Below are 144175 nucleotides of genomic sequence, written 5' to 3'. Positions count from 1 at the left end.
GATGCTTTCTGTAAAATTTGAGCCTCCTCAGAGACAGAAATAAAGTTAGATGCCATATACAGTTCTGTAGAATCATCTACTACTGCTTACTATCCTCTTGTCCCAGGGCAGCTAAAAGGTTCATGTTAGGAGCAGCATTCAATAAATATTTAGCTTTTTTTAGAATGGACTTTCAGTGATCAAAAATTTCCTTTATATGGGATGCCTCTTCTGTCACATTGCCTAATACTTCACATAATCAGAGAACAGCCATAAGTTTCAAGTTATTATGAATTAATGGAAAGAATAGCAGCATATGGAGGAAAAAAATAATGTTTCCATGAGAAAGCATAACATGCAGCTTCCTGTAATAGGACTGCTATTTCACATGCAATAGAGGATAGTGGATCTCTTCAGCACTTACTAGGCTGCCTGAAATGTAAAGAAGTAGGCAGAAGCACAAAACTAACCACTGTCTTATTACATATTTCCTATAGAAAACTGGACATAGGCAATGCTTTTGCAGCCTGGGACAACCAGACTGACACTGTGGCTTTTCCTTTTCTGTGGTGCCTGTGCGATCCACACACTCCAGGCCTTCTAGGGAGCCTGGGGGACCGGACTGGTGAGCCTCCACGGGTCCCGTGATCTTCTGGCAGAGACAACACTCTGCAAAAATGGGCTGTGAAGACGGTTTGGCTCATAATTGCTCATAGCCCAGGCCAGAGCTTGCAAGCTCCCTCTCATTCACTATCAGGTTAGAGTGCGTGAGGGATGCCACAGGAAAACAGGATTTCGCTTTTAAAATAAAAAAGGGGGTGAAGCATCTGTCCAGGGCCGCCTTTGCTTGCGCTTTAGATGCAGGAAGCCGCTCGGCGCAGTGTCAGCACTCAAACCTCACGAGTTTTTCCAGCAGGAAATGTTCCAGCTGGGCAGCTGCGGGACAGCGCTGCCCCCCAGCGCCGGGTGCCCGCCTGCGCACACGCCCGTCCGTCCGTCCGTCCGTCCGTCCGTCCGCCTCGGCCAAAGGGCAGCTCCGAGGTCGTACCACGGCTTTCCTGGGACCATATCTATAGGTAAGGCTATGTGGACATCTATATGCTCACAGATCTAGATATATTATATTAGTATATCTATAGGGAGATATAGTCATAGAACTAGACACATTCTATGAATACATCTACAGAAATATGTATTTTTATTTTTCTATTTCTATATATGTGTGTGTGAATATATATACATATTCCACTGTGCAAGTAAATATTTACACTTATTCCACACAAAAGCACATTTCCATCCACACAGTCCATTGGTATTTTGTCCTCATTTGTAGATATCAGCACAGCAGACAAAAAATAAAGCAATAAATGAATGAGGGTAAAGTGCTAGACTTGATGAATAAATACTGATAATTCAAACAATTCTCATATCTATGATAAATGAAGGTCCCTACACAATGAAGATGGTGTTTTACATCCCCATTTCACCTTCACAACTGAATTCCAGATCAACAAGGAACATCCTGCTTTGTAAATGTGTGCTCTCTCCCTCTTCCCTCCCTCCTCTGGTGCTCTTCTCCTAAGGTTTTATGATTATTTTTATTCCCAGTTTTCCATAAGGTAATGACCTTTTATACACATCAAGAAAGCCATAATTAAAGCTTGACACTCCCTTCAGCTACCAGCTTGTGTTCCTGAGTCAGATTTTTCTCCATAAAACACTTGTAGGACTTCTGAAACATTCCAGCAACACTTCTCAACAAATAATACGGGGAACAGCAAAAGTGCACCACTAGGAAATGCCTCCTGAATTCTGGGTCCATAGCCACACTCCAGAAAAATTGCATTGATGATCTCAACTGGATGTCTCGCTGCTGAAAACACAATCACTTTGCAGTGACCATATGGGCCCAGTTTTCACTTGTAGATTAACAGTTTAAGACTGTATTCTGTATTGACTCTGACAAAATTTGCAGAGACTGACACTTTGTTCAGGCCGTGGAGGAACGTGTTTTGTCTTCTGCCTTCCCCTAGGCCACTCCCATCCTAATGTGCAGAGTCCTACAGTCGTGAGTGAATAGCTTGTTTTCCAAAGATATGACCTAAAGTTAGGTCTAACTTTCATTATTTTAAATATAATCATTTTATATTCTACCTAGACAGGACTGACCTGAGATTTCCCAGGCCTTAGCTGGGCTCCAGTGCGTCTGACACAAAACTGCACCCCCAACACCTCTGCAGGAGGAGTTATTATACCAAGATTTTACACCAGCCTTCAGAAAGATCTCACACCAGATCCTAAGGATGACTCAGCGAACAATCCTTATCTCCCCTACACCCCCTCTCAGAAAGAAAACTAATCCAGAGGCCTAAATTAAGAAGACAAAAACCTCAGGAACCATTCAGCAATATAGCATTACAGAAAATACAGACACTTGGAAAAAACAGAAGATCTGGAAGAGAAGGAGCAGTGCAAGGAGTTAGTCAAAGCACAATGTGGAAAAGATAAGCTGCTTCAGGAAGAAGAGATCATTCTATGTCAGCAGGCAGCGCAAGTTGTACTTTCCCTTTGATTTAATTAGGGCAAAGAACACAACTTCAGGGATACCTCAGACTTGTTGCTTTAATTAGGAGATGAAATGACAAAGTATATGGACCTCTGCTTTGATTTCATATAGTAAATGTAGGTTCCTATACCATGAACTGCATTAAAACAAGGACATAGAACCTTTATGGTATGGGACATACTTTAAAATAAACATATCAGGATTAGACAGCTGTTACTATTTATGAGCTTTCTAACATATTTATTAATTTTGACTGTGTTTCAATATCTGGACTACATCACTTGATGTTTTAAGTTCATCCAGATAAGTAAAAAATGTGCTGGTGTATATGTTTTCCAAATACAGCAAAAGAATCTTCCCGATCAAGCTAAATATGCTGGCATACACTATACTCTCACAAGAAACATGGGTCAACAAAAAAAAGTGGCTTTATTGCTTTCTTTTAAAAATAAAATAATTTCCTAATATTTTCTTAGCTGCTTAGGTACATTGAGTTCTGTAAGACAAAGCAAAAGCATTTTAAACTTTGAATGGTGCCTCTTTGTTAAAGTAACTAAAACCAACTTATCTAAAGCAGGATTTGGGATTTTGCTATTAAAGGGCTGGAGCCAAGTCACCCTACAGACATAATGGCCTGCCACAGTTCAGTAAGACAATACCTTTATCCCTTGGACTTTCTTAAGCTAATTTTGGAAATCACCCTGCCATTCATAATGAAGCACTTTGTCTTCACATACCCATTTTCTGCTGCAGCTAGCAGAATTTAGTACTTTTTGACACTCCATCACCCTAACAGTTGTTTTATTTCGGTTTTGATACCGCCTGTGGAAAATGTGACATTTTAAAGTAGCAAGAAAGAAAGAAGAAAAAATAGAGGAAACAAGTGCTGAACAATGAAAGACTTTGCATTCATGTGAAGGCAGCTCCACTGGCATGGAAATAGATGGACTAGCAGATGTGAAATCAAGGGAGGCTTTCCGGTGATTGCTGAATCATTTCTTCCTTTGTTATCGCTACAGGGCTTCCTGTCAGCAAGTCAACAGTGCATTCAGAATACCGCTAAAAGGCCAGATCCTATTCACTGAGGAGCCCCAATTAGCCATGTGATGTCAAGGGACCTTTTCACATCTAACACAGTAACATTGTACTGAAATAAAGATTATCCACTTCCAAAGGTGAAGGAGTGAAAGCAAACTGGAGCACACCCATGCACCACTTTTGGGGGCTATAACAGATTTTTACCATGTGCATATCAAGATTCATTCTGTTCTTGCCTTTTCCTCCATCAGATAAGCACTAGTCAGCAGGATTTTATTGGTTTTATTTTACGGAACAGAATGTAAGTTACATGCAGGCCCTTTGAGGCAATGAATACACAAGTTTTACTGAGAATAATGGACTGAATTCGCAAGTGTAAAAGCCACCCTGTCTTTGGGGTCATTGGATGAGGACCTCCAGACTGAAACCCCATTCTGACCTACTCTATGTAAGCTGCTTGAATTCACCCCCAGCAGCACACACAGAAAAATAGATGGGTAGGTGCTGTGACTCAAGGACTACAGTAAAAAATAAGGCAGGCATTAGATGCAGTTTTCACTGACAGCTGGGTTTTGGCAAAAAGACTCAGTTTTTTAGGGCTAACTAATCAGAGCAGCCATCTCTGCCTCTTTCCTGAGCACTGGTCCCTACCTCAGGGCAGCCTGAAGCTTATGACAGCAGAGGTCTGACACCTGCACCCAACGCTGCCCCAGGGGCTGCCTGGTCCCCATCAGAGAGAGCTACACAGCAAAGGAAAAGTGCATTGTGACTAAATGTCCAATCCTACTGCTCCTTAGTGACAGCTTACTCTCCATGAGAAAAGGAAACCAGCTCTCAAGATGACAAACCTGCATATATAAAATCTGCAGTGAAAAGGAAGTAACTGCTTTTGCAAATCTCTATATACAAAGCTCAAACTCTACAAGGAGTTTGTCCATGTAATTAATAGTATAGTTGCAGCTGTGTTCCAAAAGGAGGTAACTGAAAAAAGGACTATATAAGCTTCTTTTTTTATTACCAAGATTACATTTCATAACTGAATTATAACTTTATTTTAACAGAAATCGGGTTTTGCTTGAATTAAGCTAGTTTCTCTATACTTCTCCTATGTTGTAATGAACTTGATTCCCTATAAAAATATTATTTCCTACATCAGACTTTCAGTATTTTCACTGAGATTTCAAAGAAAAAGGAAAAAATAATCAAATACTCCTAGCAAGTATTATCTCACAGGTAATGGAATTCAGGAATACTCAGGTTGAAGACAATATTGCCTTTGAAGATAGGTCAATAAAAAATTCCATGTGAGATGCTCTATTTTACATCAGGGAGGAATAGTTTTTTTCAGTTAACTTTTACTCCTCTTAATACATAGGTTATCATAAATTTCAGGGTTTAAAGTTTCATTACTTAAAACTTCAGACAGTCCCATCTCAGCTTTTAGAGATAATGGAACATGACAGAGAGAGTACACAGACAGCTTAAGCAATGCAAACTAATAAAAAAACCCCTGAACCTTACAATAAAAGTCTGGTCTACCATTTCAAGTCCCTATAGACAACTAAAGTGAAAGTCCCAACTAGATTTTTTTAGTTGCCACACAAACTACATACTGATTAAACTACACAAAAGATGGCTAACTAAATAGCACAAGGGTTTCTGTTATTTTTGTACCTCGAATAAAAATTCTTTCCCTAGACAATCTTAATACTTCCCTTTCCTTGTTCATTTTTCTTGCACAGCTCAATTTTTATAAGCCCCTTCATTCATTTATGTGAGCCTTTGAGACAGAGCATCCATCTTGTTCAGTGACAAGCAAAACGGCTACCTAGCAGCACAGCATGGAAGATTGCCAGTAATACATTAGCTGCAAGCATTACTGTCTTATTTTTTTCTGTATAAGACTTACAGACTAACATATTCTTAAATACAGTCACAGTATGTTTTCCTCTGCCCTCTGAACTAACGACACCTTTCTAGTAGAAGTAGACAAACTACAACTTTTATTAAGAATATACATATCAAAACCCCTCAGCTGCAGAACTTCAGAATCAGGCTTTTGATTTTTAGCAAAAGAGAAAAGTTACAAAGAAACAAATCAACCCACTCCTACGCTACAATAAACAAGCACCTCTAACCTCCCTATATGAGGTAACAAACCTTTCTCTTACCCTTTAAAATAAGTAACCATGTCGTCTCAACGAACTAAGTAGGTTTCTGTCACCTGTCTCTTTTTTTCTCATCAAGCAGATTAAGTTAGCTATTTAAGATGGTTTTTTCATATTTCCACTTAGAAGACAAGTAGTAAATCAAGGTAGTTTATGTACCTAATATACTGTTTTGATCCCTCTATACTAAATGGGTAATGTACATTAGAATAAATCTGTACAATGTTTGGTATGTATTTTGATTGGGATGAAAAATGAGTTGCTATTTTAATTACTGTAATATGCCCATATAAATATGCTAATGGTTTAAAGTGCTTCAACTTTAAAGAACCTTCAAAGCACTGATACTTTTATTATGAGCTCTACTGCTGTTAAAGAATTCATAATGCACTCTTCTGGTTTACCATCCAATACAAGTGTACAAACTCAAAAAAACATATGGAACTGAAATGGAAAAACAACTTAATTCTGCTCTTTGCCCTCTTCCAGTGGTTGCAGCCCTCTGGCAGGAAAAGCTGAACTCTGTGTAAAGCCAGGCTCCAAGAGCTATGGCTTACAATCTGCCATACTAAGGTCAAGCAGCATTTAATATGCAGTGTTACAAACTATTAGGCCAAAAGATGCTTATTTGTGACTCAGTAGTACTTTCCCCAAGGCTGAGACAAATAATCAGGATGGAATTATTTCTGCTGAGTTAAGTCTGCCCATGCTTATGAGTCAATGAGGTGTCTGACTGACATCACTGAAGTGATTAAAGTACCTCAGGTGCTTTGGGTGAAGCAGGTGCTGTTAGTAATCCATCTATCTGAGGTAAAAAACAAGTACTGCATCTGCTCATAGTGTCAAGGTAGTGATCTAAGTGGGTTTTTTGGGGGGTTATCTCCTGAGAAATAGCAGGACATAAATGTTTGTCTTCTGTAGATGCTGCTATAAACATAAATTATGTAGAGTGAAAAAAATACAGGATTTTTTTTCTCATGGGAACTCAGGTAGAGTGCAAGCTCCTCTCTTGTGGCTAGAGAAGCTGTGACTCACTTCTTTTTCTTTTTCTACATTCTACTAAAGAAGCCTTTGTACTATTGTGATAGACTGGAAGAAGAAAAATGTAGCTGATGCCGTACTCAAAAGGATAGGGATAAAAAAAAGGCCCTGACTAGAAGTATCATAACCAAAGCTTTCAAATACAAAAATAGTTCTGGGAAAGTTTTTCTACATGTTATTTTTCTTTTTAATGTAAACTGTATTTATGATTATGAAGCTATATGGCAATTTTTCAAGTGTCTACCTCTCTAGAACTAGGGCACTACAGTTCCTCTGTTCTGGATCAACCAGAACACCCTCCACTGGTTTCCCATACTTCGTGGTAAATACTGCTGTGTTTGTGACAGGGGGAAATGCTACGTGACAGGATAAATCCTGCTCTTCATAGAGTGGTGTTAATCTGCTAGTATAGGGCATTAATTTTCTTACCTAGCTAGGAGAGGTTTTGTTTCAGGTGAGTGCTCAGCCTTTTTAGGGAACTGCTGGAAAGAGAATAGGAAAAAGGATAAACACCTAGCAGGAACACAGTGATCATCCTGTAGTGTGTTCTTAACATCTTAGGGGTAGCTTTTGATTATGGCTTTTGTTAAAACAACAATGCTTTTTTTCTTTAAGCAGTATTTACTGTGTATACCTTAAATTTGCCTGGCTTTTTGCTCAGGAGGAAGAACTCTTCCTTACGTTCCTTACCTATGAACAGATTAAATCTATCTCTTTTCTTTCCCCATGAAATTATCATATGTGCCTCCATGGAAAAACTGATGTTGTATTTTACTTCTCCACAAAACCTAGCATTAACAGGATAGTTTGAAGCGCAATTAGGACTTTTGCTAGCCTGGAAATGTAAGATGTTGCGTCGTGGTTTTGGGAGTTGAGTTTTTGGAGAGGAACTGTAAGGCTATTAATGATGCTTAAAAAAAAAACGTTGCAGGACTCTTTCAAGAAAATTGAATTTAGCCATGTTAATAATAACTGTAAAATGCATGCAAGCCATTTTTATTCCCTCACTTGGTGCTGTGAAGTTTGCATAGAAGTGGTCTCTAGAGGGAAACAATACAGAATTAGTGATCTGCATACCATGATTTTTTTTATTGGTTTGGTTAGTATTTAACTACAGCCTAACCAGTATTAACCTGCTTTCTGAAGTTGTTCTTCTACTGTAGGATTTCATTCTTTTCACTTCTCTTCAGCTCTCCCTCAAATCTGGAAGTCCACATCCAGTTCAGGTACTACAGAACGAACAACATGTAGTGAGTCACAGTAGATAAAAACTCAGTCCTAATTTCTTGGTAGGTAACCTCTGTGTGAAGGATTGCACTGGCAACTTACTAAAATTTTAAGGACTACATTGAAGTTGTGATAAAGAAACTGTATACAATAGCATTTATTGTACCTTCCTTATTAGAGGAACAGTTGTTGCTTGTTTTAGTCTCACCAGCAACAGAAGCATGAAATTTAGCTTTGCCCATGACTGATTCCTTGTGTTCCAGGTCCAGCCAATCTTTTCTCAAATAGAATTGAAGAGAAGTCCTGGGGAATTGTCAACATCAGTTACAGTCCCGCAGAGTCTGATGCTATAACTGGATGCAACTTTGTTCCTTTCTGTAAAACATCAGAGGATTGCTCAGGTCCACAGACTCAAACAGACAATTAATGTTAGATTTAAGAAGAATTACTGTACTGACTTATTAGGACCAAATTTTTGGTTTAAATGTTTTTTCTTTTTGTTTTTCCCCCCTTTCTTTGTCCAGAGAGCATTCTAGTATATGACAAACATGTTGAGTTAGAGATATATTGTATTTCCTTTTCTCTTTCAAAAGTTTATTCCACTAAGGATTCAGAAATCAGGTAATTATCACTTACAGGTATTCAGCATGCCTAGAAGATCCGAATGCAATATATTACCATTTTACTAGTTTATGAACTAGAATATGTAACTCTTAATTATTTTTGGACAGGAACATAGGCTTGTTTCCTTTTTATGGTTGCCTACCATAGGACTTGTTACTAGCAATTCTTGTTTTGTTATTTTTATTACTGCTGGCAGTTTTCCAGCATCAACTAAAACTTGTTGGGTTTTGAACATACACAGGACTTGAGTTTTGCTTTTTTGTTGTACTCAGGTCATCATTTGCCACACTGCCATGAGATGCCACCAGGCAGAAATGATAGTGCCTGGATTCCTTTCATTAGAATTAGTATTTTAATTACAGGATTGTCAGACCTATTAAGTAAATACAGGTGCTACACTGACAGACTGTATGCCTGTGGTTTACAAAGCATTTTATTAATGTACAGCCTCAGCCTTGTTATTACAAATTCAGCCCTTCATGATGCTACATCAAGGAGTTGAGTTGTATAAAGAAGCCTGAAAATTCTCTGGTACTCACAACTAGGAGCTTTGAGAGGTCAAAAGCAAGACTGGAGTCCTGTCTCTGTGTGCTGTGTGAGAGGCAGTCATTTTCCTAGTTTTTAGGTAGCTTGTGACTGAACCAGAGAGCTCACAATGTGAGAAAAAAATTAAAGAAGAGGAAACTTAAGCATTAAAATTAAGAAAGAATGAGTTTCTAAAAGCAGTTTTGAACTGTCAAGTTCTCATTTTGTATCTACTTATACTTTGTATAATTTTTTCATAAATGACTAGGAGAAGATAAAGCAGGATATATCCAGCAAAGGTGGTTCGCCACTTGCATTTATTTCAGCAGAACTCTGTATGAACACAGTGATTAATGGACAAAAGCTGAGTGCACAAGTTATAGTCCTCAGCATGCAGGGCACACTGGCTACGAATACCTAAATGGAATAAAAATCAGTCAAAACTGTAGCTGAAGTGCAAATCTCTTGCTAATAATCAGGCTTTGATTTTCATGTGGCACATATAATTAGCATAACACAGCAGCATAAAAGTAAAGACAATCTTTTATTAATATAGATTGTCAGCAAAATAGTGTGTTGGTTTTTTTTAATTAATCCCTTCCACCAGTGGGAAATGGTAGGGGGAGATAGAAGGGCTTTCTGAAATGAAACACGCTTAGCTAGCCTGCTAATGTTGAATCAACCACCTCTTTTCAGCTGCATTGTTAAAACCATGCTGTTGGAGACGATGCATAGATTTCTGGGAGGGTCAAGAGTGAAGGATGGTCAGCACCTGTGAGCGAGAAGGGAGTCCTAGTCTCCCAGGTATGTATTGCAAAGTACTTTGAGCCATCGCAGCGGAGAGCTGCTGATTCCTGACTGCGGGCAAGACTGCCCTCGGTGGTACGCGTGGGGCCGGTGGGAGGAGGGGGGTTGGGCAGGGAAAGAAGGAACGTCGGGAGCAGGGTAGGGAACCGCATTTTGCTCCGGAAGAACAAAGAGGTGCGAAGACAACCCCCGGCTGCCCGAGGGAACGCGCCTTCCCTTGCCGAGCCGGCGCTGCCCGGGCCGCTCCCGGCCCCGCCAGGCGGACACCAGGTGGCGTCATTGTGCCGCAGCCGGGCCGGGAGCGGGATGTGCTCCTGCCCAGGGAAGGTATGGAAAAAGGCAGCGTCTCCGAGGCTTGGGCAGACGGCCGTAGGCACCGTCCGGAACGACGAGCAACGGGGCAGCCCGATGTGTGCCGCTGTTGGAGACGCCAAGCGCGGAGGTCGCAGTCGGGGGTTGCAGCGCTTGCCTCCACGGGTAACCGGGGCTGGCTTATAAGCTCTCCGAGGAGGGGAGGGGGGAGAAGCCTTCAGGACTGTAACTGCAAAAAATAATGTTTTACCAACATCTTTACCACTTTTAGAACCGCACTCAGGGTTATTCAGTTGTCGGTCGCGGATGGAGGTCCAGGGCTGTGTGCGGGCTGAGAGATCTGCACTGATGGCTCAGGACATCTTTATGCACAGAATTGTTTCTCCTTCATAAGGCTTTTGAACAAAAATTTTGATGGTAACGAAGCATGACACAAAGTTGAGAAGAGGCTACAGACTATGTCCCCAAAAGGCAAGAACCAGGAGTCAGTAGGGGATTTTCAGACATTTAACCCATGAAGTGACAATTGCAGGTGCAAATTTTCCTTTGGGGATGCAGTTGTAAAGCATTCAGTGAACACTGTCAGCATGCCAGGAAAGCTGTGGCTCAGGGAAAGAAAGAAAGCTTTTCATCAAAAGCAACTCTCTTATCTGAAGGACACAAGAATAAATCTTAGTACGTATCTGTATGTGGATTTTAATACAACAAAACCAAGACAAGATTGCATTTGAAAACTTTTTTAAAACTTGGGCAAAAGTTAATATATTAATCTTTTTTAATTTTTTATGCTGTTCGTCAACTTCTTGCATTTCACTTATCTCTGTATCATCACCAGAGTGGTTTTAGATTGGACATTCAAGAGTGATATTTTTCCCAATTGTAGGTTAGCTTCTTGTCAGTTTAATTATACCTGAATAGGTGCATATGAAGCTGAATACTCAATTTGGTCTAGGGTTTTTTGCCAGTTGGGCACATACCATATTTCTGGTTGTGTGAGAGTTTTTAAGTTATATAATCTCGTTCTGTGAACTTCACAAAGTAAGCATAAGATTGAGAAGACTCACCTGGGTCATAACAGTGGCTGGGCTCTAGTCTGGAGAGATAATCTTTACTTGTTACATCTTGTTCTGGGGCGATTTGGGTGAGGTGTGTTTTAAAGATTTGTAACATCACTGCTGTTGAGCTGGAAAGTTGCATGAGTACTCTATTGTGCCCTACTGTGCTTCTGAATGTCTCATTTAGCAAGTTATGAGTGATTTGGACTTAATCGGAGCAATTTTTCAACTCATGCATTCACATCAAGAACAGATCAGATGGTACAAAATGTTCTTGAATGTTTATGTTCCTATAGTAATACTATTACCTAGGCAAAACAATCTTTCAGTTAAAATAGAAAATACCAGTCTTACTTTCCTAAGGCTTAAAGAGAGTGAACACAGTAACACACATCAGACTCAACAAGATGATTTCTGCCAGACAAGATGATTTCCTGAGAGTTAACATTCCAAATCTTACAGCTACAGTCTTAAAAAAGCTGACAAAGAGGTTTTGAATACCTTATTCTGTAAGTTCTGACCAATGTAAGATCTACCTGTTATTACTTGGTAAAAACAAAATAAAATTTGCTTACACTAAGAATGAATCTTATAACAAGTGCATACGAAGTTTCTCAGTGCTTCCATTCTTATAACAGTAATTTTTCACCTGTGTATCTGTAGTTTTATACAGAATTGAAAGGCTATATAGGCCATATGCCTCTAATTATTTACATTTAGGCTATAAATGCCCTTAAAAAGTCTTAGTTTTAAAAGCCTGAGAGTTGAGGGTGGAGTGTATGTAGGGATATCAAGTATGGCAAAGCATACCTTGTTAGCAAAAGGTATTTACTTAAAAAGGTTAGGTGGATTACAAGTTGTCCTGTGTCAAAGCTAAAGCAAACAGAGTGCTTTGGACTGTACTGTGAAGTCCACATCAATGTTCCTACAGAGGCAGTAATGAACTTTTGCTCTCTATCCCCAGTGAGTCCACTAGTTCAGGCACCAGCAGCCAATGTGCTGTTCCAAACATTATATTACGCATTCCTGGGTTTAATGCTCCCAGGTGACTGTCAGGGTTAACCAGATGGGTGTTTTCTATACAGCTTCTGTTCGGGCAAGCACAGTCTTGGACTGGGAAACTGTGGATTCAAGAGTGTTAAAATTAAGTATACTCAAGTGGCAAGCACTTCCCTGCCTGGATGGAGTTTACAAATAATTTTTCTACAATACTGTTTTGTGCTAGTTATTGACCCTGCCGAAAAAGATAAATTTTACACTGACCTGCGCCGTCTTACTCAAAAGGTTCCTGCAGATGATAAGATCATTATCCTTGGTGATTTCAATGCCAGAGTAGGAAAGAACTTTGAAGCCTGGAAAGGAGTATTAGGCAAGCATGGTGTTGGAAACTGCAACGATAATGGTCGCCTTCTGCTAGAATTCTGTGCAGAGCAACAGCTCACCATCACTAATACTATCTTTCAGCAGAAAAATAGTCTGAAGACAACCTGGATGCATCCTAGATCTAAGCATTGGCACCTCATCAATTATGTCTTGGTGCGATGGAGAGACGTCCATGATGTCAACCATACCCGCATGATGCCTGGTGCAGAATGCCAAACAGACCATCGACTGGTGCGCTGTAAACTTAACCTCAATCTTAAATTCAAACCTAAAAGGGGTGGTATCCCAAGGAGGAGACTCCAAGTTAACAATCTCCAATCAGCCACAGTGAAAGACAGATTCCAGGTAAATCTTCAAACTAGGCTCAAAAATCATTCTATATGTTCTATAGATCCCTCTCCTGAAACAATTTGGCACCATATTAAAACCAGCATCCTGCAGTCCTCTGAAGAACCCTTGGGGTTCTCCTTCAAGAAGAACAAGGACTAGTTTGATGAAAACAATCAAGAGATCCAGGAATTGTTGAGGAAGAAGAGATCTGCTCACCAAGCACACCTTGCACTGCCATCCTGTCATGTAAGAAAAGCAGCCTTTTGTCTTGCATGCAGCAAGCTCCAACAGAAACTCCATGACATCCAGAACAAGTGGTGGATCGATCTAGCTGAAAAAACTCAATTATGCACAGATACGGGTGATCACAAAGGATTCTATAAGGCCTTGAAAACAGCATACAGGCCTACATACCAGGTTCAAAGCCCTCTACTCAGTGCAGATGGTCAAATGCTTCTGACAGATAAAGCCTCCATTCTGAATCGATGGTCTGAACACTTTCAGACTCTTTTCAGTACTAACCGTGTAGTGCAAGTCTCAGCTATTCAGTACATCATACAACAACCGGTGAAGAATGAATTGGATATTGCCCCCACTTTGGGAGAAACTCTTAAGGCCATACAGCAGGTGAAAATCAGCAAGGCAGCTGGGGCTGGTGGAATTCCACCTGAAATCTGGAAACATGGGGGCCAAGCACTCCATGCTAAATTTCACGAGTTTGTACTGTGCTGTTGGGAACTAGGAGAACTACCATCAGACCTTCGTGACGCAGTCATCATCACTTTGTATAAGAAGAAAGGAGCTAAATCAGACTGTTCAAATTACCAGGGTACCACTCTGCTCTCCATTGCTGGCAAAATCCTGGCAAGAATACTTTTGAACAGACTAATACCAGCTATTGCAGAAGGAATTCTACCTGAAAGCCAGTGTGGTTTCAGAGCCAACAGGAGTACCACAGACATGGTATTTGTTCTCAGACAACTGCAAGAGAAGTGTAGGGAACAGAACAAAGGTCTCTATGTAACCTTTGTTGATCTCACCAAGGCTTTCAATACTGTGAGCAGAAAAGGTCTGTGGCAGATTTTGGAACGTTAAGGATGTCCCCCTAAGTTCCTTAAAATTATCATCTCATTTCATGAGGATCAGTGCAGCCAAGTCAGATATGGCAACGCACTTTCTGAGCCCTTTCTAATAACCAGTAGTGTGAAACAAGGCTGCGTTCTTGCACCAATCCTATTCACAATCTTTTTCAGCATGATGCTCCAAGGGGCCACGGCAGACCTCGATGATCAGGACGGTATCTACATCTGATACCGTACGATGGAAGCCTTTTCAATCTAAGGCAACTGAAGGCCCACACTAAGACCTTAAATCACTTTGTTTGGGAGCTGCTTTATGCTGACGACACTGCCCTTGTCACCCACACAGAAGCAGCTCTGCAGCATTTAACATCCTGCTTTGCAGAGGCTGCTGAGCTCTTTGGGCTGGAAGTCAGCTTAAAGAAGACAGAAGTTCTCTATCAACCTGCACCTCAGGAAGTCTTCCATAATCCTCATATCACCATTGGCCAATCAGAGCTCAAATCAGTCCAGCAGTTTAATTACCTGCATAGCCTCATCTCCTCAGATGGTAAGATTGACGGAGAGATAGACAACAGGTTAGCAAAGGCATAGAGTGCCTTTGGAAAGCTGGTCTACTCTGTCCTCCAATCAGGAGGTTGGGAGACGCACTATCTTTAACGCTGCTGCTTCTTTTGAGAACGCACACAGGATCACTCTTGAGGAGAAAAGACAACGTAGAAAGAATTGTGTCTTGCAGAATATACCACCTAAGGAGTCCTTCTGCTGTGCCTTTTGCAACTGGACTTGTCTATCTCATATTGGCCTTTTTAGCCACCAGCGCGCCTGTAACAAATGCAGGTAGAGCCCTTCCCAAATCTTCATTCGCGAAGCCTAGCCATGACGATGAGTTATTGGCCAAGAAATAACAAAGAGTAAGGAGTGTGTGTTTGTGGACTCTTTAAATCTTTTGTGTAGGTGAAGGATTAAGAGGTATTTCTAGACATTATTAACCACTTGAGTATAGTTGATAAAGTATTCTGGCCACACTGGTGGTGTCTATATTTATTCCCATCAAGCTCTCTTCTGCCTATACTTTCAAAAGAGAAGGACACCTGGTTGACCTTCATACCCTGTGATTTAATTTTTTTTTAATATCTCTTGTGCAATATTATTTGTTAAATGTTTGTATTAAGTCTTTGTGAGCTTGGAGGAGTCTTATTCTTGGAGGAGGAAGAAAGGGATTTGCCATCATTCCTTTGGTTTAGTTCTCATCTACCAGTCTTACAGATGGTCTAACTAATGGCTTACTTAAAACTAGTAGGCATGTGCTCATGCCTTGCTTGAAGCATACTGATAGTGTTGCCTAATAACATTCAAGAAGGATTGTTGTTTCCTCATGTAGAATTTGAGCATTGCAGTCAGGGGGTCACAATTTTTTTCTTTTACTTTTTTTTATCCCAACCATATATGCTTTAATTGAATTAAATATTTTTTACTAGGGCATCTGGAAAGAAATCTACGTGTTCATAGAAAAAGCTAACTGCCATGCCAGGAACATATACTATTTCAAAACACACTTAATAGTGTAAATAGCAAACATTGTCATTATAGTATCTGTTTTCAGTAAACATATCGGAATGGGAACACAAAAGGTCACTACCATTTCAGGTCCAGGGGAGCGAGCCAAGCACCCCGTGATGTGTGCAGGATGGCGATAAAGAGGAAACATTTTCCTGTCCCGAATCCGTTCCCGACACCACAGTTTCACCCCGACTGGGATCCCGCACCACCCCCTCTTCCCAAACCACTGATTTTACAATCTCATTTTTCTGTAGCATGGTTAATATTAACCACCAGGCGATTGCTGCCCAGGATGCAAAAGAGTCATTCATTTGTATAGCACTCCATAATTTACGTCCCAATGTGTCCCATTCATGGTATGATATAGTGCTGAGCAGCGCGTAGTTGTTCTTTGAAATCCATTTAATCAGTGCTTTTAAAGAGTCCTTGTCTAATGGGTGTCCATGCAAATAAATGAGGCTTTTTAAGTGTTTGTAGGTGTTGCGCTCCTGCTTTGAAGATAGAGCCCCCATGAATATTATAAAATAGAGTTCCAGAACTACACAACTGCTGGCCTACCTCCTGTGTTCGGTAGGTCGAAATCCAACACTGAGTTGCAGAAATCCATTTGAGCAGGAAGCCAAGGGCACTTTGTCGCCTGAGCCTGGAGATGCCCAAAAATTTTCTACACAGTAGAAAATTTTCTACACAGTAGAAAATTTCGTGTGGTTCTCCTATTGGGCGCCAATTAACAGAAATTGATTGCTCCGACTCCTCACTCGCAGTTTCGCAGAGGACTCTTGGCCACGCAATCCTCCTTAGCAGGAGGAGAGAGCGACCCAGTTCCTTCTCTGAGTTCCAAGGAGAAAAGTCCTTTATTCGAAAGTCCCGCGGCTTATATCGTCTCGGGGGGAGGGCTAGAAGGAAGAACGTGATTGGGCCCAGGTCCAGGGGAAAGGGAGTGGCTTGAGGGCTCTGCTAACCAATGGGGAGTACAGAAGGACCACAGTCCAGTAACAAAACCAGGGATTGGGGAGGAGTGGATAAGACCGCCTATCCTGCTTGTGCAGAGGCGGACTCTGCGTTCGGGGAGACCATATGGGGGGGCACCATGCGATTACAGAGACCAAGGGAAACCTGTACAATAAAAAACATGAATTATTGCTGCTTCTCCATTCCGCTCAATTTTGGGGGAGCTGCCGCTGTGACGGAACTGCTTCTAAAGTTGTTCTTTCCAGGATTCATAATTCTGGTGTTTTGCCACAAGTAGCTAGTGATTTTTTTTTCTTTTTCCTCTGGGATTTTCCTTATCACTCTAGGTAAGGTGGTGGCTATTTAAAATTCCCTGGACTTTTATGTGGGCTAACACCTTGGTGTGCACATGCAATCTCTGTTCTGCTTGTTTCCATTTAACTTTTCCAGTGCAAAGCTTTCATTGACTGAGCTGTTTTTTGTAAAGCACAAGGATGTTTTTGGAAAGAAAAATGATTTTCTGTGTAGTTTGTGCCACCATGGACTTCTGGTGTTTCTGCTATTGCTGTGTGAATTGCTAATGAGCTGAGCTTGGCTGTCCAAGATCTACCAGAAGAAGAAAGCATAAGGAAATAATTTACTTTGCTAACTGGAATTACTGTTTACTGAAAGGCAGTGAATGATACAAGAATTCCATCTCTTTAGACAAAAAAAAATGCAAATTATATGACTATAATGAAGTCATAACTTGACAGAAAAGAAGTTCTGAAACTGGAAAATCAGGCTGAACAGCTGAATGTGATGAGAAAACTGTCAGGGTGATAAGAAGGCATATTTCATCTCTGTGGAATTTCTTCCTCAAAAGATTTTTTATCAATAGTCGATTATGCATTGAAGACAGTTAGATTTAATCAATGTGAAATAAACCTTGGCTACTCCTGCATTTCTGGTCCTCTGCAGTCTGAGACTTTGGTAGCTATCAGATGAGTGGGGTGAGTCTGGACTGCAGAAACATTTTTTCAGTTCCATATATACCTGTGGCAAAGGTCTATGCTTAGAAGATCTACCTAGTTATTTCATTGTCTTTATTGTGGTATTGTACATTCTTCTGATAGAAAAAGTCATTTTAAGGATTGGCTAAAATTTTGATTTCATGTCTATGCAGATTTTTAAGATGATGAATGTGATGGTTTAAATCTAATTTGTTAAGACTGAAGCAAATAAAAAAGCTTGAACCAAAACTACTGATTTTTCTATGTTATTTGCTTGAGATAGTAAAGAGAAACTATGGAAATGACTCTTAGTGTATTGTGCTCACTTTTATTATGGTCTGTAATGAGTTAGCAGAGTCGGAGAAATAACTTTTCTTTTGCAGCCTTATTGTCGGAAGTTGGAAATTTGGTATGTGTGGGCAGGAGACAGAAAGTAACATACTGTGAAGGAACGATCCAAATTGGTGATTAAGGTCTGCCCTCAATGCTGTCACCCTGCATGTAAAAAGGCATCAGGCAAATATCTTTTCCTTTTTTTGTTTTTTTTTAAGATAACGTTCTCAGTTCGTCATCTCAATTGTTCTTACTGCAATCCTTTTGACCTTGTTGTGCTACAAGCAGTACTACCCCAAATAAGCAGTCTTCTGCTGTTTATAATGTCTGACATTTATTAATGAATCATCCTTGAATTTTCCTTGAAATACTTAAGTATATTTTAGAAAGTTTTATTTTTTAGTGCTGGAATTGAATTCTTCAAGGTGATTTCAGTACATATATGTATTTATAGATATATCTACTGAAAAATTATTTATGACTTTGTTTTAGTTTGAGCTTCCCTCAAAAGAAAAACTGGATATGTTTGTAGTTGGGATGGACTATAAAACATTTTTTTAAGTCTTTTACATTATTTGCAAGCTGAAATCATAGATTGTCCTATCCTTGTAGTTCTGCTGTTACATTTAAAATGATGCAAGCATGGTATAATTGTTACTGCAAATGCATTGTCTGATCTTTATTTTAAAAGAATTGTCTTGTTAGGAGCAGAACTAAACATGACTGTGCAGCTGTAGGAAACAATGATCACTCTACCTTGTAATTGTACACTACAATCAGAAACAGGATGGCACAATCTTCAGGATTAGACCCCCACACAGAATAAGAAAGCTTTCTGGCTAAGCATATCTTAGCAATGTTGTAAATACCACAGTAGCTGTGACTCCAGCACATTTTTGCATCAGGTTATCCAAACCTTCTACAGGTAAATCTGACAAATGTTACTTAAAGGTAATTTCCAAGACTTTGCTCTCCTTTCCTGATCAAAGCAGTTTACTTTGAAATCAACACAGATTTATAGTGTGTGCCTCTGAGAGCCTTAGCTGGCCTGTAAATTAAACCTTCAATTGCTTTTGAACATGCTTTTTTCAATAAAGTAGTCTTGAGGTGGTTTCTGTGGTGGTGTGCTGAGTCTGACACTATTATGCCACGACAAGTGCAAGGTATTCATGGTCAGTCAAGCTTGACAAGCAGGAACTGTGTAGTAAACTAACTGGGGTTCCAAATTATCAGGCTGTCATGAGTAATGTGTGGTTACAAATGGTTCAAAAATTCTCTTACAACCTCTGAAATTTTTAAGTACTTGAGAAAGAGCTCTTTATGTGAACCTATGTCTGTAAGAAACTCAGAAGTTCAACAGAAAATTTATTTCTCTACTTTTAGTTACAGTTTAAGCTTTTACAATGGTTATAGTGAAGGAGGACTGAAAATGCAAATGAAAGAGGAAGATGAGGTAGAGTGTGCATGGAGGATGACTTGTAGCTGTGCATTCAAAAAAATTGTGGAGAGAGTTATTGTGAAGAAAACTGAGCGACATCCTCTTGTCTGAAGCTACAAGGGACGAAGAACAGATCTACTTTCCTGTGTTCTCTGCCTACTGGAACACCAGTTCTCCCTCCTGACAGTTGCATGTCGTTTTGAATCTAACACTTGCACTTAGTTTCCTCTGCTAAGAGGAAACAAAAGGGTATTGCTCACTTGGATGACAGATTTCTTAAGAGCATTTGCCAGTTTGATCTCTTGTTTGATCTATTGAGTCTATATTTGGACTTGTCCTTGTAAGAAGTACAAAAAAGGCAGGCATACCTATTTTACCTTCTCTTATGGGGAAAAAATGCACTAAACAGCAGATTAAAGACCTATTCAGTCCTGCTTTTCTCTCTGATTGCAAAGCTTGGTGTTTGCATACACACAGGAAGTGTGCCCCATCATTGCAAATTCCACACTGATGTGTTGGAAAGCAAGTGGGATCTTCGTTTGCAAAACTAAAGCTTCTGGTAAGAGTTTCAACAGTAGTGCAGAGTAGTGGAACTGCAGAAAGCTTGTGCTGTGCAGTAAGTTGACACTTACTCTGCTGTGCAGCACAATGAGAAATCTCCTGGCTTTGGTACGTTAGCAGTGATAGTGCAAGTCACTGAACTAGAAGCCTTGTGGGGCAATACGGCCTTGCCCCAGAATAAGCCAGTGTTTCTGCACTAATACTATTTTCATATGACTTCATTTGTATGCTTGCTTAATTTAGAACATGTAAGTACAATCGGAGATGTATTACAGTATCCATTCTGTAACCTATTTCTCATTCTTGGATGACAGCCTGCTCCTTATGAGATCAGAGAAGTACTGTACTCCCATTCTCCTTTCTACTGCTGGAATTAAATAGGGGGGTTAAAAGGCTTTGCTATCTAAACTCTTTAAGTGGTAAAAATATTTGTTTAAATGTCTGTTACAGACCTACAGCAAGTAGGTTGAATATGGGGGGAGAGAAATCACTTAGTTTCAAATTCAGACTCCGCTTTTGAGGCCAAGGCTTTGTGTAAGTAAAAAAATGTAAATCCTACCCCTCCTTCTCTGGTTTCTCCTTTATTGGAGTAACTTTTATGCTTCTGGAAAAACTATTCTGGAAAAGCAATTTTCCAGGTAGTTTTGTGATCACTTTGAAGCCAATTTCAAAACTTTTTCTGGAAAGTTTTTACAGCATGGTATTCCATCCATTTTAATAAGGAAAATTAGGCTTGCTTCAATTTCATCTAAAAGGAAAGCTACCAGATGCTGGAGGATTGTTTGTAACTTCAGTATTTCAGTAAGTTTTCCAAAGGAGTACAAAGTAAATAGTTTTAGCAGTTATTCTTGTAATACAATTAGTATCATGTAAAGCCTTCACAATAATTTGAACAGAATCATCTCTTCATATTTTACTTACTCTTAATTCCCACAGGAAGAAAAAAAAAGAACAAAAGAGGAACAAGAGGAACAGAGGCTTTGTCCCTTCTGGTAAGCATAGTGTGCTTCTCTTAAATCATCTGTGAAAAGGGTTTGCCAGACGGTTGCACTGAGCTATGCAGTTCATACAGTATCAGTGCTACTCAGATTGGAAGGGACCTGGGAAGCTCTCTGGTCCAACCTCTGGCTCAAAGCAAGGTCAGTTGTGAGCTCTGAGTAGCTTGCTAAGGTCTTTATCCCATGGGACCTTGGAAAGAGACAGAGACTGCACAGCTTTTCTGGAAAACCTACTTCACTGCTTGGCCATCTTCACAATGGAAAAGGCTTTTCTTCAGTTGAGAGGTCAGAACCTCTCCTGCTTTAAGTGAAGACCAGTGCCTCTTGACCTCCTGCCATGTAGGAGGTCTGCAAAAAGCCTTAGTCAATTGCTTACAAATGATCAAAAGATCAAAAATGTTAATGAGCCTTATTCAGTTATTTTGTTATGTAGGTATTGGCTGCTAGTGGGTGCCCTCCCTACCTCATGGCCATCTTTCTTTTCAATCTGAATAGACCCTGTCTCTCGTAACAGGGCATTTGCTCTTGCCTCCTGGCCCTCTTGGTGGCTTGAGACTGGAACAGCAGTGGTTGTTAGAGATAGGCTTTTTCCCTAAGTAAGCTGGTTGAAGGGTAAGGGTGGAGGAACTTCCAATTCTGTTCATAAAAAGACTTAATAATTTCTCTTGTGTTTGTATAAGAATGGAGCTGTAGGATTCCAGGTTTGCCTCAGATGCTGGGCTTATCTTAATTTATAACTTACCTTGTTTTTGAGTAAAACTCACTTCAGTTTGTAAGGTTGTGGCTCAGGCCTGAAGTGGGATCTTCACAGTCCATGAAGAGCCCTTGTGGCTCTGGTCTGAGGGGTACTCGTGAGAGCAGGAAGGCACTGGCTTAGGGTTATCACTGGAAAATAATAAAACACAATTCAAATGGGAGCCTAATTCATGCTGTCATACGTCTGCTGTGTCAGTAGAGTTGAAAGAACATAACTGAGCAAGGGGAAACAGCAGCTAAAGACAAACCTGAGGTTTCATCCTCAGTGGTTCTGAGCTCCTTCAGGCTCTCCCTTATGAAGGTGACTCACGTGGCAGCTTTGTGTTTAAGGGAAGAAACACATAAGCCCTGGAAGCAAGTCTTCCTGTTTGATAGAGCTGTTGCTGCTGGGATTTCTGAGCTGAGCAAGGTGTTTGTTCTTCGGGGGGAGGCAGGCGCTCTGCTGGACTGGCATGGTGGTGCAGGTATGGGTGGCACTGCTGTTCATGGAACTGCACCCTGTCCACAACTTAACCTGGGAACACACCCTGGGTTGTCAAACAGAAATGCCTTAATGCCTAGGGATGAACTTGGAGACATTTTGGTGTTGGATTGTTAAGTCATAATATTCATGTATTAAGTGCACTGGGTCTCGTGATCGATTTGCATTACGATTTTGTGGGTTTTCTTCTCTCCTCTTGATAAATAATATTGAGTACTAATGGGCTTATTTAATTGTCGGGGGTTATTTGCCCTCCTACATCTCGCTGATTCTCTCTCCCGTTGCCTTTCTTCAAGCCTGCGTGCCGTTCCCGGCTTCCCCGGCGGGCCTTGATGGGAGGAGGGTAACGCGAACCGTCCGGGGATCCGGAAACGCGAGAACGGCGTCCCGAGAACTCCTGGACTTGCCTCCGGTGACGACACAGAGAGGCGTTTAACACCGCGCTCCCGTAACCCTTCCCCTTCTCGCCCGCTCCCGGAGGAGGAGGAGCACGGAAGCCCAGGAGGAGGAGGAGGGGATCGGGCGGGGCGGACGCGCCGCCATCCCGGCAGCGCCCGTGGCGCGGGCGGTATGCGGGTGCCGCCCGCCAGGGGGCGCTGTGGCCGCTCCGCGCCGCTCCGGGTGCTGCGCTGCGAGGAGCCCCCGCGTGTCCGCCATATTGGCGCCCGCGCCGCAGCCGCTGCGCGTTGTTCGCCCATCTCCTGCCGGCGTGGCCGCCCGGAGCACAGCGCGCCAGGGAGGGAGGACGGGAGGGGAGCGCCGGCGCCGCCGGGCGGGAAGCGGGGCGAGGAGGAGACGGAAACGAGCGGGGCCCCCCGTCTCCTCGCGCCCGCCCCCTGCGCCAGCCGCCATGGAGAGGAGGCCCGGCGGCCCCTGAGCGAGGAGCGCACGCACGCACCGACCGAGACTTGCCCCCGCCCGGCCCGGCCCGGCCGCCATCCGCGGAGAGAAGCCGCCCGGCCCCCGCCTCCGCCGCGACATGGAGGCCGTGAAAGCCTTTAACAGCGAGGTGTGTAGCCCTTTCTCCACGGCTCTCCCTCCTCGGGGCCGGGGAGCGGGCGGGGCCCCAGGGCCCGGCGCCTTCCCTGCCCCCTCCTCCCCGCGGGGAGGGTGCGAGAGCCGGGGGGGGCCCGGGGGTGCGGGAGCGCTCCCGCAGGCCGGCCCGGGGCTCCCCCCCGCGTCGGGCGGGAAAGGGCCCTTGTCGCCGTCCCTGGGAAGCGGGCGGGTGGAGAGGGTAATGGAGACGCCCCCCCTTCCACCCAACTCCTTCCGCCGTGAGGATGGGGGCGGCTGGAGGGGAAGAATGGATCTGGCGGCGGACTGGGGAGAGAGGAGGGCGCGGGAGGAGGAGGAGGAGGCCTCTTTCCTGCGCCTGGCCTGCAGTGGGGCGGGTGATGCCCGGCCAACTTCACGCAGCGGCCAGAGGAGGCTGCGCGGGGCGGCGTGGGGGCTCCAGGACCGCCAGGCAGGGGGACCGTGCCCTTCCCCGCCTTCCCTCTCCTGCCGCCCTCTTCCTTCTCGCTGCTTACATGTGTGCCCGCACCCCGCCAGCGTGCATTTTTAACACCTCGTGGAGCTGTGTTTTAAATCTGGGGATGGGAATACAAAGGCCTTGAAGGCTTGTCTCCGTGTTTGAGCGTAGTATATTCGCAGTGGTCGAGATGGAAGCAGACATTCCCTACGTGCTGCACAGAGCTCAAATCCTGCACCGAAGTACTGTGCAAGAGAGCGGGCACTCAAGAGCGTATGCTTACAGGCTGAGGTATTGATACGGCACCTGGCTTCTCTTTTGTGCCGAAAGTTAATGTTTATTTTATTGCAAGATGGTTCTTGTGGCAACTCTTTGTTCCTTTCATTGTCAGTTTGTAGTGTTTATATTTTGAAGTTAATGTAAAAGCAAGCAAAATGAATACGTATTTTTCTTCTTACAGAGTCATCCGTGTCACAAAGTAGTTTTTTACTTATTGACCTTAGAAAGTATCATCTCTGCTTACAATATATACTTCTACGGGCAGTTCACATATTGGAGAGTTGCTCTCTCACCCACCCCTGCAAGGATGTAGTATGATTTTAAGTAATATGGTTCCATTTGAGCTGTGGTGGAACATGTTGTTTCTACAACCTATGGTAAGATAGGTTTTAAAATAAGCAGGTACTCTCCAATAACTCAGGAGCAGTTATGCAGCCCTAACTGATGTGCAATTCCAGGTGTTGCACTTCATGCAATTTGAATTCTTAAGTAGAAGAAAACACATTGTGGCTGCTAGAAGAAAAATAAACTTTATTTTTCCAATTTTATTATTTGATTGGTGTATGTGGGAAAAGGAAGAATTTGGTCACAAGAACAGAAGAACATAGGGTATTTAGGCTGTTTTCCTTATATACCTACTAGTATGAGCAGAAGTCTTCACTTTAATATTGAAAAACAACTTATGACTGGCTTGCTGAGTTCTCAGGTATAGGTACTGTAAAGTGATTAAGTCTGAAACTTAAGGTGACAACTACTGAAGAGGAGAGCTTTACAATATGCTTTACATTTTCTAAATGCTTGAAAAACAGTAGCCTTTGGGTTGTTGGAAAAGAAAATGCAGAATATCAGACAGACATTTTAACCAACTTATCTTTTATAATACTATTATGGTGTTAATAGACAACATCTATAGTTTAACCTGTATCTTTGTATTTGGATGCTGGGCTACACTGATTGGAAGTTTTTAAAGATATCATGACTAAACCCATGATCCTAGAAGTAAATGGTACAAGACTTGCTATGTTTAGGGAATCCCAAGTGTCATTGCTAGCCACTCTAACACTTCTGTACCCAGTGCAGAACATGACTTTAATTTAACTTTCCATCATTGTCTCTGGTCAAACTTACCTATACATATTTTGCATTTTAGAACTGAAATGATTACTAAATATTTAAAGTAGCTGAAATGTGTGAGTCAGTAGATTGCTGTACCCAAATAGTTTTGATTAACTTAGAAAATATTTGCACTTCACTTGTAAAAATCCTTTACTTTGTTTATGTTATATTTTAAGGTCATGTTATGCTCCAGAAATCATGTCTGACTGCTGTTCTAAAGTTTTTTGTCTTAAAATAGATATACATTAAATTTCCTAGCCAATGGGGTAGTCTAAATCATATCAAAACTTTTACCATACTTTCTCTTATGCAGTTTGCATTTGGTTAATAATTTTATAGCAGTTTATGTAACTTACTGGTGAAAACAAGGTGATGCTTAAGAAAAAACATTCCAATACATTTAAACATTTAAGTCTGTAGGTTGGCTACTTCTGGGCTTAATTTGTTTGTTTGGTTTTTTTTTAAAAGAAGGAGTTGTGTTTGTATTCTGTAATGAAGCTAAAATGAAGGCAGCTGTCCATCTAGGTAGTACAGCTTACTCCAGACTTGTGTGTGAGCCAAGTAGTGTCTTGTTTTATAGCTATCCTTTAAGCAGTCAGGATTGAAGTGATTAATGTAGACTTGTCATTAATTTGATTAGGAGGAAATATTTCACGTTTATTTGAACACTGACTACTGGAAGTAATGCTGGCTATTGTGGAAAGCTGTTCAGCGTCTAGAGATGATACGTGGCATTGTCGGTGCTGTACCTAATAGTACATACAAATTATATTAACCCTAATTTAATTAACTCTAACATTTAAAGTCTTGGAAAAGGTATATTTAAAGCTGAGAAATAATCATACTCCTAAATAAAACATGCTCAGTGTTGTTTTCCTGTAATGGTTGGCATTTTGCTTTTGATTAAAACTGCTTGGCAAATGAAAATTAGGATAATATACAACTGACTTAGTATACTGTTGAGGTAATTGACAGTGTTTTATACCATACAGTTTATCATTTGCTAAGCTGGCATCATGAAGGCTAACGATTGCAGAATCCTTTTCCTCCAGGTCGCAGTTCAGGCCCTGAGTTTTTTCTGCAAAGCACAAAATCAGAGTCAAGAACAGGTTCTTGACAGAAGAAAATTACTGAAATGTTTCAAATTCTTTATATGCTCTATAAAAAGAAATTGAAATGGACTAGAGGCAAATACGTATTCCAGCACTCGGATGATAATGATTTAATTGCAGATGTATAATTAACACTCAGTATTTGTTACATAGTCAGTTCAGTGTTACAGGTCTTGCTGTCAGCTTCAAATCTAGCCATTTCAAGTACTGTACTTGAAGTTGGTTTTGGGTGCTACACTCTCCAGAGTTTCCTTGCAATGCTTGTCTTTTTTGCAGTGGCAAATTTTGTATTTCCAAGTTATTTTTCACTTTATAATGTGAAGATTGTGTTCAGACAAGTTTGGAAAAAAGGGACCGATGGATGCTTTAATTCTGAAACACATTTAATTAATTTTAAATTTCTTTCTATATGAATATGTAGAATAATAGTATACAGTTTTACAGGCACGTAAATAGTCATAGGACTGTAATTTATTTTAGGGGAAATGGAGATCGCAACTTCATTTTTAAGTACAACACAGACTGGATATTTGAAGTTTTACTTTGTTTAGTCATATTAATTGTACCTGTAAGAACGAAATAATAGGAATCTTGAAAGGACATTTATTTAAAATTTAAAGGACAAATTCAACTTAGATACTAATTTAAAAACTGCAATAGTAATTCACTGATCTAGTTCAATTAAACGTAGCATTTCTAATAATTGCAAGTTTATCAATAACTTTAATCACATACAGGCACACATCTCTTCATATAAGAGCTTCATTATGTCTTGCTGTCCGTGATATGATACCTTTTTTTTTTTTTTTGCATTCTCTTTATTAAAAACAAAGCAAAAACATCTCATGTATAAGCTATGCACACTTCGGTCAAATCACTGAAAATTACTTTCACTTTGAATTGCTGAGTCTGGCACTTGCAACTTTGGTCTACAGCCATTTAGAAGGTTAGAATGGTAAAACCTACTTAGGGCAGTTTGGTAGCATACCTGGTTTTGGAATTTACCTTGTTGAATCCAATGCACAGTAGTTGTTAACTTCCAGTGCTACAGCTTTGAGCTGGTTTTGTATTTGTCAGGCACAATGTGTTATGACATTGGAAAGGCGATTGAGAAAAGGGCAATTGTTCATTTGAGCATATTTTGTATAAAAAGCTTAGTTCCTCTTGTCTGTAGAGTTGGGTGCTGATCTTTTCATATGAAAGTGGTTGTCCTTGCATAGTTCATCAGAAAGTAGAGTCCCTGAGCTTTTGGTGTTCAGAGTCCTGTAGGATGATAAAAAGTACATAAACATTACTACTTCTGGGTTCACTTGTTATTCTGGAATTGTCAGTGGTAAGGATATAGCAGACATTTGACCATTTACTAGTAATACTGTTGTCTGTATACTCTATTTGCATTTCATGATATGTTGGTCACCCTTATGACATTTCTTTAGAAGATATGTTTTAAATGTCAGTGAGGAACAGTTCAGTGGACTACAATTTCAGAAATGTGACCCCTGGAAATGACCCACATTTTAAATACTGAGCATTGAAGTACAGGCGCATAAAAGTACAAAGGGCTAACTCAAATATTCTATTTTAGACTACTTTATTTAAATGGCATATTGCAAGTCAATGAGGTGGCTTTTTCATGAAAGAATGCCAGTTGAAGCTAAAAAAAGCTAAATGGTATGCCTCATGAAAATACTAAATAGAGATTGATGCTGAATAGCTGGGGAAGGTAGAAAAAAAGGGATGCTTTTTGAAATGAGGAGCCAGGGCTTTGCTTAGTGCAAGTAGATACTAGCAGTTAAGTATGAGGAATGGTGAAGAGACATGTAAGCTACTCCCTTTGATTCTGCTGCATGTTTCATGTTGGCTTAAGCACCTGAAACGTCTGCAGAGCTTTTTTTCCCCCTGGCTGCTGAGACAATGAGAAAACCTCTGTTCCTCTTCTCTGCCACTATGTTTTACTACTCGTAAAAAAAGTGTAATCTTCTTTCATATCCTCCTCTGTTTGAAGGACTCGGCAACTATGATAAGTTTAAAGCTTTCTTCTTTTTTGTTTATCTTGTATCACATTTATGATCTGATATTTGTAAATTTTATTGTAGCAAATTGGGATATAAGCTTTTGGTTTACTTGTGAGTTAACTCAGTGATCCTTAGATCCGCATATGGACATTCATACAACTGAGTTGTTTCTGGTTTTCATTCTTAACCTCTGGAGTGAATGGGAAAAATGTCTTCCCTTTTATTTCACCGTATAATCGTGTAGTGCTTTTCAGAAAAAAACACTGAATCTTTATGTGATTCCCTTAAGATACAACAAAATATGTAAGAATTTGTTAGCTTCCTGTTTGCTGTGAGGAACATGAAGAGCAGTATCGGTGAAACATATTTCACTCTGTTGTTTTCCAGCAAGAGTTGAACTTTGCTGGCTCGCAACACTTGTTTTCCTTTTTTTTTTTTAGGGTGTAGGGAGAGAAAACCCTTTTCTCTTCAAGATACAGTAAATATTAAATTGGTGTTGACCTGATTAAATGTGTCTCCATGTATACTGAATAAATATTTACAGTTTTAATATCACATTTTCAAAGACTTCTCTGACCTCAGACTTTCACCAGCCACAGGATCTTGACTTCAGGCCTTGTAAAGACATGATCACACAAGGCTATGTTAAAGGCCCAAAATGTTAGGGCTTGTTTTTATTGTTTTTGGTGCATATCTTGCTCAAGAACCTCATTCCTTTAGTAAAGTAGCATAGGGCAGACATTGATTAGTTTTCTGTCTTAGATACATACACTTTGAGTCTCTTCTTAAACTGTGGTCAGGATTAGATCCCTGTGAGTCTGGAGAGGTTGTGTAGATCTCTAGATTCTGCTGAGTCTCTTATTTTGTAACTGGATAGTTGTAAGATTGACCTTACTTGCTACTCATTTAGACAGCAGTGAACTGTTTTGTAGTTTAAAACAAATGCACTTCTGAACTCTCATAACTTCAGATCCTTTCATTTTCAGCTGCTTACTAAGATCATGCCTGGGGCTATAATCTTTGACAGTGTGCTTGAAATTATCCTAACAAGTCTTATTTGAGTTTGCCATCATTTGAGTTATGCCCCATCCCCTGAGGTGTTGCAGGCCAGACTGGATGAGGCTCTGAGCAACCTGATCCAGTGGAACATATCCCTGCCCCATGGCAGCAGCGTTGGAACTAGATGGTCTTTAAATTCCCTTCCAACTCAAACCATTCTATGATTCTCTGATCAACAGTCTGCTTTCCTGTGACAGTTGTAAAAGTGGAGTCTAGTAATCCAAATATCTTTCTTACAGGAAAACACCCGCAACATTGAGAACGAAAGTATTTGATAAAGCATATTTCTTGTAATAGCCTGCTGTTTGTACTGTTAGGCTTTTGGCAACTGAGCTACCATTTGTACAAAAATGACTACTGTGGATATACAATTTATCATTATCTTTCCACTTTTTTTTTTTTTCCAAGAGTTTACCTGCATAACTTAGGTGATTTTACTAGATATAGTTTTTGATTGCATGAGGTTGTGGGAGTTCTTTTCTCCTATCTTTGTGGTTATACGAGCGGGTAACTGATGGGTATTTTTCTGACGCTCTGACATTCAGAAATATAATGCAGGTTTTAATATAATAAACTACATATGTGGAAGGTAAGGCTTATCAGCTTTGTTACTATGTTTGCTGTTGATCGTTTTGAGGGCTGGTAGAGTGTTCCCATTTGAAGTGAAGGCATAAAAGATGTGCCCCAAAGTGGAGTGGCAGATCTGATATCCAGGAATGGTGGTTTGGGTGGATGGTGGCTGAGCAGTAAAACAGTGTAGGGTAACAGCAGCTGAGAGATTGAAGCCATCTGTTTTGGTAGCCTCGAGCTTGTTTATTGTGACATTCTGTCTATAGTATTAGTGTTGAAAGATTGGAGTAAATATTTTATAAAAACTTATGAGACCTGAACAAGGTGCACTGGTTTTATGCAAGGAAGTAAACAAGCGTCTTACAATTGGAACTTATTATTGAAATAGCATGCATTTCTGGAAAAGGTATTTTAGAAGATCTATCATCTTGCATGGTTTGGTTTAGATTTCCTTATTTTTTTTCCTCTGGTTATGGTACTTATTAGTTATTTTCAAAAGCTAAAGTAGAATTAATTACGCGCATTCTTTGCTTTCCACTCCTGTTATTCCATAGCTTGTTTCTTCTCAAAAGTGCAGTGTACCATATATTTCAGTCACTAGAAAACTGTTGGTTTAAAAATTTTGGCACCATGGCATGACTTTGTGGGGCTCTCAGTGCGTAATTTAGAAATTAGTATGATAGGTAAAAATATAATTATAATATTTTGATATTGATGTGATTGCAGTTTGAAAAAGGTAAATAATTGTACATTGAAATGTTTTTGGCTTTTCCAGAGGATAAGTCCAAAGAACTTAGAATGTATTAACCAGATTGTTGTAAGCCAGTGGAAAGACCTGATCAGACTGAAGTCTTTCAGAATACCGAATCTCCTGTACATATTAACAAAACAAAACTAGTTCATGTGAAAAGGAATAGCTTCAGATAACATGTTGATCTTCATGACTTGGTTATCAGATATTCGGTAATAATTCAGTAATAACGACCTTAATTTTCAGAAGAGTGAAGTGGCGTACTTAACTGGAAAGGAAGAACATTTATATAACCAATATATGGCTTGGAAAAATCCCATCCAGTATAAACTGTGATTTATTTTTTTTAATTGTTTTTTTTTTAAATTTTAAATCATAAAGTTTCATTGTGAATGCAGGGAGTTGTAAACCATACTCAGGGGAAAAATGTTTTTAAATCAACATGACAGAAACGGCTTTTGTCATGAGTTCTACAAACAGTTGGCAGAGAAAATGTGTGAGTCTGATTTTCAAAATGTTTAAGATCTGTTCCTGTATTTCATGTCTCAGAATTGTAGAGATGTGATTGTAGTTAGACTTTTCTAAAACTTTTAACTCTATGTTTTGCCACACTTTACCAAACTAGTTGCAACAAGGACAAAGGGTGTTTCTCCAATGTGGGCAGCCCCCAAGCTCACGTTTGGAAATCCGTGGAGACTGACATTGTGTCAGAAGCTGATCCATTTTCCTCTTGGTAATCTAGAATTAGCTATAAAATAATGATGAAATGTTAATGATGGAAATAAACCGTATGGCAGGAAAGATGAGAAAATGGCGTAAAGTGAAATATCCCTGTTATATTCCTTGTTTTTGTGTCTAATACTCTTTTATGTGGATCTTTTGATCTGTCTTTCCATTCTTTGAAGCTTGGGCATCAGTAAAGCGCTCACTCTTACCTAGCTATTTCATATGATCCATTTAGCTTTCTCTAAGGTTTTTCTAAGCTTTTTGTTCCCAAATCGTAAACATCTTGAGTTACTGTGAAGAGAAAAAGGGGAGTTGTATTTTATGGCTTATAAATGGCCAGGAGCAAATGGAGTATGTTCTAGAGACTATCTGAAGTAAGCATGTTTCACAGTTCTTTCAGGAGACTGGAGCTGAATCTAGGGAATTTCTTTAAATTCCAATTTTACGTTCGTAGTCTGTTTGTACAAAGCAGACTGTACCAACAGAACTTAGAAGCTCTCTTTGAGAGTAGTAATTACAAAGGTTTAAAGGAAATTTTAAATAGGCTGTTGGCTCAAATAAATGAAAAGCAAAATGGAATTCTGTTGTTTCATCTCAAATTGTTCAGGTTCAGTAAATTTGAAAGTCATAGTTTTGTTTTCTCAAAAGAGGTAGGAGAAGGACTGTGCAAAGGCAGTGGTGGTAACACCTGACTTCCCTGCGGGCTGAAATCCGATGGGCTGGAGAGACTGCTCTGTTACCTTGGCGTATTATTTCACTGAGTTGCTAATACATTAGTCGGGATGAATATTTAGATCTTCCCTTTAAACATAAAGATTGGTGTAAAATGCAGCTGACCTGCAGGAGCTGAGCTTTTCATGTGAGTGTTCTTGGTTGCTTTTCAATTTTTTTTAATGAATCAATGAAATACAGCAGTTAAAAGGAACACATGCACTTGGCTATCAAACATATTGACTATTATTTTATATTTGTTCATTAAAACCACGTCATGCCCTTTTTAAGTGGTTGAGAACAGTTGTATTAAGGTAGTTGCTGTTGAGTTGTATCCTTCTCATTCTACATTTTTTTAATGTTGAATTTTGGCAACTTATATTGTCTTGGTTAGTTACTGGAAGAAAAGAACTTTTTTTTTTTTTCCCCCTCCAAATTGAAATATGCTGAATGGAGCATCTACCATTCTTAGTCATCCTACGTGCATATATATTGTAACACTTCTGTGCAACACAAAGAGCAACAAGGTGCTGACTGGGTTTAAGTAACAGTTCTCACAAGTGAGTCCTAGTCAGCATCAAGGAAAAATCCTACTCACGGAGAGATGGGAGTATGTAATTTAAATAAATTTTCCTAGAGATGAAATTTCAGGAGAGCATGTAAAATGTAACATTATAGAAATTTGTTGATAGTGTCCTTTTTTAAAGCAATAGCTAACAGTACTCTTTCCTTGTTCTTTGCAGTGTGGTGATGTTAATATTTGGTAAGCGATTCAGTGATTATTTCTGTATATACAGTTGGATTTGATTTATTTTAATGCTTTTGAAATACGAAAGAAATTAACCTAATTTTTTAAGCTAATATGTATTCGGCTTGACTAAGTATTTATTTCATATTTTTTGCACTGAGACTGTAGATGCTTGCTATTATATATGTCTCGTTAGTGCAATGTCATTATTTGATGTCTTTTTAGTGTTGTGTCCTGATAGCATACAGAGAAAGCTTTAAAAATATTTCAGTAGAGGGATGTGTAACTGATATTCCCAATGCTGGTCAAAATCTCATACTTAAGAGATTGGCTGAGTCCTAGAGTATCAGTATCAAGATGTTTATTCCCTTAGCTGCTGTTTCAGTGTTACAGATATTTGTTTATGTGAATATCTGTTCCTTTGGATCACATGAGACTGGAGTTTTTCATAGCTTTCAAGTCTTCTAGTGGCAAAATTATATGAAAAATTATTTCCTAGCCTTTCTTCTCTTGTGTTTATAAGACTTGGCAGAGGAATGAAGCTGTATTTTAATAAAGTTACTATTTTGTTATATTTTTTATTAAGAATTTTGGTAGGGGAACAGCTGTCTGGCTCTTTTGCCTGTTGAATGAGAATGCTGAAAGATCTTGAAATTAAGTGCTGTGCTTTGTGGAAGTGTAGTGAGCCATTGCCTTCGATGGAGATGTGTCATAACTTGCTTTGTAAGCAGCTGACCATCCTCAGAGGATGTAAGTTTGTGTGCATGGTGCCTGCTCTTCACTTGAGAAGCTTTAGACTGTAGCTTAGCATCATGTAGTGTACTGCCTTGTACATTACAGCTATTTGCAATAGAGTTGGCTTTTTGCAGGTATTTACAATGGATTTAACTTTAGGTACTTTTTGAATTACTGTTGTAATGCTAAAGCTATGGTTTGCATTACTGAATGATGAAAATTTGAAATATGCTGATAAATTCCTTGACTTTCAGTAAGTCCTCTCTTGAAGACCACTTTTCTTAACAGAATTGAAAAAAAATACAGGTCAGAAATTCACTGCATTACATGTAGCATCAACCTGATACTTGCATTTTCCCCCAATCCCAGTGTATGATTTGTATAGCTTATTAAATCTTTGAGCAAGCTGGTATTTTTTTCCCCAAAGTTTGGAAACAGTACTTACTTAAAATTATATTGGGGAAAAAGAGTATTAACAATACTGTTAACTTTTGTGTACACTGGAATATTGCATTTTATGCAGTTTCTTAATCACTATTATTACTTTTTGCTGTACAAATCATTTTTTTTTAATCAGATACAGGAAAATACAGAATTGTGAATATAATTGGCTTTATTTGCTAGCCTTGTCTTTTCTTTGGTATGTTACATAAATGTACATTTATGTAGTAAATCCGTGTAGCTTGTTGCGCATGAAGCAGTTAATTCTGAAGGAGGTATGGAAGAAATGCTTCTTTTAGGATATGGTATTAAAAGCTGAGTCTTAGAGCTTTTTTTGGTTTTTTTTCCCCAATGTAAGAACGTACAAGATACCTCAGCTGAAGGTGATGAGGAATTTGAATTTGTTTAAAACAACTGAATATGTTTAAATAAGGAAGAATTGCTGTGACTTTTATGTGAGACAATAATGTCATGTGATAATGTGTGTATGGGAGTTCTTTGAGAAAATTAGAAGCACATGGACGCAGAAGAACCAGGTGTTTTTACTTGGATTTCCAAAAAGTAACTGAGAAGATCAATTCCCAAAAGTTTGAAAAGCAATTGAACTGCTGTGGAGAGTGCATCCTTACTTGATGGATGTCTGCTAAAAGGAGTGACAGGGGAAAAGTTCATGTGCAGAAATAAATTGTTCTCTTTTCTCATGATGGAATGTTATATGGGTTTGTTCTGAGAGTCCCTGCATTTCAGTTTATTTGTCAGTGCTATGAAAGAGCGATAGAATGAGGCAAACAAGTTTGTTGGCAGTATTAAGTTATTCAGGGCATTAGTGCTGAAGGGCTGGCCGTGAAGAATTGCAAAAGGGCATTGCTGTACTGACTATTAGATGACAGCCTACAGTTTCATAAAGTTAAATGTGGTAGTGCAGGTAGGGGAGAGAGTATGAAAAGGACAACCCTGGCTTTATGTACACAGTGATAGGCATTGAAATGATACCGTTTCTTAATTGATAAAACCTTGCAATTGAAATGGAAATGTCTGTTCGAAGTTCAGCAGTAATCATAACAGAAATTAAGAGTTCTGGAAATTATTAGGAAAGAAATAGAGACCATTTTATCTTATTCCTTGTGCGGTCTGGTTTGTACCTCACAAGGCTGTGTTGGCAGAACTGGGTTTCTTCTTTGCACCGATTTTGATTAAACTATGCACTTTTACTAAAACATGTTGGATATGCTAAATATTTACATGAATTCCCTATATGGTGGAAATTCAGAGGTTTTTATGAAAAAGATCAGTTGCTGCTGTCTCGGGAATCACTGAGCTATAGGTTGCAGGTAGCTAAAATAGTATTCAAATGATATATCTCTAAAAGGACAACTGTATGTTACTTTTCATAAACATCATCTATCAAATGCTGTTTTTGTTAGTTTTCTCTAAACTAGTAGCAGTCATCAGTAAGTAACACATTTTTCTACCATACCCTAGCACAAAGAGAAGGAGGACCAGTAAGGAGAGGAAAAAAAACCCAACAAACCTCCCTCCAAAAACAACAACCAAGCAAACAAGAATTAGCAAAATGAAAAGGCGAATGTAAATTATTACGAGAAGGTAGAAGGGAACAGAAAAAACGTGTTCCTGATAGTAACCATACCTTTTTGGTGCTGTCCAAGTAGGAGTGACTGCTGTGTCTCAGCTCAGAGACATGACTAGACAGGGAGCTTGGACCAGTTGCCAAATCTCTGTTGTCAGACTTCCTGCTGTTCCTTACACTTGAAATAGCCAAGCTGACTAGGGCTGGGTGAAGTTTGAGAAGAACCAAGTAAGACTTTGGTGAGGCTTTGAATGTGGAAGGTAAATAAAAAGGGGGCTATATATGCAATTTCAGGACATTTTGGAGGATATGGAAGAGGAATGTGGGGTATTTAATATCTGTATAGTGAAAAGGTCTTCCACCATTCCCAGGTGATGGCCATGAGTCAAGATCAACAAGCATACCTGAGCCTCCGTGTCTCAGGTACTCCACTGAGAACTTTCCAACACTACATTTCTGTTAAGCAATAGACTTGGTTAACAGTATAAGCTCCTACACTGCGTTTTTCACTTTCCTGTCTCAGTAAGTCATGCTACGGACTGTGACACGGGGCTGAGATGGAAGAGTTAAGTACAGATGAAGTCACACCTTTTTAGATGTGACTGCAAGGTGGATTGAGTAGGTGTTATACACCCTACTAAAGAGAGTGGGGAGGAATTACTGGGAGTATTGGAGATCTGATACAAGTTTGACCCTCTGCGTCTTGCTGTTACATTTCTGTACAGTTGAGTTAGCTTACAAACTTATTGCAACATTTATTTTTACAATTCAGACAGTAACAAAACAGGTTTAGAGACAGTCTGAGAATCAACTGTTAACACTACTACTTTGATCATGTTTAAGACTTTCAATGCTATATGGTATTAAGCTGTTACATGGTTTACTTGGACATTTGACCAGCATCTGATTCTTACTTTGCAAGATCATGACTCTGGGAATTGCTTTGATTGAGGCAGATTAGGATTTGTAGTAACTGTATCTTTGTGGATTCATTTTGTCCCTGAAGTGCCATTCAGATTCTGGCCTTCCCTTTAAGGTTTTCCTGTGATTTATATTCAGCATTTAATCAAACATGAGCTCTTCTATCAAAGGTTTACTGATTGTCCCACACCTAATTATTAAAATGCCAATGTGTGTAGCACATGACTGGATGGAATCCTCATACAGGAAAGTAGTGAAGCAATTTCCCCACACACAAATTCACTGTAAATTTGATCTGTATTTTCTTTAGCTGTAAGTGGGTTGAGAAGATTAATGTTAATTTGTATTTTGTAGTTTCCCATATCATTGGCAATATGTTTGGAGTTGAGCATGTTCAGTTATCTAAAATACTTGAGATAGGCAGTAGAGAGTCTTGCCCACAGATTTCTAGAATAAACTGTTCATTGACATTGAAATCAAATGTATGCTACTATTAAGTGTGCTGACTTGAAAAAAACACTGGCACTTTTTGCAGTAACTTGAAAGTATTCTCTTTACTTTGGCTGTGCTTTTTCTCACAGAGGAAAATAAAACTAATCCCAAAAGGTCGCATGGGAATCATGCATTAATACTCTTTCTAATTTAATTATTTAACACTTGTTTTTTGAAAACCTGAGCTAACAGTTTGAAAATGGTTTCCCTTACCAGTACAGTCACACTCCTTATGACTTGTCACTGATTGTGTTATACTTGCCTCATTGCCCCCTGCCCTCCCCACGGCCCCATTCTCTAGAAGTTTAGTCTTTGTTCCTTCCTTATCCTTTTGTGATAATGTCTCACCTTTACTTTTCAGAGTAATGTGCCATAATTCAAGAATGGACAGTACAAAGCAAAGCTTTGTATATTTTTTTAATGGATATTTACAGTTTTGGGGTTTTTTTTAATTAGGGTTTAAGTTTTCAGTTTATTCCAAGTCACTTTGTCTTCCTGAAGCATTCTCCCAAATGTTTTATTTGTGTTGTGGTGACTGCTCAGGAGAGCTCTTGTGTCAGAATGACTCTTGGGTGAATACACAGCTCTCTCTGCATTAGTGCTCTTTTCCAGGCAAATATCAGGAGACCATTTCTCCCCCTTAGATACTGGGATAGATGGGAGGTAAATTTTGATTTTATTTAGATCAACATATCCTTTTTTCTGGTGCAAAATCAGTTACTAAATGAATAGGAAAAATAAATTGGTCCATCAGTGTATAAGGTTGTTTTTAAATTTTAATATGTAATCAAAATATGTATATCATCAGCTGGTGATAGCTGTGCAGTGTTTGGGGAGAAATTCTTAGTGTACCTTTTAAAAAGAACCGCCACAAACTGTACTGCTTTACCCAGCAGTGCCTCAGATTTCAACAGGAAATTTCTGTACTTACTGGTTTTTCACAAAAGAAATGATGCAAATTACTGCCACTGTGCAAATCCTTCCAACAGGGAACTTAGGAAGATAACTGGAAAAAATAGGTTTAGTTGGTGCTCAAATACCTTTCGATAATAATCAGACATTTAAAGAAATACTGATCAGTTTTTTGTCCTTTTGAGCAAGTGTTTCGTATGAGTAGATGTTTATCCAGAAACGTAGGTAAATAGCTAGTGAATGGCATATTTTCTTTATAATCACAGAATCCTATGGTAACTCAGCTCTAAAGCACAGGGGGTTTTAAGTTTGCATAAGGGTTTCTATGTCTGCTCCCTTGCTTTGTTCCTCCAGCTTGCACTGTAAGTGGGACTAGCGTGCTTCAAAACCTCTGAAAGTTTTCCTGGTTTTATCTGTCACTTAAAGATTACAGTGTTTCACTTTCGACCCTCTAAGATGAACTGTATTTCTGCTGTGGAAAAAATACAACTGCCTGATGTGATAAAGCTTAAACTTCATTTGAATAAGGTCTTTCAAATGGAGAGCTACATTTTACATGAACATACAGATAGCTGACTGTGTTTTATACAGTTATTTAAAAGAGTGGGTGTGTTTCATTATGGTGTCAGGGTACAGAGTTGGTGATAACAGTTCAGGGGTGAGTCAGTTCCCTCTGAGGCACACCAGAGCTGCCCTTCCAGGCTAAGGACAACCACACTGGACAGTCTGAAGCCACATCCACCAGCCTGTCTCTTGCTCACTCCCTACTCATCTCATGGGGTGTGCTCCTCCAGTCCCATCCTTCTCAGTTAATCTTCACCACTCAGATTGTAGTGACATGTGCCATCACCTTAGTAATCCTGTTTGCAGGCTGAAGAGTCCAAACCATCTTGGTTCTTCACTTTAAAGTTTTTCCATAATTTTGGTTATCCCTAATAATTTCATACCAGCTTTGGAGATTACAGGGTGAGGCCAGAAATTCCGGAAGTAGTGAGAGGCTGAGAGTGCCCTGCAGGTTAGTACTGTCACCTAAATAATGTGATTCTAGAAGTCCGTTTGCTGCATTTACTACTGAGAGTTTTCTGGCTTACTCTTGAGTTGATGTGTTCAACAGAATGCCTCATGTATCGGCAGATCCCTGTCCTGAGTAGCAATAGCCAGCTTCAAAGCCAGCATCCACTACTTCATGTGCACTGATTGGTGCTTAATTTGTCTGCCTTTTTATTACTGAGTAGCGTCAGCGATGTTCCTCTGCAGCTTTTGATAGTCTGACTTTGTCTTAACCAGAATATAGGTGGCAGCACAGGCTCAAGTGGGGCTCTGTTGAGAATTCTCTTTACCACACATTAAATGACTGTTTATTTAAATTGTTTGCTGGCTGTATTTAAGGAGTAATTGGTTGGGTCATGCAAGGGCCTGTTTAGGACAGCTTAGTTTCTTTGGAGCCTTTTGTGAGAAATCTTTGGTAAATGTGTTTTGGTAGTCCAGGTGGCCTTATATCAGTGATTTCTCAGTGTGCTCATTGAGTCTTTCAGAGAAGGACAGTATACTGAGATGCGGTTTTTCCTTACAACAGCTGCATGAAATTATCTGTGTGCTCACTAACTCTTTTATTTTGAGTAATTTATACATTTTTTTTCTGGTACAAACATTTAACCGAACTGATCCATTTTTTACTGCTTTTCACCTTGAACCCTAGTCAGAAATTCATGTCGCTTTTCCTGTCTCTTAGAGCTACAAGATTGAGACTGTTTTAAATGAAAATTAATGAATCACAGCTACTAAGTCCTTCATTCTTGAGTTCTGTTCTAGTACTTCATTATTTTTCCGTTGTGAGCTTGTTGTTTACCTTCTTGTAAACACACTTGAGGAGAATTCTGCAGTGGGAAGACTCCAAGGTTTTTCCTTAGTGTGTAGATCTAAAAAGGGAAAGGGAGGGTTCTTTTTCTGTAGGGCTTTATCACTTATGAATGCTTCTGTATGTACTGGTTGTCCTGGAGAAGCACTTTAATGGATCTGCTATTCCTTCTCTAGTCTGAAAAGTGCTGTTTATTTCTCAAACTTGATTGCATTGTCTTTTACATGTACATTACCAGCCAAAAAGAACTTCTTCCCATCCCCTTTGAATACTACTACTGATTTTCTCAAGTGTATCATTTTACTTCAGATAGTTTCCCTGACTTTACTTTTTAGTTGTGTTGCCTTTTTTTACTGGTTTGTTTGAAGGCTTCTTCTGTGTGAGGGCAAGCAGTTGTCTTCTGCCAATGAGCATGAAAACCTTACAAAACTAAGATCAGGAAATAATGAGAGCGAACTGGTTTAGCTAAACACCTGTACAAAAGGGCATACAGGAAAAATGAACTAGAATATAAGCATAGGTTTTAAAAATAATATATGTATCTTTAAGTCCTTATCTTTCAAATGTCCAGTGTCTTAAAAAAATGATCTACGCTAGATGAAAAATTGAAGTTTTCATTACTAGAGAGGCAACCAAGTCTTGCTTCTCTAGTCAGCCTAGCAGTAGAGAAAATGGGTTTGATGCATGGGCTGTTGGTGGATGTGGAGCTGACTGGATGTCAGCATCTGAAGAGTTGCAGTTAATGGCTCAGTGTCCAAAGTGTGGTCCCAGCACATCTGTGTGAGTCAGTGGTTCTGCCTCCTGGTAGCTGTGTATGTCATAGGTGAAGGAACTACTGTGCCGATCTTTTCTGGGACTGTTTTCAGATTGGCAGGGTGGCTTCTGGAATCCAGACTCATTTCGTGTTCGCTCACATATCCGTGAATTGCTTTTACTAACTAGTGTTTTGGGCTTTGAGAGTGCTGACGGAATATCCAAACTGATTCTGCTAAGAGACAGAATGTAAGCAAAATGTTTCTGTAGTTGCACATCATTCGACCAAACAGTAGCCAGGATGAGTGACCCACAGTCTGGTACTCACCTGTGAGTAAGTGGAAGCTGAACAGTGAGTTATGAGTATAAAACAGAGAAGAAGCTGATTGGAGACTCTTGATTTTCTGCCTCTTTTTTTCCCCTTTCCCCAGTGGTGATGAAGAGCATTTACCTGCCTGCATTCTAGAAGTATATTGCTTCTTGTTGTATAAGCAGCGCATAAGTAAATCAGAAAATTTTGCAACAGCAATTAGCGTTAGTGAAAAGTAGTAACAGTTGTTTTAAAAGTAGATGTCTAGCTGTGAACTGGTTATAATTTCACAGTTTTAATGGAAATCCTTTCAATCTGAGAAGACAGGCACATGCTTGGACAAACCAATTTTTTTTTCAGTTTGTCTTTTGACAGCTCTAGGAGGTTTTAGTTAAAACTGGTTTTGACAGGAAAGGATAGGAAAAAAACCATCTCGTGTTTGCAGAGAGAAGAAATCCTTGTCTCTTGGAAATTCAAATATGATGGAAGAATATCTACTTGTTATCTTCAGAGTGATAAATTATTATAGGCAACTGGGGGAGTGTGACCTATATTTAAGACTGTCTAATCCTTTCCTCTGATTGATCCTGTTTACTGTTACATTTTACTTTATTCAGTGTAAAAGATTCTGAACTACATTTTCTGATCTAGCAGTTTGCCACAAATTGAGCAAATACTAGGAGGTTAAAGATATTGTTACTGCCTGTGTGGATATTAATCTGGTTCAATATATTGCATGTTCAGGCTGTGTAGTAGGAGAGGAGAGGGATCTTTTGGCTTTCAATGACCGTTTTATGGAAGAACTCTAATTCTTCCTGATTTTAGTAAGAAAATAAAAAAATTCTTTATGGATGATCATTCCTATTATCAGGACTCTATTTTTGAACTTCTAAACGTTCTAACGAACTTCTGAACATGCTTCTAAACGTGTGTTGTAAACAAAAATACAATATAAGTCAAGAATATCCTTAAGTCTGTTTTGGTGGTTTGTATCTGGTCTTTTTATGTATGAAAGTAGCAAATACTAGCTAGTCCTTTCTCTGCTAACACCTAGGGCTGAATGAGAAAAGAGGGGCATTTTGTTCAAAATTATATACTGTGAATAATCAAAGGTTTTCAAAGCAAGTAAATAGCCTTGGATGAGGGAGTCCAGATTCAGTGTGCAGGAAGGAGTTGTTTCCAATTACCACCTATTAGTCATAACTATGAATTTGGTTCATGTAAAGTTTCACTGTGTAGCGAATTTCTGATGAATAGCTGTCATTCTGGGTTGCTTCTGCTAGGAGATGTATGTACTAGTAAAAACAGAGTTAGTTGTCCAGGGAGAACAGTGTTTGAGAACTCCACTACCTGTGTGCTGTGGTCATTTTGGTGGTTAGATATTAATGAAGTCATGAAACTGTGTTTAAAATTGAGAACCCAGCTTGATTTTTGCTTAAGCGTTTGTAATATTTCTGATACATTACTTTTCTGAGTTAATGCAGTGAATGAAGTCTATAGTTTTTTCAATTTGTTTGAAGTGGCAAAATTGCTACATTCTCATTCTTACTGAGCTTGATTTTTTTTTTTCCTAACGGAAAATAAAAGATTTGATTCAGCAGGTATATGATGATGAATATACTAAGTTAAACTTCTGTTATGCTTCCATAAAGGTACTCAAGTATATTAATGTCTTCTCCTTAGAAAGCTACCCTGTTTGTGTGTTGTAACTTCACCCTGCAATGCCTGCAGTATTTAGTGCTAGTAAAGCTAGGTATATATAGGAACCATTGCAAAGAAAAACCTCCTCTCTTTTAGGCTTTTTGGATCTTATATTTTATTGTGTTGAACTTTTTATTCTTTCTTAAATGGAAATGTCCTTTCTTGCGTAATAAATAAAATCCAATTAAATTTAAAAATGATATTTTCTTGTGGAAAAATAATGCATAATTATACTGCTTACAACTTCAGAATGTATTTATGGTAACTCTTTTTCTTTTTTTTTGTTGGCAGTTGTACTCGCTAAATGATTATAAACCACCCATTTCTAAAGCTAAAATGACTCAGATCACCAAGGCAGCAATCAAGGCTATAAAGGTAAGAAATGTTTGACCTCTTTTATGTTTCTCATATATGCCCAAATAATTTCTTTTGAATAGTGTAAAGAATTTCCTTCAAAACTTTCCCTCCACCCTTGTTGTGTGTACAATTTCCAAGTTAATGATCAAATGTGATAGCGAGGGGATTTTCAGGAGTGCAACAGAAGGCTTAATTTGTGGTGTGACTTTCATTTGCTGGTTGTCATATGTGAGAAAGAATTATACCAACTTGACTCTTTATCAGATCTGAAAGACAGGGCTTTTTCCTCAGTTTAAAAAGGAAACACTGACATGCCTGGGAACAGATGAATAAATAGAAAACTACAATTCACCCTTGCCTCTCCTCTCCCCGCCCCCCTGTAATATATGCATACCTTTGGATCAATACAGCTGTTCATTTTTTCTAAATTCCTAACATAACTTTTTCATGGATATTGTTCGTAGATTTCAGTCTTCTTGTTGCTTGGGTACAAATAGATTTTAAATTTTAGCATTAGTACACTCTTTAAAGATTATTCCTACCACAAAAGGTAATCGCTAAACAGCAATGGAGCAGGAGAAAATGTCACTGAAAAATGATAAAGGAAAGAAACGTGCCACTAGTGTTAAGTGTTAGAACAAATGGAAACTCAGTGAAAGCTGGAGAAGTGAAAAAGAGGTTGATATAAAAGAAAAAAGACTGAACTTTTGCTGTTCCTTTGCTAAGAATGGAGATAAATTTTCAGATAATGAAATCCATATTGGTGTTTTGTGTAATTGGGAGAGAGCAATTTGATGTCAGAAGAGTGAAATTCACGGGTTTCTTTTAAATATGTCTATGTAAGTTAAAACCTGTGTGTTGCATTATAATGAAAATGCTAAAAATTTGTAGTGAACATAAACAAGTAGTAAATGATAGTAGATGGTTCTATTAATTAAGCATTTTAATTATACCAAAATATTTTACCGTGAACTCAACTCGAAAATCCTGCTTCCATTCTTACCATTTCAATAACAGTGTTTAATTGTGTAGAGTGGTTATTGAGATGATCTAGAGCCATTGTGATTATATGTGAGATTTTAAAAAAACCTGCACAAATCACAAACCAACTTTAAAGAAGAAGTACTCAGTATATGTTACAGTCCTCCTACAGTCCTATTTTTAGGTTATTAAAGCGAACGTTTGGAAAATAAGTGAAATGCAGAGAAATTATATGTTTAGTAACATTAAGCTAACATCTTCAGTCAGGTACAGTGAAATAACCATATGTTTTTGAAGGAACAATTATATTATTCTCCTAGTTCTCACTAAATAAAGGCATATAATTTAAAAAATCCAGTGTAAAAAACCTTCAGAAGGCAAGAAAAAGTGATATTAACTCTTTTATATGTTGTTCTAAGGAAGACTGCATATGCAGCTGTAGGTATTGGATTGCTGTTTAATAATCCAAAGTTTCCTCTTCTGATTTTGCCATCAAGATATCAATATTCTTGAACAAGTAATTGCATCTTCAAATAACAAGTAATGCATCTTCAGATTTTCTCCTCTGTTGAAGTACTGTTTTATTTTTCAGTTCTACAAGCATGTTGTACAGAGTGTTGAGAAATTCATTCAAAAGGTGAGTCAGTCTTGGCTGTTTTGTGTTAACAAAGAAAATGTCCTCATTTTGGATTAGAAAGTATTGGACACAGTTGGGTTTTAGATATCCATATGGATTAATATTTCTAGCACATACTAGTTTATTTCTGGATTTAGTCACATTCAGGTTCTGCTAGTGATCAGCAGCTGATCCTAATCCATGATGCAGAAAGACAACTACTTTGTTCTCAGTTTATTCTTTGATCTGAATCACTGTGAGTACTGTTTTAAGACTGCTGTGTGTATTCATTTAATGTTAAAAGAGTCTGTCAGCGTAGCCCGTGTGAACAGCTAATGGCAAAACAATTGACAGTGGTTTGGCTGGTGACAGGTGCTTCTGATTTTCTGCCAGATTTTTCCATTGATTTTAAAGCTGAAGGGAAGATGACCGTTTACCCTCATCCTTTTTTGTAGCAGAAGATGTAGCCTTTCAGTCGATGGTTCCTGCTAGTAAATTAAAATAAAAAATATTTATATGGCTAGACTAGAATTACATTTTGGGAAGATGGTAGCACTTCCTTTTCTTGCAGCATTTAATTATTCTTGGGTAAAACTGCATTTTACTTCCAGTTGGAAATGCATGGATTCCAATTTTTGAGCCTTCCCTCCTTGTCTGCATTGTACCTGGTTGTTCAGTTGGTCATTTTGATACTGAATTTGTTCTCTTTTTGTAAATAGGTGTAAATTATGATCAAATTGCCTTTTTGTTTTGACAAACAAACTAGAGAAGTTAGACTGTTAGTGCTGCAACGTTGGATGCAATTTTCTTTCTGTTATCCTTTTTATAAAGCAGTCTAGATTACTGTGTGTCAATAACTTTTCTTCCTCATTAACTTTTATTCCTTGGTTCCCAGTTAATTCTGCAGTGCCCTTGGGCAGTGGCTGGACAGTGTAAACGGGTTTCTGCTTCAACCTGGTTTTTTTAACTGTCTCAGAACCATTCATAAGTGAATTACTTAGGTACTAGTGCATCAGTCCTGTGTGGAAAAGGTGTCATATGTATGTTTCAAGGCAATAGTAAAGACCAGTAGTATACCAACACTTTGTCAAGCACTTGTCTTTTGTGGCATTGCCTCTGACTTCTTCTACCTCTGAGAAAAGGGATCAGTATCCTCTGATCCCTGTTTAATGCTACAGGTGAACACATAAAGGGGAGAGCAGGCATACATCTTATCCATCTCTGATCAGGAGCACTTTGCAGTTTCACATTCTGAAGTTAGTTCAGAATTGTCTGAGTTCCAGATACTGCTTTTTAGTTGTGGTGGCTCTGATTGGCGATTCAGTATTCAAAGGCACGAGGGAAGTTTTATCCTCTGAATGAAAGAATGGCACATTGTCAGGAATGGGACTAGTTTTTTGTGACCATTCCATGAGCTACTAAGAGTATGAGTTATCTTTACACATTTACCTTCGGTGTCCAGTACTACTCAGTGGGGGAGTTCTGCACTATTCATTGGTGGTTAGAGAAGGCAAATGTATGTTCTTATTGATTACCTTGTTAATGATCACTCTGGACTAGATGATTCTCTTTAGTGGTCTTGATGAGGGTTTTTTTCAGTATTTCATGAACAATTTAGTGAAACATGGAACATACTAGTAACATTAAATAATAACTTCTTACTTAAGTAGAATGAAACATGAACAGATGAAAGCCGATTTGATAGGTAAGGACTTAAATTGTGTGTTTGGAAGATAATAGTACAGTATTTTTGAAAGCAGTCACTTCAAGTTAAAGCTCAAGAAGACTGAATCTTCCATTCAAATCTGCCATAGACCTGTCCAGAGTGATGTCAGTGCCAATTATTTTACTGTTGATTCTTTACAACTCTGATATTTTCTTTCTTCGGAATTAATCTCATGAGGTTACTGAAACTTCAGTTGAAATAATGCGCTTGACATTCTTCATTTTGTGACACTTAACTCACTGGTCTGTTGAGTTTAAAAAGGGTGTGTGGTTTGTGTGTTCAACTTTTTAATAGCTAGATTTTAAAAAGTTAAATTTTTTAGTGGTAGGAAATTGATTTTACACCATTTACGTATCTGCATATCGATGTGATAATTTGAACATTAAAGATTAGATATTTTTGAGAGTTTCATTTTCCAGGACAATTTGTTAAGTAGAGAACATTTTAGTAATAATTAGACCCATTTAAAAATTAGAGAGGATTGTTCGTATTTACCATTAATGACTTCTGTTATTTTTCACATATGTTTATTTTACATTATCATTCTTTATAGTGCAAACCAGAATACAAGGTGCCTGGTCTGTATGTCATTGACTCCATTGTGAGACAGTCCCGGCATCAGTTTGGACAAGAAAAGGATGTATTTGCTCCAAGATTCAGCAATAACATCATCAGCACTTTCCAGAACTTGTACCGTTGTCCGGGTGATGACAAGGTAAACCACTTACAGATTTTTCTAATTAGAACAATCTTTAGTGTGTTACCTATAAAGATTTTGATCTCACTTTTTGCTTGCTGGAGGGGACCTAATTAGAGACATAAACATGTAAATGTATTTCTTAATTTTGCTTATCTGAGTGTAGGAATTGGGGGAGACACGTCCAGTGAAATTAATTAGACTTTTGGAAAGGTGATCTTTCCTTTGATTCTATGACCGATCAACAACTAAATAAGGTGTAACTTGAATAGTTTGACCCAATAATTCAACTGTTCCCGATCACAGTAGTCAAGATAACTACCAAATTCTGTTTCTAAAAGATTGGCTAGGGGTGGCACAGTGCAGGCAGTTCAACTTACTTCATATTTGTTACTCACCTTACACTAGCATTTCTTCTTACTGAATAACTACAAAAAGACAGGGACTGCTGAGGGCATCGTCTTACAGAAATTTGTGTAATAGAGTCATTAAGTGAAGTCGAAAGTGAGGCAGGATGCTACAGGAAGAGAAAGGTTATTTTTTGAATAGTTGCATGAATTCATGCTGTATTTTTCAAAAAAAGATCTGAAAACCCAAGGTATCCATGCAAGGTGATTAAGGAAAATTCAACCATTGTGGTGTCTTAGTATTCCTGCCTTTCTAGAGTAGTTAGGACCTCTGCAGGAAAATGTGTTGGGATCTGCAAATTTTACTTGACTGAAAAAGCTCTGCTAAGGATGTCTGTCTTCTGCAACTGAGTTCTGAGGTGTTACTGAAAGGGTTATTTAGGTTGAATGGCATTTTCCCAGTCCAGTTTTAGGTTATGTTTGTGATTAATTCATGCCACCTCAATTTCGTGGTTTTTTATGTATATGTAGGCATGAGAGTTAACTTATGTTTTTATTCATTTAGTTGTCTTTCTTGAACAGTATTAGTGTGTTTTGTATAATCATTTAGCTTGCTACTTTGGGAGATATGCTAGTACAGAAATAGCCTGACTTATTGAAGAAGGAGAGATTGGAACAAGGGTGGGCGCAAGTACTCAGTTTGTGTCTGGTTTTAAAAAATATATAGTAAATTTATTGTAGGGTAAGAAATAGCACCACATATCCTGTGATATTTCAATGCATGACAATTAATGTATTGTACTAGAGGTGTGAAGAGGGATAGTAAAACATGGTCTGTTTACGGTCCACGAAAGTCCTATCAAGTTCATTTCTAGGATATTTTTCACCTCAGTTAGGGGAAAATGTATTTTGCAATCTGAAGTCTTGCTGCTGTGCTACATGTGGATTCAGTATTATAGGAAGGTCTTTCTCCTGAGAAAGCAGTTACCCTATATCTCGCCCAGCAAAATGTGCTGTCAGAGACCAAGATATATACCTGGTTTATATTGATGTTTATACCTGGTGTGTGTATATATATATATATACCTGGTGATTTTGATGTTTAATCTGATTAAAAGGCATAATGGAGAAACACAGCAGTTCTCTTTATATGAGCAAATGTGGAATTTGTTTTTAAATCAAGCAGAAGTGCAGTAATATTTCATTTAAAGTAACAACAAAACCACCCCACTGATTCCTTTGTTTGACCCAGAGAAAGTACAAGGGGGAGATAGATATGGAGGCACAGAAAGATTTTTATACTTCAGTTCTGGACAGAAGATCTAAGTTAGAGCCTCTGATGGACTTGTCAAGGACTGCTTATAAAACAAACTTTCAGAGAAGGAAGGCTCACATACGGTAATACTGAGTGGAAGCCTTCAGAGATTTGTTTAAGGGAAATCTAAGTTACATCTTCCATGTAGTGAAAATTCAGCACTTCTCTATTACAGTTAGGTATCCTCCTGGAGTTTTGGGCAAACAGACTTTCTTCTTTGGTTCAAACGCTGTGGTTAAGTATTCTGTGTTCATGTTTTATGGAACTCAGGTAATTAAACCATCTTTCTGACAGCAAACACCAGATCCTACGAAGAATTTCCGGCTCTTTATCATACAACTGACTTTATTTCCCCTCAAAATAAAGCAAAATCTTGCCTTTGATAGGAGTGAAACTTAAAAAAGAGAACATTTGTAAGCAGATTAAAACAGTGATCTGTTTATGATGTAATAGAATGCATCTATTGTTATAGTAATAGAAAGAAATAGAAATGCGAACTGAACAATGAGCTACAGCTAATGGAATTGTATGAAGTCTTAATTTTGATTTATTTTTTCCTTCCCCATGATCCACATTTTTAACTATTACTGTGTACTTTCAACAGGCAAGAAATTGTGTTCCAGTTTGAACTTTTAAATTCCTCACTTCATCAAGGGACCTTGCAAAATATTAGTCTGCTTTTCTAATAAAAATATTTAGCAATCTTACTATTATATGCCCATTTTTCAGTGGATATAAATGATTTGGGTTCACAGGTAGATCAGAATTGCATTCATATATGTTAACTATAAAAATTTAGGAGACTAATAATTCATTATTTTAATTATTTGTAATGCTTGAAAATGCTTTCTTAAAATCATTTTCCTTCCATATCGACTAACAAGAGTAAAGGTACAAAAGAGCCAGATACTGTTGTTTTCGTTTAAGAGGTTTCATTTTCGGTTGAGAGAATGTTGTCACTGTGTGTGCACTGGGTCTTCACAGTTGCCTAGGGTCAGCCTCCGGTTTGTAGTTGAGACATCTTTGGTGTGACCCAGTCTAAGTGTTCTTACAGTTCTTACTGTTTGCAAACCTAAAGGCGCTTCGATCTAGACAGGTTGACATTGCCAGTTAAGAATTCCAGAATCTATAACAAGACAAAAGATAAATGTGATTCAGGTCTCTTGTTATCTTTTCTTCATTTTAGAGTAAAATAGTTAGAGTGCTAAATTTGTGGCAGAAGAATAATGTGTTCAAGAGTGAAATTATTCAGCCTCTCTTGGATATGGCAGCAGGAATTCCTCCTCCCGTTGTGACCCCTGTCTTGCCCAGCACTACAGCTGCTATGAGCAACAATACACCAGGTAAACAAAAACAGATTGAAGTCATACTTTGAATCAAAACACTTCTGTCAGCTTTGGTATGTTGGCTGTTAATGTGCTGAATTATCTCACTGATTTCCTTTAGATAAATCAAATGAATGCTAGAAAGAAGACTGTACAACCACCATCGAAATCAGGGAAAGGGGGAAACATTATTATAAAGGCAGACTTGGATCATTTTGTGCTCCAAGCACCTTTCTTACTTATATATGTAGATGGCAGGGAAATGGATTTTCAACTTTTTCACTTTGTGGAGATTTTTTTGTTCAAGGTTGGGATGTACAAGAAATTGTCCATATAGGAATTGAGTTTTGGCACCTCCTCTTGACCTGCTTTGTAACCCACCTTTTGCTGATCCCATGCTGAAAAGCAGTGAGGTGGACAAATCCAACTTAGTGTTCATGGGGAAAGTAAATATGTGAAAGTTTCAACTCTTGGATTGCCTTGCTGCATCTTCTAGCTCAGTATTTTTTATGTTGATTAATTTGACTACATTAAATTGTTGAAATCGTAGATCTACTTTAATGTTTCCTTAAATTCTGATGCAAATTGACTTTTAAAACAGTAATCTAGTTACATTTAGCATTCATCAGCATATCTCTACTTTTGAGCTACAAGTGCAAAAGTATTTGCAGGGATGGAGGATTCTTCTGCGTTATGACATGAAACTAATTATCAGATTGCTGATTTTGTCTCAGTGTTTCTCTTGAGAAAAAAGAATAAAATGAGCAATCCTCATGAATCCATCCAGCTGTTGCAGGTTGAAATTTTTAGTAGAATCCTTAAGGCTCCCCCTGTGGTTAAAGTGTGAATCCAGTAAAATTAGGGCTAGCAGACAAGTAGATTGCTAACAATTACCTTTTGGTATATAAAATTTCCAGTAAACATTCTGGAATAGTGTGTGAAACATTTTTACTTGGCCTTCATCAGGGTTTTTGTTAGTAGTCCCAGTAGGTCAGTAGTGGAAAGAGCTGTGAACTACTCTAACACAGACTAATTCTGCTACTCGAGGAATGTTGATGTGAGTTGTGTTATTTTTGTGTGCTCTGTATGTATGTGAGAAAAATAGTTTCAACTGATGTTTTTCTTCTCTAACACTATTTTGAAGTCTGTTTGTAAAAATATTTTGACATACTGGATTTTCTCTTTTTTTAGGGACACCTGTGACTCCAGTTACTCCGGCCAACGTGGCGCAGAGTTTACCTGATCCTTGGGTATCTCAGATTGCTAACACAGATACCCTTGCCGCAGTTGCACAAATTTTACAGAGTCCTCAAGGCCAACAGGTAGACAGTTACACTATAGACTCTGTGATACCTTGTGTCTTTAAAGTACACTTAAGAAATGCTTTCAGGAGTATCTCTTAGTTTTGTGTCCAGTATTCATATGAACTATACCGTGAGGTTGTTCATGACAAAAAAGTTCCTGGTCAACTAAAACTTTTTGTTACCTTTGGTAACCAACCCTGTTTGTTCCTTAAAAGTATCGCAGAAGATGACTTTTGCTAAGATGGTCTGTAATACATACTTGTCTATATAGTATTGCAGATGGCTAAATCAAGAGCAACATTAAGATTTCATGGATATAGGTATAAAATGGAATGTAAGTTAAAGGATGTTAACTGCTGAATGCTCCAAGAAGAGCTAAACATTGTACAAAATTATATAACAGAGATTAATTCATTCAGGAAATGTATGCTTTGTTGATTCATTTTTTATCTTTCTATTAGCTAAACGTTTTTTTAACTGCAAAACAGGTTTTGTTTTGCAGCATTCAAAGATAAGGTCTTGGAATTTACTGTGTTTTTCAGTTTTTAAATGCTCAACTCCAAAAAATTGTCTTGATGTCCAGCATCACAAGGACTGCTTGTCCTCTTAACTTGCAGTTATATAAGTTTAGCATACACAATTAACTTTCTGTAAAAATGTAGACCATAATTTTTCAGTCTATGCTAAAGATATGGTACCCACATAACTTGGCCATTATGATTTTTATGTGGACTGAGGAATGGGTTGTTTTACCTACTGGGTTACCAAACAAAAATCCCATGCATATGAAGGAGAAGCAGTCACCAGTGAACTGGTGCTGACAATAACAACTTAGTGAACATATTTTATAGTATTCAGCTAAGCGGAGTTGTCTGTAATTGTTCATAAGTCAGTTGTTCATAAGTCAAGTGGAGGAAGTATTTTCACCTGATTGCACTGAAAGAAATTGATGAGTCATTGAAAAGCAGAGCAAAATGAGGTTTTGGGATAATCTGTGAAATGTGGAGGAAATATAGTGGAATAGCTCGTAAACAAGGAAGGGATGTGAAATGAGAATGGGAAATACGTGGAAAGTCAGTAAGGTAATTTTAAAGATTATGCCGTAGAGAATATTTATAAAAAAGAGAAGACTATGAAGCAAGATAAAAAAATGAAGATGAGAAGGGAATTAGGGTTTTAAAGACAGCAGATCACAAAAAAAATAACATTTGGATATTTATCTTAAAGTAGTCTTAAGCAGAAGTGTGGAGACAGACTGGGTACACAATAAATATGTACATGAAGATGTCTAGGATTAGTAGAGGAACTATGACATTTGCTTCCATCCTGCCCATCTCTTTTCTTCCTGTTCTCTAAGACACTCTGTCTGCCACAGCCTCCCCCTGCTCCCCAGCTCCAAAGACTTTCATTTAATCTTATGATTGTGTTTTATGGGTGAGGATGCATGCAGGTAAATTGAGAGTCTAGACATAGGATAGGACAGACTAAGAAAGATGTGACCAACAAGAATGTGAAAACAGCAAGAATGGTGACCACCCAGGATTTTTCCACTCTAGGGCTTCCATTTCTCCTTCTTCAGTTTGATTCCTTCGTACTTGGAGCAATGCACAAGGTGAACCAGCTGTATTTGCCAAGATGGGAGGGGGAACTCTTCAGCTTTGCCTATTGCAGTAATCAATGAAAGCTCTTGATGAGGTAGAACAACAATTGAAGCATTTTCAGAGGCTCTGCTGTATAAGGGATCTGTATAACTGTTTTTAAAAGAATAGGAAGAATTGCTTCACATTATCAGAAGGTAACTCTAAAACAACCTTGAAAAAGGGTCACATGTTTTTGATGCATTATGGAAAAGAAGTTCAACCTCATCAGTTTATGCAGTTTCTAGTGAGGCCTAGTAAGAAGGGAGGGGGATTGAACCCTGCAAGAGTTCAGTGGAGAACCCTATAAGGAGTTGCAATATGAATGTAAGGGTAATCAGGGACTAATGTCAGCATAGTTTGAACTAGCTGGATTTGTTCAACCTTTTTTCCACAAATAACTTAAGATAAGGCTTCAGGGATTTACCGCATGGCACATCAAAGGACTGCTTCCTGTAGTTCCACAGTGCTTTAGGAGAGTTTTTTCCATAGAGTTTGTATTTTTTTCTTAAGGTAAATGTGTACATTTTTATGGAAGCATCCCTATTCAATAGATGAATTGATCTGCACATGAAAAAGCCTTTATTTCCTCATTGGGATAGCTTCTCCAAAAGATTAGATACAGATAGGAATTTGTAGTAAAAAAATGAAGATACACTAGGTAATTGGATTGTACATTTACTTTTTATGTTTTGTTAACATAGCAAGGAAATTGCATCCTATGAGCCCAGATCTGAGTTTCAGCATGAGCTTTCACTTGTGACTAATTCAGAGATATCAGTGCAAGTTCTTCCTGTAGGCAGGTTACATCAACTTAAAGTGGAGCTTGCCACAGTGCAGTTATTTTTTCTATACAAATGTTGTTACAGCATACAGAGTTTCCTAATATAGGTGGGCCCTTGGGAAGCTGGAGTAGGCTAACAGATATTTTTCAGGTCAGAAGGAATCAAACTGGAGAAACAGAAGAGGGGGAACCCTAGAAAGCAGGAAATCCTGAGTGGTGACTGGTCATCATGCAACCTGTCAGAGCAAGTTAGGAGGAAGACACATCTGCATGTCTTATCAACCCCAGAAAACAAGTTAGCCAGTAAGTGGGAAAAAATTTGCTGTAAAAGAAAACAAATTAGACTAAATAATGGCCATAGGTTAGATGCTACTGCATTCCTGAGGTTTGTTTTACTAATTGGAAGCGGAAAAGTCTATTGTTTCTTTCTCTGCTTAAAAAAAAAAATCTTGTTCAGTGTGTTTGTTATCTTTTCTCTTTTAGCTTCAGCAGTTGATACAGACACTGCAGATACAGCAGCAGAAACCTCAGCCATCGCTACTTCAAGCCCTGGATGCTGGTCTTGTCGTCCAGTTACAGGCCCTCACAGCACAACTTACAGCTGCAGCTGCTGCTGCTAACACACTTAATCCACTGGATCAGAGTGTCTCTTTTAATAAGGTAGAAGTAGAATAGTAGAAATTTGAAGTAGTATTTATTAATAAAATATACGTAAGTGAAAAGTTCTTTTGGATTTTGGTGTTTGACTTTAGAGATTTTAAAAATACATTAATATACTGTAAAGTTATAAAACTGTATTTTAAAAATACAAAACATGTCTAGACAGAGTAGTGTAAATTAAAATATTTTTATGTGAGTTTAGAGCTAAATGCACTTCATAGAATATCTGGAGTTGAAAGGGACCCATAAGAGTCATCAAATATGGTAATGGATTTGATTTAGCAAAGTTAAGCTGTTGTTAAATACTTTTCCTCAGCCTTTGTCACACAGCAGTGAGAATTGTTTCTTACAAGGTAATAAAAGGGTAATATGCAGAAATTAATATACACTGTTTTCTCAGAAGAGTAAAGTGATTGGATTTGTACATTCTTACATTGTAAATTAAATGCCAAGAAAACTTCTATCTTAGCCACAGAGTGATGGAAGTGAATAAAAAAGTCCATGACTGTAGTTAAGACTAGTCCTGCGACACTTTTTAAAGGATGTCAGAACGTAAAACAAACCCAAACAAAGCAAGCCTGTAGGTAAAGAAACTTTGTGTTGCAAAAAACTCAACAACAAAACCCCAAAACAAACTACAAGCAAACCGCAAAACCAGAGTGCTGGAATTTAAGAAAACTAATATAATTGAATGCCAGGTAGCAATTAACCATGCAGGCAATTAAAGTCATAGTAGTATAATAACAGCATAATAAAAAAGTAAGAAATTCTACTCAAAGATTAATAAATAAATAAATAAGTAAACCAGGTTCTATTATCTTTGGAAGAAACAGTTTGCAAGATAAACCTACAGATAATCTTGGTAGGATTGTCCTGGAGTGAATAAATAATAAGAATAAGGAAGTTGGAAAAGCAAAAAACCTTTTTTTTTCTTAACTCAGATAGTCTCCTTTTCAGGAAATTAGCTGCTCAGACTGACACGTACTCAGTTTAAAGATTTAAGACAATTTATCTTGTGTTTAAGAGTTGTCATTGCTAATGAAAGTAATGCAGCAGCTGTAAAAATAAGTCAGGAAGAAAATGGCCTGTACTCATCTTATATAACAGCTGTAACCATCAAGTAGGGTATAATCCCAGGGAATTTAATGCATCAGTTAATAGGGACTGCCATATAAAAAGTAATTAAGAATGTGGCATTATTCCTCAGACTTCAATTCCAGAGTTTACTTGAATAGGTATACTTGTACATGTGGCTATCTTGAATATTGGACAGCTTAACTGAAGCAAATTGAAAGAATTCACATTCTGATGAGATGTTTATATACAGCCATAAAAAAGCATCTTTTATGAGAAATAAAGAGTAAATATTTAAATCCAGAGGAAATTGTGAAGCATAGTTTTCATTCTGTGATATAACGTTGGTGAATTGGATAACAAGTATGAATAGCACAGGAGGATACTTCTGATGACTGCATAAGTATCCATCTTTTTAAAAAAAATCCCTATTTTTAATATATTTGGCAGTCCTTTCAATCCTTTGTTTTCAAGCTCTTCAGTCTATAGCATCTTGTGGTAATAAGTTGTGCACATTAATATGTGTTGTGTGAAAAATTCTTTTGGCAACATCAGAAGCGCCTGTTTTCTCAACTTGCTGCATAACCATATCCTTGCGTTATGGGAAAGAAAGATTTTTGATCAGCATTTCCTATGCATTTGTACTGTTCATTTTATTTTAATTTCCAAAGAGAATATCCTGATTCTTAAGAAGAATTTTGTTTCTTTTTGAACAAAAACCTTTTTCCATGTCTTTAATAATTTTATAGCTTTTTCTGAATATACTTTCCTCTTAGCTAAATAAAGTAACATTCATTAAAAGTTTTGTGCTTTTTCTGTACATGTGTGTGGTACATTAAACTTGGATCCAATATTTAATTTGGTTTAATTACCATTACTTTATTTTGGAGAGTATTTGTTTACAAACCATGTAAAAATTAAGGTTTTTCAGTTCAGATTTTTCCTTTCAATATGTTACTTAAAACAAATGCAAGCAAAAATCATGGTGCACGTTTACGTGTCTTGGCTGGAAGTTTTTTGATTTTCTCTGGCCTCAGTTAATCTAAATGCTTCTTTTGCATATCATGAACTATTGACTACCTTCCATTTATTTCTTTTCTCAGATATATAAATAGTATGTATTCTGATTTTTTCTTTTTTTACTTTGTCATGATGGAAGATACGTGATGACTAATAATATTTTAAGTTCAAGACTGATTTTTTTCTACAATGCATGGGGTTTTTTAGAGCAGCAGCATTTTGTAAGTGCTTCACTGGAAAATATTCCAACTATACAAACAAGGCAGTTACTGTTTTAAATGGATTAGATATATATGGTGAAAGTTGTTCTGGATTTTAGCATCCCATATCACATAAGCTTGATGGTCTTTGTTTCTGATGTGTTTTCTCAGAGGCATATTCAGTCCTGCTTTCATAAACACTAGATTATTACATTGGGAAAAGTAGTTAAAAACTCTTGATTGATCAGTCTTCAAGTCAACTTAATGCTTTGCTCTTCTTACTGGACTCCATTACTTGAGAGTAAGTAGAGCATCTTGTGAAAGAAAATGGTCTATGGGATCATCATGGCTTGTTGCTGAAGCCATTTTTTGCCTTGGTATTTCAAAGTAACTGCCCTACGTTCTCATCCTCTTGTTTTTTTTCTTCTGAGATTAAGGTTTGAGAAGAAGTCATGGTGGTTTGTAGTATTATATTAACTCTGCTTTTCAGAAAACTTCCAGGGGCATGGCTTTAATAGCACAGCTATATCAATTAATAATTGCTGAAAAAAAGGCAGTCTTGCTGACAGATAACATTTGTGGTATTTCTTCATGCATGTTCCTTAGTTTTGTCTTCAAGAAGGTAAACCTTACTAAAATGCTTCTGGGCTTTTTAAAATTAATAGACAAACTTTTTTAGTTCAGCAGAACTCCAATGTAGACATCTTTGTGGATAAAACCGGAAGTTTATCCATATTTTTCTCTGTCAGATACCTTTCTTTATATTCCTCAGAAGGCTTTTTCCTCTTACATGGTAACTGCTTTGATTTTTTTGCAGACTGTGTGAAAAGTTATTTTCAAGGAACAGTATATTTGAAGGAATTCAGGTTGTCTAAATGACGTGTGTGAAAATACAGTAATTCTTTGTGAAGTAATCAAGCTGTGTAGGTCTTCTATTGATATGAGCAGAGCAGTTTGCTGATTGCCAAAGGATTGAATAGTTGGCCCCTTTGTAGTAATTTCTTCTAATTAAAGGTACCGTTACATTAAATTAATCTTTATTTAAGCTTTACTCCAAAGTAGCTGTTAGTTACTATGGAAAGAACATGTGGTTGTATTTGTAGAAGCAGAGCTCAAGAAAGCCAGGGACAAAATTTTGTATTTCATGCGTTCAAGAGTTTGGTAGCAAGAGCAATATGACATTTAATTTTCTATTTAGGTTATTTGCCAAACTTTTTTTTTTTCTCTTAAGTTGAAAAGTAAGAGAATTTTCCTTTTGAAAAGTAAATATGCATAAAGGGACATATAAGAAACATTCAGTAATGTTTATTTTGCTTTCTCCTAGAAGCTGATGGACAGGTTTGACTTTGGGGAAGAATCTGAACAGAATGAAGAACCTAAAAAGGAAACTCCCACTTCCCAGCTGTAAGACCAAGCTATGTTTCTTATGGAAAATGCTAAAATTTGCCTGATGGTAGTTGAACATCAGGATTAAATAAGGAAAATGTTTATTCAGAGCATAAGTACAGTAAAACAGTAGAAAGGGGAAAAACAGTTTACTAAATTAAACATATACATTTTATTGTAAGTCTCTGTGACAGAACTTTTCATGACTTTATCTTAAAGTTAGCACATTCTTTACTTTGTTAGTTATAATGTGATAATGATGATAATAGAAGGTGGAACTAGTTACATTGTCCTCATCATTTTACATTTTAAACTTGAAACTCAGTTGTGTTTAAACCAAGAGAAAAACTGTAGTGTTGGGGTTTTAAAAATTTATTTAAATTATTTCATTTTAGGCCTTTAGTACCAGAATCTGTGAACAACTCGCTTTTTCACCAACTAGCTGAACAGCTACAGCAGCAAAATTTAGAACATCTCAGACAACAGCTCTTGGAGCAGCAGCAGCAGCCTCAAAAGGTAAGAACGCCATCTTGTGGCCGTTGGAATAATTATGTTCTCCACTGATAAAAAGTCATACTCCAGGACAAAAAGATTGTCTTGTTACTGACACTTCGCTTATAATGAAAACCTTTGTCTCTAAATGACCATCTAACAGTCTTGTGGAATAAGTGGAAAAGAGTGCTAAAAGCAAAAAAAAACCCACAATGAAATGTGTAGGGTGTACATTTTGCTTCTTTTAGGAAAGAGTACTCTTTAGCTTAGAGTGATTGAGCTTTGGCTGTTCAGTTCTTTATATGGGGAAAAAAAGCTTTCCCATTTATGGGTAGAATATTTACTCGACTCACCCCTTACTATTTGATTTTCTATTCCAAGTCCTGAAGGTTTTTTTCCCTTCAGATCCACTCAACTTTTTGTCTAGTCAGTATGGAGAGAAAGATTTATTTTCATCTTGATAGCAGCTAAAAGACAGAAACTTCTGCTGGAACTACTTTGTAATGATTGCAGCATGTTATGAGGAATATTTTCTTTAATCTGTGTGCAAGTTTCATTGAGAAAGATTAAGGGAAAGAGAAGGAAAGATAAAGCATAAAACACAATTATTAAACATCTGTTGAGCAGAGAGAGAGGATAGAAGGAGCAACAACAAATGTAGGAGTTGATAACAAGAAACAGATTGTTGAAGAATAATTAAATATAAAGAAAATGAGACAAAACATACTGTGAAGAGGCAAATAAATTAACTGAATTATGGTGGAATTTTTTTTTTACTAACTCCTTATAAGCAGTTTAAAAAAATATGAAGATTAAATAAAATTTTTACAACTCATTCTGCTAACTTTCTGTCATTCTCTTGGCAGATAGAACACCTAGCATTTGTTTAATTAAAAACTTAGTTATAATGTGGATCACTGAAATATTTACCTGCAATATTGAATTATAGATTTAAAATTACTTTTCAAAATTGTCCTGATAGCATTTCTGAGTATTTTAATTTCTTTTATTCTAGTTCTTGAATTTATTTTGTGTCTTAGAGATATTTGTTCCAAATCTCTACTTTCAGGCAATGTAGATTTTTTTCTCTAGCAAATCAACAATGCATATAGTATTCTACATTTTTTTAAATTTTGATGGTTTTTCAGAACTGCTTGTTTTGTTAGGTGTCTTGTAATTGACATATTGACATAAATGACATAACAACCTCCCTTATTTTTCAGTAAGTACTTGTCTTAAATCATGCACTGTAAGAAAGTTTGGACTAGTGAATTTTTTTAACTAATTCAATTGGTGTTGCAAATATTTTTATGATATTAGGCTCAAAATAAAATTTATTAATGCGTGTGCATGGGTGACAGGTGAGTATCTTTCCAAGTCACTGTACATACAGCTACATTTGGTCTGTGAATATTTGCTTTGACATCAGCTGAATTAAGCAACAAATTGAATCATGTACTTTGTGTGTACTGCATTTTTTTGATTCAGCAAATAGATACTAATCTTTTTTATAATCAGGAGTATTAGTTATTTGAAGATTTTGTATTTAAGGAGGATACAATAAAAGTAATGGAGTGACATCCAGCTCAGCTTTCATATGAATGGGAAGTGGGAAAATAAGAGAAACTTGATAAATAGTTTTTCAGAGTAGCAGTAGTATTATTTCCATGTAGTATTACGTTTCGACACAGGAAATATTTTTAAATATGAGGAGTTTTATGGTATATTATCTTGTTATGTAGGCAAGCCCTGAGGAGAATCAAGAAGGAAATTTTGGTTCAGAGCACTCTGCATCACCATCACAAGGGAGTAGTCAACAGCAGTTTTTAGAAGTGGAAACAAATGTAGATGATTCAATGGATATTCAACAACAGGTAAAACTATTTAAAATTTGATTACAGAAGTTGAAAGGAAGACACATATTAACATGCTTTCAAGTCATATATGTTGTGAGTATATTTATTATATGTTAGTGAACATCTTTTATGTCTGACCTCAGGACATGGATATAGATGAAGCTCAGGATATTGCTGAAGAAGAGATATTTGAACAAGAAGAAAAGAAATCAGCTGTTCGTTCAAGATCAAGAACTCGTTCAAGATCTCGCTCAAGGTTTCATAATTAGCTTGAATTGTTTTCTGAAAATAAGTTGCAATTTCTGATTGTCAGTCTCAATTACATATCTTCCAAAATGGTCATGAACAGTTTTTGGCAATGAAAAGTGTTCATTTAATATTTGTGTGCTAGATGTAGACTTTCTGTATGACAGTTCATTTGCTGTATCTGTGCTTTACCTGAAATTTTTTAAGACTTGTTCAGGTAACAGAAATAACGAACACTAGCCACCTGGACAGGCTTCCTGTGCCAGTGAAATAGAACATTTTGAATGTGTTTGGTTTGGTTTGGATTTTTTTAAGGGTGTATATTCTACACCCTTAAATGGGTAGAAGATACATACCCATTGGGTAGAATAAATGGTGTATATTCTACCCAAATGGCATTCAGTTTATCTCCAGAAGCAATTTGAGTGTCTGGAAATTATTGAGTGAGTGGAAATGTCAGCATAGTGCTTAAAGTTTGTAGTTAAAAGACAACTAAGTTAGAATATTTTTTTTAAACTCGGCATACTAAAATTAAGTATCTTGCAGGTCACCAAGAAAACGAAGGTCTAGATCACGGTCTGGTTCTCGTAAGCGTAAACACAGAAAACGTTCACGCTCAAGATCAAGGGAAAGGAAGAGAAAGTCATCTCGGTCATACTCCAGTGAAAGAAGGGCTAGGGAAAGGGAAAAAGAACGTCAGAAAAAGGGATTGCCTCCTATACGGTCAAAAACACTAAGTGGTAAGTGGCAGCTGCTTAGTGTTTTAATAATGTAGAATTAAAGGGAAAAAAGGCTTTGTTTTCACTGAAAGAACAAGATTTATCCTAAGTATCGTCACAAAATACAGTCACCATATTCTTATTTGTAAGTTTCATTTCTGATGTTTCATGCAACTTAGACAGGTACATCATGTCATCTCAGAGGAAAGCAGGTATCATACTGTTCTACTGATGTTTTTACCCACACTGTTGCACTAATGATTTTATTTCTGAAAAGAGTGCAACAGGGGCTGTCCCCAGTTTACAATCTGCTTTGTCTTTAATGCTGTCTTTAATGGAGCATTTGAAGATGTTCAACACTTCATCTGAAAATTGTTATGCTGATAAGATATTAAAACTTGGGGTACACACTTTGAACACTTTGATGGGTATCTTGGAGGCCCATGTTTTAAAATTTTTACAGTGCTTTATAAAGTCCTTTCTAAGGAATGTAGAGCCAGAGCAGCTGGAATTTGCTATTGGAAAACAGACCATAATGATTGTATCTTAAAAAAGTATTAAAAAATCAACTGGATTTCAGCCTCTGCAGAGTGTTGCTGTGCACTGCTATCATTTCTGCAGAGAATTTACATACTAAAAAAAAGGAAGGTAGTAAGGAGAAAAAGAACTTATCTGCACCGTTACTTAAAGAAAACGTGTTTTGAGAATTTGTTTAGATAGGTTATACACAGTTTCTGATGTAGTTTTCCATCTGTCTTGTGTCTTAAAGCTGTATTGTTTATCTGACAAGATAAGCAGCTCAAAACTCATTTTTGCAAAGGAAAGACTGTTCTGTTCTCTTCACAGTAATATTTTACGTCATTCCAAGCTGACTTTAAACTCGGGACTGTGCTACAGTTTAGATGCTTTTTTTTTTCCTTCTCTGACTTTTCATGTGAAAAAAGACAAATCTGTTTTATAGTGTATATTTTTCCCAGTAGTCCACAAAGCAGGGAGATGAGAGACAGAGATGTTAAGTAACCTGATGAACAGTAGCAGCATTTGACGTCCTGTGAAGTGTAAAGGAGATATTAAGAAGGCTAAGTGAAGTGTGGAAAACTTTGGAGGGAGGTGAATGAATAAATAAGTAGGTAATTCACCCAACAAGCATTCTACTTAATGAATTTTTTCAGTGACAACCACTATCATCACTTGCTGAGATCTGAAGAATTGTTTCATAGAGCTTAACACCATGAGATACAAAAGGACCATCTACAAGCCCATGAGGAACAAGAGAAATCTTAACACTGGTCATTCTCAGTACTGCAGAGTATTGACGTCAGTTGAAAATGATAGTTGACAGAGGAATGCACAACTCTGCTTTCCAGTTTATTTCACCAGGATTGGTACAGGAAGGCTTGTTCACATAAGTTGGTTAATATTTGGGAGACAAAGGAATTGGAATCATGTATATATGGGAGAAAGAAGTTTTAGCTCACATGTCAGTAAGTGTTTGTTTGGCCGTGAGGACAGGTAGGCATTTGGAAGGCAGTTGCAGGGATCTGAGCTTGTGATGGAATTGACAAGAATCAGATGTATTGTGGATGTCTTCAGCTCAGTGGGCCTCAGCTAAGTTTTCTTTCTGGGGTGTTCTCCAAGGTAAATTAATAGTATAGTTTTTATTTCACTCAGGTGAAAATGCAGTGCATAATCCTGCAGTATTAAGTTCCTTCTGTAATACACTTCAAGCTAGTTAGAACTTAGTCTTACTTCGTTAATTTGACTTTAAATCCTAGAGGCATGTTTTTTAATGGAAAATAGAATAGAAATGTTTTTTTTTTCCCCAGAAGTAATTTATAATGCAGTGTACCTTAGCTGAAAATCCACAGAATTTTAGTTTTTCATTTCTATTGAAACAACTGTTTCCCTTAAAAGAAAATGAAACAAGAAGAGGGAACACTTGTAGTGAGTATGTTTGGTGATGTTTAACCCTTAAACATTTTTGTTAATGTACTTAATCTGTATATAGTAAGTAACAGATTCACTATTCTTGTGTAATTATAAAACCTTTTGTGTTCATGCTGTAGAGCATTTAAGCTGACATTCTGGTATTTGATTGATGTGAATGTGTCTCTTGACAGTTTGCAGTACTACTCTTTGGGTAGGTCAAGTAGACAAGAAGGCCACACAGCAAGATTTAACCAACTTGTTTGAAGAATTTGGACAAATAGAGTCAATTAATGTAAGTAAGCGCGTTGTTTCTCATTTTCAGGAATTACAGACTAGCAACTTAGGCATACTTACACTTCTGAATTCCTTTTAGCCACTTAAGGTTATATTTAGGAGATTTTGTCACAGTTTAAAAACTGCAGCTATGATATTGGCTCTTGATTTCCATCTACTCTATTTTGAAGCACTAAAGACGGTACACGTCATTCTAAAAAGGCTTTTCTTAAGCTCTAACAATTTATACATTTTTTAAACCAAGGTCTTAACACAAAAGTTGTCTCTTTTTGTGATGTGGCATGGAGCAGGTATCATTTTTCCTTGGGCTAATGGACATAAACTGATGTGTATCCACATTGTTCTTGGTTACATTCCAACAGAGGGTTACTTAAGTTTTATTCTGGATAAAACATTTAGAAGAAAAGAAATTGTACTGTAAACAAATGTTTATTCTAAAATGTGACAGTTAAAAAAATGCTTATGTTCAGGAGATAGAAATCTCATTATTTAATTTGGATTTAGGTGTTTAGAGCAGTACTTCAGTTTTACCTATAATTCAACTTCAAGAGAAAGCATTTTTCTCCTAAAATAATGTATCTACATGAGAGAAAATTGGGGGTTTCCTCTTGCCTCAACAGTTTTAAAATGCATCTAATACAGTTTCATTCATTTCAGATAATATTTTTACTATTTTCCTGCCATGTTAATATATTCAAATATGTAATTAAGAGGAAGTACTTTTTGTGGCATTACAGAATTTTTTAAAAAGCTTCACAAGTCAAAAAAATCAACCCCATAGCCAGACATTTAAGCCTGATTTTGATTTGCAGGGACTAGCAATTAAGAAAGCTAAAAGGAAAGTAACGTAACAACCATAAATGTCCCAGTGCCTGTTATATTTCAAAGACAAACCACACTGTAAATAGCTCATAATAAATAGCAAAGATTACATGCCATGTCATGCAATAAATTAAACATGGTAATGGAAATCACATTTCAGGAATGAGGACTCTGCCCTTAAAAACTGCAAGATACTTTTAATCACTAGTTTGCACCTCTGTGAAAGGTGGTTGCTCAGCTCAGAGAATTTGGAGCTTAAGAAGAGGTAACCTCTGCTTTTCTGAAGTTGTCATAATATAGGTCCCAGTTTTTGCCTGTTCCATATTGTTCAGATCTTTTATGTCGTTTTTAGTACCCGTTCTTCAGCTTGCTCCTGCTTCTTGTAAATGTTAAAACTGAAGTACCCAACCAGTATCACTCATAAGTTTTTCTGATGCTCAAAATTCTTAATATTGCTGATTGAGGTAACAGCTGTTTACAGTGTAAGCCTTGCTTTCTATAGTATTAGTATTCACTTACTGTAGTTGAGTAATCCAAAGTATTGATTTTCCCACTTTTTAAGACTACTGCTGTTTTTCCGTAGATGATTCCCCCAAGAGGTTGTGCTTATGTCTGTATGGTACATAGACAAGATGCGTATCGTGCTCTTCAGAAACTTAGTTCTGGGTCTTATAAAATTGGATCTAAAATTATTAAGGTAAGTTGATTTTAATCAAAGGATGCTGTCCATTTCAAGTACAGTATAGTTTTAATATGATGATTTGTCATTTAACAGCTGTTTGTTCAAATGTAAAATATGGAGAAGAAGAAGGAAGCAGTCAAGTGTAAATTGCTGTCTTTCTGTGTAAAAATGCAGCTTTTAACAGGTGATACGAAAGATAGTAAAATGACATTATGACTGGATACTTGGGAAATAAATAGACATTGAAGATTGATCTGCAGTGACAGAAATTGAAGGAAATAATCTGAAATATTACATTCCTAGGTTTTATGATTAAACATTGTCTGGTTTGGGTTTATTTTCAGATTGCCTGGGCTTTGAATAAAGGTGTGAAGACAGAATACAAGCAATTCTGGGATGTGGACCTGGGAGTTTCCTATATCCCATGGGAGAAAGTAAAATTGGATGATTTAGAGGGCTTTGCTGAAGGTGGCATGATTGACCAGGAAACAGTAAATACCGGTACAGACATTCTGACAATTCTGATAGCTAGAAAATGTGTTTATTTTTGTAATTGCAAATCCTCAGATAATATATTGTTTGGGAAATACGTACTCTTTTTTAATTTCCATAAATTTTTCTGGCTATCTGTTTGCAGTATAAATGGCACTGTAATCTAGATTGTCTTTTTAGATTAGTAATTAGTTGATTGTCATGACAGTGAGGAACTGGTGACAAAGGGGAATTAATTTAGGCAAGTTAATAAAGGTTAGCGTTTTTTGAGAGTTACAAATTTGTTGCGCGCTCATTTCCAGGTGCGTAAAATATTAATTTGTGTAGAAATTATGATCTGCTTGTGCTTCTGAAAAATCTTATATATTCAGGTATAAGACTGGAGTTGGAGTTAGAACTTGTCCAGATAGGCACAGCTTAGCAGAATATTCCAGTATTTCTTCAATAAAGTCAGAGAGACAGGAAAACAAGTAAAGTTAGACCTATTCTGAAACCAGTTGAGAGGTTTGTTAGGTTTGTGGAAGATTTACTTGTACTGTATTTTCTTGAAACAGATCTAGCATCAAATGATTGGACTATACTGAAGTAAACACTAGATTAAGACTGTTTTATAGTAGCAACAGTAATTCTTCAGGTCAAAATACAGTCTTGCTTTGAGTAAAAATTGAGTGTAAATGATAGGAAAATTAAAACATGGAACATTACTGAAATACATTCACTATGTTACACTTGAAATACTAAACTTTTTGAGGAAGCAGCAGAAGTAAGGAATGGGTGTTGGTGTGAGGTTTGTTTTACATGAGGATTCTTTCTTACTGTACAGTAGCCAGCTGATAGGACAGACATATTGGCAACAGCAGTTTCAGAAAACTGGAGCATACTCTGTATTAGGAACAGAACGATTGGCGAAAAAAACTTGACAAGTTTTTGAAAAATCAGTTTGTATACAGGCATATAATTAAACAGCATTGCAGGTAGTTAAAGATACTTTATGTTGTTTAAAATACATAATAATAAATAATTGCACTTGGCTCTTTTTGTAATAAGTTTGAGGCTTATTTGTAATGAATCTTATGTAGATGCCAGATAAAATTTATTGTTTAAGAAGAAAGAGGATTTTTTAGTATTTAAACAAAAGTAACACATTAATTATCTTTTTATATTAAAATGCATCCTTTTTTAAAGAATGGGAAACAACCAGAAGCTCAGAAGCTGCTAAAGAAAATACTCAAACTACGCAAAGTGCTGCAGTTGATAAGAGTACTGTTATTACAACACAGACAGAAGCTTACACACAACCAGTCACTATGCTGCAGGTTGGTATTGGTCTGAGGTTGCAAAAGGCCCACAAAACTGGAGGACAAACCTTTTATTCAATTCCAGTAAACTTTAAACTGAGTTGAAGTGTTTAAATGTTTTTGATTTAAGTCCTGCATCCATTATCTCTGAAATATTTTAGAGTAGAATTGGTTGGCATGGTTGAGCATAATCTTTAGTTTCCTGCAGTTGTTTATTACAGAAAGTTTGTATTTATATTATTTCTGTTTCATCTTTCCTAATGCATGTAGACATTTTCAGTGCTTGAACTAACATAAAATTATTTGAATGTTAATATATTTGCATGTATTTGTGTTGAATTTTGAACTCTTTTCTCTTCAAAAAAATTTTCTTATTTCAACTGTCTCCTAATGTACACTGTAATCTGTATATATTTAAATATACATGTATATATTGCATTTATTCTGCTGTTAATTACTTGTAAATATACTGCACTATAACAAAACACATGGCTGAAATAGATGTTTGAGAAATATTAAGTAATTTTCAGAATTTTATCGCGATTATTAGCCTTATAATTACATACACTAAATTCAATTTTCCAATACTGTTCTAAAATATGTAAATTTTTCTAATGACACTAGAATCACTGTTCTCTAAATGCTCTCAAATTGCCACACTGTCTGCATTTTCCTTTTCTCTCTCTGCGTTTCTGCATTCACTCATCTCCCATAGGTAAATTTTTATCCTTGAATAGGAATAGTGTTTAACTGTGTATTTTTCTGGACATCTGAGAATAAAGATAATATAAGATTCATCCAGTGTCCTTGTTTGCCTGTAGTGTAGGTACCATTTCAGAATGCACTCTAATTCTTCAGGGTGTTCGGAATATATATAAAGCCTTTGATATGTTTAATGCTCAGTGTGAATCACAGCTGAATCAGTTTATCCCTTTTTTAATGTCCTTGAATACTGTTAAGTATTGAAGCTGCTTGTTTTTTCTTTCCATGAAAAAAGATTCCAGTAGCTCCAGCTGTGCCTGCTGTTAGCTTGGTTCCACCTGCCTTTCCTGTCACAATGTCTGTCCCTCCTCCTGGTTATAGCCCAATTCCTCCTCCACCCTTCTTGAGAGCGAGTTTCAACCCTTCACAGCCACCTCCAGGTAAGTTAGTAAAAATGAAACTATGTATGTAATGAACATATGCAGTTTGTGTGCCTCTGTGTACATCATAGTTTTCCATCAGCTACTAGTTACTGTTTGAGTTGACCTTTGAATCTTAAATTTCATATTAGATTAAAATTATTTATATCTATCTTGGTATTATTTTTACCAGTGTATTCTGTTAAGAATAGGAATCACAGTAGATTTTTTTTATTTAACTTTGCTAAAAATTTAAATTTAAAAGTACTTAAAATCAATCTCCTTAGTTTTTAAAATTTTGAAACTCTTTAATATTCTTCTTTGGATATTATTGGCAGAAATCACTTTTAAAGATGCACATGCAGATCATCTGTAGTGGATTTTTTTTTGAAAACAATAACCACAGTTGCCTCCTCCCATTAATTTGTTTGCTAGTCTTCAGTGGTGCAACTTTTCAGTATACATAATGTTGGCAATCTTCTACTGCATAAGTCTATTTGATTTCCATGTAATTATTTGTCATGTTTTTCCGCATAGGTTATATGCCTCCCCCAGTTCCACCTGTTGTCCCACCACCTGTTGTCCCACCACCTGTAGTCCCACCAGTTGTTCCAACACGTAAGTTTGATTCTTCTAATATTTTGTGTACCATGAAAAGTTTAATTGTTTGATATACTCATTATTTAATCCAAAGCAAGTTATTCCCCTGTAATGGAAAATAGCAACACAGAAGTTATTGTTTAGCTGGTTTAAGCAGGCATTGAGAAAAAGATTTACAGAGTTTATAAAGTTGACTGAAAAATTATATTTAACATGGAGTTACTGAAACAATTATGGCCAATTGTTTATCATTTATATGCACAGTTCAATATTTGAACCTCTCTAACAAGTGTATCTGTCACTGGAGCTATTTGGTGTAAGTCACTGAATAATCTGTAATACTTAGCACTCTGACTGTCTGCATTTAACATTTAAAAATATGTTGCAGTACTGATTGCTTAGGTTGCCACAGCTTATGATCTCTGCAAAAACTCCTAAATATGGTTGAGGATAAGAAATTATTAACAAAAAATGTAACACTAAGGGTAATTAATTTCACTTCTTTGATTTATCAGCCTGACTTCTACCAAATTAATCTTGAAGGCTTGAATATATGATCACTCTTATACACTTCTGTTATTTCTCTACAGCTTTAGTACAGCCTCCATTACCAATTGCACAAGAGACAATGAAGGATGTTCCTTTTACTAGCCTTGTTCTGCCAGTTGGCACAGTTACCAGCAATCTGGCTACTCCAACACTATCAGCTGGCAATGTTTTTAATCCTCTGCCAATCAGCAAACCAGAACCAGATGAAAAAGGATCACATCTTGCGGACCTTCAGATTTCTTCTAGTGAAAACAATAGATCTGGTAAGAAATATCTTTGTTGTCTGATACAGTTACATACAGGATGCATCATACTTTTGAGAGTTTTTGCAAATCTTAGTCCATTGCAATAATAACTACAGAATAGGAAGTTTTGGGTTGGGTAGGGTGTCATTCTGAATTTAATTTGGAGAAGCAGTGGGAACCATCTTTGTCATCATGTAATCATTGATTTCTAGTAGTTTATGCTCAAGAATGTTTTTCTTCATAGTCTCGAAGGAAAGCTGAAACTGGGAACCCGTTAGAGAACTTCTTAAAAGTGCATTTTTATTACACAAGTGGCAATGGAAAGGAGCAGGTGAGGGTAGGATAGTATAATATTTATAGAGTTATGTCAAAGATTTTAATATTTTCATTGCACATATTGGGTGATGGTTGTGGGGGTTTTCAGTTTTAAGCTGCTGTACATACTTTACTGTGTAGAGACATTTATTTCTGTGGCATAATGTCTGTGTATCACCAGTGTGATTAAAATAATATGGTCGTTATAGAAACTGAGACAGGCCCTGTCAGCAATATCATCACTGCATGCATTAACTGAACATGGATTAAGCTGCATTTTGTTTTGAATGCTCTGTGTTACACTGGTATTTTCTGTTAACTGTTCCTTCTTGTTGCTGCATTTTAGTGCAAGGTGATGTCTCGAGTAACTCTGGACTTGTTGGAGGAGTGCAGCCACCCAGTGCCTCAAGCAATTCTGGGCTTACTGGAGAAGGGCAACCACCCACTGTTTCAAGTAGCTCTGGACTTGCAGGGGGAGTACAGCCACCGAGTGTTTCAAGCAGCTCTGGACTTGTAGGAGGAGTGCAACCACCAACTGTTTCTAGCAGTTCTGGTCTTGCAGGAGGAGTGCAGCTACCTGCTGTCTCCAGTAGCTCTTCTCTTGCTGGCGGGGTTCAGCCAACTAACGTCTCAAATAGCTCTGGACTTATGGCTGGAGTGCAACCACCAAATGTCTCAAATAACTCAGGGCTTCTAGCTGGAGTGCATCCACCCAGTGTCTCAAGCAGCCCTGGCCTTCTAACAGGAATGCAGCCACCCAGTGTCTCAAGCAGCTCAGGAGTTCTGGCAGGAGTACAGCCACCGAGTGTTTCAAGCAACTCTGGGCTTCTCATAATGCCACCACCCAATGTTTCAAGTAGTTCTGGACTTATGGGAGTGCCACCACCAAATATTTCAAGTAGTTCTGGACTTCTGGCAATGCAGCATCCAGCTGCAGTGCAAAACATGCCTCATTTAAATATTAGTAGTCAAAGGATGCCAGGAATGCCTCTTATAGATATCCGTCCAGGCCTAATGCCCCATTCTCCTGGACCAAGGTTTCCATTAATGCAACCAGGAATGCCACCACAGCGTACTATTCCTCCTCCTGCAATCCTTGATCCATCTCTCCACCCACCACCTCGAGGTCCTTTTCCTCCAGGAGATATTTTTAATCAAACAGAAAGACCTTTTGCAACACCAGGAAGACAAAATATCGATAACATTTCTAATGCAGAGAAAAGACTACCGCTTGGAGGCGATAACATTCAGCAGGAGGGAGACAGAGATTATCGCTTTCCTCCAGTAGAAAACCGAGATAATCTTAACAGACCATCTCCAGTGGATGTCAGAGATTCTGTCGGACGACCACCAGTTGATCCAAGAGAGGGTATAGGAAGGCCTCCAGTAGATGGAAGAGAACACTTTCCAAGACCCCATATAGACATGAGAGAAAATTTTGGAAGACCGGGTATGGATAACCTTGGCCGAAGAGAGCATTTTGGTTTCAATTCAGACAAGCACTGGGGACAGAGAGGAGATTATGACGAAAGAGAGCACCATGCCTTCCCTATTTATGGTGGCCCTAAAGGCTTCCATGAAGACAGAGAGAGGTTTCGACATGTAAACTACAGGTTTGATAGTAGAAGTGGTCCCAGTTGGAATAGAGGATTTGAACAAGATGCTCACAGAGATTTTGATGACCGCAGAAGACCCTGGGAAAGACAGAGGGATAGGGATGACAGAGATTTTAATTTTTGCAGAGAAATTAATGGGAACAGGTTTGGAAGAGACAGAGTGTCAAACAACTGGATCCCCCCTCCACATCCACGGGTTTTTGAATATTTTGACGGGGCCACTTCTCAACGCAAAGCTGATAATATGCCCCAGGTAAATGGTGAAAATACAGAGACAGAAAGTCAGCCACCAACTGCACAGGTGCAGGATGATCCAGAACTTTATGAAAAACTGACATCTTCCGTCGAGATAAAAAAAGAGAAGAGTGACACAGAAGCTGATATAGAGAGTGAACCAGTGGTAGAAAGCACAGAAACTGAGGGGACATAATCATCACTCAGTAGGTAAAAGATACCTTTTGTAAAGTTGTCATCTCTCTGTAATAGATAAATGGCTGACTGGACCGTAGCAGTTCACTTTTGTCTGCCAGAATTAAGTTAATCCGATGTTCATGTTCATCTTTCACTTAAATAACTGTACAACTGACTTGTATAGAACACTGTTCTTAATTTGAACATGGTAGGTAAATGGTTTTTTTGGTTTTGTTTTTGTTTTTGTTTTTTTTTTTTTTTTAATTTTATTTCTCTGGTAAAGCATAAACTTGCCCCCACTTGCTTTTAATTTCACAAAGGTAATTAACAGCTTGTCAAACAAAGACTTCCTATGGAAGAAAATGGAATTTTTTAGATACTACCCTTAGGTTGGCTATCGAAATTGTTATACTTGAAAACAGGTGCTGGTGTATCTTGTCTGTGTTTTTAGGCTGCTGCAGAATTTTAAAGTATAGACAAAGCTGTGATATTTTATGTTCCTACAATTCGGCAGAAAAAGAAATGGCCCATGTTATTTCAGGAGCATAACACAGAGATTAAAAGTGATTTTGTAAAATCTACACTATAGTCTCTGTTTTCTCTAAAGTAAGTGTTTGTGATTTGTTCCTCGTACTGCAGTGGGTTTAAAAAAATGAAAAAAGTACATTTTAATGTTGGGTGCATTTTGTTTTTAGATGCCAATAAAGCATATTTGTTTGATAACAGTGTTCTAGGTATTGTATTTTTTTAAAAATCTGCAAGCTCTAAAAACTTGGAATCAGCTATGATATGTGCTTAGCTAGTTGTTGCAAAAGGTTTATATTACTTTTGTAAAACCAATGCAACAGTTATATGTGCAAGAAGCATATGGTTTTTACATCAGAAGTCATGCAGTCATATTAGTTTATGTAAATAATATATGTATGTAAATATCTGTGTAAACTGTTTGTAGATACCACTTTTTCTGTGCGTGCCTGTGTATGTGCAAGCACTCACAGAATGTTGTAGGCAATTCAATAAAATTGAAATGAAACTAGGTTGTGAAAATTTTCCTTTCACCTTCTTTAGGTAGTAAGATAAAACTTATCTCACTGCAGTAATGTCAAGCTTGTATTTACCTGCTCATGCTCATTGTTACAATGTTCTTACTACTTCTAGAAGGTGGAACATTATATACTGTAAGAATATACAGTAGGATTTTAGCTTTTTAAAATGCAGATATGCATGAAGCCAAAACTTAAGCAAATATTTGCATTGTCTTATTTTGTAATGTATTTGGTGTTCTGGATAGATAGTGGTAGTGTTTGAGTACTTTGTGGTTATTCGTTTTTAGTGACTCAAAGTCCAGAAATGTTGCACAAAAAGTAAAAAGCTGTTGTTGGTCTAAAAACCCTACATGTTTCTAATAGAAATAAGGAGGGATTTGTGTTTTGATGAAATAACATTGAAGTTGAACCTCTTTTTAAATTGCTGAGATGAATTGGTTCCTTAGGTAAATTAGTTAGTGCTATTCTCTCCTGTTTCACCTACTTTGCTGCTTGTATATCCTTTTTCAATTGGTGGTGAAAGATTTGACTGTAGGATGGTGTCAGATTTTCAATTTATTCCATTCAAGTGCATTTCACCAACTTCTTTCAACGTAACTTTTGTTACAATTCTGTGTCTGAAAGCATCCTTTCACTCAGTTTTAAGAAAATTGTTTTTCTCTTGCATAATAAGATGAGGGGTAGATTCTGTTACATAAATGCCCCTTTGGTAGTAGAAACATTTTTAGCTGAGATTTGAATTTTGATTTTTAACATTAAAGCATTAACATGCAAGTTTTCATTCCCCTTCTGCTTCCCTCAAAGGGATGAAAGTATGAAAACATCATGGGAGTGTAAAGGATTAGCATGCCTTTGAACCTAGAAGCAAGAACATGTGTGTGTTGTCCTCTTCCTCTGGGAGGTGGGGTATTTTTCATGCTATGTCATGGTTCAGTTTTTCAATTACAGAGACTTTTATTCAGCCAACCTAATGAAGTCTACTTTAAAAGAGTAGACTTGAATGAATAATTATCTATTGTGCAAGTAGTAGTCATTAGGTGTGCATTAAATAACTATTGCTTTGTAATGAACCTTGCTGATGTGTTTATTACCAGAACGTGTCTCGGGAGTTGAGATGAACAATGTTTAAGGTAAATGTACCTTCATGGGCAGACTCTGACTCAAAGACCTTGACCAATGTTGCTGCACCACCTGCTAGTAGTATTCTGGTCAGGCAGATATGATTGTGTCAGAGTCCAAAAGCTTAAAATAGCTCTAAGGATATTTTATGAACTTAAGGGATTTTACTTCATTTTAATATGTGCAGTTTGAAAAGGCTTCAGTCATAGACCACAGAGGTAAATACTCAAAATCAAACACATATTGGCAGTAGCTTTACTTTTTAAACAATTTGCTAAATACCTCTGTAAAACTAAAAGTTAATCTGTTGTTGTTCTTCTGAACTGGGACTGGCAGTATGCCAAGTTGCTCATAGTATGATTTAGGTAAATTACCAGGTGAGAGATGCTAAACATTTTGGTTGGTAGTGGTATAGAACAATGTATTTAATGAACTATGATTTCTGTTAATATCTTTCAAACATTAATAAATTGGCTACTGTAAATATGTGTTACACCATCAATTTTTAACAACTTTTCTTTGTAGAATAAAAGTTTGTTGTACAGTTTTCGGTTGCATCATGTTCACAGCTAGAACTGTTCTATTCTTATTAATGTAGCATGCAAACAAATATTATCAAAACCAACCATATTTAGAAACTCCAAAGGGACTTTTTATTAGCAGAACAGTATAGTCTCTTTATCTTGACAGTAGGAAGTTTTTTAAATCTGTCAGAGCTGGAGTGAAGACTTTCATTTTTCACTGTAGATTTAAGCCATTGTAAGCCAACACATGCACTGAAAGGAACTGTCCTGAGGTCCAGACCAATTCTTTGATGTCATTCATGGGAGTGACATGTAATTTCTGCTGATTTAAAGGAAAAAGTGAGAATGGGACAGAAAGAAGTTGAGGACCGGGCATTTGGGCAGCAGTTCTGGCTTATACCTCGTAAAAGCTACCTTGTAGTGCTGAAAGGTTTCTTATTCTAGCAAATGAAGAATTTCATTTATGATTCACATAAGTAACAAACATAATTAAAAATATTTCAGCTAACTTTGCAGGCAGCACAGTGTATTATTTAGGCACGCACATTTTCTTGAAAACCTTATGCATCAGTAAGTTGTTTGATGTATTTACCATTTAAAACAGGCTATGATCCTGATCTTTCATTGTACTGCATTTGAGTAGAATGCTACGTCTGTAAAGATGAAACTTAGCCTTCATTTGCTATAAGGACATCACTTCTTTGCTGAAGCCTTTTTCTGTAAAATATCGGTAAACTTTCTTTTTTACCTGTAGTACTTCCTTTTATTACAGACTTGAGGCAATAGATTCTGTTAGATTCCTTTGCTTCAGGAGAGCACTATACTATACTTAGAGCCAGTTCAGTGATTTAATCTTAGCCTGAATAAGTCAAGATGGGAGTACTGTAATCAAGCCTGAAGTGTAGCATGCACAGACGTAACTTAAACACAGTTGGAAAATTATCAAATAAACTATCTATAGAAGGTATTTATGAGATGAGCCAGTTTATTGCAGAAGTCTCTCAAAATATGGTTTCAACGGTTTTGAACACGTGCAAGGATATGTTATGTTGGTCAACACTGAAAGCACTCAGTTTCTTGACTCATATTCTCTGAATTCAAATCTTTGGGTAATTGATTTGAAACTGATATAAATGGTTCCTAAATTTCATTCTCTTCCTTTTCATGTGTTTGAAAATAATATGATAATAATAAGGATGACTTTTTCATCAGTTGATAGTGGGAGCTGAACAGACAGAGTCACAGAATGGTTTGAGTTGGAAGGGAACTTAAAGATCATGTAGTTCCAACCCCCCTGCCATCTCCGCTAGACCAGGTTGTTCAAAACCCCATCCAACCTGGCCATGAACACTTCTAGTGATGGGGCATCTACAACTTCTTTGAGCAGCTTGTTCCAGGGCTTTATCACCCTCACAGTGAAGAATTTCTTCCTGCTATCTAATCTAAACCTGCTTTCTTTTAAAACCCATTGCCCCTTGTCCTGTCATTACATGCCCTTATAAAATGTCATACTCCAACTTTATAACTTTAAAACCTATTCGGAGTATCAGGAGTCATCAAGAGTAACTATGACAATATTTTGTTATTGTTAATTCACATTATTAAAAAACCTTTCTTTCCCTTTTTTGTTATTGTTGATTCAGGTAATGAAATGATCTTTCTTTCCCCGTTGTGACATCTGCTGATTCATTTGAATTTTGTAGTAGGCACATTTTCATAAGTATTGAGCTTTCTCAAGTAAGCATGTGCTGTGAAGCCATGTACTGATGGAGTTAAGATACTGATTTAAAAGGTATAAAAACAGGATGTTCTTTTTTAATTTGAAGCTGCTTATTTGAACAAGAATGACAAAAGCATCTTCTCACCATTTTGCTTTACTAGTAATTTTGCATCAGTAGAAACTTTGCAGTGGCAAAGACTGTTGTATTGCAAGACTTTCTTAATTGTAACTAGTCTTATGTTTTCCCTTGAAGGGTTTTCTTAGTGATGTCGTTTGCTCCACTTAGTCTGTATAAGTTCTTTGGATATGCAATAAACATAATTTTATTAATGTATCTACATGATATTTCATAGTCAAGAAAAGTCAAGTAGAGCTATTGAAAGCAAAATGCATGACATCTCTTTAATAACTTCCGTATAGGATATGAAAAGTCATTCTTTTCAATAATGAAAGTCTGTTAATAGAGTTTTTGTTGAAGTTGGTAAGCTATAAAATTTTATTTACCATAATTTTTGTAGTCCTTTCTATCTTGCACAAACTCAATGAAAAAGGGTAGTCTCATTGAATATCCTACTCTTAGTATCTTTTAGATGTTCTGCTACCAAAGATTAGAGGGAGGATGGGGCTAGTGGTCTGAGCACTCTTAAAAATCAAGAGGTTATTATGCTGTGCAGTTGAAGATGAATGTGTCTGGTCTCTTGAAGAGTTTAAAATGCATGTCTTGCATAGTAACAGTGATAGCAGTGGTGTCACTGGTTTACTAATCTTAGTCTGTACTTTGTCATTTTTTCTTTTAAAGTTAGATCACTAGTGCTAATTTTAAATTTTCTTGTTGGATAAAATCATACTAATGCCCTCAGACAAGGAACTGTTTTGTGCTTTGCAAAAAAAATAATGTGGTCAGAGAGTATTTTAACTTGTAAATAGGTTAGTTGAACATTTTTTCCTCCCTAATTTAGTACTTTAATGCTGCAATTTTCTTCTTGAAAGATATTCTGTATACTTATCTGTGTCATAATGGATATGTGTTCGCATTAGTATGTACCAAGCTTTCTGTTGAAATGCATGGACATTGTGAGATTCTTTAAGGTAGATGACATGACGTGTTTCTAAAACTAGTGTAAACTTCATAGCCACGTTGGTTTGTGTACTAGAACATTATAATTGTGCTGAAGCATTATAATTGTCTGCAAGCCGGTGCAAAATATCCTTAATAGGTGAAGAGTATCAAATGGATACAGAATTGCTAACTCGGATGTAGATTGGTAGGATTCACATAAGCCATAGTTGCAGGGACTTTGGATCTGAATGTCACTTCCACACTAAAGGAGAGATCATAAATAATATAGCTTTTTCTTGACAACAGCAGGAATTAAGTAGAAATAATCTCATTGTGTAAAGTCCTTTCTAAAAATGCATCCGCCTTTGTCTAGTTAAAGGAAGCTCTGTCGTTGTCACTTCAGTTGATCAAGGAAAAAATATGGCTTGTACCTTAATTAAAAACGAACACACAAGCCCCCCCAAACAACGACAACAAAAAAGCACTCAGCGAAACTCAGGAAGACATAAATATTTGTGAGATTATAAGGTTCTTGAAGAACAGTCTAAATCAGCGTGTGATACCTGGCCTCACTTGTTTACCAGTGGGACATGGCTGTTTCATTAGGTCCAGCATTTCAAACTCTTTGTCTTGGGTGTCTCAGTTTCTTCTTCAGCGGCCTTTAGAAGAGCAGGAGGCAGAAGATTATCTGGTTCTAGTTTCCTTCATTTTTCAGCTGCTTTTAAGGCCAAAGCCTTTTAGGGGATAACTTTTTTCCTTTCCAATTCTGTTCCTCTGTATAAGTATTTATGAGCAAGCAGCCCTAATAAGGATTGTATTGGGATTCTAAGAGTATGGTGAAATAGGTGGTATGAAATGTCTGTAAAAAATTGCAGTATTATACTTGTTTAGTCTTGGGCTAGGAAATTCATGGAGTGAAAGAAGGCAAGCAAATTAAAACTAGTTAAATGCATTGGTCTGACTCTCCCAAAATGATTGTACTCTCTAAGTAGATCTTTTCACTACAGCACTTTAGAGCAACCCCTTAATATATAGTCACTGGTTTTTGTTCAGAATCCATGATGTCGTCTAGTTTACTTTTCTTCATCTGCATACTGCTTTTTTGAAAGGGTATGTTTTATTTAAATAGCACTTTTTTCTTAAAAGGATTTAAAGAAAAATTAATGCACTAGGTTAATAAAGTTTTCTTACTTCATTTTAGAATGTGCTGCCTAACTCTCCTCAATATATTTTCTTCTCAAACCAAAAGTTCTTATATTTCTGTATTAACCAGAATAGAAATAATGGATAACATGTAAAAAAAAAAAAGGAAATAAAATTTTTATTCAAAGTCACATATATCTGTCATGATACTCTGGTTCTAGCATGTTCAAGAATGTAACTGAAACAGCAGTTTTCACACCTTCTAGCAGTTTATACTCTCTCTAATGTGAAACTTGAAAAGTTATGCACAAGCTAGAGCAGCCTCAGGAGCTGTCCCATGCAATGCTTACATGCAGTAATGAATGACAAGGTCTTGCATATTTCTTCTCCATTCCCCACCTTGTCACCACATACTCTAATTTTTCTTATTCAGAATGAAGAAATTTAACCAAAAACTTGTCTGAAAGTTATGAAGAATTTCACTTTTCCCAACTTGGAGAATTTGTTCTAAATGTGTCTCATCTTGATACATTAAAGCAAACCAACTTAAATCCAAGAGGAACAAATACGTGAAAGCAACTTCCTAAGTATTTTTAGCATTTTAAGGGTAGGAAGTCTGCTAAAGAACTGGAAAGGTTTTAATTCATGGGTTGTTTTACCATCTGATTGGCTTTTTTTAAAAAGCCATCTATTTGACAATTACATTTTCTTAGAGGCCCTTCTCAAGAAATTTTGTTGTTCTTTTGTCTCACTGATTTTTTTCTAAACTGGGACCTATTAAGCATCTTCTAATGCAACTTTGAAGTTACACATCTTGTCCTACAGTAACAGTCTAGCGTTGACCTGAGCTACAAACCACATGACACACAATACCTTAAAATTTATTGTTGTTGAACTGTTAACTTATGTGTATATATACATTTTACAGAAGCTTCTGGAAAGTTTAGCTACAGTATTTACAGTCTAGAGTGTACTAAAGGAAACACAGACTTCAGTAGGAACTTTTCCTTTTGCCATACATGTTACACTCAACAGTGTTCCTGCAGCTGACGCATCTTTGGTTTATCTTCCACCCTTGCTGTGTCAAAGGAGTCAAAGTTAGACATGGGGGTGTTCACATAAAGATTTAAGTGCACATCATCTTCAGTTGATAAAAATCAGTTTAATATTTAAAAATCTAAGTATTAAGTCGGGGTTCTAAATTTAGCTTGCTGTGAAACATTTGGTTGATTGCACCAGATGTTTTTAAACTATTTGGTGGTTTGGATCTTAATTTTTAAAAAGTAAGTGGAACAAAATACTACTGCATATATAGGAAAGGTTCAGGCTTGTTGATGTTTGATTTTGTTATATGAGAATATAAGTTTCCCAGTTTTATACTATAGAAAACAATGCGCTGGTGAACTGTGACAGACAAAACCTGAAGTACCCTAGCACTTGGCTGGAAAAACACCTACCTCAGCTTTTCATCTCGGGCTATGAAGTAGCACAGGGAGTGCAGATGTGTCCGGGCAAACTGGTGTGCCTTGCCGGTGCAGAGGCCCACCTTGAGGGGGGGAGTTAGTCTTGAGCCACGTAGACACGAGCCTGCTCACCCAGGATCAAGATTGTCTTTTCTACCTGAACCACGATAATGGTATTATTACACGAGGCAACAGAATAGTCTTTTTATACTGAACTTTGTCACATAGTTGATATGTGGCAAATAGAAGAGGTATTTGAAGTTAATAGTTTCTCAAGATAATAATTGCTAGCAAAACAGAATTGTGAACCAGGTCCTCTACTTGAAGGGAACCCAGTTACAAGCAAGAAAGATGAGAGATGATTAAACTACTGTAGGTACCTGCTTTGATTGTTCCAAAATAGATTTGTGTCTGAAGATAGTATAGACACGTGATGGCTGCTTTCAAGGTCTCACTTGCTCGGAAAAGGCCAAGAGTTAAATTCTGAAACTTTTCAGGGTTCTGACGTTCTGAAATACTGTTGGTAGGCTGATACCTCATATACACCATTCATTTGTATCTGCTTTCCCATTCCTCATGTGGCCTTCGCCATGCTTTGTAGCAGCTGGCACAATTGACACATCTCATTGTCATCATGGTTACTAACCAAGATGTTTATAGGTCTCCTGGAGTGACCTGTGGAATCCTTCAGATGCCATTGTTCTCCATTTCTGAAGAGTTTGAAATAGGAAATTTGGTTTGGGTTTTTTAGGTACAAAATTGCACTCTACTGGAGTGACAAAATACTTCCCCAGTTTGTATTTTCACCCTCATGTCTTTTCTTTGGCAAAAACTGTTTGCAGTGAGCTGATTCAAAGCCGATTACTATATCATGGTTTTCTGTGTCTTTAGTCTGAAAGTGAAGCATTGGTGGGTTTTGAAGGAACAGTTTCCTGGTACTCTTACTATCCCTTTATGCTTTTCCCACCTACATAAAGCAGTGATGTCCAGCTAGCCACTGCAACCTGCTCTCATCTTATTAAGAGGGAAAAGTCCAGAGTGTCCCCAAAACATACTGACGCTTTCTGCAAAGAGCAACTTCTCGGGTTATGTGCAGCAAGAGGAGCATGCAAAAAGAATGAGCCTGCCTTTCCAGGATACCTTATCCAGTTTTTGAACCCTTCTTTGCAGCAAGCTCCAGGATATAGGAAGAGGAGAATAGCAGCTGACTGAGTTGCTCTCCTTGTTAACTATCATAGGTTCTGGGGTGCAGGGACCTTGTATGAACTACAAAGCCAGGATCTGGTTATCCCTTTTGTGAAGTGTGGTGAGTTCTGACGTGTTTTTTCCAAACACTTGAAATACCAAGCGGAGCTCTAAGCCCTCCTGGCACCAGTGCAGTGCACAGATACTGGGCACTGCCAGGTCTTGTCTGTGACACGTGGCAAATGCTCCCTTTCACATGTGCCTTTTTCTGTTGCTTCTTCAAAAACAGAACACTATTGCTCTTCCACTATATAATTCTCTCCTGCATAAAATTGAGCTAGATGAAGTCAAAAGTGGTGAGAGGAGTTCAAAGCCCCTGTGAGGTTCCTGTTCTCTACATCAGTGCCATTAAATTTGTTGTTTTCAACTGATGAAAAATTTAACAAATTTAACAGATATTTCTTGGATCATGCTATTTCTTTAAATGAACACATATTTTCTGCCTGTACAGACTACAGTATAAGAAACTTGAATTAGTTTCTTCTTTTACCTTTTATCTTTGTTCTTTGTATCCTATATCCCTGTACATTGGTTCTATGTACAGTGTTCTTGAAAAAAATACAATAGTACTTTGTTAACTTCATTCTCTAAAAAATTGTGTTTTCTGTATTTATTTCCATCTGAGCGTATGACAACATAGTGGACTTAGAGGAGGATGCAATAATGAGCAGCCAAGCAACAGCAGAATAGCACAAGAACTGGGAAATCTCTTCTGGCGGGACTGAGGAGTGAATTGTATGCAAGAACAGGACAGATCTTTGAAACTCAGTCTCCTTACATGTGGTTATCCATGTAGTATTTTATTCTGCACTTTAAAATCATGAACACTTTTGTAACCAAATCCATAAGCAGTAGCAAGTTGTCAAGTAGCAGAGTTTCATGGGATTTTTCTTTCAAGATATTCTCTTTTTGTGAAAATTAAAATTAAATGGTACAGGAGCTCACAAAGGTGCAAAATGTTGCATGTTGTGAAAAATTTTCTAAACACTTTCTGATTTTGTTACTGATGCAACAAACCTTTGATTTTTTATATTTTTTTTTTGATGATTTGATATTTCTTTCTTTAGTGTTTAGGTGTTAGTGACCAAAGGGAGGTTACTGTAGTTTTGAAGAATTGTGAAATTAAAGGATTTGTGAGAGATATTAAGTGAATTTACTGGGGTTTATATGTGTGTTCACTTGGTTATAATGTACGATTGATGCCAAAGTTGCTGGATCCTGTTGAGGGTTAATACTGTTATACTTTGGCATTTTGTTTTGATTTTGGTTTTGATAATTTCAAACATGCAGGAGTTTTAGTTATATCACCATTGCAGATCATGGAGCTTCACATGTAATCCTATCAACAGTCATGAGGAGTCTTGTAAACTAAGAAGAAATTATTGTTAGCCATGATGTTTATGAAAGTTACCTTAAAGGGAAAAAAGTGATTCTGAAAACAAGAAATGCTGAATGCTATGTTTATGAGAATAGTGTCTTTCTTAGTTTGATAGAAACTGTAACAAGAAACAGCTGAAATAGCTGGTAGGAAAATATTTGGCTTACTTTTTAAAGAAAAAAAAAGTATTCACTGACTTCAGTTTCTTTGCTAAGATCTCTGAGTTTAGTCTATGCGACTTGTCCTCTTGAAAAATAACAGAAGACTGAAATCTAACAAATGCTTAATTTGAAGTCTTTTTGAAAACTGCAGGCAGACCTAAGCAACTGTTAAGAAACTTCTGTAGAAACATAGGGGCTGTAATTTGCAACCTGCAATGAATACCTTTGAGCAAGGGTCACTAAAAGTAATTAATTTTCTTTTTGTAGTTTCAAATTTAAAAGGTTTTGCAGTTATTCATTTCTTTTAGTTTTCGAAAGTAATTTCGACATTTCCTTTTACTGTTGCTTGTAGTTAAGATGGCTGTCCTTTCCTGGATTTTGCTTTTACTTCATTAAATTTATTTCCCAAGCCCCGTGGCTTGCTGCTGTGAAACCAGTAGAGGGTGCACAGGATATATGTAGTCGTGGCTGTTTCCTCACAACCCACTGTGGCGTGGCTCTGCGGAAACCAGAGAGCTACTGCTTTAAGCCCTGTTCAGGTGAAGTACTGTGTATCTGGAATTGGATTCTCAGGATAATTCACTCATGTGCTTCAGTGCACTGTTCCATTCAGTTCGTGTGTGTACATGCTCACTAAGGGTAGTTTTCCCCCTCTGTTGTATGGGAGGCTCGGGTTAATATACAACTTCCTACACTTTAAACACTTGCTATAATTAACAGGGATTACACAGTCGTCGTTTTTACAGACTGAAGCCTGCTCTAAGAAATGTTTGTGAATCTTAGTTGTTTATTGCCATGATATTTTATGAGAAAGGTCAAAGAAAGTGGATGCTTATATACTTCTGTGCATTTTTGACTGATAATAACAAAAACACTCCTGACACTAACCTGTGTTAATATGCAGGCCCTGCTAATGGCTGCCACCCTCCCTTCCCTCTCTCACCAGCAAGTGTTGCCTGCTAACTCCCAGTTTGTGTCTTATCTGACCAATTACAAATTAGTTCAAAGACTTAGATAACTTTTGAATGTTCCTTTTTAGAAGTCCTGGGCTCTTTTTTGCAAGAGTGCTTCTACTCTGCTTAATCCTGAAACACTTTCTATTTTATTCATCAGAGAATGGTTAAGAAAGGTAGCTGAGGGAATCTGCTTTGCATTACAGAATATTATAGGGTCTTCGAATATTCAGAGTTGGAAGGGACCCACAAGGATCATAGAGTCCAACTCCTGGATTATCTTTAGAATATATTTTTTTTCACATGAAGAAATTCAAATCCTGTCTCTCTGACAGGGATTCTCCTTCCCCTGGCTGCCGTCTCCTGCCTCTCGGCAGGGCTGCAGATGTCTCACTATTCCTTGAGAGTTGTTGCAGTGCTTCTTTATGCATCCCATTTATATGTTGGTTTTGATGTCCATCTACATATCCTACCAGTTGCAACCATTCAGAAATGGGAAAATAGCTTTAATCCTATATTTTCAAAGACAAACCAGTCTCTAACTAATCAGTCCTGTGGAAAATACTATGAATGTTTTAAAATTTTTTCATAGTATATAGTTATTTATATGATGGAATCTAATGAATAAGACAGTCCTTTGGCTTTAATCACTTATGCATTTGCTCAAAATGGGTAGTATTTATTTTGCTACACTCATCTGAGAGATTTGTTAACAAAATCATTGTCTTTATATACTATTTTGACAATAAATTCATTGTGATAGTAAATATGTCATAAAACATGAAATTATATATGTATTAGTATTTAATAATAGCATTCTGTACGTGGAGTATATTGAAAACATGAGTCCATTTTATATATAGTTTCATTAGCTTAAGGTAAAATACATCACAGGTACTATTTTCTACGACATAAAAGGCATCTTTGTAAGTTTAACATGTAGGCTCATACAACCGTGCCACCCAAGCAACCCTAATTTAATTTCTGTAAAATTATCTTAAGGAAAGGAGGGAAAAAAACAATCTGTAGTTTAGTTTCACAATGTAAATGTTAATGTATTAATGTAAGTGTATCATCAGTGTGATACAGTTGCATAATACCACTTTGAAGGATTTTTTGGTCCCACAGTGAAGCACTTCTGTGCTTAATTTTACCTTTGTGACTGGGTTGCTGAGTTTCTAATGCTCAACTGGAATAAGTGCCTAATTCTGTGAACTAGCCTTCCCTAAATCACTGAAATACACTCATTAGCTCCGTTTCCTGTTAACATGTTTCTGCTTTGTAATTTACTTCTGTTTGTACCTCTTTTCAAAAACATCTTGTTTTTCCGGCATCTTCTTGGAATCACGATCATCATATCAAATACAACTTGATTTTTGCTTATTTCTAGCAAATTGAGTTCATTTCTGGCTGAGGTACACTGTAATGAAATGTCTTATGTTGGATTTCAAAGCTTTAAAAAAAAAAAAAGTCTTTGTATTATTGCTTGTAAGAACAAACTTTCATCATTCCGATTTAGTCTTATTTTTGTAGTTTTTATGTGAAAACAGAAACGCAAAACTACAGTTGCCCTGAAAACCTTTTGTTATATATATATGCTCTTCCTCTCACCTCCCAGGTTATTGTTCTTATAGAAGTAGGAAAATGTCAAACCAGTCCCAGAAAAAACATTTAGATTTAGATAACTGGTGTAGACTCAAATTCTGAAGCTTCTTCAGCCTGCTGAGATCCCTCAAAATGTTTTAAAGCTTATAGGTCACATTAATGTTAAGAGTTCACCTCCTTGTGTTGGAGTTTACTTTCCTTAGGTACTTCTTTCATCACTCTAAACCGTAGTCCATTGGCATCTTGGAACACAGTCTGGAAAACAATTACTTAAGCAACTTATTATGTGTATGATTCCAGCAATTCTTTCTTTTCCAGATAAACACAGCTTCTGCCTCAAGGAATGCTCAGATGCCAGTGAGGTAGCTAAAACCTGTGATGTCTGACTCTGAGGATTGTTCTTATAGAACAATGTGTTTTCTGTGGGGAAATGCAACATCTGGTTGCTCATGTAATAGGTTTGAAGTGTAACATTATTTGTACCCACTTACCGTCAGTCTCATTTATGCTGGCTTCCAGGGACTGAAGGTGATGAAAGAAGACTTGCATTGAAAGAACCATATGATTTGAGCTCTGCTTTGCTTTCCTAAAATGTTTAATCTCATTTTTAATAATTTTAGTTTAAGTACAGTTTGGGTCAGATGAGGTTTCCCTTCATGAGGGAATTGAATCTACATTGGTTTCCTTAGTCCAGAATTACCTTTAATACATTGGAATAGTAGCTGGATTTTGTATCTTAGTTTTTTCACATTGATTTGTACTCAGGGCATTAAGAGCAAACCATGAGTTTACTCTTAAAATGTTGAAATGTGAAAGAAAATGCCAGAAAACTCGAGATTTTCATGTAATAACCTTCTTCATGAGTGACTAAGTTTTTATTAATTTCTTTATTAAGATCTTTCAGAAGTTTTAATTTCTGCTTTCCCCCCTCCCATACTATAGTGAATATCTCTTTACTGTATTCAAGAACAATGTGAGTATAGCATTCCCTGCAGCTACAGAATATGGATTACATTATGTTCTTTACTGTGAATTAGAGGAGAGACATAAAGGAGAATTTTGTTTTATACCTCTTTGGGCTTTTATAGTATAAATACACTTTCAGTTTTTACACAGACATAACATTTCATCAAACACTGGTTCAATAAATTGTTTCTTAAAGCTCTTGTTAAAAAAAAAGCCAAGCTAGTAGATTTTTTTTCATTTTGTCTCTTAAGAGAAAATCTAATTTGTCCCAAGTAGTAGGAAAGAGGCATTTTTGCAGTTCTTATCATGGCAGGTGAAGGAATATTTGTGGGCATGCCAAAGAAAATTGTGTTGCCTGTGTAAAGAAAAAGACAAACTTAATTGCTTAAGTGACTACAAAGCAAAAAAACTGATTAGGTCTTCAAATATTGTTTACAAATAATGACTGCATATAGATTCAAAGGGTGAGAATTGAAGATAACAAAAAATTATCACCTTGAAAATAAGATGCATAATATCTATAATTCTTTTATAAGAAATCAAGATCTGAATATGTATTAAACTATATCATTGCTAAACAAATATGATATACTATATCCTCTCAGCAAAAAGTATAATGGTTATATTTAATTCATTTTAGTAAGAGTAAACCTAGCTGCAGGAAAAAAACCAAACCAAACAACAAAAATTGCAAATTAAAAACTAGATTAAATATATTATCCAAATACTCTCTTTTTTCCCAATTTAAACATCAAAAAACTTTAACAAAAAATAATTTCAACTTAAAAGTCTTTCTAAAGGTAATTTTATGTTTGCATCTTTTACACTGCCACTGTAAATGCTCAACTTGAAGTTCCATGTGCCCATGCTGTGGATATGGCTGCTCAGCAGGTCTGTCACCCTTGTTTGGTACATGGGCTGTCCTGGGAAGATGCTGGTTGCTGTGGTGGTGGGGTGGGAAGGAAGAAGAAGTTGTCTATCCACCTCTTTGCTGGCCAAGTAATTGTGGGTGCAGTTCCTGTCAGAGCAAAGTGCAAACTTTCCTTGGGGTTTTCCAGGGGAGAATACACTGCTGGGTGAATATTCTAAGTTTTGAAAGGTCAGCTTTCTTAAAGATACTTCAAGTATCAAGAAAATACCCTTTTTCACATGCTCATGTCATTCGGTTTTGGGCCACCCACCCTACTGTTGCTTGTCTGCCAGTGGGCATGCCTGTAACAAGGCAAGGTGATGTCTCCCAAAGGACTTGCTTGAAACAAAATCTCAGACTCATCCTGCTCAGAAACAGCTCTTTGGGCAACTTGTCAAATGTTGAAAAAACTGCGTCTTCTCATTTTATTTTACAGCCCTCCTTGCTTTCTTTTACAATGCTCATAAAAATCTGAGAGACCCAGGAGAAATCATAGTATCATTTGGAAGAAGTCAACAAAATTACTCATTGTAGTATCCAATTCTCAACCTCCAACGTGGCAAACTTTTTACTGCCTAGAAATGGGAAAAGATTTTGAGAGCAGGAGCTGTGCATGTTTTCTGTAAAATGTTCCTAATTTGCACTGTTATTCTGAAAATTTGAGCTTTGGTGTATGGAAGGAACTGACACAGAAAAGAGTCTGCACTACTGAGGTTTTTGTGGTTATCAAGGCATCACAGTTCCCCATCATTGATCCAGGCATGTTCCATATCCCTAAAAAAGAATTTGTTATTCTAAAACATATTGAAATATTTAATGCTGACACAACTAGAGACACTAACTTACATTAACTCAGAGACCACTGTGAAGAGGAAGGCTTAGTTACGATAAAAGTTGTCCCTGGACTGGCAAGATGTCTGCCTCACCTGTTTCCCAAATTCCTGCTTGATGTCAAATGAAGCAGTTGGTAATTTAGTGTGACACATGGGACCATCAGTTCTGGTGTCAGGAGCAGATGCTCATCATGCTCAGCCAGCTCCCTAAGAGGGTGAGGAAGGCACCCCTCAAACTGACCAGAGAGCTGAGTCCAAGCAGTCAGCTCTGACTCATAATCAGTACCCATCCATACTTGTTTCAAAAGAGTATGAAGTTAGTTTTAATAATAAAAAAATACGCTGCCTAAGTATATAAACACATAGATAGGAAAATAATCTTAGGGTAGAATTTAGTCCAAATTAAGTAGTTACGGCTAGATTAGATTCTCCCCTAGTCAGGATGGTTTCAAAAGTATTAGACCATTCCTTGTCAGGGGGCAGGTCGATTTAAGAAAATTTATGACCAGTTCCTGACAGTTCAATTTATGCTACTATTACAGAGCAGATAGCATGTTTTTTTCCTAGTGCCTTCTGTGTAAGTGGATAGGATGGATGCTGTTGAGGTAGCCATTGATTGCACATTTGCTTTGTGTATCTAAGGTCTCAATAGTGACTATCTGAAAGCAATAATTAAACATTACTTGAATATGATATGTAATGTAAAGCTGTCCTGCCTTCTTTTCTACCCTTCTATTTCATCCTTGACAGTCTTCAGGATCAAAACACATTTGAAGAGGTTGAAGGGCAACACTGCCAAAAAGAGCATAAAAATAATCCACTGGAATATATCTGTTAGAAACATAATCAAGCACTTGGTTAGAGCATGGTGCTAATAACACCCAGATAGTAGGTTTGATTCCCCGTACAGGCGATTCACTTAAGAGTTGGATTCGGTGATCCTTGTGGGTTCCTTCCAACTCAGAATATTCTGTGATAATCTCTGTGAAGCTGTGAGAGTGCTCATTTAGTCACTCAACAGTGCTTTAACTGTTATAATAATAAATGCTTTTGATTTCTCATTAGTGCTTTTAAAGGGGATTGAACTGCTTCCTCCCTTGATTTACCACTTCTTTTTATGGATAATATGAAATTTAAGAATCTAGATACTGATCCAGCAAAGCACATAAAATATGACTAGTCTGATTAGAACAACTGGATGTGCTTACATTTAAAGCACGTGTGAGTATCATTGCAATAGTGCCTAAAGGAAAAGGAACAAATAAGGCAAATATAACGAAACAGAAAATAATGTAACAACACTTATGTAAACTTTATCATTTGCTTCCTTAGTTGTAAGCATGATTGATAAAGCAGTGACAAGTTTTAAAGTCTGATATGTTAAAACACACCACTAGTTTGTCCTTTTGCTCAGTTCATCTTTCTAGTTTTCTGAATTCCTAACATTATAGTTCGGTGTAGAATGAGCTTGTGATGAGATTGTTTTGTTTTTCTAATAGAAACATTTTTTTCTATCCTAGAATGTGAAATGTTATTCAGATATTTTAAAAAACTTTACATTTCTTGAAACTGAGTTGATTTTTTAAAGTTTCATATTAAAAGTTAGGAAAATGTTATATGGAATCTACCCTCCTAGCAGCAAGCTCTTACTTGATGGAGTTACCTTTGGTGAATTTCAAAGTATTTCACATGAAGGAGTTTAATCCTCTGAAATACTCTCTCTAATATTTTTCCCAAATCATTTATTGAGATTATTCTTCCTCCTATCTGCTTTCAATGGCACTTATATTTTTGATAGAAGCAACAGGCAGCTTTTCATTAGCACTGTGCATCTTTGGCTTTTAATTAGGTTTTCATGAAGAAAGTTTCCCAGGCTGCAACATTTTAGCTGAGACAGATTTTTAGTTTTATTTCTATATATTAAACGATATTTCATTACCTACAAATGAATGTCCTTAAGCCTGGATATGAGTAAATACCTTATCACCAAGATCCTTGAAGTTTTAATTACAGTCTTCCAGGTATCTGACTGCTTTTAGTCCAGTATGATATTTAGCTTGATTCTTTTAAACAGACTAAATTTACAGCACTTTTAAGTGCCTATTGGACAATCAGGATACAGATGTAAATAGCTATGCATCCTTATTTTGTCTCTATATCTGCTTTTATTTTATATGAACATTGAAACTGTATTATTGAATTACTGCACTGTTTAAACATAAGAAGGCTCAAACAAAGACATGTTTTGTATGGAAGTTGCTATACAAAATAAAGCCGTCTTGTAGTTCCATCCAAAAATCAATGTGTCATCACGTTAAAAAAGGTCTGCTCTACCTCAGTAGATTGGTTTTGCTTTGCAGGAAATGAAAGTGCCAGTTTATTCTTTGTTCTTGAAAAATCTTTTTTTCAGCACAGGAAACAAATGCTTCTAACTTTCTTGGATCTTTTTAGCTTATCATTGTAAAACTGTGGAAAATAATCAGTTACAAGACACAGCAATCTGGCCTTTGTTACTAAAAGTAAAATAATAATTTCAGTCTCAGAGGTTTCCCACGTCCATAGTTCCCTTCCTTTGAGGATCTGTTCATCCTGAGCGTGATACAGTGCACAGTATAAAAGCACAAGTTTTCAAAGACACAAATGCTGTTCCCCAGTAGGTGGGTGTAAATCCCAACAGAATTGCACCTAGGAAGTAGAGCAGATTTTTGAATAAAAATGTTTGATAGTTCCTGGTAGTTGTGCTGAAATCAGCCTACCTAGGATTATATTAACACCGAATAAGCATTCTGTGGTACGGTACCTGTAAATATGCACTTCCATAGTCTTTCATGTTGGATTCTCTTGTCTCTTCCAAACAAAGTGTGATGTCTATTATGTTCAAGCATCCATTTATTCTAGAACTGCCCAGCTCTTGCCCACCATCACCTTATTTCTCAAGGCACTTAAGCCAGGACTTAACTTTGTGTCCAAAGATTTTTGGACTCAACGTAAATGAAGTACGATACTAAAAAAGGCTGTATTCTTTTTGAATCATGGCCAGTTACAAAAATGTACTGTTTTATCCTTCAAGATCTTGTGCAAGGATATTTGTAAAATAAAACAGTAAAGTCACAAAATACAGAAATTTATGGTGATGGTTATTGTGCCTGCTGATTTTCTGTAAAATTGTTTTTCCTTCTACTTGTTTTCCAAAGATCAGAGAAAAGTACAATATTAACTTCCATAAACCTTGATCCCTCATTGTAACTTTATTTTTCTCCTTATTGTATCTAATCACCTGAGCATTTTGACTAACTTGCCCATTTCCATGCTATGCATTCCTCATTTCAGATGAGAAGTGTCCCCGCTTTATTTCTTGTTGGAGAGCATCTGGGACTCTCATTTAAACACATGAATTATACAATTTCAGAAAAGTCGGGGGAATCAGGAATTCCTATCTGTGTTGACACCCTGACTTATATAAATCACTAATTTGTAGAGATATGATCCATTATATGAATTATAGTTTAATGCAAGTTGGATTGAGTGCTCTGAGGTTAAGATCTCATGTGGCTTACTGTAGGCTTTCAGTGTCATACTGGGCAAACTGCTTTATGTCTCAGAGTCTTGATTTTCCATTTATGATAAAGGACAGAATTTCCTTTTTTTTTTTTCCCAGTTCTTTCTTTTATCCATTTCGAGTGTGATCTGTTAGCTGAGGAACTTTCATGCATGTATGTGTTAGGTTTCATAGCAGAAGTGCTAGGAACAGACTTGGGCCTTACTGCCTCTACTGGTAATGGGAAGTTTTGTGATGCCTTCTCCTTTAACAACCTGTATGCTTTCAGAGGGATTTTGTCTAAATTGTTTAAGAAAGACAAGGACATTTTCATGTAATTTAGGAAGTTACAGACAACTTTTCTGTCCTTGGAGACTTGTTATTACTTTCTGTATCCTCAGTCTCTCGTTAGCATAGTTTCTTCAGTGTTTATGCCACCATAAATATCTGTAATAATTGTTCAACTTGCAGCAATCTAAAGATGACATGATGCTTAGTGGAAAGAGGAGTATTTACTACATTCATAGCACTTACCTAGTGCTGGCATTCAGTGGTGACACTAAAGGAGATCCCCAATAGGGCAATCTTACAAAATGAAGGAAAGCAAGCATTTTCTGAGAAACTGATGACATCCCACTTAGTTACATCATTTTATAGAGAAGTCACCTTTAGTCTTATTCTACTTAAGGAGTCATCATTACCCACACAAATGCTGTCTGCAGAGACTCTGGAGTGACTGTGAAATCAAAGGAGAAAATAATTCTTTTGAGTGTTTTCTTTCTTGGTCCTTTCTGTAATTACAGGTGCACCCTCCAGACGCAGTTAAGGATGAAAACAGCTGTTAATTTTAAATTACTTTCAAAGGACATTAGGCAATCAAAGAAATAGAGAGTAATCAGGATGTTGCATTACAAACATTTCTGTATAAGTATTGTACTGTTTCTTTTACATTTTTTTCCCTTGCAGGGACCATTAAAAAAATCAAACCTGAATTTATGTAAAGTGTACAGTCTCATTAGTTGTCTACAATTATAAGTAAAAGTTAATGTAATGTGCAGTAATTTTGACATCATACCAGGAAAATTGTGTAAATCATCATTACAAATGTTTGAAGTATGGTCTTTTTTTTTATTCTAACCTGAGGAAGTTTTTCAGAAAGCTATTAGGCTTAACAGGAAGGTAGAAAGAACAACTGCGTTAGTGACAGGATCTGTTTAATCCTGTTTATCAATGATTTTGATTTTACCAGGGCAAGAGCTATTCTGTGGTCTGCATAGTCATGCAAGAAGAAAGTTCCAACAGTACATTATCCGGTCTTTACAAGTGATCAAGCATAAGAACAGACCTTTGGCTATGTTTCCCTTGCTCTCCATTTTTTTTTTAATGGAGAGTAGTTTGTTTTTATAGATATTTTTTTTTTAAGGTTAAAACACTGACAAGAGAAGTGGAAATGTTTCACTCTACAGTTTGTGCATGCTGTTTGGAAAATGAGTTTGCTCCACTGGAAGGCTTCAAATGGAGGCAGGGCATCTTATTCCAGGGTTACTCTAGTCAAGCACAGGGTGTGTGACTGTAGTACAGGGGAAAAACCCATGGAGGGGCCTGGAAGCACTGTGCAAAACACATGCACACATACCCCAACAGCACCTGCTGGCAATGCAGCCTCTCCCTCTGTGAATCAATGAGCCCCACTTGCCAGTTTAGATAATGATTTTTTTTTAAAATTCCAGTTAACGTCAGTTCAATTCTATGCTTCTTAACAGAAAAAAAATTAGTAGTAGTAAGAGACCTGTTGCAAATCTACCACTGTACACGGCGAAGCCACTCTGAGGGGCTGCACACTCAGGCTTGCCCTTCTGTGAGGCATTGGACCTTTCACAGTCTCTTTCCCTATCTTTACTCCTGAGACTCTTCTAAATGCAGCAAAACTCGAGGGCCTCACTCAATGTTCCTGCGAGGAAGACTGTCCTCCCCTTTCCGTGTCATACTGGGGTTTCTGATATGATTTTCTTAACAGCTGGGAACAACAGCCCCACCGGTGGCTAGAATGAGTGGCCCCTGCAGCACACTGGCCTTGCACAGCCAGGGAGCTTGCTCTCTCTGGCAGAGATTTGGCACTGGTGGTTGCCAGCTGTGCCCCCATGGTGGCAATCTCCATGGTACAAGCTGTTGGCATGTCACCCCTTTTCCTCTGTGTGCCATTTGCCTTCTCTAGGTACAGCCTTCATGACCAGCCTGGTCCCTGCCAGGTATCGCTACAGCCTCAGCCCTACCCATTGCTTTTATAGCCTGTTCAACTCATTCTAAGTCATTTACTAACTCATTCCTCCAGTGGCCTCTCAGCATTGTGTACTTAAATACTCCGTATCGGTCCCTGAAAAGGGCTGTTGGCAGCAAAAGTGGAGTAAAGGTACGACTGAGCCATGAGCATGTTAAACAAGTAAAAGAGCATGCAGCGATGACTGAGTGGGTGCTCTCTGCTACTTCCAGCCAATTGAATTAATCAGCTAAATGGATTTGGGAGATTCATCCCTTGTCCTGCAGGCTCTGTCCTTCCTGGCAAGGATCTAGAGACAAATGACAGTAGTTCGTATTATAGTATTCAGTCTCTTTGTTGGAAGGCTCTGGTCTGTGCTGTGTTTCTGTGGCCAAGCATGAGGCTGGACAGGATCTCACACAGGATCACCTGGGCTGTTCACCTGCTTTCAGGGAGGATCAAGCATACCTCTCCTCATCTCGACAGGTGTTTGTCTCAACTGCTCTCATTGCTTCTTGGGACAGCATAACATGCGATACCTGTAGATAGCCTGCTACCTGGCTGATTGTCCTTGTGTTAGAAAGCTTTTCTCCAAAACTACATACTATGTCTTGTCTTCTGCATGATAAACATGGAGAACAATTAGTCATCATCCCCTTCTCAGAACAAACTTTTACATATTTTAAATATGTTATCATGTCTTCTCTTAGTCTTCCCTTTTTCTAGACTAAACAATCCATTTCTTTCAACCTTCTCTTCTTCTACATCTGTTACCAATTTTTTGTGACTTTTGCTTGGACTCCCTCCAATCGTCTTCTTCCTTCAACAGCCCAGGAGGCAGAGTTGTATTGCAGCCAGGGCCTTGCTGCTGCTAGTAGGGGAAAAGAATTACTTGATTTGCTTACAGTATTGCTCTGACTGTATAGCAGGCTACCTTTTTCTGCAACTGGATATCATCCTGACTGATGCTTTGCTTATAGACTAACTCCCCTGCAGATCTTTCTATGGTAATTTATTCTTCTCTTTGTGGATCTAATGCATTCATTTCAGAACATTTATCCAAGTTACTGCAATTATGGTGAATTCTAATCCAAACTTGTAAACTGCTTGCAACCTCACACAGTTTTATATCACATCAGATTTTACAAATCTCTTCCATCACCAAAGTACAAGATCGTCAGATACAGAAGGCATCAGAATTACAACTAGTTTGTTTTGAGAAACCTAATGAAAGGCCTTTGTCTGATTGATAGCAAACAGAGGTTATGTTGTAGGATGTAGTCAAATTTGTCTCTGCCTGTCAATGTGCCAGCGTACAACAACCCGAAATTACTGACATTTTGGCCACCAAAGGCAATGCTCAGATGCTAAATAAGTCTCTGCAGAGCTACAGGTGACAGCAGCAGTATTGTCTCAGGCAGAGTTTATTTTGAACTAGCAAGGTTGTTCAGTGCTGAATTTCTTTTTCTAACACGTTTGCAGGGTTTTTTCTTATATTTCACTATCTTTCTTTTCCCTGTATGTTTGCATGGTGAATTCTTTGCAGTTCTCCCAGCAGGTGTACTTAACAATACCTTTTAAATTACTCCTCTGGGACTCTAAGGTAATTAATAACGAGGTAATACATACTGTTCACTTTCTCTGCACTTGGTTAATTTGCTGCAGTGCTTTAGTGCTGACCTTCTGTAAACTTGTCCTCTCATTTAAACTCTTTTCCCCCTTGGATTGCCTTTGCCTGGGGGTGTCCTTGGTTAGTCTCTGGAGCTGGCTGCGGCTTCATTCTCTGTGCTTGTCTAGTACTGGTCTGCTCTTCATTTCCTAGGAATCATGAAATATCTCATTCTGTAATCACTTTGGTTTGATTTCTTTTTCATCAGTAAATTTTTAACAGTTCTTCTACAAAAATAAAGTTAAAACTAGAACACCCTCATATATCTTTTATCACTTTATGGCCTGCCAAATTACTTCTTCAGCAAATACTTGAGTATCTTTTCCTCCAGGAGAAAATAAAAGAGATGTGTGATATCAAACTTCATCCATATTCTAATTTTAGAAGCCTTTTGAATTTTTGTATGCTTTCATGGAGGAGTTCTTTCATCCAGGAAGCCAAACAGAAGACTGTTTCAAAGGTTGTCTTTACTCCTTGAAGTAGCCAAGGGCATATTTTTATGACCTACTAATCTAATCCTTTCTGCAAAGCAATTGCAACTAAAAAACACAGCTTGCTCTGACCTCAGAAGTCGAATATTGTTTTAAAACAAACTCCAGCTTTTAAAAATACCTCTGGAAGACACTTCCTGAAGAAACTACAAAGGGTTCCTTGTCTCATCAGTATAATGGCAACCGCAAAGAGATGACATATAACCAGCTGTTACATCATATAAATATGGTATGCTATATCTTGCCTTACCCTCGTGACAGGTTGTCAACATGCAGCATAATAAATATAATCTTCTCTGAGCAGCGAACAAAGCATAGCTAAGACTGACAGAGACTTCTACAACCTATATAAATATAAAAAAAAAAGAGATGAACAGTGTAAATCCTCTATTGATACAACACCCAATGAGAGCATCGGTCTCAGAGTGCTTGATCTGTCTGTTATGGGGCAGCTTACAACCCTACATCTGCAGCCCTTTTTTCCTTTAGGAAAGGATGTATGTGGTTCAGCTATTTGAGCATGTTTCTTGTTTTCTTTGTTTAAAAAATATTCCGTAATAGTTAATTCAGACCTTTGTAAATGGATGACAAATAGGCACGTTTTGTTAAAACAGAACTTTCGTTATAGCCATTTCTTACCCTGCTATCAGAGCTATTTCAGTAGCTCTGTGGGTAACAACAGCATTTTTCTTTCTTTGGAGGCTCCAAGTATTACAATTATTTTAGGGGAATGGTTTTGGATTCAGTTTGTATTCGTACGGATAGGTTATATATCATGGGTATTATGTAATGCCTGTAATTTAACACTCCACAACGAAAACAAAGCATTTATTATATTCTGAGGCATTTCCAGGGAGTGAATAACTATGATTAACTGAATAGGCCATTAGCTACCACTCTTACTGCTCAAATGCAGCTGAAATAGCATTTATTTAGTGGCAAAAATATTTGGCAGCACTGCACTTACAAAAAAACCCCCAAAACTTTACAAATTACATTTTTGGAAAGTCCTCTGCATTCTTAGGAATCTCCAAAGAAGTTGTATTTAAAGCCACCAGACTCAATTTTCCTAGGTTGTAACTGTGCAAGAAATATAATAAGTATATAATTTAGGCTAATATATTTTAACAATCTTATACTGACATATGTAGGAATTCAATAATTAAAGTAGCTATGAGCATGAAGTGTTCTTGGATTGATTAAACCTTCTCACTCCATTATCTCCATTTTATTGCACCTTTTTACTTCTGGTCAGATGTGTTTGTTCTCTGTACTACATATGTTTTTCCAAGTATTTATATCACTGAAGAAATATGTTCTACAACTAGAGAAAGAAGTATCCTTGTTCATTTTATAATAGTAGAATTACTAATGATTAGCAAGATTTTTTGTTAGTGATCTGAGCCAAAGAGCAGAACCTAGCAGGTACTAAGTTACTTACCGTATTTTACTTATGTTTGGGGTTTTTTAATGCTATCTTGGCATTGAAAAGGATTGCTCTTTTTAGTACGTCTTAAACACCTGCAATGCCTGCTGTTACGTACTAAAAGCTTTGCTTATAGTAAAAGAATTTTCCTTTGTGCTGAATTTTTGTTCAAAACAAGAAACAGAATATGTGTTCAAGGTAATTTGAAGGGCTTTCAAGGGTCTTCAGTTTATTTTTGAATTTAATATTCTTGACAGTTGAATCTGATTAAAAACCAAATACCCTCTGAAGTTTCTTTATCTTCCTCTCTCAAATAACTTAATATATTTTCATGCTTTCTATAATGTCAGATCTCTTCAGAAATACTGGCAGTAGTTACAGTAAGAAGATATTATAGTAATTAGCAAGAATATTTCTGATTTAAATCCCTTGGTGAACAGGAATGATATGAATTTGGCTATGTTGCTCTCTGGAGATCCTCAGCATCCAGAGCAGGCTGCATTCCTCGGCTGACTGAAGCTGATGGATAACTTTTTGTAGATTGTGTGGTCTGTGATGGAGCTGAGGAGCAGAGTCTAGCTCTAGTGATTGTCTTTTTTTAGAAAAAAAAAAAGGCTATTCACAACGGAAGTTGAATTTTACTTTAATTTTCCCATTTCTTAAAAAAATAGTGTCTACTGACAGTAGTATGCTTGAAAAAGCTAAGAATTTTGAAGGACCTAATATTGACTGCCTGATAACTATGAAACTTCACAATATTTTAGAAGTAGGCATGTGCAAATGAGATAATTTTAAGAGCAGTGGTATCAAGAGAATGCAACCACTACTGTTAGAAACAGATCACAGTCTTTGTCAGAGTTAATGGAGAAGAGTATTGGTTATGGAAATGTTTGTTGACATGAAGAGCATCTGGTTGTGTATTTCAGAAAAGAAAGGTGGGGTCAGTAGCTGGTAAAATAATAAATTCTATTTTTGCTAATTATAATTGTTTATACAGAGCTATTTCAATTGTTTTTTGTTAACAAGGACATTAAAGATTATTTTTTTTTTTTAGGAGCTAGATTTAAGCATGCCAAAATGTCTAAAATATAATATGAGGGAGTGTAGAAACAAAATCTATTTAACAGTTCATCCAGTTAAACCTCCAGGACGGATTGAATAGTAAATCATTGGGAGACCGTAGCTGGCATAATAACACCCAGTAGTCTTCAACAGGTGCAAAAGCATTGAGTATTCTCTGGAGCTCTGTTGTCCCATAATGATTGTCTGATGCAATTTTTACATGTTGTGGTATTTGATTGAATAACTGAAATGAATGAGTGGTTACAGCAATGTAGATTCAGTCAATACTTTTAGAATTTTCAGAGGAACAGCTGACTAGAAAATGGAGGTAATGATCTGAAACAAAATGACCTACAGAAAGATTATCTTCTGCTTATTTAGTGCTGGACTGATCTGCCATCAATACGGAGACATTTGTAGAATAACAAGAGCATGGAATTAAGAGGCATTCTGTTTACATAACTTATAAATTTTAAGTAAAGGTGCCAAAATATTTTTAATGCCAGGCAGAACAAGACCGAATCACCACTGGAATTATTGGCTTTCTGATCAATAGCAGCTAAGGTCACAGAGATACCACAAGTAAGATCATAACTTGCACCTAAAATAAAATTATTTAAGGAAATAATAAAGCTAAATATATATAATCGCATTAAAATGTAGACTGATATTTTCAAGCAGTTTTTAGGACCTCTAAGAGAAGCTCCAGGTTGTACGGTTCACCTTTCATGGCTATTCATACACTTCTAATTCACCAGGGACATAATTCCTGGACTGCAGCTATTGGAAAGAGTATTTCCCCTGCAAAGTGGGAACTATGAAGGGCATGTGGGAAGGAGGCTGATGGTCTCCACTGCATAGCTAAACCTAGAGAGAAGACTCTATTATGAGACAGCAGAGGGCATGTGGACACAGCAAACATGTTCATTCTGCAGATGGATAAAACCCTAGCAGGCAACTACAGATGGGTACCTTTCATCCAAAGGAGTTGCTGCAAGACTGGGATAAAATTTGGTAGTACAAATATAAAGTCAAGCATTCAATGAAATAAACATAATTTCTGCAATTAATTTTTGGAGACAAAAAAATGAGGGAGAAAAATAAGTATTTTTATTAACTGTGAAATATCTCTTAGCCATCAGTGCAATACAGCTGTGTAAAAAAAAAAGAAAAGGAAATGCTATCTTAGGACCTATCAAGCAAGGTAACTCCAGCAGAGGTAGTACAGTTATCAGTGTCTTTATCATAGAGTCATAGAATCATTTAGGTTGGAAAAAGACCTTTAGCTTCATCAAGACCAACCATTAACCCTACACTGCCAAGTACACCACTAAATCCTATCCCTAGGCACCACATCTAATCCTCTTTTAAATACTTCCAGGGATGGTGACTCTACCACTTCCCCTATGCAGCCTGTTCCAGTGCTTGACAACCCTTTTGGTGAAGAATATTCTTCCTAAGATCCAATCTAAACCTTCCCTGGTGCAACTTGAGGCCATTTCCTCTTGTCCTGTCACTTGTTACCTGGGAGAAGAGACTGACCCCACCTTACTACAAAATGAGGACCCCCTCGACCCTCCTTTCCTACAGTCTAAACAACCTCAGCTTCCTTAACTGCTCCTCACAAGACTTGCACTCCAAACCCTTCACCAACTCTGTTGCCTTTCTCTGGATACACTCCAGCACCTCAATGTCCTTCTTGTAGTGAGGGGCCCAAAACTGAACGCAGCATTTGAGGTGCAGCCTCACCAGTGCCAAGTACGGGGGACAATCACTGCCCTGGTCCTGCTGGCCACGGTATTCCTGATACAGGCCAGGATGCCATTGGCCTTCTTGGCCACCTGGGCACACTGCTGGCTCATGTTCAAGGAGCTGTTGACCAACACCCCCAGGCCTTTTCTGCCAGGCAGCTTTCCAGACACTCTTCCCCAAGCCTGTAGCGCTGCATGGGGTTGTTGTAACCCAAGTGCAGGACCTGGCACTTTGCCTCGTTGAAGCTCATACAATTGGCCTCACTCAGCCTGGATCTAGCCTGTCCAAATCCCTCTGCAGAGCCTTCCTACCCTCCAGCAGATCAACACTCCCACCCAAACTGGTGTCATCTGCAAACTGACGGAGGCAGTGCTCAATTCCGTCATTCAGATCATCAATAAAGATATAAAACAAGACTGGTCCCAATACTGATCGCTGGGGAACCCCACTCGTGACCATCCACCAGCTGGATATAACTGTGTTCACCACCACTCTCTGGGCTCGACCATCCAGCCAGTTTTTTACCCAGCAAAGAGTGTACCTGTCCAAGCCATGAACAGCCAGTTTCTTCAGGAGAATGCTGTGGGAAATGATGTCAAAGGCTTTATTGAAGTCCAGGTAGATAATATGCACAGACTTTCCCTCATCCACTAAGTGGGTCACCTTGTCACAGAAGGAGATCAAGTCTGTCAAGCAAGACTTGCCTTTCACAAAACCACACTGGCTGGGCCTGATCCCCTGGTTGTCCTGTACATGCCGTGTGATGGCACTCAAGATGATCTGCTCTATGACCTGCCCTGGCACTGAGGTCAGGCTGACAGGCCTGTAGGTCCTCAGATTAGAAGCTGATCATGAATAAACGTAAGATGTAAATTCTAGTCATCAGCGCAATGAACTTCTGAAAGATTAAGCAAAAAGATGTTAAAAATTAAACAGAAAATAAATTATAGGATAGAGCTTAGCCAGTTATTGCAAAGGAATAGAAGCCTGCACTCTGTGACCTTTCTGTCTCTTGTTCCTCTACTTAGTACCCCTCCTATTCCACATATTAAAGGGCTATGAACTGTTTTGTATGCTCCAGAGTTTGCTTTCAGGAACAGTTGCTCATAGGTATTTAGTGAGGTGAGACACAACACTAAAAACTGAAGAAAAGACTTCAGCTGAGAGAGAAGAAAAATCTAGGGTTGTTGGTTGTCTCAGGATTGCTACCAACCATCGGTGTGATACAGCCCTGACAAATGCTCAGAGAGGTCTAAGAGCTTCAAGTCCATTTCAGGGTAGGGATGCTGATGTGAGTTCCAGCTTGCTTCCTCCATGTTACTGGAAGCCCAACCATCAGTTACTGCTTTGAGACAGTACAGGGAGCTGCTATGTGCTGCTGGCAAACAATTTCTTAGCCAATTCTAGATGATATTCAATGTCTGTGCAGTGACTTTTTATTTACTTTGTCCCAGTGTGACCAGTTACAGGAATGCATCAACCCCACATCTGGGAGGCAGCGACAGCCAACCTTCCTCTTGAGTGAGAGAGGTGCTGGTGCTGAGCATTCCCCCTCCTTCTGGCTCATGCCAGGGGAAAGCAGTAGTTTGGGACAAATTACATTCACTGGGACCCTGGCAGCAAACAGCTCCCTAAATCAGTCACAGACACCTGTAGGCTGACCCAGCTCCTGCAAGGCATGGAGGTCCTGGTGAGTTTAAGGCCTGTTCTGCAGGACTGATGCAGCACAGGAGCAGTCACACTGTCAACTCCCAGCTCTCCCACAGGATGTGTGGGTGTGATGGGGATGCTCCTGCTGTGAATACCAGCTCTCAGCACCACCCGACTCTGAGCCTGTCCTCACTGCTTCAGTGCATACCAGAAGGGTTTGCTTGAACTGCCCCTGCTGTGTTTATGGATATGCTTTTGCCTTGAAGCAAACCAGAAGCATTCCCACGGTCAAACTCAGCTGGGGAGAGATTAAGGCTGCTCTTCATTAACACCTTGAAGTGTTGTTTGCAGTTCCCAGCTCACACTGTCTGCCATACCGTAGCCACACCAATGAGCACTGTTTGGCCTGAATGTAGATGAAGCGTTCTAGCAAGTATGTCAAGAGTTGGCTCATGGCCAAGTTTCAGTCGTGTAACTGTGTAGACATACCCCCAAACAAATCTTTCTCTCCTTCACGGCAAGGCAGAGCAGGATAACTGCTTCAGCCTGCAAAGCTGGGAGGTAGCAGATTTGGATGTTTCTTGTTTTGCAAATGCCAAACATTCAAGAATTGTGCCTTCAAAAATTATGAGACTGGCTTTAAAGCGTTGAAATCTTAAGATTAAGGCTCTAAAAATCCCTTTTGTTTTGCCTTCTGTTTTTCTCAGACTCTTCTGAGCCTATGAGCACCTAAAAATCACATTTTGCACCTTTTCTTTGCATCTATGAACATAGAAAAATGAACAGAAATACAGAAACTCATATTCTCACATGAGCTGCACTTTTCAGAAGGAGAAGCTTTACAGAAAAACATCACAAGAAACTCTCCAGAGCTGACAACACTGGATTTGATAAAGCCAAGGACTGAATTTGGCCAAAATTTGCACAGCTGCAATAAGGTTATAGTTTGGATTACAGAATTTTTGCTGACAGAAGATACATATGGAGTGAAAAAAATAGATATAGATTACCTGAAAGAAGGAGAAGGAAGTAAAGAGGTTGTTGTCTTGTGCACTACAGTACAAGCATTTTCAGTCACACACCAGGAAAACTACTGCAAGGCTGTGAAATTCCCCCTCCAGCTCAGAAGTCACCCACTCCCATAAAAAGTTATCTAGTCCCAGCCTGTATTTTGGAGGACTGGCAACTGTATTATTGTTTGGTACCCTGATCAGATCTTAACTACAGAATGTAGTGTGCCACTAGACTGTTCATTTCTAACTGATATCACATACACCACCATATTCAATGCAGAAAAGCTTTGGAAGTTAATCAGATTTTTAAATCATGTCACATAGGATTTTTTTCTAATAATGTTAAATTGTTTTACATTCTAATATACACTACTTTTTAAAGCTATTTCATGTGACTGTTAAACTGGCTGATTCTTGTTAATTTAAAAATATATTTTTAAATAAATCATCTAAAAATTTAGAGACTTTGTTATCCATTGTAATTAAGTATAATTTGAATTTAGCACATTGTATCTTCACTTCAGCCTTATATCCCTGGTGTCTTTATGATACCAAGATACAAAGATTGAGGTATTGCATTATCAGTAGTCCAGTCTACCCATAAACTTTCAATGAAATTTAAAGTCAGTTAAATTATGTAGGTTTTATGCTGCTTGCTAACATGAGGAAGTTTTGCACTTTCTATTAATGTCTATTTCATAACCTTAGCCTTAATTACACTGAGTGCTGGTAATCTTCCCCTTGTCAGCCAACACACTAATATTGCACTGTTTAAATACAGACTCCTGTTTCTCCTTCTGGAAAAAAGGCGTGGGACTCATCTTGCTTTACTCTTGCAATACATTTACACTGCCAAGCTGACTGTTTTGTCTCTATAGTATAGAGCGAGTGCTATACAGTGGAGGAGGGACACCCACACGCCTCTCATGTGCTCCTGACACTTGTGGTAGGCACTTAGGCGAGCATGGAACAAATTCTGCTGCCATCACTGACTGGCTCCAGACAGTAGTGGTACTGACATTTATCATGGTTTTGCTTGCCTGAACAGTAGGTGTGTAGTGCCATTAAAGATGGTTCTCATGCTAGTGAGCCAGGAAACCTTTAGGCCATCCAAAAAGGCACTAGACCCTAACACAGATAACTGATTCTCCTCCTTGAACACCCAACCCAGGTTATGTGAGTGACCCTCCACCCCATTCCACATGGCTGAAGTGTCTTCTCTAGAAGTTGTCTGAGGAATAAAAAGAGATTTTGTGTGCATTGGAACTGTATCTGTGCGCAACTTCAGCCACTGTGGAAAAGCAGCAGTCATTCTAAAAAAAATGCACTGGATGTTTCTAAAACATGCAGCAGTATTATAAAACAGTTTTGGACAACTGCAGAATTATCTTTATTTTCAGCCTAGATGGTTTAAGGTCACTGTAATATCAATCCATCCACCTGGTTTCTTTTTCCCGCAGATGGGGTGCACCTCTGACGTCATGTGCCCACCTTTGCCCCATGTGTCTCAGGCTTTGGCTGCACCCAGCCTGGCCAGCCCTTGAGCTTTTGCGATGCATCCCACTGTGGTGGCAGGACCCACCCAGTGCTAACAGGCCAGTACCTATCCTTTCACTCCATTTTCCTCAGAGGAGTGTAATCAGATCCATGTTTCTTGGTTGGGAAACTCACTCAGGTGACCTCATATAGAATATTCAGTGGTCTTTAAGGAACAAAGCAGTATCCTATCCATGTGTTAGAGCTCTTCAAAGCTCATGCAACCCCTCCCTGTATCATGAGGATATCCACTCAAAGATGGGACAGTTCACCCACTGAGTGGGACAGTGCAGTCCCTCTCGTGATCACTTCTTTCTCTGACTTTTGAGTTTCAGGACTTTTGACTTCCCGTAACAAGCGAGTTTTTTGTGGGAGCCCCTCTCTGCCTTGGCAGTCCAACAGCGGGCTGCATGTCATGAGCAGTCCCGGGTCAGGCTGGCTCACCCATCCTTCCTTACCCTATTTCTTTCTTTTCTGCTGGCGAAAGTCAAAAGTGTTTGGGTGTACTCTTTATGCTGCTCTCTGTGACCACCTATTTTTCAGAGGAAAGTCAGTTTCACTCTTCATTGGGAATCTAAGCGGATGTACTCCTAAATAGCAAATCAGATCAAATTTTTTATGAAGGCGGTGTTTTTATTGTATTTCATCTTCTACTGGCCTCCATTCTTCCAGTCCAGAAGCAGGTGGGGACTGTCTCCATCTCAGGAAGCAAATTATTTCACTTTTTTGAGTAACACAGGTGGCACAAGCAAAATATATCATAGAGTGAAAAGTAGAAAAGACCTGCCAAATAACCCAAATTAGGTAAGAAGAGTGATCTGTGCTTCCTGTATTTATGGAGTTGGCTTGTATTTCCATAAAGATTAATGTAAATGGTAATCTTTTCTTTGCAAGGCTCAATATGACCAATCCTGTTTGTGTTAACAGTCCTTGTTTAGTATGTTTCTGATCAAGAACTTATACAAGATAAATAGTAAACAGTAATTTTGCAGCTTGGAGTTTTGTGAAGCTGTGCAACTGATTTGTTTCAAAGGAGATACTGTAGTTGTATATGTTTGTTGCTTTCTCGGGGGAGCTTTTCATTGAACAAAACTCAATTTTAAGAGGCTATAGAAGACTTCCATTAAGTCTAAAGTGAACAATATTTCAGTAGAGGACATACTTCATAAAAGTAGCCATATAGATGTAAAATCCGTTTTCAGCAAGACAGTGTTATCACTTTAAATCTTTTCTCCATAATGCTTTCATTTTGAAAGTCTATACAATTCTTAATTTTAAAAGATATTTGCCAGTATTATCTGCTTTTTTTGAACAAGACTGTATGGCAAAATATTTCAGTTGTTTTTATTCTTATGTGTAGGGAAACCGGGCTAGAATAAATTATTATTATGTGAGTGCATAAATTATTTGAAAACCATATGCAGAGGGTAGTTCTCAATGATGCACCATTAAGTGTGGTTCTTCAAGTGTTTTTCCTTGTTCTGGTACTATTCAGTATTCTCACTGACAGCTTGGATGAAAGGTTAGAATGTACACTTAATAAATTCATAGAGCAGAACAAGCTTGTTGGAAGCAAAGAGATTGAAAATGATCTTGACAAAGTAGCAGAGCAGTCTAGGAAACAGTGGGTTTCCAGTAGTTAAATTAGGGCAAATGCAGAGTTGTACATAGAGCTCGATCAGCTGCACATAAATATAGATGGGTAACAACTGGCTAAGCAGTTCTGCAGAAAAGATCAGGTCTCAAGCTGAAGTGCTACTTCAAACAAGGCCAGGCTACTGGAAGGGGGGTAACAAAGCATCAAATGGGATTATTTCACTTTAGTCAGCACTGATAAGGCCTCAGTGGAAGAGCTTCACCCACTTGCAGGAACCGTAGCTCAGGTAGGATCCAAGAAGAGAGCAATCTTTGCTCAGAGATCTAAATCACATATGCCTTCAAGGAAAGATTGAGGGGTTGTTCATTATGAGAGGATGAAAGGAAGATGTGGTAGCCACCTTGTAGCAATGAGTGACTCTAAAGAGAAAGGGTTTTAGCTGCCATGTATGCTATCAGTAGAAGAAAGCAGTAATAGGTTAGATTTCAGTGATGGTTTAGTATCAGCATTGGGAAAAAATGTAAGTGTCAAGGAAAAGTGGAGCCCTGGAATAGGTTGTGTAGGGGGAATTAATGGAATTTTCAACCTTGCAGATGTTTAAAAATAGATTAGACAAACATCAGCAGGTATGACATTGGTCAGGGATGGGTGAGGCAATCTCTCAAATCACCTCCTAGCCCTACTCCTTTAGTGATTTCTTTTTATGTGATTATGATAAGGATAATAATTATACATACAAAAACTACTTTGGATGGCTCCACAAAATCCCAGGGTATGTAACAAAAAACTTAGCATTAATTCTGGAATTTATTGCATGGCCTCTGTATTCACATTAGATTGAAACAATGATACTTTTTCTAATTTTGCCCATGTCAGTACTGATTGAAAATTTCTAGGGTCTGATGGCTTTATGAATGGTCTTTGTGGAATAAAGAGTAGAACACAGTCAGGTACCTGTGGTAGGATATAAAGCATTCATAGTCGTAAGAAATTTTGGTCTTTATTCTACTTAGAGTCCATGGAAAAAAGATGTACACCGTCTTGAGATTACCTAGGGAATGGGTGAATCACCCTCCCAGAGGTACCTTTGCCTCTCCTTCTACGTATTCTGCAGCAAATATGTATCGGAGGTGTAATCTTGGTCTTTCCTATTCTCAGTCTGAGATACCAAAAGTCTTGATTTTCTGAGAACGAAAATGCCTAGACTTCACAGAGCACTATGTGGGAAAATTATAATTGGCAGGAAATCAGAGTGCATAATGTAGTGTGGTCTGTTCTGAGCCTTGGTTCTGTGAAGCCCATTCAATATGTCATTTATGAAGGATTTATAGGTGTTATAAATACATAATGGACATGACTAATATGTATTAGAGATAGTTGCACACCAAATTTACATAAGCCACTTACTAATCTGTTGGATTCTTACTCATTTATTGTTTGTTAGTCCTCTAAATTGTTTACTCTGTATCTTATGTACAGTGTGTGTGAGAGACAATATAGCTCTTTAAGACAGAAAATCTGTTATAAAAAATTACTCTTTACAGGGATAATATTTTAATGAAGATTTTAAAGTACTAAGCTACTGGACACTTATTTTTTAAATAATAGTATGTTTAATCCTGGATAATGTTTTAGGAACTGTGCAGTATAAGACCTTTCTCCCTTATAATCATTGTGTGGCTAACAGAGAAACTGTAAAATTTATCCCAAACCTTTTCTTAATGAAATATTTGCATGACTAAAAAAAAACCAACAGAAATATCTCATTTATAGGGCTTTTTTAAAAATTGGAATTACGCTCCAGCAACAGTGATGACTAGTTATTGTTCCTTTTGTCAACAGGCAAGATGAAGGAAGTTCTGGCAGCTTACCATGTCCTGGGCTCTGCAGAGTTAAGTGAGAAGTGCACCCATGTTCTAGCATGCACCACATCGCTTCTTGGGTCTGGAGTGCCAGAAGGATCCCAGCGCTGCAGACTGAGACGGCTCTGAGCACCTCAGTACCCCGTTTTTGACAGAACCCAGGGACGGCAATATTACATACCAGTATTACCTGTCTGAGGCAGGTTTAATTTTATAAATTAAAACCATAAACTCTATGAGTTTCTAGAGCATATTTGTGCTGTTGAGGATGATCTGCTCAGATGAACAGTTTTGCATCCATCGGAGAGACAGGTTCTTCTGCTGGACCAGAAGATGACTGTGGACTGTATATTGTAACTAATACCATTTATAGCATCTCCTAGTGCGAAAAACTGAAGAACAGGTTGCAAGAAAATCCTGTAGGGAATAAGACATGCTTTGTTTTGATCTACAAATTTTTTAAAAAGTTTTGTTTTTTAAAGATAACCACTTTTACATAACACTATGTGTGCAGTCTATGTGCAGCTCTTCACTGTGGCTATCTATATCCCAGAGATGATGAATTCCTTGTAAGGCACCTCAACTTTTTTAAATTTGTGATGAATCCTTAAATTATGAGAGTATAATGAAAAACTAGAAGGCAAAAGTTCCAAGGCTTTTATCTGACTAGGTGTCTCCAATTACTTCCTGTTATTGTCATAAAAAGAGGAAGGAAAGGGCAGGAAGTAGAAATAAAATACAAAAAACCCACATTTTGTTTCTTTTTTTGGCATATGCACCTGTCTAAATGTGTGCTTGATCTAATAGCCAAGGGGAGAGAAACAGCTAAAAGTTAGCTGAGCCATCACTTGAAAGGTCTGTGTTTTCGGGCAGTATTTGCTGATTTTGTCTCTTGAATAGCTATAGAAAAGAAGGAATATGTACATGTCCCATCATATGTGAAAAGGACATACTTGCCATTCCTTTATTTATTTTTGCTCTCACACAAATTAAAGTGTCAGTTATTTGGAATGCTGTCGTCTGTGGTCTCTTTACGTTTGTTTAGTGAGATCTTTTCAGCAAGATCATTCCCATTACAGTGTAACTGCATGGTGACCACAGCTTTGGGCCTGTATAATAAAGATCTAAATTCAAAATTTTTTTTTCTCATCATTTTCTCTACACTTATGTTGTAGCTACAAGTCTTTAATTGGAATCCTGCTCATTGCTGAACACTGGTTAGAAGCTTTGGCGAAAAATCTTAGAGAGGAAGGTATTTATATGGTTGGACCTTGTTCTCCTTTGTATCGTTAATTACAACAGGTTAAAGGGCAGAGGGACACAAAATATTAGCAACTCAATAGTGATGCTTAAATTCAATTTGCACATGAGGTCCCAGGGCAATAAGGAGATCAGGCTCTTTGCATCCCAGATTTAAGGCTGTACTCAAGTATTTGACATCTGATCCCTATTAATTAGTAATCCTGGAAAGGTATTGGAGGAAGAAGCCACAGAAAAATTGAGTCTAAGCTGGTTTTGATTTGCTGTGTGTGAGATACATATATATGTGTGTGTTTGTGTGTGTGTGTGCGCTGAACACAAGCTGTGCTGTACATCAGAGTTCAAAAGCCAGTTAGACTCTTTTTCCTTCTTTCTTCTTATTTTCTTTATTAAAGACAAAATTTTAAACTATAAAAATGTTCTTCATGTAGCAATTAAGTTTGTGTGAGCAAAAACTGCACATTGCATTTCAAAAAAGAATGGAGTCCTGACAAGATTATCCTAGCCATGCTGTATTATAGGCAGGGGTTTATCCCAGTGTGGTTAGCTCATAGCAGGCAGCTGAACTCATATCAACAAAACATCCCTGACCTTTAAAACCTTTTAGTTGGGTGCCACTGCTGCATACGGGATGACAGAGATGACAGAGCGCTCACTGCTATGAAGTCCATACCAGTGCATTTAAATACAAATGGGGTCAGACAACAGGGTATCATTTCAGTTCCCTGGTCAATTTAAGCAAAAATAAGGCTATACTCCTGCTCGCAAGGGGAAGGCCTATCTTCCCCTTCTACCCTGCTCACACCTTCCCACCGCCTCCCTCAAGATGCTGCATACCTAAGAGGCTTCTCGGTCTGATTGAAAATGATCCCATGTAATAGTTTAGATCTTGTGCCATCTCTGACCCCAGGGAGAGAGTGGGAATGAACACTTTTTTATCAGCAGTTTAATTTTAGGTTGGCTTACACTGATAGAGAGACCATGTGCCTTCAACTGTCAATTAACTAATTTTATTACCTAAACTTTCTGTTTCAACACATTGCTTTCTTATGTCTAAGAGGTGTTCCTTGATTCAGTAACATTGCAAAGAAAATAAAGCACTGGAAATTAACTAAATCCATAGAAAATAATACTAATACCACCTTAAAATTAACTGTGCAGTGGCAGTATTTGAGGTACAAGAAAAATACAATGCCATGAAAGGAATACATTCTTGCCGTTCAAATTACTCTGAATATCAAAACTTTCTCAGAAAAATAGAAGTGAAAGCTGTGTGCTGGAGCAGTACCAGGCCTGCAGTACTGTAAGCCTGCTGTGCTACAGACCTTTAGCCATTGGTGAGGTTTATGCTCAGTATGTGCCCAGCTGGGCCCACTAGAACTGTACGTGCTTGAGCTTGACCATGGCACCGTCTGAATTTGAATGACCTGAGGAATTGCCCCAAGAGCAGGGCTTTATTTTGAAGAAACAGCTTTTTGTCTGTGCTGTACCAGAGGCTGCTGGAAGTTTGACTGTCCTGTTGGGTGAACTTTTCTGTGTGACTGCTGCCCATCTGTTGAAGGAGTGATTAAAAAACAAAATACAACAAAACAGGCAAACCTCTTGGCACTCCAGTAAGGGCAAAGGTTGGAGCTTTTTGTTCTTTGGATGAATCCCCCTTTGAGATGCCTCTCCATGCTTTCCCTTGGCATCTGGACAAGCCCTTCTTTGTGAAGGGACATGAATATGGAGAGACCTGCAGTGCACCCATCTCTTTTGTCAGCTTCAAAGGAAAGTTTCAAAAGTCATTAATTTCTGGCAACTTAAAACATCTGAATGGGGGCAGTGCTGGCTTTACAAACAGTATTAGCTGACTTGGATGACTTGGAGCAATTTAGTATTTGCACAATTAGAACAAATACTTAATGTGGACTGTGTGGCTTAGCAGGCAAGAGTGTTGGTTTTGCTGACTGAATGTAATATGTGAATATGTACTTCACATTCAAATAAGATGGTCTTGAATAATTTCCTTAGCAGACAATAATCCATTCCAAGAATAAGAACATCTGTTCGGGGCCCAGACCTGAAATAAATAGTAGGTTTAGAGACAGGTCTTTTGTCCAGCGTTGTTTGAATACTAGACATCTAAGAAACAGTTGACTCTTCAGGTCACAGCTGATTTTGGTGTCATAGGGATTTTGGTGTCAAAGTATGAGCGTGTCTCTGCTACAGCAAACCACACCAAATCTTACCTGTAACTGCAATTCTGTTCCTGCTGCCAGTCTTCATTGCTGTAATAGCACAGACTTTCACAAATATCAGCTTGCTGTAAATTGCTTACAGTTACATTCCCTTGATTTTGAACTATGTGTGTGTGTACATGTTGCTGTTGATTCATCCTACCTATACATAGGAAACTTAACAGTAGTCATTTATTTGTTGGTTATTGCTCAAAAAGCCCAAGCTTTTTAGAATCCAGACCATATTTCATAAGCAATTATGTTACTTTTTAAATTCTCTGTTGCAACCTAGAAATCTAGGTTTAGCTTGGATATTAGGAGAAAGTTCTTTACTATGAGGGTGGTGAGGCACTGGAACAGATTGCCCAGAGAAGCTGTGGATGCCTCATCCCTGGAACTGTTCAAGGCCAGGTTGGATGGAGGTCTGAGCAAACTGGTCTCATGAAAGGTGTCCCTGCCCATGGCAGGAAGTTTGGAACTCTATGATCTTTAAGGTCCCTTCCAACCCAGGCCATTCTATGATTCTATGAAATCTTGTCAAATATTAAGTAAGGAAGTGTAAGGAAAACATATGCAGGTATTCTTCCCAAGAATGCCAAAACAGTGGAAGGATTAAAAAAAAAAGGTTTACTTCAGATGCAAGGACCACTTCTTTACGATGTTGCACACATCAGGCCACCAGGAGCAAAAGGCAATGCTCTGCCTCCTCCAAGGCTTTTTGTATCTTCTCTCTCTCCTCCCCCAGCCTCTCTGGCCCAAGGAGGCCTTGTGCATGTCTGCCAACGTTATCTCTCTGCATACCAGAGAGAAAGGCTGAGAACTTCTCTTGCTATGCGGGCGGGAGGGGGGGAAAGCACTGAAACTGCCTTTGAGAAAGAGTTACCATTTAGGCAGAAAGCCTTCCTAGTGAAAACAGGGTTCTGACTTTCTGTTACAAATTCTTCCGGAAACATATCTATTCCTACAGGAAGTCTCACAGAAGTTCCCAGGCAGCATACCGTTTATTCTAATGTGTAAGCAGACAAGCCAAGTCACCAGAGAGCTAAGTAACTTCACTAATATTTAACAAGAAGTTGCTGCACTGCAATCAACAATCAACAAAACTATTGATCATATAAGGAAGACAACATCTTAAGAAGTTATCACCATGATTTTTCTCACTCCCTGTTGTGTCTGACTTCTGTGCAGAGAGCTCCTCTGTCAGCAGCTTCACTTCACCTCAGCTGCTCTGAGAGTTCTGTACCTGTCCCCTCTACATCTTGCAAGAAGCAATTATATTGTATTACTCTATATGATAACCTTCACTGCCTTCCAGGAGTCACTGGTAAAGGGTCAGATGTTATCACTGTTTTCTGCATGTCAGAACTGGAAGTTCTACTTTTCACCAAGGCTCCCTATTGCCAGCACAGAGCATTAAAAAATTTTCTACCTTTGTGTTACTACCACTAGGAATAAGCAGAAAAATGTTTGATTAACTTTAAAAGAAAAAAACAATGTGAAAAAAGTTGCCACCTTCCAGCTCACAGGGAAACAGATGGATTCAGTATTAACTAAAACAGCTGAATGAAATGTTCCTGAATGTAAAAGTAGGAGGCAGTGGTTGCAGAGGGCAACAGCACAAGCTGTACCCTGCCTGACCTTACTGCAGGGACCTGCTGCCAGAGCTGCTGTGAGGCAGAAGGCACTGCCCACCCATGGCTCCACAAGGCACATTTCATGGCAGACGAGCTTCAGCAGGAGAGAGAGCACTTTTCCTAGCTCATTGTTACTCCTGGGGACAGCACAGCTATCATAGTGATAGCAGGCACTGACTGGGAACTGAACTGAAGCTGTCTGTAGTGGCAATATGGAGCATTTTTAAAGCAATAATTATTATTCCAGATCCCCAAGGCATGTGGTGGATTCACTGCCAGTGGGAATACTTAAGTCAAGCTTTGTAGCCATTCAAAGGGTGGTGATGCCCTGGTGCAGGCATTGTGCTTGACTTGGGAACTGTTGCTGACATGTTCTGTGGAGGATCAGAAGGACCTCAGCTGCTGATCAGAAGGACCTTGAGCTCTCTGTTATCTAATCCCAGACTCCTTTTACAGACACCACCCTCATTTTACTCCAATATTCACTTTGCTTTCATACTAGAGTTCATGCTCTGTCTCCATGGGGAGCTGGCAGTGCAGGGCTCTAACACTCAGTGGGTGTCAGAAAAATAGCAATTTCAGATGTACCTTGTAATAGTCAGCCAAACAATGATGTTTTCTTTAAAATCACAACTGTGTTAGTTCAGACTGAAAAAAGTAAAGCCCCTGACTCTGACTTAGGCACAAAGCATCCAAATAAATCCATTTGAAACTGGAAAATTAGCAACTAGGTATTCAAAACTGTATTACTTATTGCTTTCAGTAAAATTCTGGAAACTAGCCAAAACCAAAAGAGTGTTTACTTTTTTGTGTACAAGAGGTTTTGTTTTGAAAAAACAGACAAAATTATATGTGATATCCAGATCAGATTCCTACCACGTAAGAGCTATAAACTATGTTTGTTAGTCTTGCTTTTGCTGAGACACTGAAGTGTCCTGTGTGATACAGATTTGGACGGTTTCAGGAATTCTTTTCCCCACAGCCTTATTTATAGCAGATTTTGTCAGATTTTGATTTCTTATCAAAAACATTCACAACACCCAGATTAGGATCTGCTGTTTGGTCTATTTTGTTTTTATTGTTCATCAACAAAAGAGCTGTAAAATAAAAATCAGAATGTACAAGTGCATCCAGGTAAGCTAAGGCAGAGATCTGCATGCTTTCCAGCTGGAAGACCCTGTCTGATGTCACAGATAACCTCCCGCAGCCTAGCAGTGGGTTTATTAAGCGACTGATAAGTGCTGTTCTGAAGTTTCTCTGCCCTGCCTTGCTCAAAATCATGCTTGGTTCTTCATGGCCAATGTGAGGTGCAAAGTACCGTGGCTTTCTTTAGCTTGGGTAACAACTGAAGCACTAGCAGGAGGAATATCTGGAGGAATAGGCTCTCTGAAGAAGTCATGCCACAAATTGGCAGAGATGAGACCTGTCATTTTTGTTTCCTGAAGTCGCTCCTTTGCGCAGCAGGGGAAGCAGGAACAGCCCCTGGTGTAAGTAAAACCACCCTTGCAGAGTTTGAACAATTATTCCCTGCAGAGTTTGAACAATTATTGTCATGTCTATCTGGAAGACACTCAGAGGAATCTTTCTTTTTAGAGTGCATATTGTGTTTATCAGCCAGTTCTTTTTCCATGGGCATTCTCACAGCCTCCCTGTGTTTACCACAGCGACAGAGTAAGAGAAAGATTTGTTAACATAGCTTTGAAATTGTCATAATTTCTTCACTCCTTAATGCAGCTTAACTTCACATAACTGATTTCCAGTACTCTTACAATAAGAAAATGGAGTTTACTTAGCTGTTAAGATAATCTCCAAATAGGAGGATATTCGTTCCAATTCCAGATCCACTTCTCAGGCAGTTTTACAGTCAACTTCTACAGGTAATACCAGAGCAGTGATTCATCGTTAAAGGCGGTCCATCCCATCTCAAGGCCAGAACATTGGATTTCCCAAATGTCACCATTTATAAAATTTAGTCAATTATGAGGCTCCATCTTTTGTGCTGTCAGTACTTTTTGTCTGTTTGTATTTAAGAATTTCCAGCCCAGAGATGGTGATTATTTTTTTTCTTTATTCATAGGCATAAATTCAGGTGCTCCAGAAGCACTATAAAACAAATATTAGGTGATAAATCAAAGCAGTCTTGGAAAGCATCATGTGCCATGGTAGAGACAATCAATAGAAGAACCTATACATAGCAAATTAGTTCTGTAAAAAATTGCATTCTGGGCCGTAGGCCCTTCTTGTATTTAATCACTTTGTTATCTCTTCCTGTAACAGTACAGAGTACTTGCCTACACTGATTCATAGGATATATTTGTGCTAAGAATTACAGACTGAACTCCTGTAGTTCAATTGCCTCTTGAAGTTCATGGCAAAGCTTGTACAAACTTCTGTGGGACCAAGGCTTGGTTCAGGATGATAATTATAGATTAGTTCATAGCAGAGACACAAAGTGCTATGCAGAAAGTCACAATTCTTTGCCACATGTGGAAACTCTTGTCTACATTATGATGACATCCCTGTGTAACTGAACTTGCTGCGAGCCAGTGTGGACATAGAAGTCCAAGGGAGACAAGTGAGCTGGATGATGAAGATATCCATGTCCCATGAGTGTGTACAGTAACCTAGCCAATTTTTTCCCCAGTTAATGGGAATCAATTAATCCTAAATATTCAAAGCTATTGACAATTGAACCCAAAAGAAACAAGAAGAAAACACAAAGATACAGAATGACACAATTCATTTTTTTGTAATAAATGTATTTCAAATCTTTCAGTAACCCAAAATGAAAATTCATTTGCCACCTTAAATGAGTTTCCAGTGGTTCCAGGGACACATTAGGCTTTGAGGCAAAACAAAAGCTCTCTTGTCCCTAAGATTCTTGATCTTTAGTCAAGAACAATGAAAAATACTAAAAATGCATAGAGGCCAATTGAAGATGAAGCCTCTTCAGTAGCAGTACCACTTTGAACCATGAATGCTACCATTCAGGTTTGGAAAAGCAACTTCAAAGTCAGTGACATGTTTACCTGTCTCGGTGCCCTGTAGGTCCTTCCTCCTGTCCTTGCTGTGTTTCTGTTTGTGGACAGGAAAGCTAAAACCATGCTCTGAGTCATGGCCATGCAATGGAGTTGAAGTCAATGACCAGTTTTGCTTCATTAAAACTATAATGAGTGCTGCTGGTCCTGGAAATGTTGGACACTGCTTTGTGGCAAAGCTGTGTGCATCCTTTCAGGGCAGCTGGCCACAGCAGAGCCAGCATGAGTGTGTCTTTTGGTCTTTTAATGCACACTCCTATCAAAGCAGCTGCCATGTTCCAGGCAAACCAAGGAGGAACATCTGAGCTCAGAGCTCCAGCAGCACGGCAAAGCATTCTGTTGTAAACAGCTACTGACCTGTTGCAGCCTGTGAGTGTGGGTTATATAACTTCCAAATGTAGATGAAAAGAGTCTTGTAATAAAGCTTAACTCCAGTCTTAAGCTTTTCAGATTATTAAACTATATATTAAAAAAATCAGATTCTTTCCAGTTCCCTTTGCTACCATATATTCCAGTCAGCCTAACTCTTTTCATCTGTCTTCTTAAAAAGTCTTGGTTGTTAGGAACGATTTTGTATTTATTTTGGAATATCTTTTTAAGTGTCACTCATGCTTCAAATGTGCTTATTAATGGCAGTTTTATATTCTCAGAGATGAGGATGGGCACTTAAGTGGGCTTAAGAGCAGTTGTCTGCCACATTTGGCAATTTGTATCCACAAGGTCATGCAACCCCCTGTCAGGGGCACAGTCGTGGAGATTCTCTTCCTTTCCCGGCTCCAACACTTGCCACCTTTCTTAGTGCAACCCATGGACTGGGATGACAGGTCCTCCCTGCCGGGCCCAGGAGCGGGTGGTGTGTCCCGATGGGCTTGCCAAGAGATAAAGGGCTGAAGCAGTACCCGGGAGCTGGGTGGTTGCCACTGCAGACTTCAGGGAGGGATCTTTGTCAGCATTCCTGGGTCTCTGCATAAAGGTGAAGGGAGCTAAATGAAATATATATGCCACTGAAGTTTAGACAAGACAAATTGCATTCATTGGAAGACTTGAATAAAAACACTTCTCAAAAGTGGTCTCACTCCAAAACAAAGGCTGTTTGCCCTAGTACATTTTTCTTTTGGCCGATATAAATTTACCACCTTTTTTTTTTTTTTTCATACACTGTTAAATCTTTTCATCCTTTCAGAATCGAAGTGATTTCAGATTTTCTTGCTTTCCCTTTATTTTTTTCTGGCTCACTTTTTTTTTTTGTTTTGTTTTGTTTGGAGGCGGTTTTTTGTTTGTTTGTTTGTTCGCTCGTTCGGTTTGGTTTGGATTTTTTGCGTAGTGGCCGGCGGTGCCCAGCGCCTCTGCCACACCGGTCATTCCCCCGGGTCACAGGCGGGCTCCTGCGCCCCGCCGGCCCTGCCGCGGGTGTCCCGGGCTCCAGCGGTACCGTGCGGGAGAGATCCCGGAGGCTGGCGGCAGTGCTTCCCTCGGCCACCACGGGAGGGCTCCCTTGGCCAGCGCGGTGCCCCCGCCACCCGGGTAACCAGGGAATGCCCGGGGGGATGGGGACGGAAGGGGCTGTTCTCGGTCATTTCTGTCCGTCCTCGCAGACCTGCGCTTTCCCACTCCAAACTGTTTCAACACACTCAAATGAAAGGAAAAAAAACAATCGATAGGCGGAGGTGGGAATGGAGAGTAGGTGGGTAAAGAGGGTTTTCCAGCAGCTTTTGTCCTTCCCAGGCAGGCTCACAGCTTTCATGCTCCAGTCCCATCAACCCTTTTCTCTAATTTGATGAAGCCTTTCACTCAGCCACACGACGGGAAAAAAAATATTGAAGAAATAAACAGAAAAATTTCGTTTTGATTCTAGCTCTATACTTGCAGCCCATTCTGTCATCACTTCCCTTGGAAGTGACATACTCTCCTGCGATGACCATTAGCAATTTTATTGCAGAAATTTTCTGCATTCCTCAGGATTCCACTGCAGCTAAGGGCATCCACAGGCTGCTCAGTGGAAAGCAAACACCCGCATAAGTCTCTGTGCACCCAAGCTGAGCCTGGGGATTAACAGCTAGGAGATTCACTTTTATGTCTGGGCACTGGGGCATTCACAGCACTTGCTCCTTGAACTAGTCCATGTGGCTGGCCATGGAGGAATGGTGCAATGCAGAGGCCAGGACAAAAAGTAGGTAAACTGGCCTCCAGATTTCCACAGCAATACCTTGGAGCCCTGTCAGCTGACTTCAAGTTCTGTCTCTACCTTAGCAGACAAACCTGACATGGGAGCTTCCTAGTGTAAGCAGAGTGACAAAGGTGCTTTCTATCAAGATGGCTTAGCCCAAGCACAGCTGTGCTTGAACATGCCTGCCTACTGTTTCTGTTGCCTTTGAGCAGCATGGTCAGAACTGACTTAGTGTCATGCTGTGTGGATGTAGCTTGACAAAAGAACCTATTTTGACCAGATCTTCATATCTCAAGAAACTGAAATGTAGCTGGCCAATAAAGAGTTGAAGTGACCTTTGAGGCATCTTGTAAAGGAAAACTGAGAAGGAATGTGAAGCCAAATCTTTCACCCATCAGCTCTCTGAGATGCCACAAAGTTCAGCAGTGGTTGCAGAGCACACAAACCTTTATGGGACATTTGAGAACAAGTGAAGATGTTTCCTGAAGCAGAGGCTATGGAGGGAGAGAACTTTTATTATCTGCTTGCTGTCTGTGTGAAGAGTGAGAAGTGGGGAACTGCAAGGGGAGTTACTGTACACTGGAAAAGGACTGGAAAAAGGAAAAGCAATTTACCCAAAAGAGAAACCTCATTTCATCTTCTCACAGCCTGAGGACCTTCATGCTTGGAGAAGTGGAAGTCAGTGTGAATATTCGAACTGGGCAATCTGTAATGTGAGCAGTGAAAGAAAGTGCTGCAGTCAGACAGAGACTGATGTCAGTCCCTGGCACATTGGTTAGTAACTGCTTTCAGGCAAGGGTCAGTCCAAAGATAGATTGAAGTAACAATTTGATTGTAGCAGGAGATGAGAAAGACACAGACAAGCAGACAAGGAGGTCTCTTATAACTCAGCCAGAACAGAAGGAAATACTGAGACCTCCTCCATCATGTGGGGTGTTTCAGATAGAAAGCCTCCACCTTTGGCATTAAACCTTAAAGACCCCGAAACATCAAGCTGCTTAAGCCAAAGCAGCTAAGCCTAGGTTAAACAGCTAGCAGAAATGCCTAGTTGGAGCAGAAGTGGCAGCCAGGGTAGTAATACTCATTCGCTTGGACAAATTTGTATTCTTCCGTTTAATCAGTGGTTCTGTCTGCTTTGCTGTATGTTCCTCAGCAGCTGTAGCTCTCACTTTCCACACTGGGCAGCCAGGGACAGGCTATGGAGCAAGAAAGACAGTGGTCTCCTTCATGCCTTAGCAAAATCAAGACATTTCCCTGTCTTGTGTTGCTTTGTCTCTGCCCTCTTCAACACACCTATCCTTCTCTTTCCAGCTTCTTGTACCATCTTTTTTTGACTTGCTCCTGCTCCTCCATCTTTATATGAAATCCCCACATTTAAAGAATTTTGAATTGAGGTTCACCTTCCTCTCTCTCCAGAAACAGCTTTTCTCCGTTCCTTCATTTGTGGGTCTATGGGTCAACTCCAAGGAGAACTCATGAGTATGAACTCTGGTTGCTCTACGTGGCTCTTGTACAACCAGATAGCTTTCTGTATGCACACGTGTTGTGCTTAGTGTAAAGAACCACCTCTTTCACAGTGAAAACACAGCCCCTGTGCCTGCCAGGCCAGCTCTGTGGCTTTTATTGCCTGACATGAAAGAGAGATGACTGCAAGCAGATAGGCAGGAAGGCAGGTTGAATGGATTTTCAGCTGTGAAAATATATCAGCTGTCTCCCCCAGACCCAGAAAGATTGAGTGCAGCCACAGAGCAAGTTCTGTTCACAGGGGTAAAACCCCTTGAGCTCCCCAGAGCTCAACCTGGCAATTGAGGAGCACCCTAGGGGTAGAGATCTCCTTAACCCAGTTCACATTTCCTTTTGCGTTCCCACTGCTGGACTGCACCCAGTGGTGCCAGCATGGCTGTGCTTTACAGAGCCCCACGTGAACTTTCTCAAGTGTTTCCAGAAGGCGCCTGCAGCCACCTTCCCAGTGAAGTCATTAACAGGCCGTGTTTACCCAGAAAAAATAAAACTCCTCAAAGAATGTGACGTATGCACACAGGGAGGCCAGTTGCCTTTTTTAAAAGAGACTGACACACTTGAAGGCTGCCAGATTCTGCAGCTCTTACATGGTGTGCGGGTGGTGATTTTTTTCATATTATTCCACATTTGCCTGGGTCTGATTTTAATTAAAAACAGATTGAGAAGCTTGGGGGGGGTGTGGAAGAGAATTAGGAATTACAAAAGCCAAACACAAATCCTCTGACGATTGTCGCTGCTTGGAGTTACAACATATGGAGAAGATGGCAAAACTACTGTCAGTGAATCACCATAGAATGCGTTGATTCGTTTAATTCCTCAGGAGTCGTGACATGACTCATTCCCAACCTGGAAACCAAAGGAAGGTTTTGAAGGAAAAATGTTGGATAAAGCAGGCTCTTTGCGAAAGGACGAGGACAGTTTTAATTCTAGCCTTTGATAAAATTTCATTAATGCTCCACAACATGATTGCAAAACAAGGCTGTCTCTATTTGGTAACATCAGGCACTCGTGTTTAGTGGAGCAAATTGGCTACACGTGGGCCGGACAACTCTGAGTAGGACTTCATTTCTGTCACTGACAACTGCTTTCTGATGTTTTAATGTGTTTTTTCATACACTTTTTAAAACCCAGTTTTGTAATTGATGTGACCACTCTGCAGGCAGGATCCTAAAGAAGTTAGGTACTCTAAAAATTCTGCTCAAAAGACACCATCCTTTTTCAGTGGAGATTTGTCAAGCACTGCATCTGATTCACATGGGAAAAGAAATTTTGATTGTATGAGTCACTTCGGTCTTTGGATACTTAACAAAATGTATGGTGTGATCCAATGCATGACTAATGTGTTTGTGTATTTAAGAGTCTGTGGATGCTAATGGAAGTTACAGAGCCATATCTAGAAAAGAAGACACTTCAGTGCCTATCAGTTCATTAACTTTCATCTATCCATAATCAGCTGCTGTTTTATAGATCTAAAAAAGATTCCTTAATGCTTTGTGTGTTTTAGGACTGCACTTCAAAAGTCCTCTACATCAAGTCTTTGTTTAAACATCCCACTCATCTACCATTAACCATCTCATTGTGTTTCATTTCAGCTCATTTGCAAACCCTGTGCTCTGTCTAATTAACAATAATTTTGTTGCTTGCTGCCCTTCTCCAACCTGTCACTCCCAAATATGTTCATGAGAAATTTAAGCCTCCTTTTGTTAATTGCGTTTGCAAAGTGACCTTTATTCTCTCTGAATACCTTCATTACTACATTCACAGGTAGTTACTAAGTAACCTGTAGGAATGCTGGAGGCATTGCATCTCTTATTAAGAGTCGTGCTCTCTGGCTGTTCAGTGTTGGTGTTGTGCGACTGAGCCAAAACTCTCTGGGATTGGCTCTGCCCTCCATTTGAAAAGGATGCTTGTGAACCAATCTTCTTGAAACTTTTTAATTAACTGGGATTTTCTAATGACAAACTGAGCTTGCAATAGCAAGAAAAAATGTAAAGTCCTTATATTTGTCATTCCCTTAAACCAACGGTTTGCATGTAATGATTCAAACAAAATAATTAGCTGCATTGTAAATTAATACCATAATGAAAATTAGTGTTAAATAATTTCTATCCACCCTAGTGGTGGATTTCTGTGGTGAGAATTCATAGTAAGAACTGCTCATGTCAAATTTAGTGAAACTTTGTGAATAGTTTCATTTATAACTGGCAGAAGTTTGAAACACATTGCTTTTGAATTTTCTCATTCTTTGAATCCATGTTTATAATAGAACCATAGAACGGTTTGGGCTGGAAGGAACCTTAAAGATCATCTAGGTCCAACCCCTCTGCCATGGGCTGGGACACCTTTACACTAGACCAGGTTGCTCAAAGCCCCATCCAACCCAGCCTTGAACACTTCAAGGGCTGGGTCATCCACAACTTCTCTGGGCAACCTGTTCCCGTGCCTCACCACCCTCACACTAAAGAATTTCTTCCAAATATCTAATTTAAACCTGTTTTCTTTCAGTTTGAAGCCATTGCCCCCCATCCTGTCACTGCATGCCTTTGTAAATAGTCTCTCTCCACCTTTCTTGTAGACTCCCTTCAGGTACAGGAGGGCCACAATTAGGTCACTCTGAAGCCCTTTTCTCCACGACTATTTAAGACTTTACATGCATACATTTTTCAGCTCTCTCATGTGTATCCTCTTGACTCATTTCCTTCCCTTTCCTGCTTTTGGCTGTGTTTTGCACAGGCAATATACCATGATATTTGAACACCCATCACATTACTTTGGCACCACACTGTAATGAGGTATGTGGGCAGAATGAACTAGAAATTAGTTTTGAGCTCGGGGTCCAAGCCCATCTCAGTTGACATAGGTAACATTATCTTTGTTTCATCCTTCAGCTGTTAGTACTGAGCAGAGTTGTCACAGCATGAAGGAGCCAGGGCAACCAAAAATACCTTCTGAGTCTCTCACAAGTCAGATATAGTGTCATCCCAGTCCTGTGCTGAATTTAAAGCAGTTCCAGTAATGATGCCAGACAGTAACTCCAGTACCTAATTCTGAACCTAACGGAGAACCAACATAACAGAAGAAGAAAATGAAATTTTCAACCAGTCTGGCCCAGGCCAGTAGGACCAGAAAGCATTTTCAATGATCCCACCACTAGCTTTAGACACAAAAGAAAGGAATAAGGACTCTCTGTCAAGCTTGCAGTACTATGTCCCAAGACTCTTCTCAGTCAGTGATAAGCCCTTAAGGTGGTCAGCATTAACCCATTAGCAGGAGGATTTGACAGCCACTAGCACTTGAGCCTGTTAAAAACTTTTTCTTCCCTCCCTGGAAGTGTTCAAGGCCAGGTTGGACGTAGCTTTGAGCAATCAGGTCTAGTGAAAGGTCTCCCTGCCCATAGCAGGGGGGCTGAAAGTAGATGATCTTTAAGATCCCTTCCAACTATGATCCTACGATCTATCTGCCTTTAAAAAAGCACAAAAGCCAAATGCGTGTAGCAAAGGACACACTGAGCCCATCCTCTTCTGAAAATACACATGCTATGAACAATGACCTCCCTCTGTGTCAGCCCACAGCACTGTCTTAGCACTAAATTCTCCTTGGTAACATTGCAAAACACCTGTTCCTTTAATATTGTAGTTGTCATGCTATTATAATTGTTGCTCCACAGAGTACCACTAGAACACTGCCCTTCCTTTTCCAGAAACCATACAGATCTGTACCACTGGTGTTGAAACTCCACCAGTCACAAATTGGCTGCTCAACAGTGTTATAAATGCCAGGTGTGTTGTAGTATTTTTCACCTTCAAGGCAATGCAATCACCAGACACTGATTTGGGATTATTCTGTTTCCCCATGAGAGGTGACACTTGTGCTATTTGCAGGGTTGTGACATTACCTTGGCTTTTGCTGGCATCTGCCTGGTGCCATTCCTTGCAATGTCACCAACTCCTTCAACAGGCATGGGAGGGCTGACAATGGCTGCAGATCCTGCTGCAATCAGGCTCAGTAATATCAAAATGCTGAGCCTAATTTAAGGGGAAGACATCTTGATGTAGAAACAGTGCAGTTGCATTTTTGAGGAGCTCCTAAGTGCTTACTCCATTGGGAGCCAGCTGCAGAGCTGTGGTCTGGATACAGGCCCTGGCATACGGCTGACATTGAACAGGGATAGGTTTACTCCATGGTAATATCTGTTTAACCCTGGTGAAAAGTTCCAGCAGATTTTTGTTTCTTGTTTATTTTGTTGCAAATGTATTTTGGGAAGGTGAATTTATTCATGTGTCTGTGCTCTGGCTTTATTTGGTAACTTGACTGGCAGTTTTCATTTTGTTTAAGCTGCCCCAACCTGCTGCACTGTTTGAAGTAAATGGACAAAAAAAGGAAGAAGCGTGTGTTGGGAAAAGAGGGGAGAAATTGTGGCTCCTTTGATGAGGTGGCAAAGCCTGTCTGAGGTGAAGGGAATCTCTTACTGCTGCGCCAGTGCTGCTGGAAAGTTGTAATAGCATTTGATATCGAGAAGCCTTGTGTGCAACTTTGAGTTATCAGGCTACAGGCTCACTGGGAATAAGGGTTTCTTTTTTTCCTCAGAGAAGTCTGGTGTCTGATATCTGCAACCAGCTGTTGTGACAGTACTTTGTCCTGTTTCTGATTTAAAAATATACCACTTGCCACACACTGGACCAGGGGCAGGAGCTGACTATGCCCACGGCATATTTTGCTATTGGACTGGACAGTCACCCTAGGTTCTAGGGGAGGCTTCTGTTTCCATGAGCATTAATTTCTTTGCAGTGACCAGGTCTGAAAGGTCAGAGGGAATGTTATTGCAATAGTGCATTTGCAGGAGGCATTTCTCTGGGCTGTGCTTCACCTTGGTTAAAAAGAAGGTCGACTTTCTGCCAAAGGATACAACTTCAGTGCACACCAGACATCTGAGTAACTATGGCAGAGTGACACATGGTGGCCAGAGTTAAAGTCCAGACAGGAGATCATAGTGGTGAGCTTTCCATCTTGCAGGAAAACTTCACTGGGCTTTCCTTTTACCTTAGACATACCACTTGTCACAACAGCTCTCTGTTTCTAGGGCAGAAGTATTTAAGAAAGTCTTATGTCCTTACTGTGGAGTGATATAGAAGCAGAAGTCCTTTCCTTGCGTGTAATCCTAAAGCATGTCACTATGTGATGCAGAGCCACCCCATTAGCCATTTTGTAAGCAAAATTTTGGCCTTTTGGTGTATGACTCATACCTTTAAGTCTGTTCTAGCACAGGCAAAGGGTATGTGAGGGGCTAATGGAAAATTGTCCAGCTTTAAAATGTAGAGTCAAAAGGCGCTGACAATGGTGAAAGACTGTATTTGTGCCATCATGCCAGTATGCTGATCCATCAGTGCTGGTGCATGTGGAATACCTCTGTGACAGCTTTCACAAAGTCATACATCAAGTTACAGGCACACGCGAGTGCCTTTGGAAAAATGGCTTTTGCAAAACTCATTTTCCCCTGGCTACACATTCCAAGTCTGTGAATGGATCACTGTTGATACAAATAGATAAAGAAAATAGGGTGGAGTAGTGTAGAACTGGGTAAAGTGCTTTACAGTGTATTCAGAGTGATGGTTTACAGCAAAGCAGGTAGACAGACCTCTCACCAATCTCTTCCTCTCCCATTCACTGTTACAGTGCTGCAGGATGGTGAGAAGCTGTAACAATCAGGTCATTTTGAAAATGAAAGAAGAAGATGGAAATTCAGAAGAATACAGCTGTACTTGTCAAGAAAAGCAAGTCAGTAGAGCAGAATTTTGTCAAAAGCGAATGTTGCTGTTTGGGGAAAAATGTATGATTTGGATTTGGATTTGGCTCTAGACCCTTATGAGGCAACAAAAGGCAGTGTTCATTTTTGCTTTCTTCCACCTTCAACCCAAAGGGGTGATGAGGACCATGGATAACTGTGTGTGTCCCAGGGCAGACAGCCCGAAGGGATCTCATTAGCTCTTGCTCTGCAGATATAAACAGCCAAGACAAAGTACAGTGTATGAACATCACACCAGTGATATCTATGACAACAGATAATGCCAGAAGGACCTGAGAACATACTGGCAAGCTTGATGTTTACTGACTTCCAGATTCTGTATTAAGTGTTGTTACTGAGAACATGGATTTAAAGTGTGTTCCAAAATCAAGAAATAAGCAGTAAAAAAACTGCATGTAGCAAGTGCAAGCTGAGAAGTCCACTGACTGCATAGTGAAATTGTCTCACCACAAACCCAGTGCTAGCCCCTTGCTAGTTGAGTCTGAAGTGTTTCTCCAGAGGGCCCTGATACAGGTATCTGGGCAACCAGGCTTAACCAGGTATGATGCTTGAGCAGTACCAGTTTCTTACATATCATGAGCTACAAAAAGTCCTTGACAATGACAGCCTGGAAAGCAGGTAGGTGAGGGTAGACATCTGCATCTCACAGCATGTAAAATGAGTCTGTGTGAAGCTTAGAAACTCTTTTTTTTCTCCTACCATGAGACTTCAAGAGGTTTGGAGACCCCAGTTTTCATACGTAGTTCAAACACTGTGAATCCTGATTTGGATCTTCTCCTGATAAAAATACAATGAGTACAGAATTAATCATTCTTCTCATATCAAAGACTGCAAGGTCAGTGTCTGTGAATGGGTCTAATTTCTAGCATATCCTATAGCAACAACTAGACTGTCCCAGTGATCCAGACTGATGCAGGACCATTAATTTCCACTTCCTGAGGACACATCCCACTGAACAACAGGAATGGCAATAACTGCAGAATTTTTAGCAATTCAATATATAACAGAAAAAGATAATTGTCTCAGATAATAGATAATTCTTGGTCAAAATAGTTGTATGTCTGGTCTGTAACCTTTCCTCATAATTTACGTGTGTTGAAAACTTGAGTTGTGAACAACAAATGGTCTTCAGACTTTACATGATTGTCTTTAGTAAAAACTGTATCAGCGAACTGCAGAATCATAACAATTTCTCTTTCTCACATTCCCTTGACTCTACCATTTGCTAATCCATCACTACTCTTTTCATCCTAGCCTTTCTGTTGCTGCAAATGATCCCTGTCTAAAAACATAAGAAGTGGTAAAGATAATGTTTTCCTTTATTTGATTGCTACTCTCCTTAACGTGATTTTTCTCTCCCAGTGGGTGATTCTGTAGCACCAAATTCATGCTGGTGAAATGTGCATGCACATAACATCCTACCTCATTTGTGGTGGAAGGACCCAGAGACCTCAGCAAGATAGAGGCCTTCCATATCTAGGTCACCAGTGTGCAAATAAGTAGGTCAGTAAGGAGCGGAAGTAGGTTATCCAGTTGTTATGTGGGGTGAGGGCTGCTGATCCACTTCTAGGGTACATTTTCAGAGCACAATAAAACAGCATCACAACTGACATTGACATTGACTGGTGTCCCCCACGGCAGTCTCCACAGAGATGCCATGAAATAAATGGACAAGGAAACAAAACTACCCTGTCACATGGGAGAGGGCACACCTGGGTCTCAGTGCAGGCGTATTGGGAGAGCAGCACGTAGCCTGGCTGGTGAAGCTTTTGCTTTCCCATTCATTCTGTGCCTGATTAATGGACGGAAAAAGGACTTCACTTTCCAGGCCTTTATTCTGACACATTTCATCAGCACTATCACTTGAGAGTACATATAAGACAAATAGTTTTATCCTATTATGTCGGAACAAATTGCAGCCTGCAGGCCTGATTCTCTGCACCATTATGCCAGTTTTGCGCTGGTGCAATTTTACTGAGCACTGATGAGCTCCACCAGGCTAAAACCAGAGTGACAGCATGAAGATGCAGGGTCTTCATCTTCCAGAGAATGGAAGAGAATGCTCCAAGGCCCTGCTGCATTAATAGCAGTGCTCCCAGGCACAACCTTGATGAAAAGTAGAGCCGGACACTGCACTTTGAAGCATGGTTATTTCTACATCAAGGAACAGAAAGACATGGTCATAGTATCGTACATTAGTTGTGTTATAGCAGGTCCTGGTCTGTCTCTGTCAGGTCTCTATAGGAAGCACAGGTTACAAGACAAACCGATGGCTTGTTCCTACAGGCTGGTGGCAGTTACTGGGCTGGCGGCAATTTAGAGCAATGTCTCCCCTCATCTCTGGGTCCATTTACCTCTCAGCCAGATACAAGCATTTCACAAAGTGTTTGAAAGAAGGTATTTCTACAGTGTCCGCTCTGTGGTTTCCTTGTAAAGAAACAGCTGCTCAGAGTGAGAGGGAGAGAAGATGCAAAAGAATGCAAAGTGGATGCTATGTGGTACTTTGTAAGAGCAGAGAATCTTGCAAGCTACTACCAGTTGTTTTTTTTTGTTAGGGTCCTCCAAAGCACCTGAGGATAAGAAATGTCTAGATTTGCAAAGCTGGTCCAGAGTTTGTCCTGGTTTCCTAGATTCCTCCAGTCTGCCCCATGCAGCCACTGAGCTGGAAGAACGAGGAGGAAATGGTCAGATCATTTCCCACCCACCTGGCTTATGTAGTTCCTTTGCTCATCTATCAGTGTACTACCTTCCTACCCAGGCTGGTTTGGATATAAAACCAATTTGCAATGGGGGCAAGGGAGTGAAGCCATACATTAATCCAAACGAATCAGACAAATTGTGTATGTTCCTGATGACAGTTCCCTTTGCCTCTCTCCAACAGTAAAGTTGTGTTCAGATTCCAGCTTTTAACTGAATTATTTTTAAATACAAATGTATTTGAGCTCTAAGCCTTTCAACACCTGCAATGAGTCCCAGCTCATCCCTGAAGTCTTCTGTGACAGTTTGAATACAGGAGTAACTGAGCATCACATGCAAAAGTGGGGATTGGCAGATGCCATGTTAAACAAAGACAAAATATAAATTACTACGGTGATCTCAGCTGTTAAAAAAAATATGCTGACAAAAGACTAGAGGGCTTTTTGGCATTTCTAATAGGAATTTCTTTAATACCCACCCCTGTAATATCTGTTTGCTCCATTCAATAGTTTTTTCCTTGCTCTCTATTCTTTGTCATAGCCCATCTTAGGGCTGCAGAGATCTTACAAACATCAGGAGAACTATTATTATTTGCATTTTCCTGGGTGCAGCATAACATGATCTAAGAACATCCTTCCTCTCAACTTCCCATCTCTCTAGATAAGAGCACTCTGCAGAATTCACTTCTGTTACTATTCAGTGCTTCCAAAACCCCTGCTTTTTGCTTTGCTGGGAGATGGAGACTGCTGATATGTGTAACTTGGTATGATTCCCTTCAATTTTTAAAATTATGTCTAGGCTTTGTTATGCACAGTTCTTGCATGGGAGAAAAAAAAAAAAGAAGAACTCACCCAAATGTAAGATAAGTAAGTAACTGAACATGCCGGCCTGGAAATGATTTGATTTTTATCAGGAAATAAGCATTCACACAAAGCTTAGTTAAGCAGCAGCATGTGTCAGTCCCTTTAAGGCTTTTACTTAGGAACATCTATTCTATAATATATGTATATGAAATAGATTTGAGAACCAATAGTTGCTCATTAGTTCCTTACAGAAAATTTCAGAGCACTTAAATAGATTATGCTCCCAAATTCACTGTAAGGTAGGTAGGAAACATGAATCTCACCACTTTTTTACTCTTCATCTGTGGTATGTATGTGCACTGACCCAGGGAGGCATGGGCTACAGGTGTACCAGTAAATTAATGCCCAGGACCACTTCCTGGATGAAACCAACCATGTCCTTAGTCTCAAATTCTTCTGCCTTCCAAATCAGTGTGGCTGCACCTGAACTGCCTGTGGGGAATGGTACTTGGCCTACCCTACATGTGCCCAGAGACAGTTTGGGAGACAAAATTGTGCTAGTCATGGTTGAAGAGGTCTAATAAAGTCAAGCTTAAGTCCCAGCAATCAATTGCAGTTGAGTGTTTCCTGCCACTGTTTAACTTAGCCGTATAGATACATCCAGAGAGTTTGTGCCATGACAGAATACAGCTCCTGAATCTCAGTTCTTCTTTCCATGGCCTGAGACTTCAGGTCTAGTGTAGATTTTAGGACATCATTGCTGTACGCTGCAGATCTTGGTGTCTACTCAGAGCAAGGCAAGCAGACCTTAGGTAAATAAGCCAAACTATGGGGCCATATAACCTAACAAGATGCATGTATGTGGCTTTAGCTTTAGGCTAGATTATTCTTGTACTTAAGCAGTTAAATTCACCATCACTAATGTATAAAAAGGGCATTGTGTTGGCACATTTGCAGAAAAAGTCTAAGGGTGACTGTGAGTCACATTTCACTTACACTTGCATTTCTATATAGCCCTTTCATGGTGCTACTGCTCTAGGCACAACTTCCTATGATTAGTCATCCAATTCAAACTAATTATTGTGGCAAAAGGAGTTTTCTGAGTGTTTGAAGAGAAGGCAATAATTTTTTGTGGGCTGTTTGCTGTCGTGACATTTCAGGAGAGACAACAAAACATAGAAAAAAGAATGAAGGGACAGACCGTAAAGAAACAAAATTAGGGAAATATTTTGGTTGCAGTAAGTCGGCTAGTCAAAGGTTACTTGCCTGTGAACAGTGCTGTTTATTTTCCAGTTAATTTTGTATATTGGATATTGGATAGCAGGACTATTGTGAAGAAGGCTTCCTAGCGGATGAGACTCTTCTGCTGTTGCAGAATAACCATAAAGAGTGCATTAAATCTTCAGCAAAGCTAGGCAGAGTTGCATCCTCACATGTATGTATTTCACACATTTATACCCCGTCCTTTTGCATTAAAGGTATTTGTGCATGAGATTTCCTTGTGCTGAAGAAAGACTATATATCAAGGATGCACTGAGCCAAGGGAAGGGCAGCAATATTGCAAGTCAGCTCAGGGGAAATTCAGTAGGCAAGGGAGAATCATAACTTCTTTTCAACCTATTTAAGGACAGAATTATGAAAAGTAAAAAGACTTTATACACTTTATGCAGTTTTACAGAATGAGAGAATCAGAAACATATCTGGTACACACAAAATCAGACCTATACAATTCTCTGTCACCATGCAGAAATTCATTGGAAATCCATAGATTATTATTTTTTAATTGTTCTACCCTCATGGGGTCTACAAATAATGAGAATTCTCCAAAAATAATCATACTACTGAACCAACATGTGCATACCAGAACAATAGAAAAAAAAATTAGCTAAGCAAAGAAATTTTTTTATTAGTTTTTCATTAAAGTCAGTTTTTTTACGTCTTTCTGGTAGGCTTTACAGTATATTTCTTGGAGAAATAAAGGAACTGTTTCTAACCCCACAAGGTCAATAATGGTAGATATCAGTTTCTCTTCACATCATTTCTGAGTTAGCTCCATCTCTATCCCATCATATATAGAAATGATTTTTTTAATATCTGTTATGGACGTAAATTACCTCCAAGGAAGAGCCTTCCTTGTTATTTACACATAAAACCCTTTCTCAGAAATCTACTGTGTGATCACAAATCACACACAAATCTTGGAGGTCTTTAATTGGAGGTAGTCTGGAGCTTAGATAATGCTTTGCCACACCATCTTCTTGGGTCTTGGAAAAATCCCAATCACTTAGGTGGATTGTGTTCCACTAGTAACTTGTGACAACTGCTTATTCAATGTTTGCAAAAGGATCAGATAATGAAATATGCTTCAGACTGCTTGTGTCCTGTGCATAAAGCATTAGATTTTCTTAATACAGTCTTAAAAGGCTGGCTATCTCTAGGAAATGTTCCCCCTAGAAATATGCACACCTCTAAAGTTAATGCACAGGAAGCACAATTAGACTTCATGGTCTTTAAAACTGCCTCTAAAAGCACGGGGTCCCCTCCCACAGTGAGAAAAAGCAAAGGCTCCCAGTAGGCAGAAATAGGTAGGGGTGTTGTGTATTTGTTTCCTACTTGTCCTACTATTTGTGTTTTACCTCCATAAATACTCAGAGGCTGTGTCTGGGGTCCTTCTGGAGACAAAACTCATCAGCCTTTGCTGTTCTCAGTTCAGAGACTGTACCCTTGAGGGGGCTGGCACTGGCACACTTGGTGTTTCAGCTGTTGCTGTAAGCTGTCTCGTGTCAAACCAAAGTTGGCTCATGTGTGGAAAGTGTGTGCAAACCAGTTAGCTCCTCCTGAAACCATTCACATGCAGGGGCGTTCTTGAAAAAAACCCAAACCAATACCCAATCTATCTGAATGTTTTTATGTGTATATATTAATATTTAAATGTGTATGTAATTATTAACAATCATCTTGAGAACTGAACAGAAGGAAAGCCTAGCTTTTATTGCAAAGTAAGCACCATACATTCATTTGTCAGATAGTTCATTTTCACTACATGTCTGAAAGAGTCTGAGAGAGTGGGGGGAAAAAAAGGCAAAAAACAAAAAGGGCCTAAACTGCTCCTGGGTTTTGAACTCAAGCCAACATATAATATTTAAGATTGGTGCTTTTCAAGAGCTTCTAAAGCACATATAAGATGGAAAATTAAATATGCAGTCAAATCTTGACTTTTATTTTTTCAACAACTGCAGTTACTAGATGCAGCGATGAAGCTGTACTGCATAGCAAAGAGGATTTTGGTGGAATTCCACAAGGGAGTGAATCTGAAGCAGCTGGACGAGAGAAATTGTCTGTTCTAGTGGGTTATTTGCTGGGTCTCTGTTGTACCCTCCCTATAAACTTGCATCATATTTTCCTACATTCAATTCTACTTCCAGAAACAGCATGAGAACTCATTCTGCATCCCCATCGCATCCACATCCCCATAATCACCAACAACTCCCTCAGGCCAATTCTCCACTACCTCCAGGCCTTTCATAGGTCTTCTACCTTTAGTTATCCCTGCAACTCAGCAAAAACCACTGTGTTTTGGGGCTTTTTCAGAAGCCATGCAGAAATTGCTGTTTAGGCAGCCACCTGCATTAGTGCTAATTGGCCAACTGCTTCTCCTAAATCCCTTCAGAGCAAACGAAAGAAAAAGGTGATGACTACCTTTCTATCACTAACAGCATTAATGTGGCCACTTTTCCGTCTCCTTAACAGATTTACACTAAATGTGGGCAGTTTTGAGATATGTTTCACTACATTTGTTTGAAATTGATTAAAAAGTTCAAATGGTGTTGCAAGTAGCAGCATGGATGATAAGGAAAGCTGATGGATGGGTAGATAGATATCAATTCACTTAAGTCTTGTTTCTTTATAAACCAGGCTGAAAGCAATTTAGAAATGTTAAAAAGATAATTCTTGGTTGTACTTTGCGGTTAACAGATCTGGGGTTTATGCTGTTGTTGCTATGGGTTCATTGTTATTATCTACCATAATACAATAGCACCAAAGAGTGTTTAGTGCCAAGAAATAAGACCTAGGTCTATTGTCACATCAACTTCCATGCAGTTCAAGGGATATGATGCTGTGCTCTAATTAATACTGACTTCAAATGCCTCAATCTCAAATTAACATGCTCAGTTGACTTGTGGTTAAGAGAAAGACAAGGAATGTAGGCTAGTCAGCCATGGCCCATGAGGAACACCAGCACATTCCAGTCCTGCTAAATCCAGAAATTTTTTTACTGGTCTTCATCTTACCACAGCCCATTTTTCCTCTCTGCTTCCAAAAAGAAACAAAAAGGAGGCCATGTTCTCCTCTCCTTCATACTGTCCAGACTCTTCTCTCTGGCCACACGCTGTACTTATCTAATGTCCCTCTGGGTGTGTTTGATGTTCACTGAGCCCTGGGTGGAGTGTAGCAGCAGTGACCTTGCCTTCTCACTGGCAAGGCCTCAAAGTAGCCTGAAAAGCTCGCTCAGCCTTGGGGTAGTTCTGCTGGAATGTCAAAGGTGTAGTAGCAATGCTCATTCCTACCACACTAGGAGGACAAGCAAGCTGTGCCTTCATGGCAATGTTGATCTTCTCAGAAAGTGGAGAAAAATTCAATTCTCCCAAAGAAAATTCTTTAAAATCTTTCTCTCTGAGGAGCAATATATTGCTGTTTGTCAGTATGTGAGAAGGGAAAGACCAGGAAAAAATTTGATCTAGAATACAACACTTAGTCAAGAAGGAAGTAAATACTAACTGATAATGAATACCTGTAACCTGGTTATTCAAAGGTTTCGAATTGACAGTGAAATGAAGTAATGAGTGATTAGAACAGCAAATGAGACAAAAACCTGGTAAATTAAGCCCAGTGAATGTAAAGGGAAGATAAAAAGCAGTTACCTATCAAAGACCTTTGTCTAATGACCAAGCAGCACCTTCCCTCTTAAATTCTTGGGGACTCCTCTCACACCAGCTCCTCCTCGCGGCTCAGACGCTGAAGGTGCAATTAGTGGGTTGTGAGTCATTCCAAGTAAAACTACCCCCTTCACGCAGAGACTAGTATGCAATAGGCTCACAAGTCACCTAATACAAGTGGTCAGTGCCATGAAGTGTCATCTCTTCCATGTTCACAGGGCCTTCATTGGCGATCATAAGTACAATCCACCGCTGCTGCTCAGGATGTGCTTTAATTACATCATTGGCTGTGGCTTCCAGCTTGTCCCTAGTTTCCTACCAAACACTCCTCTTTAAACCCAGTGTCAATCCTTGTCTCCCATCAGCTCATTTCTCTAGGAATTCCTTGTGCTGACAAGGACTCCATCAAACCTTCCACTAGAATTATCCACATGTCCCTCTTTGCCTCTGAAAATCAAAAAGGAAATAGGTACTCAGATTTCACGATGATGAAAACCCCTACAAAACCCCTAAGAAGGAAGGGAAAGAATTAAACCAGCTGTCCTTTGCCAGCCCTCAAAAGGACTAAAATGACATCTACAGTGTGAATCCAAAATAGAGGATGAGGAAAATTGGCTGTCTGCCTGAATTCTGGATTGCCTGGTGTAAATCAGTAAAAGTCAGAGCTGTGAGTCACACACAACTAGACCCTTATTGTTGTGCTCCATGATTGTCTGCAAAGAACAGTACAAACTAGCACAATGCTTTTAAAGTCTGTGTTCCTCATCAGGATTTAATTATGAAAAATCTGCCTGCTGCAGAAACTTGTGGTCTGGGATTCAGTGGTACAGGCTCATTATGTAAAAGGTTACCAGTCTGCCTCACAGGCACATAATGCTGACCCTTTTCTCTGCTCAAGCACTCTTCTGGAGCAACTGGTGGCAAACAGAAGAAATAAGTCACCACTGGGCAGCTCTGTGAGTCCAAATGCTACAGTACATAGGAAAGAGCAATAGCATAATTTTCCTGTTCCAGGAAGAAGTTCAGTCGTGTGTTGTAGGTTAGGCCAGGACATGCAGCATATCTAGAAGTCCTCTAATATATGCAGTCTTATATCTCACAAGTCATGCCTGTATCTGGCCAGAGTGTTTTGGATGGTTGGGTTTGGGTTTTTTTTACTTTTCTAAGCAACTATTAGATTTTGGATAAGAGGCCTCCAAAGAAACTCTGTGTGTGTTGGCAGTTTAGAGCTGGACTCCAGATGACATCTTGGTTCAGGACAACACGTAGGCACACGCTTTGGTCTATTAAAATCTGGAACCTAATTAGAACACACCCTTTTTTTGAGCCAGCAGTGAATTAATGTAAAAACTAAGTCACAGCTGCCTGGCTCTGTCGTGGCTGTGAATGTTGGGACAGACAGGAACCAGGGATGAAAACCATGGAAATGAGTGATAGTGTTACGCTTCTCTTACTGTGCCTCAAAGTTCATGCCAAAAATCTTAGTCAGATAGTGTTGATTGTATGAAGAAGTGAGATGTTGTTCTAGTCAGTTTACAAAGCCATGTCTATATGAAGAAAGATACATTCAAGAAAGCATGGATTATGCATTTTAAACTAATATGTTAAACATGCTTTGGCACGTATTGAGGACTGAAAAGAAAAATTAGTCATATAACACTGCTTATACGCTTTCTTTACAAATAATAAATACAGCTCTGAAATTACAAGGGAGAAAGCACCTTTACAAAGTTCCTTTAAACGCGTGTTTGTTTTATAAAGTTAGTGTGTAAAAAAAATCCTATTTCTATATAATTAATCAGCCCCTTTCTTCTATCTGGAGTTATGTCTGCTGGTAGAAATGGAGAAAGGAGAGATTATCCTTTTCTTTTTCCTAGCAGTAATGGGCTAATAAATTCACAGGGGAACTGGATTTATATACATCCAATATAACAGGAATCAATGGAAGGAGAAGAAGAAAAGACCAGATTGAGCACAGAAGCTAAATTCTGACACCTAAATGAAGTGGTGGAGAGCACAGTCCCTTTTTGGAGCTGTCTTACAGGTTGGCATGTGCTAATACAATAAGTCAAATGAAGAGTCTGTAAACACCCTGCCCTGAAAGATATGATGTGATTGTAGTATCTTTTGTACCAGTGATGGTGTCAGCGCCAGCTCGTTAAAAGAGAGGAGTTGGGTCAGCAGTCCTGGCAGTTCTGCCATTTCTGACTGGAAAAATGTTAATGTCCAAACATGATAAAAGCTTGAGAAAGACTTTGATATGGACTCTCACCCATCATCTCTCCATCAGTGTTCTGAGAATGTGCTAAAACTCAAAGTTTTGGTATCATAAAGTGAAATTGGTATCTCAAAGGGAAATTAGCATCTTGAATGCGCTGACAGACCCAGCTTTGCCTCTCACACAGGGAGCTTTTAAGTAGAGCTTTCGAAAACTATGAAATTAGAGATGACCTTGTGTTTTCCAGAGGCTGCCATTTCCTTATCTTCCCTCTCTGATGGTGTCTAACAGGGCAAAGAGGCTTCACCAGAGGATGCCCTCACACAACATTTTTGAAAATGTGTTGCCTTTTGGACTTAAGATGAATGTGACAATTCAATATATAACTGCATTGGCTTTACAGGGTTCAGACAAGGGCTTCTGAGCGTGATTTGTTGCACTAGAAAAATACTATCATCCCAGATGGGCCTTGGAGTGCTCTTTTGTTGAAGACTTTGGCCAGGGTATTTTCTGTGCAGACGATGGGGTTTTGAGAAGACAAGGACCTGGCAGGCTTGGTGAGCCTCTCCTACCTGAGGGAGGGCACATGGACTTGGAAGTGGTCATGCAGGGGGGTCCCTGGGAGACTCCACACACACATTGCTATGCACTGCTCCCTGACTGTCTTGGCTGGTGCAGTGGCTTAAAGAATAGAGAAAACATTTTTGTTCTTGCATTGTTTGCATGAATTAATAGCAAGGGGCTCTAAAATAATGCCAGACTGGTGGTGAGCTGAGCTGTGTACATGGCAGGGCAAGTGCAGGGGAGGAGGCGATGTGCTTGCAGGAGACTTGAAGTTCAGCAGAAATTAGCCCGTGTATTGCTTATTTTAAAGAGCACAAAGTCATTGCTTTCATTTGCATTGTCAATGCAAAGAAGTGGCTTTGTCTTGCAGTGATTTAGTTCTGGGTACCTAGTCATGTGCAAAATATTCCCTGAGAATAATGCCATGGCCATGAGCCTTGTCTGCGGTAAGTCTCGTGTGGGGGTCATGAGCAAGAGGGGTTTAGGGAGCTTGCTCGTTTTCCCTTTGAGGTAACTTTTTCTGCTATTTTTAAAATTATAAAACTGCAGAACAGCTATCGATTTTTATATCTATTTTTTAAGAAAGATACCTTTAGTTCTTGACTCATAACTTCTTGAATTAAACTGTACTTCAGCTGTTTAAACAATAAATATTTTCTCTTTTAGTAATTAATAAAAACTCCTTAGGGAGTGGGACAATCTACTTTTTTCTCTCAAATGTTCCAGTTCAAACTCTTTAGAGGAACTCCTGTTACTCTCTAGGTCTCTCAGCCCCACAGCTAGTTCTGCTCTGGTCCTTTTTCACACCTGAACTGGAACTGGTGAGTCCTCAGGGATCTGGACATGCTTTGAATAGCTTTGCCTTCCTGCTGAAAGCTTCTGGCTGGAAAAGACCAGTCGCACTGATGTCAATGAGACTAGTGCAGGTTTCAGTCCAGGTTTTCCAGATGCTGAGCATGGCTCTAATGGAACTGTTATCTAAGTTTTATGCCTTTGTCTGTTTCCCTCTGTATGTACTTCTGCTTGTATCAAATATTTAATTTTATTTTTCTGGATATTTTTATAATTTATTTTTGAAATTACATCTTCCCTTAAAAGTTTCAATGCATAAGCTCAAAATATTGACAGATGTGTATATTTGGATCTATATAGTATGCAGAATGATAAATCAGTTTTTGTAATTTGTTTTTAATGGGGAAAAACACAAAAAGAGGAAGTCTTTGCATCAAAAAATTGGAAATTACAAAAAGATTAATGTAAGATCCCACCTACACACATCTGTGTTTTGAAGATGCTCCTTTTCTTAGGCACTTTTACTCTGCTCCATCAGCTTTTGACATCTCTTAACATTTTAAAAATACTTTGAGTCTGAATATATGTTCAGAGCAAATAAGTTATTGTTCTGCAGGATTGGTAAAGATTCTTATTCTTTGTAGTAGTTTTATGAGTTGGCCAATTTTGCTAAGGTGCCAGCACCATCAATAATTTCAATATAACTTTTTGAAGTAACTTTGTTAATACAGGGTACATTAAGGCCAGCCAGTAGAGGGGGCACAGAAGCCAAAACACTGTTTTGATGATGTGTTGGAGATGGGCATTTTTCCCCAAGTGTGTTTGAGTGTATTGTGCATGTGTGCGCATGCAGAGAGTAGAAGAGAAACATTTTCATACTCCTTAATTTACCTTTACTAATTTACCCTCGGTGAAAATGTGTTCTGTCTTAATTACACTCTTAGAGACTGTGTTTCATTAAATATGTTGAAAGAAAGTGCATTTGAACAGGATGTAGAGTATTTGCCACCTGATGGTTTGCATCACGTATATAATTTTCCAATAACAGAGCTAGAACTTGTTTGTGAGATTCCATACTGCATGGACAAGAAGAGTAGAAAGGATAGAAAGATCCCAAATATTTAAGGGGTCCCAGGCTCCTGACTGGTAGAACATCAGATTTTATGAGTTGAAATTTAGGGAATAGGCAGCTCCAGAGTCTGTACCACTTGTGCTGGGGATTTGGGGGTTGCAGAAGCACTGAGGGTAACAGGCAGAGGCAGACCCAATGATGACCAGCCACTGCAGCCGGATGGAACACGGACGGCTCCTGGAGAGCAGAGAACAAAAGTAAAGCAGATGCCCAGAAGCCAGACATACAGGGAGGTCAGGAGGGGACAGATAAAGGATTTCACTACTTAAAAGGGAGAGAGAGACACACATCGAGGACAAGCAGGAACACCAACGACTGAGAGGAAATCCATGCAAGCACTGAGTCAGTCAGACACGCTGCTCCACAGCAAACCAAAGGGAGGAGGATAAAAGTGGTTAAGATTGAAGAAACTTCTAATGCAATGGTTCCTTGAGAGGGAAAACCAACCAATACAGGGTAAAAAGGGGGAACTGAATATTCTTACAAAAATAACACTCTGTTGTGTACCTTGGGAAGCTGGTGTGCATGAGGAGCAATCACAGATGGTGTTCACTAAAGCCTACTTAGCCAGGACATGATGGCTGAAGTCCCATCGGAAGTCCTTCGGTAATCTCACTTGAGAATTAAGCTGTGAACAGCAAACTTTGGATCCACATAAAGAATTCAATTTCCTTGAAAGAGTATTTCCATCCCTCTTCTGATTTTGGCCCATCTCCATCTTTTTTTTCTGCCAAATTCCCATTTACTTCAATAGACGTTTTGCTTGAGTGAGTCATGAGGTAAAGGCTGGATCTGAGACCGCAAAACATTGTAATATATGAGTCTGCAAGGGACATATTATTTTGTGACGTTGTCAGGAATTTTAATGGTGGCCTTAAGAGTAAATTTACAGTATTGAGACAATTTGACATTGATGCTACCTTTAAATATTCATGACAGCAGATGATATTTTCTGGTACAACATTTTCTTGTCTCTTTTTTGGTGGGCAAGTGGTTCAGCATTTGTAAACGTAAAGATTTTCTTCTCTGAAGTACACTACAAACTGCATTTGCCACTAATATGAAGTTACTATAAGTATAATCTATTAAGCAAAATAAAGGTGTGTGGCTCAGAGGGGCAATAATGCCTCATCACCACTGCTGCAACGCTACAAATGCCACAGATATCAGTATTTTTAATGATATTCAGTTTGTTTTTTATATTTCTAGTTCCAGAGGTTATTTGAATATAAGACCATTCAAGCTTCTATTTCTTTTTAAAAGTAAGTAGTTAGTTCTCAGACCTGTGAAAAATAAATTGGGAACACAATCCTGGAACAATCCTGAAAGTTCGAGAGGTAGCTGTTGAAGAACAAATACTTTTTAAGAGCTTCCATATGACTTTTTGTATGACTTTTTCATATGTCATATTAGCAGTACTGCCACTGAGTGTTTCCAACAGCTCTCCATGGACTTGTTCTGCTCCGTCTCCTGCTCAGCAACATAAATCCAGCACCATGGTCACCAGATGAAAGTCTATCCCTAGAGCCTTTTTTGAGGGGTGTTGCACAAAGTCAAAGCGATATTCTAATTGCAGGTGTATAAAGAAGAAAAACTATCCACAGGGGGGAGAAGGTGATCTGGAACAGGATAAACACCCCAACCCAAAATTAAATGCATCAATTATGCAACAGAGACCTCTGTCCATGAGGACATTGGTTAAATTAAAATATGGTACAGATGGCCCCTCTGCATAACCTTCAGCAGACTCTTTCCACCCTGTGTGGAAAGTCTACTTATTTCTGACCGATTACCTTAAACACAATGAAAGAGCCTGATTTTTGATGAATACTTGACTGATACTTCTCATTTTCACCCTCACATAATAAAAAATTCTCATAATATAAGTTTTGCAATGTTCCTCTGCTTCCTTCATCGGTAATGACAATGAGGTATATTCCTAGTTCTCTAGACAGTATATCTAGCTTAAATGCTCTCTGTAAGATCAATAGAGGAAACCATACCAGTAGGAGATGCCACTCATTGTAGTCTTACAACAATTTAGTGCTTTATATTTAAAGAGTTCATAGTCATAGTACAGATTTCTTCATTGAAATGTCATAATCACAATTGGCTAAGCTAGTATGTGGGGCAGGAGTGCTGTCAGGAACCCTCATTGACACACACTTAGGTGTCCTATAGTGGGCAGGTAGTGTTTTTTGACAGAAAGCACTTGTTGGCAAGAAAAGTCTCTTCTGATGACTCTGTCTTTCACTAGATTACAGAAAAAAAAATTGCAGGCAGGAAGCCAGCAGAAAACTCCAGCATAGTGTGTTGTCTAAGAAGCTGAGTCTGTCGTGAATACATGTCCTCTGCTTTCCACTTCAACCTCCTATAGATATTGACTTCCACCCAGTTTTGCTACTCTGATGCACTGGGCCTCTCTGAAGATAGGGTGTAACCTGCTTGGAGAAGAAACTTTAAGGGCTGTCTGTGGCACAGACTAGCTGAGGAACAAAGGCCTACCACAACATTCACTATGCTGCTCTCTATGGCAAAGAACTTTTTTGATCTTGTTTTTTTGGAGAGAAACCAAACAAAAATTGTCAGGGTAGGAAAACAGCAACTGGCTAATCCCAACATCAAGCCCTTCTCCCCATGTTCACAATTGCTCTGCGTAGAGTGACAGAGTTACCAACACAACAAAGGTTAATTATGTAACACGAATCAGAGCTGTGCTTGCACGTTGCAATAATGGTAACAAGTGAGAATCGAACAGAGCAGATAATTGTAGATGGTGTGTCTGTTTCTCTCTGACCTCATACCTCCGCTGAGAAGAGGCAGGAGCCTGTCCCAGCTTTCCTAAATATCTGCACGAATTCCACTGCCGGAGCCGTTCCCTTTGGAGTTAGTTCAGCTGTGTAACCCCTCTTAGAAGAGCTATCCCAGGTGGTTTCTCTTCCATGTGAAACCTGTGTGTGGAAAAACCTGAGAAGTGTGAGGTTTCTCCTGGGTTTAATTTCTCCTGCTGTTGTGTTAACCTGCTAGGTAACTCGCAGTTAAGTTTGTAAATAAACGAAGACTAAAAGACAGGAGGGCTTGCTCGGGCAAACAGAGGAGGATGGGGTGGCAACGCCTGCATCCTGCATCCTGCATCCTGCACCCTTCGCTTGCCCTCGCTGGGGCCAGCAGGTATAGGTGAGCTCGCCCAGCCCTTCCCAGGGCACCACCGGGGCGGGCACGTCCCCCAGCCCCGCAGCCTGACCGCTGGGTGGGCCGTCCCGCACCGCAGCCCCCACGACTGGGGGACACGCGGGCGTCCTGCGGTGCCAGCCCGGCCTGGAGGAGCCGCGGGGCGGGGTCGGACCGCGCTCCGGACCGCCGCCCCCATCCTGACGGGAGGGACGGAGGGAGGGAGGAGCGGAGGGAGTGGGCGGGCGAGGAAAGCGTCGCTGTGGCTGCAAGGAGCGAAGTAGGGGTAGAAACTTCTCCGCTGGGAGCTGGGCGCGCCGCGGAGATTAAGTCCTCGTGGTTGCTCCGCACCCGCGGACAGGTAAGGGAGAGGGGATGGGCGGCGGGCTGGCAGCCCCCGGCAGGAGCTACCGCGTGTCTGTCTGTCTGTGGTGAGACCTGTCCTCCGCCGTGCATCTCTGCGGCCGGGAGCGGACGGCTGCGCGGCCGCGGGACGGGGTCCGGCTGCCTCCCGGCTCCGCGGGCTCCTGCCGCCCCGCCGGCGCCCCCGGGGCTGAGCCGCGTCCTGCCCGGCTCCGCGGGGCGCGGCCGCTCCGGCCTCTGGCGTCGCCGAACAAAGAGCCGAGAGCCGCGGCCGCGCACGATCCGCGCCCCGCGCAGGGCTGAGTTGGCCAGGCTGGAGTGACAAGCGCGGGGGCTCCGTCCATGAGTGTCCCCGGTTCCGGGAGCGCTCCCCGCGCCGTGTCCGCGGGCGCTGGCCATCGGTGGCACACGGGGCACTCCGGTGCCCCTGCAGGGAGTCCGGCAGCTGGCACATGCTTGTGCCTATGCCCGGCACTTCAGTGGGCGCTTACGGGGGAACCTCGCTCCCTCGAGGGGTGGCCGCGCAACGCTGCGCACAGCAGCTTGGGAAAACGCAGATCAGAATGTTAGTAAAATGAAAAGGTTTGCTGGCGCGGGTCTTGGTTTAAAGGTGATTGCGGCGGGCGAGCTTTCAAAGTGAAAGAGGTGAAAAGGGAAACTGTAGTGAACAACGACAATTTCAGAAGGTCGGGTTTGTGGAAATAGTTTTGAGCCTGGTGCAAATGGTTTGGTGATTTTTGTACTGAGTCTTAATAATGTGGAGTAAATTTTACCTTTTTGCGTGTCTGCAGAGCTCTTGTCATTTACCACGAGAGCCGTGTGTATGAATCTGACGGTACCATGCCGGTTTCGTATGCATCCAGAACTCCCACTGAAATTAATTTGACGTTTTGTTTTAAGTTACCAGTTGGATTAATGGTCATTTTCTTTAATCAGCTTTTAGTAAAGCTATACAAGAAAATCCCACTGGAACCTTTGGGATCTTTGTATATGCAAAGAATGTGAAAGGAAACCAGTACTTTGTATGACCTTTTTTTATCTAACTAAACTTACAATAGTGTGCTTCTATGATTTTGGCATGAGTGAGACTTAAAATCCTACAAATGGATTTACTTCTGCAGCTGGTCCCTGTGGGAGGCATCATTTGGTCCTGGAGAGGCTTGCTCTCTGTTGTTGAGAGAAATATAGACCTTTTGGTCTGGATGCTCTGCTGTGGATCCATCAGACCCTCTCCTTTATGCCAGTTTATCCAACCCTGTGGAAAGCCAGTTCCAGGAACCGATGTAGCAGAAACCTAATCTAGCCCCAGAGGTTTTTTTTTTGCAAGATTTTTTTGTAGCTTTGCTTTCTCAGAGGAGTGTCTGGGAGAGATGCTGAGCCCTAGTGCTGTGGAGAGAGGGCAGGAGATGAAGGGAAGAAGGGGAGGACCACCCTTATCGTTCTAATGTCAGTGTCAGATGAGTATAGCAGGGCTGAAACTACAGAGTTGGACTATGATTGTGCTTTGTGTGGTTTAAACTGCAATAACCTCGGGTTGCCCTGGCAGCCCCTGCCTACCTCTGCCTCTTATCCCTGTTCATAACAGCACAAATGCTTATGCTGCCCTGTGGTGATCTGGATCTAGATACTGAGCAAAAACAAATGTAATTTTAATCTGGATCAATTCCATGATTTGGTTCACTGGGGGGTAAGAGAGAAGGAAAGAGGGTGTGGAGAAGGCAGGGCAGCTTTTTTTAAGTTGGCAAAACTTGTTATTGCAGCCAAAACGGCTTTTGGAGCTGCAGTGTGACTGTAGCTGCTCACAGGTGCTTTTCCCCCTCCCTGCTTCCCCCCAGGAGCCTGTCCAGTATGTATCCTTGGGAGTTTTTCCTCCCTGGGTAAAAATAAGCTTTTGCTAATTAATCCATTAAATGTAATGGAGTAGTTAGCAATAGAAAAATTAAGCAAGTGCCCAAGTGTTTGCATAATTATTGCTTTGGAAAATAATAAACTCTGTAGGTAGCACAGCACAACATGCAGCGTTTCATAAAAAGTGTGTGAGTTTGTAAGCTCTTACTGGATTTTGCTGCTCTTTGCAGTGTCTGTGTAGCATTTGATGCACAGGGCGAGCCAGAAGTTTTACAGTCAGTTATGACACTTGTAGTAGTAATTATCACATGGGCTTGTGACAGGAATAGGTGCTGATCAACCAGATGAAATAACCTGTGTGTGTGTTTTTCGGTCTTGGAGCTGATAGAAAAGTAGAAACTGGATCCCAGCATAAGACAACAAAGTCTTTCTGCAGC

At 38.9% G+C, this 144175-nt stretch overlaps 2 protein-coding genes across 10 annotated transcripts in view; both read left to right on the top strand.

Moving 5' to 3' along the window:
* Positions 1-22836: 22836 nt before the first annotated feature.
* SCAF8 (SR-related CTD associated factor 8) lies at positions 22837-107807 on the top strand. Of its 5 annotated transcripts, none has more exons than XR_003525614.1 (21): positions 22837-23216; positions 42768-42851; positions 44407-44451; positions 46710-46871; positions 49702-49858; positions 51032-51162; positions 54049-54225; positions 57844-57923; positions 58301-58421; positions 60140-60271; positions 60397-60509; positions 61046-61239; positions 63339-63439; positions 64847-64960; positions 65290-65446; positions 66623-66753; positions 67733-67877; positions 68394-68474; positions 69047-69268; positions 69495-69581; positions 69912-70001. XR_003525614.1 is itself a non-coding variant. In XM_027632305.1 (21 exons), exons 1-20 carry the CDS (start codon positions 23187-23189, stop codon positions 71609-71611), a joined length of 4077 nt encoding a protein of 1358 aa, XP_027488106.1. In that variant the 5' UTR covers positions 22842-23186; the 3' UTR covers positions 71612-71625; positions 107552-107807. The 5 variants fall into 5 exon arrangements, 4 of the variants coding, with proteins under 4 accessions (XP_027488106.1, XP_027488098.1, XP_027488112.1 ...); XM_027632305.1 differs by lacking the exon at positions 69495-69581 and adding an exon at positions 107552-107807 and having other exon boundaries at positions 22842-23216; positions 69912-71625; XM_027632297.1 differs by lacking the exon at positions 69495-69581 and having other exon boundaries at positions 22842-23216; positions 69912-72315.
* Positions 107808-125164: 17357 nt separating this feature from the next.
* Positions 125165-144175, top strand: part of TIAM2 (T cell lymphoma invasion and metastasis 2) — a 188006-nt gene continuing 168995 nt past the window's right edge. For 4 of the 5 annotated variants that reach the window (XM_027631065.1, XM_027631097.1, XM_027631031.1 and 1 more), the window contains exon 1: positions 141789-141888. The gene's annotated coding sequence lies outside the window, so the exon portion shown is untranslated. Of the gene's footprint in view, positions 125186-141788; positions 141889-144175 lie in introns of those variants that run through there. The other variant, XM_027631056.1, reaches the window with a different exon arrangement.

Source organism: Corapipo altera, unplaced genomic scaffold (assembly GCF_003945725.1).
Source record: "Corapipo altera isolate COAL_440 unplaced genomic scaffold, ASM394572v1 2b, whole genome shotgun sequence".
Lineage (NCBI taxonomy): Eukaryota > Metazoa > Chordata > Aves > Passeriformes > Pipridae > Corapipo > Corapipo altera.
The sequence above is the reverse complement of the archived record's forward strand: the minus strand, read 5'-3'. Positions and strand labels throughout refer to the sequence as shown.

Bases quoted from the DNA above. Each gene is read 5' to 3' on its own strand.
- SCAF8 (XM_027632305.1), top strand. From the start codon at position 23,187: ATGGAGGCCGTGAAAGCCTTTAACAGCGAG. The intron at 61,240-63,338 runs GTAAGTGGCAGC...GTCTCTTGACAG, and splicing joins ACGGTCAAAAACACTAAGTG to TTTGCAGTACTACTCTTTGG. The intron at 66,754-67,732 runs GTTGGTATTGGT...CCATGAAAAAAG, and splicing joins AACCAGTCACTATGCTGCAG to ATTCCAGTAGCTCCAGCTGT.